This window comes from Cervus canadensis, chromosome 32, assembly GCF_019320065.1.
Source record: "Cervus canadensis isolate Bull #8, Minnesota chromosome 32, ASM1932006v1, whole genome shotgun sequence".
In the NCBI taxonomy this organism is placed as follows: Eukaryota; Metazoa; Chordata; class Mammalia; order Artiodactyla; family Cervidae; genus Cervus; species Cervus canadensis.
This window is the reverse complement of record NC_057417.1, coordinates 32082691-32225601: the sequence shown is the minus strand read 5'-3', so window position 1 is coordinate 32225601 and position 142911 is coordinate 32082691. Positions and strand designations below refer to the sequence as shown.

General features: G+C 49.2%; 2 protein-coding genes and 2 non-coding genes across 6 annotated transcripts; 1 reads left to right on the top strand and 3 right to left on the bottom strand.

The window, feature by feature from the left end:
* Positions 1-4294: 4294 nt before the first annotated feature.
* Positions 4295-4367, bottom strand: TRNAE-UUC. The gene has a single exon. It is a non-coding gene; the product is annotated as a tRNA-Glu (tRNA).
* Positions 4368-8356: 3989 nt separating this feature from the next.
* FSCN1 (fascin actin-bundling protein 1) lies at positions 8357-17812 on the top strand. The gene is made up of 5 exons (XM_043455758.1): positions 8357-9314; positions 15307-15463; positions 15552-15673; positions 15924-16091; positions 16504-17812. The coding sequence occupies exons 1-5, from the start codon at positions 8483-8485 to the stop codon at positions 16704-16706; spliced, it is 1482 nt and encodes a 493-aa protein (XP_043311693.1). The 5' UTR covers positions 8357-8482; the 3' UTR covers positions 16707-17812.
* An 11045-nt stretch (positions 17813-28857) lies between these two features.
* On the bottom strand, positions 28858-142444 carry RNF216 (ring finger protein 216). Of its 3 annotated transcripts, none has more exons than XM_043454861.1 (17): positions 142280-142444; positions 133941-134062; positions 129239-129372; positions 125112-125966; positions 124082-124158; positions 118540-118642; positions 116776-116940; positions 111476-111590; positions 107647-107786; positions 103863-103913; positions 102826-102963; positions 101449-101597; positions 100894-100972; positions 50395-50492; positions 44236-44458; positions 32342-32411; positions 28858-31655 (listed from the first exon to the last, which is right to left on the bottom strand). In XM_043454861.1, exons 2-17 carry the CDS (start codon positions 134005-134007, stop codon positions 31336-31338), a joined length of 2784 nt encoding a protein of 927 aa, XP_043310796.1. In that variant the 5' UTR covers positions 134008-134062; positions 142280-142444; the 3' UTR covers positions 28858-31335. The 3 variants fall into 3 exon arrangements, with proteins under 3 accessions (XP_043310796.1, XP_043310797.1, XP_043310798.1); XM_043454862.1 differs by having other exon boundaries at positions 125112-125795; positions 142280-142443; XM_043454863.1 differs by lacking the exons at positions 124082-124158; positions 125112-125966; positions 133941-134062; positions 142280-142444 and having other exon boundaries at positions 129239-129367.
* On the bottom strand, positions 80684-80755 carry TRNAC-GCA. The gene has a single exon. It is a non-coding gene; the product is annotated as a tRNA-Cys (tRNA).
* Positions 142445-142911: the final 467 nt, after the last annotated feature.

The following is a 142911-nucleotide window of genomic DNA, read 5'->3' as shown; positions in this document are numbered from 1 at the left end:
CCAGGGGTCACTGGGCCGAGAAAGGCCCGGGCTGCAGCGGGAGTGAGCGAGGGTGCAGTCTGAGGTCTAGGCCTCCAGCCCCCTGCCTCTGTGTCCCTCTGTGTTGCCTGGGGCTGCCTGGCAGCTGGGCGGGCCTCAGGGGTGCGTTTGTCAGGGGTGTGGGGAGGGCGCGGGGGGCAGATACGGCCCTGCCCGCCGACGGGGGATGAGGGCGGAAGAGCCAAGGCACCCCGACAGCTGGCCGAGGCGCTGGACGCCGCTGCCTCGTCTGCTGACCCCCAGGACATCACTCCAAGCCCCAGACTCTGTTCTGGCCTCCCAGGAGGGCTGCCCCGGAAGTGCCGACCTGCCTTTTTGACATGTAGCCGAACGAAGCACAGTGAAGCAACATGCAAGGTTCCTCGGTGACCGCAGCCTCAGGCTCCCTTATCAGACAAGAGCAGATTCCAGAACACTTCCCTTGCTGCCAAAGATGCCTGCCCTGACCCCTGGGATGCCTGGACCTGTGTGAACAGTGTCAGAGTTCCTCTCCACCCCTGGGCGCTCAGGGAAGGAGCCAGGAGCCTCCCCAGAGGAGGTGGGGGACGTTTGAGGTGGGTCTTCCGCATAAGCAGGGGGCTTGGCAGGGAAGCGGCCCTGCTCCTGGCAAGGATGTCTTGGCAGGAGACAGCTTCTGCCCAGGATGCTAATGTCCTCTTAATTAGCCGGGCCCTTGCCAAGCGCACTCCGCCGCAGCTTCAGTTTGCAAAGCACACTCGGGCCTCAGAGCCAGTCCAGCACCTGCCGTACCGCCGGACGGATGGGCCAGGTGCGGCCTCTGAGCCGCCCGCTGAGGCCAGTCCAGCCCTTCCCCTCGGGGCGTCATCGTCCAGAAACAGAAATGCTTTGCAGGGACACGTGTTCAGAAAGACACGGGGAGGTCAGCCTGTGTACCTTTGCTCCAGCTGACCTGGCTCCACTCTGCTGAATTCCTATTCACCCAGCCTGGCCACTGCTTCCTCCTGGGGCCTCCTGGATTTCACGGTGAACTCTGAGATTCCCCTCTGCCCAGGACAATGCACCGCCTGGGTCAGGCCCTGGGCACCCCACCCCGGGTATGGTTCCTGACTTACACGGGTTACAGTTTAGGACCAGGAAGCGGGTATTACAAACCTCTTGTCACATCCGACAAGATTATGATGTAGGGCAGAAACCAACACTCTATTGTAAAGCAAGTATCCTTCATTTAATAATAAATTTTAAAAAAAATCTGACAAGAGCCATAGCCTGGGCCCCTGAGAACTGCATGTTCCTCCTAAAAGCTGACACTGAGCCTCTCTGTCCTTCCCAGGCCAGGCCTCTGTTTGCCGACTGGTAACGTGAGGGCCCTGAGCCCAGATCGGCAGAGTCTTTCCTGCAGACAGGGTGATGGGGGGACACTCGGTCCTGCCCTCCTTGGCTCTGACCCGGCGGTGCTGGGGGTGTGGCCCGTGGCCCTGGAAGGCACAGCTGTCCGAGTCCTGCCCTGGAATTGCTTCCTCCCACTGAGGGCGCCCAAGAGGGAGGCAGGCCGTACCAGGCTGCCTCGAGGGGCCACAGGGACGGAACAACAAAGACGCCATTCACGGGCTTGGGTCCCGAGGCCGGGTGTCCACGCAGGCTGGGCGGTGGACATCTGTGCATCTGCAACGCGGACAGCACTGCTGGGCCCTGCACATTCCCGGGGCCTGCACACTCACCTTGTTCAGAGAGAAGGGAGGGTGAGGCTTGGAGAGGATGGGGACCCCCCTCCAATGATGCTGGCAGGAAACTCCCAGGACGTCACACCCTGGGCTTTTGCTGACACGGAACTGAAGCTTCAGGGGGCTGGGATCTGCCCAGTGCCGCCCCCAAGACCTCCATCCCTGGTCCTTGGACCACAGTCAGGACCTCGGGTATGGTCCAGGCCTCGAAAGCCAGCAACACCCTGGAGAGGTGTGACGGGAGGTTTCTAGCATTTCGTGGGGATCCCGGGGTGGGGGGGGCAAAGAGAGGGTGTGAGACTGCAGAGCTGGTGCAAAAGGGGGAGACTTGGGAAGGAAGGAGGGGCAGGGCGGGAGACAGCCTGAGGCCTGATTTGACCCCTCCGAGCTTCACGATGCGCTTGTGTTCTTTCTTCCCCGGTAAGACCGACTGGTTTTTTAAAATGGAGGTAAAGACCACATAACATAAAATTAACTGTTCTAAAGCACGTGATTCTGGGACTTCCCTGGTGCTCCAACGGCTAAGACTCAGTGCTTCTACTCCAGGGGCCGTGGATTTGATCCCTTGTCAGGGAACTAAGATCCCACATGCTGTGAGGCGCAGCCAATAAATAAGTAAAAACTCAAAAATTATAATTAAAAAAAGCATACAGTCTCTGTGGCCTTTTGTTGTTGTTGTTGTTGAGCCGTGTCCGACTCTTTCGCAAACCCTGTGGACTGTAGCCCGCCAGGTTCCTCTGTCCATGGGATTCTCCAGGCAAGAATACTGGAGTGGGTTGCTCACCACTCAGGGATCTTCACCACTCAGGGATCAAACCCACGTCTCCTGCATTGGCGGGTGGATTCTTTACCACTGAGCCATCAGGAAATCCCCTCTGTGGCCTTTGGCGCAAAATCAAAATCTCATCCACCCGCCACCTAGACTTAGTTCCAGAACATGTGGTCCCCCTGAAAGGAACCCCATCCCCATGAAGCAGTCACTCCCCCTCCTACACTGGCAGAGGTGTAGTGCCCGCCCCCTCACCAGATATCACACCTGATCTTAGCCAAAAGGCCAAGAAGCCAGTCAGTCTTAAAGGAAATTAGTCCTGAATATTCATCGGAAGGACTGATGCTGAAGCTGAAGCTCCAATACTTTGGCCACCTGATGCGAAGAGCCTACTCACTGAAAAGACCCTGATGCTGGGAAAGATTGAGGGCAGGAGAAGAAGAGGGCGACAGAGGATGAGACGGTTGGATGGCATCACCGACTCGATGGACATGAGTTTGAGCAAGCTCTGGGAGATAGTGATGGACAGGGGGCCTGGAGTGCTGCAGTCCATGGGGTCACACAGCGCCAGGGCCTGGGTCTCCGGCCAGGTCTCAGGAGAAGTGGGGCTTGGCAAGATTTCCTGGAGAGAAGCCATGGGGAGCCCAAGGTGCTGCAGGCCCCAGGCAGCATGGCGCAACCTGGGCCCAGGGGAGAGGGCCCAGCCGGTCCAGGGAGGCATTCGCCCCGGGCATCAAGCCTGAAGCCTCAGGCCTACACAACAACCTGGTAGCAATCTGAGGCCCTTCCACACGCCAGAGAGGACGGGTGGGAAAGGCCCTGAGGGTGGCGGGGGTGGTGCGCAGACAGAAGAGACGCCTCCTACCTAAGCATCTACCTGCCGGCTCTCCATCGCTCCTACAGAGCACGTTTCTGAACAAACGTAGAGAGAGGGCCGGCAGCGTGAGTTTCAAACACGATGGAACAGCACACGCAGGACAAGGACTAAGGCAGAGGCGAAGATCCAGGATCAGAATGTCCGGGTCCAGCATTGCTGCGGAAACGGTCAGGTGGACGTAAGATTCGTAGTGTGGCATCCCTTCTGCTGCCTCCCTGCCGGCACAATCAATGTATCCTCTCTGTCTCCTGCCCCACCACCACGATTTTTTGGGAGAGAGGGGACTGAGAGATGGGTATTTTATTTTTATTCTTAGTGTGCCTGTCTAAAACTTTAACTTTTCAGTTTCTTTGGCTGCGTGGGGTTTTCATGGCCCTACGTGGGCTTTCTCTAGCTGGCGGCGAGAGGGGCCCACTGCTCGTTGTGGTGTGCGGGCTTCTCCTGGCAGTGGTTTCTCTTGCTGCAGAGCACGGCCTGCAGACACGAGGACTTCAGTAGCTGCGGTTCCCGGGCTCTAGAGCACAGGCTCAGTAGCTGTGGGGCACGGGCTCAGCTGCTTCACGGCATCCGGGATCCTCCCAGACCAGGGATTGAACCCACGGTGCCTACATCAGCAGGCGGATTCTTATCCACTGCACCACCAGGGAAGCCCTGTCTAAAACTTTTTATTATGGGTCCAAACATTTATTCAAGCAGAGACTCGGGAATTCCCTGAAAGTCCAACGTTTGGAACTCTCCACTTGCCCTGCCGAGGACCTGGGTTTGATCCCTGGTCAGAGTCAGGCTGAGTGGGCCAAAAATAAAAAAAGAGAGACTCACATAGGTCATCCCCACGTACCCATCACCCTGTCTGGAAGAGTTTAAGGCAAAACCCAGGCAGCGTGTCATTTCATAGGGAATGTTTTGTCGCGGATTGTGGGATCTTACTTCCCTGACCAGGGATCGAACCCGGGCCCTCGGCAGTGAAATCACCGAGTCCTGACCACTGGACCACCAGGGAAGTCCCTCCTCCTGTGACTTCTGTGGGGGCATGCACCGGGGATGGGACGCCCCCGCCCGTCTGTGGTGGGTAGGACCAGAAATTCTCCGAGGCTGTCGGGTGGGGAGGAGTCTGAGTCTCTGTGACTCGGGGACCTGGGCTCAGGCCGGGCCGAGCAGGCCCTCCCGGTGGCCTGGTTTCCCTCCCCAGACCAGGCAGCAGGGTGCCCGGTGGCCAGCCTGGGAGTGGCTCAGGCCCAGGCCCAGCCCCAGCCAAGCACGTCCGTTCTCCCCAGGCCATGCCCTGGTTCTGGGCAGCTCAGGTGGCACCTGGGTTCCCGGGGGGCCCAGGGACACAGCGTCCGTGTTCCTGTCCTTCCCCAGAGGGACCTGAGGTGGAGCCTGCGGACAGGACCGTGTGGCCGCGCTGGACACAGAGGTTCCCATTGTAACCGACACGTGGGGAAGGCGAGAGGCGGGGACGTGGGTGCAGAGCAGACGGGCAGTTTTGAAAATGCTCTTCGGCTCAACTGACTCGATGGAGGTTTTGCTGCTACATTGACATTTCAGTAATAACTAATGAGAATAATTTTTTAAAAACCTGACTAATTCATGTTCTTGTACAGCAGAAAGTAACACCACATTGTAAGCAATTATCCTTTGATTAAAAAAAACCCTGTGATAAACCATAATGGAAAAGAATATTTGAAAAAAAGAATGTATATATACGTATGGCCGAATCACTTTGCTGTACAATAGGAACTAACAACGTTGTAAATCAACTATACTTCAATTAAAAAAACAAAAACCCTGAGATGCTTTCCTTTCTCCTCATCTAAGGGGCTTCCCTGGTGGCTCAGTGGTAAAGAATCTGCCTGCAATGTAGGAGACACAGGTTTGATCCCTAGGTCAGGAAGATCCCCTGGAGGAGGCAGTGGCAACCGGCTCCAGTATTCTTTTCTGGAGAATCCCATGGACAGAGAAGCCTGGTGGGCTACAGTCCGTGGGGTCTCAAAGAGTCGGACACGACTTAGTGACTAAACAACAACAAATAGGCTTGAAACCCACTGGAGGGTGGGTTTACACAATTTTGTAAAGCTATTATCCTCCAATTAAAAAAAATTCTGTGTTTGCTTGTCTTTGAAGTTCAAGGAGAGGAAAACAGTCTAATAGCAGTTATGCAGGTAGTGGGGTGGAGTGGAGGGAGGTGGAGGACAAAGGCCTTTTTAGGTTTTGGGATATTTGAACTATGTGAATGTCTTGTCTATTCAGAAGAAATTAAATAATAATCACTTAGCTCCACACCTGTTGAAGTTAACCTCAATTCTTCATATATTGACTCCTCCCTGGCCCTCCCACCCCCAGTCTCAGGACTAACCTGATTCCCCAATGCCTCAGTCTCTATTCTGTTCACTTGACCTGCCTGCCCTTGTCCATGGGGAAATCCAAGGTCCCCTTTCTATGTCCCATCCTCCACATTGCTCTATCTGATGTTAATTTATTCAGCAAATTGGCACAAGGCTTACGCTCCTGGCCAAATGATCCTAAAGCTGTGCTCCACCATTGCTCTGACTATATGACTAGGGTCCTGGGAATTCCTGGGGACCTTAGGGGGCTGGAGGGAGTCTGGCCCATCTGGGTCCCCAAGACCAGCTGGCGTTTATGAGCACTGACCACGTGCCAGGCTCTGTCATCTAGGTGCCTGGTGTGTGGAGTCACCAACCTGTCCCCATCTGCCCAAGACCTTCCTGGTTCGAAAACCGAGTGCCACGTCCCAGGAACCCCTTGGTCCCATTCATGTGTGTGGGCTCCTGTCCTCTCGGCTTCTCTCCCGGGACAGATGCTATCATGATGCCCGTCTTAGAGATGGAAAAACTGAGGACCAGGGTGTACATTTGACCGCAGGAAGCCCAGTGCAAGAAGCCAGGGCTACCACCCAGCCAGGCTCTCCAATCTTTGCACCCATCAAAAGCATAACCTGGGAAAGCCTGGACCTGCTCCCACCGCTGGCCTGACTGAGAGGCAGGAGCCCCCAACTCCAGCTCCACAGCAGGCGTGTCTCAGCAGATCCCAGTCCTCGCTGTCAGCACAGGACTGCTGCCCCCAGCCTTCAGTTATTCAGCATCCTCTCTTAAGAGCCGTGGTAGCTGACCAGAGAGTTGGCCCTAACCAGAGATTCTTAGGGATAGCAATGGGTTCTGAGGGTGGCCAGGGACAGGGTCTGAGCTCGAAGTCCTCAGGGACCTTCAGACCACCCTGAGATGAGGGATTTGCATCTCTTTTACAAAAGGTGAAACAGGCTCAGAGAGGTTAAGTAACTTGCCTACAGTCACACCGCCAGGGAGACCCTGGGTTTCAAGCCTGTTTGTCGGTGTTTAGTCACTAAAAGTCATGTCCAACTCTTGCGACCTCATGGACTGTAGCCTGCCAGGCTCCCCTGTCCATGGGATTTTCCAGGCAAGAATACTGGAGTGGGTCGCCATTTCCTCCTCCAGGGGATCTTCCCGACCCAGGGATTGAACCCACAGACTCGGGTTCGCCTGCATTGGCAGGTGGATCCTTTATCACGGAACCACCAGGGAAACACCTATCAGATGACCTCAAAATGAGAAACTTGGTTTCTCAGCTCTCCAGAGCTTTGTGGGAGGGTGTGCTATGGGCAGTGGCTGTCTGGGGCTCAAGGCCCTGCCAGTTAACCTACCTGACCTACAATAACGGGAAGGTAACACAGAATTACCCTGGAAGATAAAAGCCCCTGGAGGAGGCTGCCGGGGGGGGGGGGGGGCAGAGGCGCAGACCAACCAGCCCGGGAGCTAGTTCAGTGCCCTCTGCCTTCAGCCTCAAGACCTTGTGGGCAGCCTGTGGTCACGCTGGCATTCCAGGGGCTTGCCTGGCATGTGGGGAATGTCCCAGCAAAAGTCTTGGCCTTTGGAGATGCTCAGAAAAGGGAAGTGCTCCTCTCCAGGGTGGTGGTGGGGATGGGCATCTGTAGAAAATATCCCCTCCTGGGTACCAGGCTCAGAGTCCAGTGCAGTGGGACCTGGGGGGAGGTACAGAGTGGGAGGTGTGCTGGCCCCTGGGGCTGGAGACCCGGGTTGTCCCCCCTTAGGGCTGTGCTTCCTGAGTCCTAGCACATCTCTTACCTGCTTCATACAAGGGCTCACTACTCACTCTATAGCAAAGAACAGGGATGTCTGGCATGCTGCAGCCTATGGGGTCGCAAAGAGTTGGACACGACCCAGTGATGGAACAGCAACTCGCTCTATGCCTGTGAACCTCACCAGAACCCTGTGACCTCTGCAGCCTCGGGATGGGAACGCCGTCACTACCCCGGAGACCGATTTGGGCCAGGGGGGCTGGGTGCCTGGATCCCCGGGAGGGAGGGTGCGTTTCCGAGCAGCGTTCTGGAAGGGACACTTCGGGGAACCACAGACCCCGCTTTGGAGGCTGCAGAGCCTGGGTTGGGTGAGTTGGGGCCGGCAGACCCCTTCCCAGCTCCTGACCTGCGCCCACCCTTCCGCCCACAGGCACTTGGAGGGTCCCCTCTCTGCTCCTTCAAGGCTCTGAGCTAAGTCCGCCTCCTCCAGGAGCCTCCGGAGCGCTCCGCTAGCACTGATGAGCTCCGTGGTTTCCGAGGTCTCTAATCCACAACCTCTAATCTGACTCGGGCCTTCCTCCCGACTGGGCTTGGGGTTGGGGGGGCCTCTGAGGGGTCCCCTGCTCTGGGCGAGCCTTCAGGCTGCGGCGCCGCGAGGGTGGGGCTTTGGTCTTGGGGGGAAGGGAGCGGTGGCCCCAAGTCGGGGGGACTGCAGAGGCCGGCAGTGCAGAAGGAGGGGCGGCTGAGAGCGCAGCCGCCGCCCGCGCCCCTCCGGGCCCCCAGCGCCACTCGGCTCGCTGGCTCAGCCCGCGCGCCCCCCGCTCGGCGAGCCCCGGGGCGGGGCGGGGCGGGGGCGGGGCCTGGCGGCGCTGACGTCACCCCGCCTATAAAGGGGCGCGGGCGCCGCGAGCCGGCTTTGTAAAGCCGCTGCTGAGGGTGCGCGCACTGCCGCGGCAGCCGCCGAACAAAGGAGCAAGGCACCGCCGCCGGGACCCGCCACCGACCGCCCGGGCCGCGCCGGCCCGCCGCCAGCCGCCACCATGACCGCCAACGGCACGGCCGAGGCCCTGCAGATCCAGTTCGGGCTCATCAACTGCAACAACAAGTACCTGACGGCCGAGACGTTCGGGTTCAAGGTGAACGCCTCGGCCAGCAGCCTGAAAAAGAAGCAGATCTGGACGCTGGAGCAGCCGCCCGATGAGGCGGGCAGCGCCGCCGTGTGCCTCCGCAGCCACCTGGGTCGCTACCTGGCGGCCGACAAGGACGGCAACGTGACCTGCGAGCACGAGGCGCCCGGCGCCGACTGTCGCTTTCTCATCGTGGCGCACGACGACGGCCGCTGGTCGCTGCAGTCCGAGGCGCACCGGCGCTACTTCGGCGGCACCGAGGACCGCCTGTCGTGCTTCGCTCAGACCGTGTCGCCGGCCGAGAAGTGGAGCGTGCACATCGCTATGCACCCGCAGGTCAACATCTACAGCCTGGCCCGCAAGCGCTACGCACACCTGGGCGCGCGGCCGGCCGACGAGATCTCGGTGGACCGCGACGTGCCCTGGGGCGTCGACTCGCTCATCACGCTGGCCTTCCAAGACCAGCGCTACAGCTTGCAGACGGCCGACCACCGCTTCCTGCGCCACGACGGGCGCCTAGTGGCGCACCCCGAGCCCGCTACCGGCTACACGCTGGAGTTCCGCTCCGGCAAGGTGGCCTTCCGCGACTGCGAGGGCCGCTACCTGGCGCCGTCGGGGCCCAGCGGCACCCTCAAGGCGGGCAAGGCCACCAAGGTGGGCAAGGACGAGCTCTTCGCCCTGGAGCAGAGCTGCGCCCAGGTCGTGCTGCAGGCGGCCAACGAGAGGAACGTGTCCACGCGCCAGGGTGAGTGGGGACGCCGTCCCTCGCCTCTTCACGGCCTTGCACAAAGCGCACCCCACCCCACCCCCGTCCCCACGCCTCCCGCCTTTCCTCGCCCGCGGCAATCCCGAGTGACGCCGGGTGCGCCCCCGCTGGGCGCTCAGACCACCCCACCCGGCCGCGGAGCGTGCGCTCCGACCTCGAGGAAGGGGCGAGGGGTGGGGCTTTGCCCATCCTTGGGGGCCGTGGCGCGGCCCCCACTCCGCCTTGGGCTTGGGGCTCCCTAGGCCGCGCTCAGGCCCCGCCCCGGGTGCCACCCTCGCACCCCCTGCCCAATCTGGGTCTTCCTGACTCGTGCGGATCCCTGGGCTCCGTGGGCCCAGCCCTGGGGGAGGGGACGCCCCTCGCCCGGTGCCTCGTGCGCTTCCCCCCGTTAGTGGGTCTTCAGTTCCAGGGCGGAGCGAGGGGTCGCCCTCGGCGCTGGGCGCGTTCGCGCTCCCTAAGGGCCGCCTTTCGCGGGCGGAATGGGGAGTCCTTTGGTCTCCGCGGGGTGCGCGTCCACCTCCCCTGGGTCTGGGCTTCTCTGCACCCTCTCTGGCTGCTGGGAGGGGTTGGCCTCTGCTGGAGGGGGGCGCCCGGAGTGTCTGCCCTTCCCCCCAGCCCCTCCTCCCGCGTCCGCCCCGCGCTCGAGGCCGCGGCCTTTGTGAGCAGGGGGCGGGCTCCTCGACAGGGCCCTCCCTCGCCCCCTTTGTCCTGCTCGGTCTCTGCGGATGGGAAAACCAGATGAGGCTGGGCGGGGAGGGAGTCGGCTTTCTGCGGTACCCCCTGCTGGGAACCCCCCCGCGCCGCCCCCCAACCCCGGGCCGGGTGTTCCATCCGAAGCCGCCCCACGGCCTCCCTGCTCGCGCCCAGGTCCAGGGCGGCGTGGCGGGGATGGCGGCCCGCCAGGCACCCCGCCCTGCGGCTCGCGGCCGTGCGCTCTGCTCCGTGGGTGCCCGAGAGCGGTCCCAGCGTGAGCCGGGAGACTCGAGCCCGGCACCCTCGGAAAGTGCCTGCCCCCTTCCCGCCTCGAGTAAACCCACCCCCTAAGACTCCCGCCTGGAACAGCTGGCTGCAACTCGACGCATCCTTTCCTGGGGCCTCCCGCTGGCCTGGCCATTTCCTACCGGCCTGCCCGCCAGAATGAGCCCCCGCTTTCCGGGCTCAGATTCCCTCCTAGGCGGCTTCTCTTCCTTCTGGCGCCCTGGCCCCTCCTTTGACCCAGAAGGCAGTCTGTTCCTTCTGCCCCCCGGGGAACCTCTGGATGTCTTGCTCCCCCCAGACAGGAAGGTGGACCCCGGCCTCTGGAGATAGATAGCTGGGTGGGAACCCCAGGCAATGGCCCGCCTTCCTCCTGATGACCACCCTCCAGACTGTACTCTGCCCAGAAGGTTGCAGCCCGGTGGCAGCTCCCGCCCGAGGTTGCAGGCTGAGGACTGAAGTGGGCCAAGCTTCTTCCATCCTGCAGATGAGCGGGTTTGGGCCCAGAGAGAAGCCCTGTTCCCAAGGTCACACAGCAAGCATGCAGCAGGCAGAACTGGGTTTGAGTCCAGAAAGGGTCCTCATCTGGACCCCTGACGCCTCCCAGCCTCTGGGGACCACAGGACCTCCCCTCTCCAGTCTCACACAGCACTAGGTGGGGCAGGACTCCTCACCTACTCCGCAAACACTGAACCCCTAGCGAGTGAGGCATGCTGAGGCCTGAGTGGTGAGCAAATAGGCACGTCCCGGAGCCTTCCCTGCTGGGCGCTGTGTCCTCACTGGGACGTGAGCCACATCTTGGGCAACAGAGGTGTCTGGGACTCCAGGACCATGAGGGCCCCAGGTTAGATGGGAGAGGTCCCTTTCCAGGGAGGACATTTGACCTGACCTGAGGATGAACAGAAGGTGGGGTGTATCAGGTGTGTGGGACAGTGTTGCGGACACAGAGCGCAGCTTGTGCAAAGGCCCTGAGGCAGAGAGGAGCAGAAAGCCCAATGCTGGCGGAGAAGCAGCTTGTGAGGTTGGTCCACGGGACTGGATCAGCCAGCAGGGCTGCAGGACCCGGAGTGGGTGCTTATCAATGAAGGATGCTCGGTGCTTGCCGGCTGTGTCCCACCCCTTCCCTGGGAAAGACATGGCAGGAGCCCCCTGGGGCCAGGAAGGGGCAGAGAGAGCCTGGGGTATTTTCAGCAGGTTCCAGGCGGCGAGCCTGGGCAGACACCCTGTCCTTTGAGTAAGGCTCGCTGGGGGTGTCATGGTGTGTGATTCAGGCTGATGGGGCAGGAGGAGCCTCCGGAAATTGCAGCAGGAGAGCTGCAGGCTCATCTGTGTGTTTAAAGGGGAGGGAGCTTTGGGGGCCAAGATTGGGGCTCCCTTGGCCTCAGGTTTTGGGGTCCACTCTGACGTCTGGTCTCCCTGGCGGGATGGAGGGTGATGGGGGCCGGGCTGTGTGGGGTTGGGGGGCGTGCCTGCAGAGGCCATTTTGGACAGGCCTGCGTGGCAGGGAGGCGGGGGCGGCTCCTCCAGACACACGTTGGGAAACGCAGGCCAGGAAGGAGGAGCCTCCTGGGTTTTGCGGGCGGGGGATATGAGTCATCCCAGCAGCCAGGGCCTGTGCGGGTGGGGTGCTTCCTGCTGAAGCTGCAAGCTGCTCTCTGGCCTCAGTATCCCCATCTGTAAAGGGCTCCACCAGGGCACGTTCTTTGTGGCCAGACCGTATTTTTGGGAGGACGTCATCGCAGCCACCGTTAGGGGCAGTGTTGGCCACCAGGCCGTAGGGTCCCGAGAGCTGCTGTGACAAGGCAGATGGCCCTCGTCCACCCGAGGTCCTGGGAAGTGGGGTCACCATGACCACACAGGCGGGGCTGCCGAGTGAGCCGTATTCAAGCTCCTTTGGCCCCTGACTGTCCTGGGCTCCACTGCCCTGGTGGCTCAGATGGTGAGATATCTGCCTGCAGTGTGGGAGACCCGGGTTTGATCCCCGGGTCAGGACGATCCCCTGGAGGAGGGCATGGCAACCCACTCCAGTATTCTTGCCTGGAGAATCCCATGGACAGAGGAGCCTGGCGGGCTTCAGTCCATGGGGGGTTGCAGAGTTGGACATGACTGAGCGACTCACACCTACACACACTGCCCTGGGCTCCAGCCGGACCCTGGGCGGAGCGTCAGCACAGTTCCCCCTGACCTCACAGCCCCTTTGCCTCGGGCCAGCCGCAGCCCGGGGTCTCTGTGCTCAGGAAGTGCCCAGCCCCAGCGGCTGGAAGGCGAGGCTGGCTGAGGAAGGGCTGGACAGGCCGGGCTTTGTAGGATGTGTAAGAGTTCTCTTGATGAGGCAGGTCATGTTGGCCTCAGGGAAGGATGAGGCCACTCCTCAAGAATGAGGAAGCTCGTGTGAAGATGGAGTAGGAATTTAAGGGGGTCAGGTAGTGGCAAGAGTTGACAGCAAGGAGAAGTGAGGTGAGGCCACAGAAGTTTCTGGGCTCCCTCCCTTAAACTGAATGGGGGTGGTGGAGAGCGCCCGATTTTTGACCAGCCAGGGGATTTGGGGACTAAGGCTGGGGGGGATGAGACCATGGGTGTGCTGCAGGCAGGGCTGTGCTGGACGGCCCTGGGGCTGGAGACAGGGAAAGCCGTGATGGACGGGGGCAGGGCCCGGCATCTCGGGGGCCCAGGGGGCGTGCCCGTGGGCTCTGCTGAGCCCCCGCACCTCTCTCCTTACTTCCCGGGGCTCCAGTGGGCCTGTGACTCACGCTTTCTGTGCTGCTGTTGATGAAAAGAAAAATCCCAAAGAAAACCCTGTTCCCATGGTAACCCAGCTCTAATTAGAGACTCCCAAGGCCGAGTGGGGCCTTTCCCATTGGGGCAGGGCCTTGGAGCCAGGAGGGGCCCCCCTGGATGGAGTGGACACTCCCCCCAGCCCCTCCTGTGGGGGACAGAAGACCCGGTGTCTACTTGGTGTTGGGCTCCTCCATGCTTTTGATCTCCTGGCAGAATCGAGAGACACCGAGCCCGGTTGACAGGGAAACTGAGGCTGGGGGTGTGGTGCTCACACAAGGTGCCTGGCCCCCAGTTTGAGTACCTTGCTCGCCGGCCTAGGCCTGTTGATCACACCAGTTCCAGGACTGGACGCAGCCAGGCTGGGTGGGGTCTGAGTGAGCAGAGGGCGGTGGTCATCGTGTGGCCCCGGGAAGAGCCTGGTGTGCGCCTTGTGAACCTGCAGGGCCGTGTACTAGCGGGCAGGCTGGCAAGCGCAGGCTGCTGACTGCCATTCACAGCCCTCCCCTGCCCTCCTGTCCTTCCCTTGCCATCAGCCGGCCTCCCATGCATGGGGCACGTGGTGCCCCGTGGCCCGGCGGGTGGGGTGGGGCAGGCTGGCTGGACGGGTCTGAGCCAGGAGGGACCCCCGCCCCGCATGCTCGGCGTGGCCCCAGGACGACCCGGCTCTTGCGGACTGGGCGCCCCAGCAGGCCCAGCCCTTGCTGCTCCTCACCTGGTGCTCTGCGGAGGGTGTCGTGGTGGATGGCACTCACCCCCACCCCGGGGCCTGAGTAGACAGCTGATCCCTGGCACTGGGGCTCAGGGGACCCTGGGGGGCTGGGGGTCGAGCCCAGCGGTAGTGAGGGTCTGCTCAGGGTGACCTGAGGAGGCCGCGGCCACCAGTCCAGAGAGGGGAGGGAGGGTTCGAGGACAGGGCTTGGCACGAGGCCTGCGTTTGTCCCCTTCTCCTCCCAAGAGCCCGGGGACCCCTAGCTTTCTCCCTGGATGACCTTGGGCACGGGCACTATTTTTCTATCTCCCTCTCTCTTGTGAGGCAGGGTGCCGCTGACGTGGGACACAAGACCTGGTGGCGTGGGGCTGACACCTGTCAGGCCCTCTGGGTGGTGCCTAGAGAGCCAAGAAGGGGTCCTGGGCAGGGGGCGGGGCACTCAGCCCCCAGGCCTTGCCACCCGCCAGCCTCATCTCATCTGAAGGGGCGCCTGCCACCGGCCCGGCTTCTTAAAGGCCTGGAGGCCCACCTCACCCGACACTTAGGCTCTTAGACCCACGGTGCTTGGGGGCGCGAACTTGTGGTTGTGACCAAAGGTTGCATTTCAGGTTTTAGCTGGAGTCCACACGGGTGTGCAAAAGCGATGGGGCTGCAGCTTGTGGGAACAAAACCCCTGAAGCCACCCCTTTTGCAGACGATTTCAGGATGTGGACACATGTGAAGGTGTTAGGCAGGTGGTGTGCAAATCGCAATCTGCCGCCCGCATGCACTTTAAGGTCAAGAAAACATGTGTGTGAATGCAGGGGAAACGGTTAGGAGGCTGTGGTCGCCCAGCGTTCACAGAGGCTCTCCGGGGGTGCAGTGGGCATGGGGGTGGTGTGTGACTTCGCTTTTAGGAGTTTTCTAGATTTCCTGAGAGGAACGTGTGCAGTTGCTCTTTGAACTTTTACACATCACAGACGCAGGAGGGAACAATGAACCACCACATAGCAATCCCGCGGCTGCCACACCAGCTCCCTGGGCCTCCATTCATTGTTTCTGGTTGTACTTCCTGCAGAACCCAGACATCCGGGCGTTTCATCTCGAAATCTTTGCCTGTGTCTCTGTAAACAGCAAGGCGTCCTCTTACGCACTGACAGCATGATTAGCAGTGATTAACCCTTCCCCTCTAACCCCGGGCCACATTCAGATTCTCCCTGTTGGTTCTACAGTATCTTCTTGCATCTGTTTTTTTTTTTTTTTTGCATCTGGTTTGTTGCAGAGTCTGACGTCTGTAAAATCAGAGAGAGTGATGTGTAAGTGGACCTGGCAGGCTTTGGTCCTTGACTGGTCCTGCCCGGGGTCCTGGGTTCTCCCTCTGATGCGGAGGCCAAGGGGTCTGAGCCGTGCGGTGGGTTCTCAGTAGCACCCCCCCCGCCCCCGCTGTACTCGTGTGAGGGCAGGGCTGAGGGTCAGCCAGAACTGGGGGTTGCGGGGGTCCCTGGTCCTAGCTGGAGGCTCTCCCCGCAGGTATGGACCTGTCGGCCAATCAGGACGAAGAGACCGACCAAGAGACCTTCCAACTGGAGATCGACCGCGACACCAAAAAATGTGCTTTCCGCACCCACTCGGGCAAGTACTGGACGCTGACGACCACCGGGGGTGTGCAGTCCACCGCCTCCACCAAGTGAGTGCCTGCTGCCCGCACTCGCCCAGGCCGGCCCTTCCTGGGGGGACGACCTCTCCTGACCCTGTCCCCCCACCCCTTGCCCCAGGGATGCCAGATGCTACTTTGACATTGAGTGGCGTGATCGGAGGATTATTCTGCGTGCGTCCAATGGCAAGTTCGTGACAGCCAAGAAGAATGGCCAGCTGGCGGCCTCCGTGGAGACGGCAGGTAGCCGCCTCGGGCACACCTCAAGCCCCAGTTCCCTGCGGGGGGGGTCCTCACTATGCCATGGTCACTTACGAAGCCCGCCCTGTACCGGGCATCCTCCCAGACCGCCCCCACCTCGCCTCCCCCAGGGCTGGCGTGCTGTGACCCCAGGCTCCTGCTGTCCCTCTCTGAGCCACACCCTGGGCATTGCACCCCCCACCCTCGCCCCAGTCCCCCTGAGGCTCACTGCTTTTCCCACTTCCTGGGACAGGGGACTCGGAGCTCTTCCTCATGAAGCTGATCAACCGGCCCATCATTGTGTTCCGCGGGGAGCACGGCTTCATCGGCTGCCGCAAGGTCACGGGCACCCTGGACGCCAACCGCTCCAACTATGACGTCTTCCAGCTGGAGTTCCGAGACGGCGCCTACAACATCAAAGGCAGGTTGCCCTGTGGGCAGGGCTGAGCGGGGCCCCCGGGGGCAGGGAGGGCCAGTGTTGGGCACAGAGGGTACCCTCCTCCCCTCTGTGCCCTGCTTGGCGCTCCAACATGGCTTGGGCCATTCCAGGCCCCACGTGGCCGCCAGGGGCTCAAGCTGGGGGAGCCCCTTCTGCTCTAGTGGGTACAGGAGGGAGACTGCGGCAGACAGAGCTAGGGAGGAAGACGGGGTCCTCGGAAGGGTCGGCAGGGGCACCGGCACACACGAGCTGTGGGTGGCAGGTGGCCAGGAGGGGCTCCATCCATCCACTTGGGTGGACAGCAGACCCCAGCTCCGCTCTGGGAGCCGTGATTGCAGGGTGGAGGGCAGAGCCCGAGGCAGGCCCTGACGGGGTCCCCCCTGCGCCCCTGCAGACTCCACGGGCAAGTACTGGACGGTGGGCAATGACGCGTCCGTGACCAGCAGCAGCGACACCCCGGTGGACTTCTTCCTGGAGTTCTGTGACTACAACAAGGTGGCCATCAAGGTGGGCGGGCACTACCTGAAGGGGGACCACGCGGGGGTCCTGAAGGCCTGCGCCGACACCATCGACCCCACCACGCTGTGGGAGTACTAGACCCCCGCCCCCGCGGCCCCTCCCTGCCCTGCCCCCGCCCCCGGCTAACTCTCTTCTCCTGGGGGGCTCCGCTGCGGGTGGCGAGCCCCTAGCCTTTCAAACTGGAAACCCAGAGCAAGCGGTGCCCTCACCGGTCGTCCTCCGGGGCAGGCCGGCGCTCTGACCTGGCCCTCGGTGGGCTGTCCCGGCCCTCTGCCCTCTCTTCTGCACCCTGGGCGAGGCTGGAACTTCTCTCTCCTGACCTCAGACGACTCTGAGCCTTATTTCCCCCAAAGAGGCCGAGGAGGAGTGGGGGAGCTGGGAGGCCTTCCCGAGCCCCCGCCGCCCCCCCCCCCGGAATGGCGGGGTGCGTAACTGGAATCTCCTGTCCCTCCTGAGCCTCCCCCCACCCCCGCCCCCAGGAGCCACGCTCCCGCCCCAGGCCTGTCGGTGGCCCCCCTTTTGTCTGGACAGGTCGGGGCTGGCTCCTGCCCCTGCACACCCTGCTGGGATCTGGGGACCCTGCCCCTGTCTCTCTTGGCTTTCCCTCTGGCCTGACTGGAAGCAGAAGATGACCAAATCAGTATTTTTTTTTTTTTAATGAAATGTTATTGCTAGAGGAGCCCCAGGCAAGCCTGGTTGTAGGCATGAGTGGGCTTGAGGGGATCTTGAGACAGAGGCCTCTCCTGGCCTCTGCGCCCTCTCCTCCCACTAGTGGTGGGGCAGGCGGGGCGCCTCTCCGAATCCAAACTCCCCCACCTCCCCAGGGGCTTCCTCTGCCCCGCCCTCCCGAGTGCCCACCCCAGGCCTGGGTCTCACCTGGTGGTGCTGGGCCCCTCACCGCCTCAGCCAGGGCCCCGTGTGGTTGGTGCTCCTCGTCTGACCAGACTCCCGGTCGCAGCGCGGGATGAAGCTGGGCGTGGCCCTCAACCCCTCAGCCGGGAGCACCCTGGAAGCCCTGCCCCTGCCGGCTCCCCTCCCATCCGGTTAGTGTCCACCATGCATCTCACTCTGGGTGTCTTGGTCTTTTATTTTTTGTAAGTGTCATTTGTATAACTCTAAACGCCCATGATAGTAGCTTCAGACTGGAAAGAGCAAAATAAAATAATGCAAGTCTGCAGCCTTGAGACTGTGTGTGTGTGTGTGTGCCCCGCGCTGGGATGAAGGCAGACGGGAGTGGTGGGCCTGGGAACCGACTCCTGCACTTTAGAGGTTAGAGGTCAGGCGCACACAAACCAGCACACCTGGGCAGGTGTGCCTTGATTAGAGTGTGGAGGCCTGGGCTGCCCCCTTTCCATCCTGAAGAGGCCTCCTGTGCATCCATCCACACCCCCAGACCGCAGGCTCCCACCGAGGTGGGGACCGGCCCTGAGAGGAGTCCGCCGGGTGGACTAGGCTTGCGGTCCAGGGTGGGTGCCTGGATCAGAAAACGCCGGCGCCCAGCTTGAAGAGGGACAGAGCCACTTCTCTGTCTGGCAGATAAGGCCAGGAAGTTTCCGGCCTTGAGGGGTCACCTGGGTCCCAAGTCCACCCTGCCCTTCTTGGTCCCTGGCAGGCCTCCACGTGGCCAGCTCTGCAGGGACCTCCAGAGAGACAGGCGCTGGGCGAGCCCTCTTGTGCAGTCCCTCATGTTACCCAGAGCCTGCCTGTCCCCATCTTACGGAGGGGCAGACAGGCTGAGAGCAGCAAGGCGCAGCCTTGGGGGTGGAATGGGGTTGCCCCACGGGTGTCCAACAGGCAGGCGGCGACTGAAGACGGACTTGGGCCTACGGCCGTCTCTCAGGGGCAGAGGGGGCCTGAGCGGTCAGCGGAAGCGCTGATTGGCTGTCGATGACGAAACTGGGATGCCTGCGCTGTGATTGGTGGTCCCTGGGGGCGGGAGTCTCGAGATTGACAAGGACAGATGGCCACAAAGGGATGGTGAGCTCCCAGCGGGGTCCTGGCGACCAACCCCCACCACTGTTCAAGCCAGGCTGGAAGCCAGAGTAGTCTCAGTGACGAGGAAGGAGCAGATGAGGATTCCAGAGCCAAGCTCTTACAGACCGTTGGGGGCGGGGGTCCCCAGTTGGGCAGTGGAGCGAGGCGGAGGTGTTCCCCGAGGTGCCCGGGGAGGGGGCTGCCCAGGAGCGGAATGACCTGTCCTGGAGAGATTCCAGGGACCTCTGCCCGCATCCTCTGAGCCAGGCCTAGGGGCTGATTCTAAATTCCACGCGTTCTGCAGAAATGAGCACTGGCTGTGCGCGTTCCAGGGCCTGTTCCCCTTCCCCTCATCTTCTCTGCAAACGAGGTGCAAAGTCTGGTGGCGGAGGCGATCACACCTAGGGAGGAGGGGGACCTAACCCAGTACCTGGGACGGGAAGAGCGGCCAGGCCAGGGAACCACCGCGCATGCAAAGGTCAGGAGTTGTGGCTGGGCCCTGGCTGGGTCCCGAGGAGGAGTGGATCTGCCCGAGTGAGGCCGTTGTCTCCAGGTCCCGTGGAGGCAACAGGATGCTGTGGGAAGGAGGCGGACACTAGGGTGGTGCGCAGGAGCACCGTGGGGACCTCCAGATTCACTCCTGCGCGCCGGGGCTCCCCAAGTGCTGACAGCAAAGTGCACCCACCCCCCCCACCCCCCTGCCCCGCCTCCGCACCCCCGTCAGAACTGGTTCTGACGCCCCACATCAGATTCCTGGGCAAAGCATGCAGTTCTTCCTCCAACCGTAAGCGTGTTTGCCTCCTCAGCGATTTCCAGTTCACAGGCCCGCGACCCCAGGACCCTGCACACACAGGCACACAGGCACACGAGTGGGTGTGTGCACACAGGAACACGTGAAGGCACGCACAAGAGCCCAGTGCACACTACTCAGGTGCACATGGACACGACATGCACACACGGGCACACGGGCCAGCCCGCCAGGACAAGGAGCCGGCGGGTTGCTCACCAGCCTGCCCTGACTCACAGGCTGCCGCCCTCTGTCCTTGGGGACTCCTTGCCCCAGCGTTCTCCTAGACCCTGACTGGCGGCTCCTCGCACCTCCAGCTGGGTCCGGGGCCAGCAGGGCCCCACAGTTCTGAGGGGGGGTTCCCCCCAAGCCTGCCATGGAGGACGAGCAGGAGTCCAGCCTCCCATTGCTCAGATGGGAAAACGGGGGCCTAGAGGTGCCCAGCGAGTCTGGGCAGGTGCAGCCCAGGCTCCCAGCTACTCCACTGGGGTTGGTTGTGAGCCCAAACGAAGAACACGCAGTTGAACTTGTAAGGAAGGAAGAAGCAAGGACAGGCAAGCTTTCTTCCCTTCCGTGAGTCCACCCCCGGCAGGGGCAGGACTGCCTGAGGCCGGGTGGGGCAGCTGCGGGCAGCTGTGGTTCCCAAGATGCAGCCCGGCTAGGAAAAAACAGGACTTTTTTTCACAGACAGCCATTCACATCCTTTTGGGGTGGGACTTCCAGCCCTGCTGGGGGCTCCAGCCCCGGGAGGACCCAGGTGGGTCCCTCAGAGCTTCCCAGGGGCATCTCCACAGGACACTTCAAACACAGCCCCCTCCTGCACTCCAAAGCTCAGGCTCTTCCCCTGTTCATCTCCGGGGAGACCTCGTTGGAGGACACCCCAGACCTAACTGGGCCCCTCTTCCTCCAGGGACACAGCGGCTTCTGCCAGAATTGGGGAGGGGGCCAAAACACACTGAAGTGTAAGGTGGGTGATGCTACAAAGAGACCCCCACCCCTCTGGACTCCCTGGGGACCCTCTGGCCTCAGTTTCCCTCCTTCAAGGGACAGCAAGACTGATGGGGGAGGGGCTCTGAGACCCCTGGGGCAGCAAGAGGAGAAGGGGACAGATGGGGGCTCCTGGCAGGAGGCCCGGAGAAGGGGCCCCAAGCCGCCCAGCAGGGGCGGGGCGGGGCTGAGCAATTGGCCTGAAGCCCCAGCCGGTTAGTGTGGGCCCTTGAGCTTAGCCAAGAGGAGGCCCATCCTCCCCGAGGTGTGAATAATTAAGACCAAAGCTGCAGGAGATGGGGGAGGGGACCCTGCACTCCTCTCCCTGCCCCCACCCCCACCAAACAGGGACAACCCCCAGAAGGGGTGGGAGACACACCTCCAGGAACCTGGGACTGGGCAGGCTCCTCTGAAAGAGCTATGATCCCCATCACAATTGTTGCTTTAAGAAATAAGAGGAGCCAGCAAGCAAGGGAAATCTGGTTTGTTGTTCTCACTTCCCCTCGCCGCAGCAGCGGCCCCAGTCAAGAAAGTCTCGCCTGAAAAAAAAGAAATAAGAGAATAGGGGGCTTCCCTGGTGGTCCAGTGGCCAAGAGTCTGCGCTCCCAATACAGGGGGCCGGGTTTCAATCCTTGGTCAGAGAACTAGATTCCGCATGCCTCGAGTTAAGAGTTTTCGTGCTGCGCTAATAGATCCTGAAGGCCGAAATGAAGATTGAAGTTCCCACAAGCTGAACTAAGACCCTGTGCAGCCAAAAAAAATAAATACTAAAAAAAAAAAAAAAACCTTTAAAAAGGTGTGGTATCTATGTATATATACACACATACATGCAATGGAGTACTGCTCAGTCGTAACAAGGAACGAAATCTTGCTTTTTGTACAACATGCCTGGATCTGGAGGGTATGTTGCGAAGTGAAATAAGTCAAACAAAGACAGATATTGTTGTAACAAGACAAAAACAGGCTCACAGACACAGGAACAAAGAGGGGGTTACCAGAATGGAGGACTTGGGGGTGGGGGACGAGTGAGTGCAATCGGTGAAGGGGCTTAGAGGTGCAGACATTCAGTTATAAAATGAACAGTTCCCCAGGATGCAATGCAGACACAGGGGAACTAGTTAATACTGTAACCGCTCTGTGTGGTGGGTGACAGCCGTAACCAGACTTATCCTGGTAGTAACTGTAACATATAGGACATCTCTGTGTAACACACACTATGTGCGTCTGTAGCTTACACTGTCGTGCACCTGAAACCAACACAACAGTGTAAGGCAGTGATGCTTCAGTAAAGAACCAACAAACCGAACAGGTATGTCCAGGTACTGACCGTCATGTGATCGGGTCCCCCAGAAACAAATGGATACGAGCATCCAGGCCAAAGCGGCTTCTCTGGGAGGTGACCCCAGGACGGCGAGAGGAGGGGACGGGAAGGAAGGCAATGCAGCGCCGTGGGCGCCAGGCTCCGAGCCCCGCTGGGCGGTTCAGGAGACCAGGGCAGCACACTGCAGACAGAGCCAGCCCTGACGAGCAGGGGCGCGGGCCTGTCACCCCCGCTCCTCCCCATCATGGTGGGCTGCTTTCCCGAGCTGAGGTTCACCGTGTGATGGGGGAGCCGGGGGGATATGTTATGCCCTGATTATCATGACCCCCACTGTATTTATTTTATTACAATTAATTAAATAACTTTTAATTGTGGTAGAATACAGTAGCATAAAGCGGGCTTCGCTGGTGGCTCAGAGGTAAAGAATCTGCCTGCCAGTGCAGGAGATGCAGGTTCCATCCCTGGGTTGGGAAGATCCCCTGGAGGAGGAAACGGCAACTCACTCCAGTATCCTTGCCTGGAGAATCCCATGGACAGAGGAGCCCGGCAGGCTACAGTCCATGGGGCCGCCAAAGAGTCAGACACGAGTTAGCAACTAAACAACACCAGCATAAAGTATCTTAACTGTTCGTGATGGTTCAGTAGTGCTCTTTACCCACATTGCTGGACCATCATCAAATCACCACCATCATCTCCAGAACTCTCTCCACCTTGTAAAACGGACACTCTGTCCACATTGAACACTGACTCCGGGCCTCCCAGTCCCTGGCACCCACCCTTATACAGTCTGTCTCCATGAACGTGATACTCAGGACCTCATCCGAGTAGAGTCCTACAGTGCTTGTTCTTTTCTGGTGAGCCTATTTCACTTAGCATAATGGTCCCAAGGTTCGCCCGTGCGGAAGCAAGTGCTAGAATTTCTTTTTAAGGCTGAATACTGGGGCTTCCCTGCTGGCCCAGTGGTTAAGAATTTGCCTTGCAAAAAAAAAAAAAAAGAATTTGCCTTGCAATGCAAGGGACACGGGTTCAATCCCTGCTCCAGGAAGATCCCGCATGCTGCGGGGCAACTAAGCCCGCGTACCTTAACTAAAGAGCAGCCCCTGCTTGCTGCGACGAGAGAAAAGCCCAGCCTGAGCAGCAGTGAAGGCAGCACAGCCAAAAAAAAAAAAAGACTGAATCCTGTTCGGTTGTATTGATATGCCACATCTGTCCATGGGCGTTTTGGTGGCTTCCGTTTATTAGCTATTGTGAATGATTTTGCTGTGACACGTAAGCGTACAAGACCCTGCTTTCCATTCTTCTGGGTACAGACCCAGAAGCGGGCCTGCTGGTCATGTGGCCATTCCAATTTTAAGGTTTTGAGAAACAGCCATAATGTCTCCCACAGCAGCTGCACCGCTTTCATCCCCAGTAAGGGTGTACGAGGGTTGTGTTTTATTTTCCGACACAAAGAGCATGGGACGTGTCCACCGCGCCCTCCCCTCACTGTCCCTTCACAGATGCCGTTTCCCTTATCTGCGCAGACAGACCTCCCTCCGTCCTGTCGCGTAGCCTCGCCACATCCCGTCTTATCTACCTTGGCCTGTGCTCGCGGACCTTCACATCCTATCTTGTGTGTCATGACTGGCACAGACACCGCTGAATGGAACAACGGTGGCAGGAACCTGTTTACAAGTCCCTGGGCTAGATTCCTGGAAGGATAATTCCTGGGTCACTTGACATTCTGATCGATGCGGTCTGATGGCCTCCCCCTAAGACCCTTCCCCCAGCCCCTGCCCAGCAGAGGGTGAGTGTTTCTTTACACCCTCCCCAACCTGGATGGAATCGCTCTGGAAGCTCCTGGCCAAGCCGAGAGGTGGGGAGCAGGGTGCAGTGTGCCTGGAGAGCCTGCCTGTGCTCACCAGGAGTGCAGGGGTCTGTTCTGGGGGCTCCTGCCTGCTGGGTTTCCTTCTTCCCCAAAGCGCCCCTGGCCGATTTGAGGGGTGTAAATAAAAGCCTCCCACACCTCCCAGGGCTCCAGACGACGTCTCATCAAAGCGCTGGTAGCCAGGGAGGCCCTGGGTCCCTGCGGCTCCCGAGGTGCCCGTGGGGGCTCAGAAGCAGCTGGGGAGCGGGCAGTCCCCCTGACTCATCGGGCCCAAGGCCCTCCTCACAGAGGCCGTCGTCCCTGAGAGTGTAGCGTGGGCCCTGGCTGGGCCTCTTCCTCTTTTCTCTTGGGTTTCTCTGTTCGGGATAGTTTCTATTGCTGTCTTCAAGTTCAGTAACATTTTTTTTTTTGACCCCCCCCGCAGCATCTGTTATGAATTTCACCGGAGGTATTTTTAAAAAGATAAAACATTGCATAGTTTCATCTTTACTAATTTTTAAAATTAATCCATTTGGGGGGCCTGTGCTGGGTTTTCGTTGCTGTCCGGGCTTTCCTCTAGTTGCGGTGAGAGGGGGCCATTCTTTGCCATGGTGCCCAGGCTCCAGGGCGCGGGCTCAGCAGCTGCGGTTCACGGGCTTAACTGCCCCACAGCCTGTGGGACCTTCCCTGGCCAGGGATCAAACCCGTGTCTCTTGGATCTCCTGCACTGGCGGGCAGGTCTGCCACTTTCTTTACGAGCGCCACCTGGGAAGCCCTTCTTTCCTTTATGACCAAACACGATCCTGTCTGGATAGACCCCATTCTGTTTGTCCCTTCCTCAGACGGTGGACATTTGATTTGGATGGTTTCTACTTTTTGGCTATTTATGAATAATGCTAAATTACTGTTGTATGAAACACATTCTAGGAAAACATCTCCGTAGACTTAAAACTCCAGCTCTTGATACCTGGGCCATTAGGACACCTGTAAAACCCCAGCCCATTAGAGCGGGGAGGGCTTTTCAGGCTACCAGCCAACCTCCCACCCCACCGCCCCCCCCAGAGTTTACAGATGGGGAAACTGACACTCCGGATGGCAGGTGATTTGCCCACCGTTTGGTTCAAAGAACACTCACTCACAAACCAGTCCGTCCTAAAGGAAATCAGCCCTGAATATGCATTGGAGGGACTGACGCTGAAGCTGAAGCTCCAATACTTTCACCATCTGATGTGAAGAACTGATTCATTGGAAAAGATCCTGATGCTGGGAAAGATTGAGGGCAGCAGAAGGGAGTGACAGAGGATGAGACGGATGGATGGCATCACCGATTCAACAGACACGAGTCTGAGCGAACTCTGGGACATGGTGAAGGACCAGGAAGCCTGGCATGCTGCAGTCCATGGGGTCACAGAGTCTTGGCATGACTTGGCAACTGAACAACAGCCACAAAGAACAATGAAGGTAAGCTTTGTGTGGCTCCTGTGGGCCAGAGTGCGTCTTCACACGCAGTCTCACTGGATGCCCCACCTCCTCCTTCTGAGGTGGGTCTCTTTATCCTCATTTCACAGATTTCTCCTTCCAGCAGTTATTTCCTGAACACTCCAGGCTGTGAACCGGTGCTGGAGATGGTGAGCTGGGCAGAACGGTGCTCCTAGGATCTCAGGGAGGCAGGCGCGATGGACAATCTTCCGAAGGTAGGGAATGAATCCAAGACGGCCAGAGTCTCAGGAGAAGAGAGGTTTATGTCCCAGAGGCAGGTAACAGCGGAGCTGGGTAGGAACACCCAGCTTCGAGGTCGCCCTGGGCTTCCTTTCTGGCGTTCCTCCCCATTAGGAGGGAGAGAAAGGAGATGTCTCTGGGGGCGGTGTGGGCGCCCCCGAGGGCTAAGGCTGGGAGCGGGCTGGGCCCCCAGGGTGCCTGGGACAGGGCAGCCGGGCCTCCAGCAGGTCGCAGAGAAGTGCCTCTCCCCGCAGAGCGTCCTTCCCTTGCGCTGTGGGCACGCGCTGACCCTCCTAACTCTTGTGTGTCCACCCGTGAGGTCAAGCTGCCTTTGAAGATAAGGGCAGGGACACCTGCTGGAGGTGCGTTTCAGAGCCCTAACTCTGGGCTGTGCTTGTGGTCACTTCGCTTGCGTTCCAATTTGTATTTTCTATTTGTTTTTATATCATGTGTATTTTGGGTAATTTGAGATCACTCAGTTGTGTCTGACTCTCTGCAACCCTATGGACTGTCCATGGAATTCTCCAGGCCAGAATACTGGAGTGGGTTTGCCATTCTCTTCTCCAGGGGATCTTCCCAACCCAGGGATGGAACCCAGGTCTCCCGCATTGCAGGCGGATTCTTTACCAACTGAGCCAGAAGGAAGCCTGAATTTTGGGTAAGTGGCCTTAAACTTGGTAGGAAGGAGACAGAGAGAGACAGAGAGTAACAGAGGGGAACAGACTTGGGGCCGACACAGGGAGGAGAAAGCTGCAGCCACTGTACCCCGGGAGCCGCCTCTTCCAGCTGAGGGGGGCGCGGGGGGACAAGGCTTGTTTTGGGGTGCCTGGGGTGAGGTGGTTGATGAGCACCGGGCCCTGCAGAGCCCTTGGCAGCCCCCGCCCGCCGTGCTGGGGGGAGCGGGGGCCGCGGGGCCCTGGGGGCCACCTCGGGGCTGCCGGCTCAGCCAAACCGCAGGCGGGCTCGGAGCTCTCCCTGGGCCGGCAGCGCGGACGCGGTGAGGAGCCCTGGGCGGTTTCCAGCTGTGGTGCTCGTTGCTTCCTTCGCTGCTCTCGCTGCTCCGGGTGGTTTCCTGTGGCTGCCGTGGCGGGGGCAGCTGGTCCTGGGGTGGGAGGAGCTCGGCCGGCCCCGCTGGGGGGGCTTGGAGGGAAGGGGGAGGGGCAGCCCCCAGGAACCAGGGGCCAGAGAGGGGGCTCGGCCCGGAGTTTCTCCCCTGCCCCGCTCCGCTGGCTGCTCCCCCTGATTTCCTCCGGCTTCCAGGCTGCCCTCCGCTGCCTTGTGAGCGAGCCCTCCTGGTCCCCAGCCTCAGGCCTCATGGGCGCGTCCTCAGGAGAACCTCCTGGACAACGCTGAGTGCTGGGCGGCACACCTCCCCCAGGCCTTCACTTGCCTTGGACACCGCCAGTTACCCCCCACCCTGCACGCCCAACCCCCGCCGTGCGCCAGGTCCCTTAGGACCCTTTCCCCACACGTGCTACCGCCTCCACTAGTCCCCACACTCTGTAGGCCCCACACTGATGAGCCCCTCTGGACCGCCCCCGGCCGGTGATGCGGGGGAGGGGCCAGCCGGGGGCCCCTTGCCTCTTGGCCTCTTGCCTGGAGCCTCCTCCCCATCACCTCCCCAGCCCCTGGCGGCCCCTGCTGTGCCCCTGGTTCCGAGTCTGGTTCCCCTATGCTGGGGAGCCTGAGAGCCCAAGACCACCCAGTTTGGTGGCAGCTTCTTGAAGCCCGGCCCAGGCCTGTCCTGCTTTAGTGCTGGGCACGCAGGTGCCTGCTGGGTGCAGGGCTCAGGGCATGGTCTTCATACCATGACGGTTTTAACTGGCACCTTCTGAGGCCAAGCCCAGCCCAGCCCAGCCAGGGATCAGTCTTTGCCAAAAATGTGCTGATCCCGACCAACAGGGATGACACAGATGGGGGTTAGACATGACCACTTCCCACCAGAGGTCATGGGAACAGAGGGCCGGCCAGCCGGGCATGACCAGCCTCTGGGAGAGAGACTTCAGTAAGTCCAAAGAAAACGCGAACAGAGCCTGCGGCAGGAAGTTATAAAAGAGGAAGCTAATTAAAAGCCACCTTCAGGAAGTCTTTGCTCATACCTGTTCCTGCTCCTGGTAGACGGAAAATCCACACATCTGGTTTACTAGTTTTGTGAAATACACCACGTATATCGTAGGAAAAAACACACTGGGAGGAAACGCATCAAAACCAACACAATACTCAAGTCAACTAGACTTCAATACCTAACCCACTGCCCACCCTCTGCCCCAGCCCAACTAGAAATGCATCTACTGTGACATCAAAGGGAGTGTCCACTGGGCTGGTGTGTGTGGTGCAGGACTTGGGAAGCACCCAGATTTTCCTTAATGGGGGAATGGCTGGATCATTTGTGGCAAATCCATACACAGAAATACCAAGGAAGGCATAAAAGGCACAGGTTAGAGCTATTTGGATCCAAGACCTGGAGGTCACGCCATGATGGTGAAGAAAGTGAATTGCAGCCAAAGGTATGAAACCACTTTCGTGAAGACAAAGGCCCGGGGCGCTGAGAAGCAGGTGCCCGCGGAGACGTGCTGGAGGGTGAGAGGGGTGAAGAGGGAGAAATGTGACTCTGGTTACCTGAAGGGAGGATGGAAAAGAGATAACTGTGGACTGGGAGAGAAAACGTGATGTATCTACCCATGGGAACTGTGGAACAGTCTAGGACACGGAACGTGTACAGAAACGAGAACTAGATGGCATAAGCAAACTTAAAAAATACACCAATTTAAAAGCTGGGAATGCAGATTAAGTTTTGTCTAGGATTTACTTCAGTACGCCTTTTTCAGACGTGCAAAAGAAAAAAAGATAAGTTCATTCAGTAAAAAGTTGTGAACGGAGACGAGAACAGCATGGTCTATCAACGTTCTGAACCGGATTTGCACCCGAGCTTGCGGTGTCTGCCCGTGACTCAGTGGCCTCCAGGCCTGGCGGGCGTGGCAAGCGTACCCATGGCCCCTGTCTTCTCAAGCCTGGCCGCCTGAGTGAGGTTTCTCCTCCTCCTCCACCTCCCAGTCAGTGGCCTGCTTGCAGAGACCTGGCAGAGGGACTGACCAGGCTTTGTCAAAGGCGATCCTGTGCTGAAAAACACACAGCGACTCCCCTCGTGGTCCAGTGGCTAAGGCTCCTCGCTCGCTGCCAACGCGGGGGGCCTGGGTCCGATCCCTGGTCAGGGAACGCGATCCCACATGCCGCAACCAAGAGTTTGTATGCCACAACCGAGCCCCGGGGCAGCCAAACAAACAGTAAAACTGGACAAAAGTAGCCCCTGTGCCCCACCTGACCTGGGCAGCCACCCAGGCAGGGCGAGTGTGATGGATCGCCCGACCTCCCTCCTGGGCAGGCCTGGCCCCTCGGGGCAGCTCTGGAATCAGATCCTGCAGCTCTTGGGCGGCCCCCCGACCTCTGCTGTGGGAGAACAGTTAGGTGAGGCATTATCTGTCCTGGGATCGGGCTCTCTGTCCAAGCAGCCCTGGTAACTTCGCGGTGGGGTGGGGGGGTGGGAGGCGTGGGGCCTGCCTGATCGTTCTGTGCGCAGAGAAAAGAAACCAGAGAGCAGTCTGCACAAACGTCTATTTACAAAAAAACCAAGTTACATATGATACAGGCTTTTTACACACAGTAGTTTAAACAATTATGTATTTTTACTACCAGAAAGAAAAAAAAAAGTAATAAACTAATCATTTTTGCTGTTTTTATACAATGTGACTGGTCATGCACGCTTGTTTTAAAACCTTTCGCTAAGTGCAAATACTAGATTCCTCTCTCCAGTTTTAAGGCAAGAACAGGACTGCCGCTGGGCAGTCCTTCGCTCCGGGGAGCAAGCCCAGCGGCCCGGAGGGGAAGGTGCTGGCTGCCTCCAGGGCTGCTGTCCCCAGATGGGCTCATCTCCGCGGGTGTCCTGGCGTTAGTGTCTTGAGGCCACTGTCTGTCTCGTCAGATGAGGATGCCCCGTTTCTCCCCCTATCCCATCACCGGGACAGACCGCTTCTCCAGGAGACCGAGACCCAGGTGCTGCCTCCGGGACACGGGGACACCCACAAGCTCATTTTGCAGACACGTGGGGACTTACGTTTGGTGATGGCGCTATGTCCACTGATCTGCCAGCCACTCCACACCCTGGCTGGAGGAGAACACTGGAAATTGGGTGCCCTTGGCTCAGAGAGGAAGGAGTGGTTCCCTAGCTGTCCTGTGCGGCTAAGAACTGCCAGAACTCTTCTCAAAAGATGAGCCTTGGAATTGGCTCCGAGGGAACCATCATTCTGGTCTCACTGTGCCAGGTGACCTCTACACGCCAGGTCCTAGGGCAGTCGCCAGACCAGTGTCGGGCACACACCTGCCGAGGTCTGTCCTGGGGCTGAGAGCCCCAGGCCCTCTGTGGAGCCACATACCCTGGGTCGCAGAGCTGAGGTGGAACCTGGCTCCCTCGTTGGATGATGAATTGCGTCAGAAACCTAGAAGGTTCTGGTGGGCTGGGGTGAGACTGTCAGCAGTTGGGCAGGGAGACAGCACCTGGGGTCACCCTCCCCACCTGGTAGGACACCTGTGGGCAGTTCATGGCTCTCAGAGACTCTCCCATGGGGAAGCAGGGGGAACATGCCTTCCAGGTATGGGAAGAAACCCTGCGGCTGCACCCCAAGGGGCAGGGGCAGGGGGTCGGGCAGGGAGGGCCTCCTGGCAGCAGAGGGTTGGTGTGGCCTCTCCTCAGGCACCTGCCCCCCTCAAGCCCAGGGGATTCCCTATCTGCAAAGCCCAAACCCGGACAAAGAGCAAGGATGAGCAACTCAGCCTCATCTCCTCTCCAGTTTAATCTCTGAAAAACAGCTGAGGCTGGTGGCGGAGGGCGCCCAGGCGTGGAGCGTGTCCCCTGCACTGAGGTCTGTGTGTGAGCTGCGGGAGCCCACAGCCATCCGGGTGTCACCCAGAGAACGGAGGCCAACACCGGGGCCAGGCAGGTTCACCCCACGGGGGCCGCGGCTCTGCACGTGGGCTGGAGTGTGGTGACATGCCGCCAAGCATGTGCCCGCTGGGGCTGGACAGCAAAAGGCCACGGGTGCGTGGCGGGGGCCGCCCCTGGGCACAGCCAGTGCCCCCGCCACACCTTCGGGGAGAACTGGGGGTGGCAAATGCGGCTCCTAGGAGAGCCACCAGGCTGTCACAGCTACCTCAGAGAGGCCTTGTGTTTGGTGAAGATTTTGGGACCCCCCCCACCCCTGGTCAGCTGCCAGCCATGGGGTAGGTAATGGGGATTGAGGGAAACTCTAGTAGGCCACGGAAAACTGAAAACTGAGTGAACAGCAAACGTTTCTTCGGATAAACCACAAATATCCCATTGCATGAAGTGGCTCCCTGTGGTCTCATCTGAGAGGGCCAAGAGGGGAGACCCTGGAACCCCCATGGCAGTGGGGGCCTGGGGGACACAGTCCACAGCCTCCCCCTCACTGGGAGCGACTGGTCAGGGCGGCGGGGCGCATCCCACGCTGGGCAGGCCTCGGAGCAGGGGATGGGAGAACCAGGCCCGCCGGACCTGGGTCCAGTCTCAAGGCTCCAAACTGCGCTGTTACTTCACTTTATTACCGGTCACACTGCTGCGGTGAGGAAGGCTTACATGGTTTTTAACTGAGACTTTTGTTGTCTGCCAGGGGCTGGGGCTGGAGGCAAACATTTCCCTGCATCTACTCCTGCAGGGATATGAGTGACAGATGGGTGCCCTGTGGCCAGGGCCCCCACCTGGCAGCTAGAATGGCAGACTCTTCAGGAAGAGGGCTTCGCTGCCCCTGATCTCTGCCCAGCGAATGCCAGACCAATCCTCATGGGCACCCACAGGGTACCACCACCTGCTGGTCACTCTTGAAGGAGCGCTGGCCCTTCCCAGGAAGAAACTCTGCCCACCCTCCCGAGAGCCAAGTCCACCACCCCTACTTGGCAGGCCCGGCACAGCCATCGGCTTGGGCAGGGGTGGGAGGGAGCATCTGCATCGAGCCTCCGCTGCCAGGCGCTTGGCGGGGCTCCCTGGAGGGGCGGGGCCCAGGCGTCAGAAGCGATGCCGAGGCTGGGGGCCAAAGTGCATGGGCAGGTTGTGCTCCAGGGGCACGTGGACGGGGGCAAATTCGTAGTTGACACGCATGTTGGGCAGGGGCGGCACGTAGGGCGCCGGGATAGGGCCCATGTTGAGGGGGAAGTTGTTGAACACGGGCCGGACGGGCGGTAAGGGGAAGGGCGGATGCACGAAGGCGTAGTGGGGTATCTGCTGCTGGTGCAGGTTCTGGGGCACTGGCCTCGGCAGGGCCTCGGTCCTCTGCACTTTCTCAGGGGGCTTCTCCAAGGGGGGCCCGATGCGTTTGAAGGTGTTCTCTGAAAAGGAGGCAGGATTTAGTCAAGAGAAGGGTTAACCCCACTGTGTGCCGACCTGCTGGGGACCCAGCAGAACTGCTGGAGGTCAGGCCAGCCACCACCGACCTGCCTTCTTCCCGGTGGACACAGGAGGGGTGGCCAGGCCAGAACAAGGCCGACTGAAGTCCCCAAGGCAGCAAGCATGCACGGGTGCAGCCCCCCGCCCAGCAGTCACCAAGGACAAAAGCACACGTTCCCGCGAGCATCACAGCCCACAGGGGTCCCCTTAGCGGAAGGCGGCTCACATCAGCTCAGAACGGCTGGAGCTGCTGTGGGCATCTCTTAAGAGCCAGGGCCTGGGGGCCGCTGACAGGCGCTCCATCGCGTCCCTCCAGCCTCAGAGGGGCCTCCTGTCTTCTTCAGTTGGCTGTGGCTCCTGTTTGCTTCCCAAGTTCAATCTCACCAGCTGTGACCTACCTCCCTGCCCTCACGGAGCTGCTAACACTGCCTCCAAACTCTCGGGACCTTTCCCAGAGGGAGCTGGACCTGTGGGTGGGGTAGACTGGGGCCTGCCTGAGGGACGGCCCTCCCTGGGGGTCCCTGGCGGGCAGGGGGCCAGGATTCCCACAGAGGCAAGCAGTGGGCATCCTTTCCTCCCCGTGTTTACGGACTGCCTGGGCGAAGGGCCTGTCCTGGGGAGAACTTGCCTCCATTCTTTCTTTTCTGTTCCTCTTCAGCCTCCTTCTGGATTTCCTCAATTAGCTTCTCATCATCTTCCTAGAAGAAAAGCAAATGATGACAAGTTTGCTTTCAGCCAGCTCCATGCAGGGCTCAGGCCCTGCTGGGACACGCAGGAGGCCGTGGGTCTGCACACCCCTCATTCCCAGGTCTCCAACAACCTTCTTCCTTCAGCACCAGATGGTGTTCCTGTGAGGAAATCCATCTGAAAGGCTGGGACCAGGGAGCGGGCCTGTGCAGGGCAGGTGGCCGTCTAGGGGCTGGGTTGAGAGGCTGCTCTGTTCACTCAGCTCAGCCTTAAGAACTTCCTGGCAGAGGGCTACCCAAGGGCTTGGGATGGGCTGAGTCTGGAGTGGGCAGGGCCCGAGGCGCTTTAGATCTTGAGTCTAAGCACAGGAACCTTTCTGCGTAGAGCCTGCAAGTCTTGCCGCCTCCCTGAACTGGGCCGGACAAATGACCGTGCTGGCCTGCTGACCCTGAAGCTGGCTCTCAGCTCCCAGTCAGCAGCGGGGGATAGACGGAGCAACATCCTGCCCGCAGAGCACTGGCTGGCCCCTGAGAAAGGCACAGCAGTTTAGGAACAACTCCCTGACAAACGCCAGCTTGGGAGGCCTGCTTCGCTAAGGGGCGACTCAGCTGTGGATGGTCCCAGCCTGGGGACAGGAGCTGAAGAGGGCTCTGGGCACAGGCAGACATGCGGGCTTCACCACGGGCGCGCCGGGGTCCCTGCCATGTGCGTCCCCCCACCTCCGCCTGGCCCAGGCCTGGCCTGTACAGCGTGCTGGGCTTTGACCCGCACCTCAGCGGCCCTGCAGAAAGGCTGGGGGCTGAGAGGACACTCACTGGGCTGAAGACGCACCCACATGGTGCGCGTCTGCTGCCAGCCACAGGGCGGCTGCTGCACTGGCACGGCCACGGGACTCGGGCCCACCCTGGGAACTGGGGGGACGAGGAGCAGAGTGGGCGCTCCAGTCACAGCCTGACCAACCCGAGCGACAGGCAGGCGCGCGCTGTCTCCCGGGGTCCAGCAGCGGCCTCTCCAGGAGTCCAGGGCAGTCAGGCTGGGCAGCAGTGAGGAGAAAGGGCAGGGGCACCCGATGTGGGGGCGGGGAAGGGCGCTGGATCCAGTGCTGCCCCAGACGAGGCACAGGGCAAGGCCTGGTGTGGTCTCGGCTGGAAAACTGTCAGTGATAACTGGATTTTTCATGCCGACTGGATGCTGCCTGGCTGACATCATCCATGGAACTTCGGGGAACTGAGTGGAGAGGATGTGAAGAACACCTGGAACCCTTGGACCAGAGGAAAGCTTGGCAGTCTCAGCGTGGAGCCGGGCCGTGGGAAGTTACTAAGGTCACAGCCAAGATGGTCACCTGTGACTTCAGACACTGACGGCCCTGCCATGATCCTGGAGTCACGAGGGTCACTCCTTCGGCGTGCATCGGACGCCTTCTCTACAAAAATCCTAAGACGTGGTCACCCAGCCTCTCTGCGAACACCCCAGGTGAGGAAACTTACTGCCCTGGAGTAATCGCTCAGCCAATCAACACAAAGAGCACAGGTAACACAGCAGGTGTTGGCGGAGGCAGACCGAAGGTCTTCACATGAAGGTAAACTCTACTTATCTAGGCTAGGAGCTGGCCAGCACCTGCATTTGGTTGCCAGTGGCCAGCCTAGGAAGAAAGGTTAAGAAAAGAGTGATCTAGAAGAATGGAAGGTGGGAGAGCTGTTGCCCTGCCCCGAGAGACCTGGTCCCGCACACTCCTGAACACCCGAGTCTCTTCTGTGACATCGGGTGCTGTAAGGACTGCACGGGCTCGCGTGTGAAAGACCCAGCACAGAGCAAGCGCTCCTCACTGACGGGAGGAAAGCTGGCCAAAACGCCAGGGATGAAGATTTCAGAAAGATGGAAAGTTTCAGAAAACCCCCAGAGAGCTACTTTGATGGTTCCCTGTCCCTGTTGTCTGACTTGAGAACGTGGCGGGTGTAGGAATTCTTTCCGTCAGGAATGTGTACTGGATGCACGGCTCAGAATCGGGGAGCCCTGGCCCCTTCCCCAGGGAGCTTATATGGTTGTGCTGCGAACAGTTCCAGCTGGCTTTCCACTGTGGTATTCTCCGTGGGCTTAAAGAGGACTTTCACAGCACTGAGGACCCACCCCTGCCTCCTGTCCCTCTTCCTCCTCAGACTCTCATTTGTCAGGATGAAGAGTGAGCGGTGCTTTGTGAGTGGAGACTCCAGGTCTCTTACGGCACTGCAAATGGAATGGACGAGCAGGGCACCTGCCACATCTGTATCAACACCAAGTGTCCTGTGATAAATCCGAATGCTCCCGGTAAAAGTTCGCCTCTGAATAAATAAAGGTGGGCGGGAGGCACTTGCACAGCAAGTGTGAGCAGAGCTTCCCGAGTCAGGCCTGCTGGGCCGGCACTGAGCTCCTGGGGGGGCGGGGCCAGGAGGAGCGCGCGCGGCCTCGGCGCTGTCTGGGAGCACCTGGGCCTCCTCCCTTCCTACCTCTGCGCCGGTCACTCTCCTGATTGCTCAGTGGACTCAGGCCTGTCTGTCCTCAAGTTCTGGAATTCCCTGGTTAGGCAGTGCTCTCAGAGTCTAGATACAGTCTGTATTTCACCAGAAAATGTCAGCACTCAACTATTTTGAGCAGTGATTGTTACCATAAATAATGAGTAAATAGTCAGTTATACCTAGAATATGGGTTAGGCGTTTCAGATTTCAACTTTCTCCAACTGGTCGGAGTCAAAGGGCACTAAGTTTAGAAACTAAGAACTAAAACACTTTTCAGTATTTTTTTTAAAGAAAAAATTATGTTTTCAGCCAAATACGTTAGACTCTAAGGGGGGAAGATTTTTTACTTCATCTGGGGTGGAATTCCCTTCCACAAGCAGTTTCCCTTGAGCCCTTAAAATTCCTCAAGAGTGAAGGCAGGCTGAATCGTACACTTTAAGAACATACTTTAAAAAAAAAAAAAAAAAGAACATACTTTATACATATTTTACCACAACTTAAAAAATTAATAATGTTAAAGAAGAGAAAAGGTTTGGGGAGGTTTGCAGGTTTGGGGTTGATCGAGAGATAACACGTGAAGACCGGCCCTCATCAGAACACTCCTGGGTTTGGGTAAGCGGCATGTGGGGCTACTGAGGCTTTTCTAGAGGTGAGCTCCCTTGGGAAACACTCAAGGCACCCCAAGTGTCATCACTCACGGTGATCAAGGACATTGGTGAAGAAGACTTGACATTCTGCAAAGCTAGGACACACCCAGGCTGCTGGAAACTGGGAACAATGGGAGGAAAAAAGAAGCTGAGAGGGCCGAGGGGTGCGTGAACTGGATCAGAGAAGGAACTACCCTCCAGCCCCCAGCAGGGGCTGAGTCACTTACAGGAAATCTAGGTGGGATGGAGGGCTTGCTCACTCCCCCTCCCCCCAACTAGGGAATTTTATCTTACAACAGCATTGTCTTCCTAACAGAAAAGCAGCTGGCACGATGGAAGAACTCCAGCTTCGAAGTTCCACACACCTTGGCCTGGGGACCCCTCTGGTAGGTCCAGAACGACCCTAATAATTTCCATAGCAGGTTTACTGTGAGAAGTAAATTACCTCACCTTTATAAAGTGCCAAGCACAGTGATATAAGGGCATTAATACTTACTGAACGCTTACTATGTGTCAGCTCCTATTCTAAGCACTTCATGAAGATTTCTTAACAACGCCGGAAGTTTGGTACTACTGAGTAATCCCCATACTACAAATAAGGAAACTGAGGCACAGAGTGAGTTTTGAATCCAGGTCTTGCAATCTCAAAGCCTGAGCTCTCAAGCACTTAAACCACCTGTGTTTGAACAGAAGTTTCTGGAACACTGGGACTGGAGGCAGTGTGACTGCTTGCCCTAAGAACTCTCAGGGGTGACTATTTTTAGGCCCCGCTTTGTTCTACAAACAGTGTCTCTTGCCCTCTTTGAAGTATAAGAGAGTTCCTTCTCTTTGGGATGGACATAACTCTGAAATCTTTTTTCTCTACTAAATAAAAGAAGGGAACAGGGCAAAATAAAATACCTCTATTCAAGGAGGTGAACAGCCAATACAGCAGAGACGGATTCCCCTCCCTGAAAATTCTGATTTTTCTTGAGGTCCGCTCACCCAGGAGTGCATGTGACACCTCTTGAAAGATCAGGTCTCTGACTGGCCTCTGAGACCCTCTCCCCACAGCAGGAGGCGAACGCGCAGGCCAGGCTCCATGCCCAAGGCCACAGGACTCACTGCTCCTGACCGGGTACTGTTCAGGCCGTCTCCGCGTGTCCGTGCCTTGTGGACATGGCTCCTCATGAGGCTGCCAAGTTACTTGTATACCTTGGGGTCCCATGGGACTTTCTCCTTATGCCACAGAAGGCCAGGGTTTTGATTCTTACACACATTAAAGCAATCTTGGGAAAAAGAGTTTAAAAAAACACAAGTAAACCTCACCATGTTACCTCAGCAGACAGAACTCCTAGATTTTGGCCTGACCCCTGCTGGCCGCTTCTGTACCCACATCTCACCTGCAAACCCGAGGCCCCCTTCTGGAAGGCCTTGTGCTGCACGCTCTGGTCCCACGTGCCTGTGTGTGCTGCTCCCGCTCACACACGCCTGCACGCCATGTGTCTCTCCCGGCCGCGAGGAAACAGGCTCTGCAATGCAGTTACAGGCTGAGGGTCACTGCCTAAGTGGTGAGGAGTGAGACTGGGACCAGGGCAGGGCCCGGCTGCTCCTCCTGGGCTCCCCGTCCCCAGGGGGCCTGGGCAGATCTGGACTCTGCAGGCAGGCGGGGGCTGAAGCCTTGTGAGTGAGCGGTCAGTGCTGCTCTGACTGCTCTGCCCCCAGTGGGGGTGGAGGCTGTACCGTGCCCCCTTGAGACCTGAGTGCCGCTCTACACCCTGACTGCCTTGGTCACTGGGGAACTGCGGGAGGAACAGACCGCTCTGCCCACATCGCCACACTGGACACCTCGACAGGCCTTGGAGAGTGGCTACCCAGGGCAACATGCCCACCCCAGCACTCCTCTCCGTGGCCTTTGGCTCACGGCTTAAGATGGACCTTGAAGGCCTTCTCTGCCTTCTTTCTACCCCCTCCTAACCTTGGTGAAACCTTGCAAACAGATCCACAGAATGGGCACATAAGTGGATCAAGATCCACAGAATGGGCAAGTCTCAGACTGAGTGTAACAAAACAGCAGGCCTGAGTAGAAGTGACTCTATAGCACTTCCATCACTACTCGTGGCCACACTGGGAGGGGAACCCAGACGCCCCCTACCCCCTGGCCCACGTGCAATGAGAACAGGGAGAACAGGTCTGGTGCTCGCAGTGGGCCGCGCACCCCAAACACAGTGCCAAGGACAAAGGATCAAAGCAGAGAGGGACATGGCGTCTCACCGCCCAGCAGATCTGGAAGAACACTTTATATAAAGAAACGAGTGGCTGCATCTTAACAGGGGGAGGGTTTTGTTTCCTTCCGCTGAATTCCTCTGAGCTCAGCAAGATACAGAAACGCTGGCCTAACCCGGAAGACTCTGACACGCCTGCCTCACATGGTGGGTGGGGAGTGAGGCGAGCCAGAGCAGCTGGGGGCTGGCAGCGGGCGGCCTCTCCCAGTACCAACTCGGCGTGCTGGCAGCTCGCAGAAGTGAGGGGGAAAACCAGAGAGGCTTTCATGAAGGAAAACCACCCCAAACCCCAACTCCTTAAAACGTGTCCCCCAACAATGAAGCCCCACAGCTCTGCCCATGGAGCAGGGTCTGGATGGGAGAAAATGAAGAGAAATTGCAACCGGTTAAAAGGAAGAAGAGAAGGCTTCCACCCATCAGATATTGACAACAAGCGCCACCACGGGCTGAAGGTTCGTAAAACAGATGTCTGAGCACTCAGTGCGTAGCTGTGCTTGTGACGCTTCTGAACATCCTTTTGAGCCTGTTTCCTTCAACACGTCTGGGCACCAGGGATGGCCACCCACTTGCCTGCTGCCAGCCTCCTGTGACCACGAAGGGAGGGTGGTAACGTTTCTTCTTAACTTTTTTTCCCCTTAAAAGGGGACTGAGAATCGCAAGTCAACCGCTGCTCCCCTCCTGCCATTTTGGGAGTGGGGTTGGGGCTGGGATCCAGGTCATGTGTGGCCACAGCTGTTGTTAATAAACTTGCAATGATTTCATAAAAGGCTTCCAAAGAGCTGAGGATTTAGTTTCAAATTATTCCCAGATCGGCTGCAGATCACCAAGCAACACCAGACCCTAACCCCCCAGCGCCAGCTGTCCCCCTGCAACAGGAAATTGGGGGGAGGAGGGTGCACTGCAGCCAGGGTGCGTGTGCTGTGCATTTGGGGTCTGGAAGGCGGGGAGGGGGCGTGGAGGAGATCCGGACAGCGCGCTGGGGAGGAGCGCAGGCTGGACGGCGCTCGGCTGGTTCTGTGAAGACCTCCTTGGGTCATAGAGGCCTGGAACCCAAACCTTTCTGTCGAGTGCTCCCTGGCTGGAACCTGGAGGCGCAGGGAAGGTGGCCACGCTGTGACTCCCGTCAGGCTCAAGGACGCAGCCTGGGCTGGGGCGCGTGCTGAACGCGGCCCAGGCCGACAGGCCGTGTCGAGTGGACTGAGCCACGCTGCCTGCCTCCTTGGTGCCGTGCTCGAGTCACACCTGGACTGACTGGGGACACTGTCGAGGCCCCTTCCTACATCTGCAACTTGCTTGGTGAGGGCCCAGCCCTCCGTGGAGGCCTTTCCCTTCACAGGGCTCAGGGAGTGGTGGGCAGCTCCTGTCCTTGTGACCTCGCTCGCTCCAGAGGGCGGAGGCTTTGGGATGAGGGAGCTAACATCTGCCTGAAGACCTGGGCCTGCATCCTGGTTTTACCACGTGACCCGAACCCTGGTCCTCACCTGTAGGATAAGAAGGCGGCCCCGCCCCCACGCTCTAACAGCAACAATAGCATTTAGACATGAGGTTCACCTTAGCATCTTGTTTCTTCTACAGAAGGTACATTTTAAAAGTTAAGGGGAAAAACCACTGAAACTAACAATTAGTTACCAACCTAAAGTCTGGAGTATCTTTCTGAAGCTCTTCCCTAGAAGGGTCTCCACCTTTCACTCCCCAGTCCTCTCTGAAACACTTTTACTTCCTCTTCTTTTCCCAGGCCACTCAAACAAGAGTCTCAAAGAAGCCCCGTGTCCCCAGTGCCCGACCCGTCAGGAAGACAGATGCTGGTCCAGGCTGGGTGGTGCTGCAGCCAACTGAGGGCAGAGGGCCGGTGGGCAGCTTTGTTTAAGATGTGGAGAGAACAGAAGACCTGAGATCAACACAGGCCACTTTTTTTTTTTTTAAATCTGGCTGCACCACGCAGCTCACAAGATCTTTGTTCCCCAACCAGGGCATGAAGCCGGGCCCTTGGCAGTGGGAGTATGGAGCGCTAACCACCGGGGGTGCCCCATGTCACATTTTACTGACTATAATCTTCTGCAAGTTTCTACATTTATACAACTGGGATGATACAGCTGCCTTAGAGCATAGTCACAAATAAAATATATTAACACATACTAATGTCAGGTTCAATCCACTGTAGGTTTAGGAAAAATAAATAAGTCTCCTGACCAAATGGCTAGGCGATAATGGTGCCAAATTGTAAACTGGTTGTAAAAGCCCTAGGGTTTTATTTGAACTAAACATGCCTCAAATTCTTATATTTAAAAAACAAAGAAGTTGTAGAGAACAATTCTGTGCAGTTTCTGGTAGCCAAAACCCAAGATAAAACCAACTTTGTTTTGTATTTAAAGAGAAAATGCTCTTATGAATTTTGTCCCACTTCTAGAATCCAGCCTGCCAGGCGACTGCTCTGAACATGGCTGCTAACAGTAAGGTGTAACTCGTTAACCCCATTAGGTTACCACTTTTTTGGACAAGAAAAAAGCACATTCAGGTCCAGTAAAGTCCCAGGGCAACCCATCCCCCACTGCAAAATAATGTCTGTTCATTTACAGGTTGTGATTTGGCTGTGCATTCTGACCCCTAAACTAGAAAACTGTGGTTTGTTGTGACTGGCTTGCTTCTGTTACTTTTTTCCTTCCTAAAAAGACACCTTGTTTTACAAGACTCTTGGTTGAATGTTTTGAGCTTATTTTCAACAACTAACAGATAACTGACAGCTCTCTAATATGGAGTTAGTTCAGTTCCCAAGCAATCCGCAGTCATTAAGGACAGAAACTCAACTTCCCTCCAAACCACGAAGGGATAACTCCCTCACGGACAAATGAGAGATTCTTCCTGGCCTTGATGGTTAATTAAGCCAGAGAGAAGGGTGGATGACAGGGCATGCTTTGTTTCCCTGGACTTCTGAATGGCTTTGTGTTCCCAGAAGCCCCAACAGATGCTGGGTTGGAATTCAATCGGTCTCCTGGTGAGAATCAAGGAGACGGGGCTGATCCCAGTTTTGATGGGAACAGGACAAGTGGAACAGAATCTCTGGCTGTGGCTGCCCGAGGAAATCACAGGGATTTGTGCTGGCCTGACCTTTCTTTCGAACTTTATTTTGAGCAAATACAGAACCTTTCTCAGGGTAGAAGAGGACAGTTCAACAAGAAAACACAGGGCAGTTGCATGCTGTGGCGCCCAAACAAGGTAACAGAAGGAAACTTTATAATCAATTCCACGTGTGGGAAGAAAAGAGGTGGCGGGAGAAGGAAGAACGAGAAGTAGCAGAAAGGAAAGCGGGGCTGAGAGGAGGCCCGACCGCCTGCAGCTCACCCTCCTGCACACGGCCACTCCCACACTGCTCTTTGTTTCTGGAGAGGAGAGCAGCCTAGGAAATGCTTCCTAGGAGCTCCAGCTGAAGAAAAAGACCCCATTTCTTCACCAAGTCCCTAAAGATGCGCAGGCGCCCAGCTGCTGGCTGGCTGGGACCCAGGAAGCGAGAGTCAGCGAACGGCCAGGTCCAGGGCGGGGAGTGTGGCTACAAGGCAGTGTCGGGCACCCGGGAGAGCACATCCCACTGTGCCTGCACCTCCCCCCGGCTCAACCAGCAACAGGAGGGGACTGTCTAGCTCCAAAGTCACCCCTTAAGTCGATTACTTCCTCAGCAACGGGAGGGTAGGCTTGCTAAGGGTCTTGCTGGGTCACGGGGCTGTGGAGTAAGAGTGGTTCCTGGGTTCCTCAGCCTGGTTTTCCACCCAGGAAGGAGACTATTCCTGGCGTGGAGATACAGGATTTTCAAGAGTACTCAGCGCTTTTCTGAACCTGTGGGGAGCTCTGAGGATGAGGCCGCCTGCCTGGTCTGCTGTAGCTTTCAACAGGGGCTGGCCCAGCACCCCAGCACCTTTTCTTACTAGGGATGCTGGAGATGTTCTACACCAGGGTAAAGACTGATGGCTAACAAGTCTTTATCTTTGACTTATAAAATCCCAGCCTGAACTAGGACTCAGTGTTTCAGATTTGGATTAATGGTCAATCTTTAAAAACTGGAAGATTTCACACTAAAATACAGATCTCTAACCTCTCTGGGGAAACGGAAGCCATAGTAACACTGAGCACAGTCTCATCTGGCAACGAACTACGGGGGCCAAGCAGCAGTCCCGAAGATGGTGTCCACCTCTCCGTGTGCCCCAGTCCCCACATCCTACCGTCCCACAGTCCTGGCCTACTCAACACTCACCATCGTTTATGTACTTGCCCCTGGGCTAACTTGGGTCTGTGACCCCATCTACGTGCTATTTGTGTTCATGTAAATCTTTCCACGTTTTTCTTTTTTCCTCTCTTCATGTTGTTATATATAGATACACGGCATCACTTTTTACAGCTATATGCCGTCTTGGGCTATCCACCACTCTGTACTTAAGACAGGAGGGAGAGAGAAATGTCTGTCATATCTAAGCCACTCTTATTTCTGGGCTTTCTCTTACCCACATCCAAATTGATCCTTATTACTATATGGATATTTACAGATTTCTAACTCAGTCACATTACTCTTTACATATTAACAATATATGTATCTACATAATTTATGTGTGACAACTATTTCCTCCAGTTTTTCATTTATCTTTACCTTTGTTTATGGTGTCTTTTGCCAAAGAGGATTTATGTTTCTCAGCCTGGCCTTGAGGCAGTGCTAAGAAGGACCCTGCCTTCTCCAAGACTATAAAAGTCATCTCTCCTTTGTTTTCTTGAAGCATTTTCAGATGGCTTGTCCAGTGCCCTCCAAACAGCTACTGAATGTTTCCCTCTCCACACAGTAGTCAGCATGACCTCTAAAACTTAAACTAGGCCGAGTCACTTGTGTCCTTCCGGCTTGCGACAGCTCCCCCCAGCCACTCGGTGAGACCCGCCGGCTGCTTCAGCGCCCACCTCCCTCACCTCCCTCCCCTCGTTCACCACCTGCAAGCCACACCAGCCTTTTCTGTTCCACAAACAGGCTGAATTTGTTTGACTTCTTTGGCCTGCCTGCAGGTCTCACTGCAAACGACGCCTCCCAGAGAGGTCTGCTGAGATGACTTCCCGCTCCGGCTCCTGTCCCTCTCCACCACATCACTCTATTCTTCCTGCACTGCACCAACCACAGAAAGGGCTTTTGTCTTAAACTTAGTAAGACTGTAAACTCCATGAAGACTAGTCCTAGAACACCGAGGAGTTACAAATGAAAGAACGGATGAATCTATCATTTCTCTAGGGATCTGAATGAAAATTTTATCACTTCAAATTCTTAAGGGGCTGTTCCTGTCTCTGCTGTCTCCCTTTGCTCTATCTGCCTATTCCTGCATTAGTCTACATGACTTTGACTGGTGCAGCTTCATAGTAAAAATTAAGTCTCATTTTCAAAATTATAGGTAATTTTTTGATAAAAAAAAATCCTACTGAATTTACATAAGAATTGCAGTAAACTTCTAGGTGACTCTGGACACAAGTGTGAAGTGAAAGTTGCTCAGTTGTGTCCGACTCTTCGAGACCCCATGGACTATACAGTCCATGGAATTCTCCAGGTCAGAATACCGGAGTGAGTAGCCTTTCCCTTCTCCAGGGGACCTTCTCAACCCAGGGACTGAACCCAGGTCTCCCGCATTGCAGGCAGATTCTTGACCCAGCTGAGCCACAAGGGAAGCCCAAGTATACTGGAGTGGGTATCCTATCCCTTCTCCAGCAGATCTTTCCAACCCAGGAATCGAACCAGGGTCTCCTGCATTGCAGGTGGATTCTTTACCAACTGAGCTATCAGGGAAGCACTTTATACAAGGTAAATACTATATAAATAGTTGCTGGCATGTGGCAAATACAAATTTTGCTTTTTAGAACTTTCTGGAAATTTTTTTCCCTTGAATATTTTCGATACATGGTTGGTTGAATCCATAGATGCAGAACCTGTAGATATGAAGGGCTGACTGCATTTGTCTTTTTATCATCCAAAGGTATCATATAGTAAACTATTATGAATAGCTATTAATACTGAACCATTTCTGAACATCTGGAACATGGTCATGGTTTCTATTTGGTGATGTTTTATTTATATTCAAGTGAGATAAACCTGTTGCTTTCTTTTTCAGGGTTACCTCTGAGAGGTTTGGGTATCAGCATTTGGCTGGCTTTACACAGATACATGTAAGACATGCCTTACTTTTCTATGCTCAAAAATATTTTGAATGGCATACACAATTTCATACCCTAAAGGATTAAAAGACTTCTCTTATAAACCACAGGGCGACGCTGCTCTCCGCAGAGTGGCTTTAGCTACTTTCTCAGCTTTCGTGTGTGTTGCCATCAGTGTGCAGTGCCCTCTCTCTCATGGGTCACAATGTACCAGGCATGTTGATACTTGCCCCCTACAAAGTGAAAGGCAGCCATGCGTTCACTTACAGTGGGGTCGGTCCAGAGAGAGCATCGGGAACACTCCTGGCAGGGGGCTCCTGGGGAGCGAGGGTGCTGGCAGAAGTGGTCGTAGCCACTGATGGACACGCGACAGAGGTAGCACATCTGGGCCCCGCAGCGGCAGGACATGCGGTTGCAGCCTTCGGACTTGATGAGGCCGGTCCCACACTTGTGGCATTTCCTAATGCGGGCGGCAGTCATTTTTTCTTCACTTAAAGAAATAAAGAAAACATGATTGGAGATAGCAACGAAGATGAAAGAAAAATATTATGGCTGTTCAAGTGTTTCTTTTCACAGATAATGACTGCTTGGTTCTTCTAGTGACATTCAAAGGGTGAAAAGAATCTATGTTTTGGAGTCTCAAAACTGGCTTCGCTTTTTCAGTTCGATGACCCTGAGTAAATCATTTAACTGCCTGGAGACTCAGTTTCCTCGTTTTCATAGTGCTTTGAAAGAGGATTACAGATAAGATACAAGGCACCCTGGGTCACAGTGCCTGGCACCAGGGGTTTAGAAAATGATTACTCTGTTTGTTATAGGAGTCCCTAACAGGCCTAAAATAGAAAAAAAAACTCAGGGTCTTCCTAAAGAATGTTTTTTATATACACAAAGCTGGATAATGGAGAGCCAGTAAACCTTAGTTATACACACCTTATATTTTTAAATACCTGACATAGGGCCAGGGCAGACACACCTGGGGGCCAGCGGATAGCCACTTTAGGACTTCTTCCTGTTGGCAGAGCCTGCCTCCTCTGACAAACTGGCCTGTTGGAATCCTACATTCCCAGGTCCCTTGCAGCTAGGCGATGGGCATGCATATGACTCAATCCTGGCCAATGGGAAGCTTGCGGGGAGGCTACTTGCTTCCAGAGGCACTTTAATTGATACCTACAGTCAAAATGGCAGGTCTCGGCTCTTTTTCAATAGCGGCAATGCTGAATCAGTTACTTTTAACGGCGCTGTTCCTAACTCTGAAATAACATGTGCCAACTCTGCCTGTAACGCTCATGTGTCTGTCTTCCTCTGCTGCGCTCAATTCCTGAAGGTAGAGGGCTGAGGTTGTGCTGCCTCTACCCAGCCGGCATGAGATCTGTCCCAGCTGGACCCAGCTGTCCCTGCTGAGATCAAGACGAGCACGAAGGAGCCCAAGGGTGCACAGCCCTGAAGGACTCATCCTGCTGCTCGAGCACATCTCTCCTCTCCAACCAGGGAACGGCCTCAGTGCAAGGACTATAACTGTCTGGGGATGAGCTCTGATCCACACTCTCCCTCCTAGAGCTGAGACGATGCAGCCTTGTTCCTTCCACTACTCCCCGTTTTTCTGCTAATAAGGAGGAGTAGCCAGGTGAGTGTGGGGCAGGCAAGTGTTTGTTTTTTTTTTTTTCAGGCAAGTGTTTTTAAACACTGATGTTCAGAAGACTATTGTGATATGCTCCTCAAAAGCCAGATCATGTGTTTAAAAGATAGAAAAATGCATTAGGAAACTGGCTGCTATTCACTGAGGTCTAATTTCTGAATGGTCCAAAATGAAGGCAGAACTCTGGCTTGAAAAGAATTTAAATCCAGTTCAAGTTACGGAAGAACAAATGAGTTCTCAGTTTTGCTGAACAGGAAACAAGGTCAAGGGGACAAGGTTTTAAAAAAATAAGTTTATTACTGTCAACACTGTATACATGTTCACGATTTCAGTGAGCTCAGCAACTGTGAACACATTTCTCAATCCTCCACGGTAAGACTCACAAGGTTCTGATGAAAGGGTCTGCCGTCTGAAAAGCTGTGGCCACAACACAACTGTGACTCTCCCCACAGCAGGAGCCTGCTGTAAGCACACCCTGGAGACCGAGGGCTGGCCGGGGGCTGCGGCACTCTGGGGGCCGGGGCCGGGGGCTGGAGGTTGCGGCACTCTGGGGCCGGGGCCGGGGGCCGGCTCACTTCCTACCTGGGCAGCCCCTCAGCTGCAGGGTGGGGAGCAGGGGCTCCCGAGAACACTGTCCTTTCCAGGAAGAAAGCACAGGCCTGCTTGTTCACCACGCTGTGAGTCGCCAGTGTGAGGTAACACTGGGTGTGGTGGGGGCAGTCATGGCAGTTCCAAATGGATGGAGGAATATAAAGAACACATACAACTCAACACTGCTGTAATGTTCAAACAGCTGTTCACACTGCAGGAATATCTATTCAAGTCCGTTTCTGCAAAACAACAGTGCTGGATGCAGCCAGAATGACCCTGTCCCAAGAAAGGACTGCCCTTAAGGGGTGTGGTGACCACCTATCCAGTGATGTGAAAGTGCAAAATGGCACTGGGGAGAAATCACAGTTGGCTTTTTCGGGAGGAGGGCGATTTGGCGAGTCAATTCTAAACGAGGCAGGAAGCAAACAGGCCCACAGGATGTGATCGTTTGCAGGAAAGGAAGTGAGGCTTGAGCTGCAGCTGTGTGTGCTGACCTTGTGTCCAAACAGGAAGGCCCACTGCCCCCGCTTGGCACAACCAATCCAGAGTCCGTGATCCCTTGCTTATCTGTTCTCACCACTACTGAAGTACGCTGGGAGCACCTTCTGGGCACTGTCTATTTCTTGTGGCACATGCTATTTGAAATCTTAAATGGCTTTCCTTCATGAGCATGTGTATATATTTTTTTGGTGAAGACATGACACAAAAAATTAACCATTTTATCCAGTTTAAGGTATACAATTCAGGGATATCCAGTGTATTCCCAGTGTTGTACACCCATCACCCTTATCTGGTTCTAGAACACTTTCATCATCCCCCAAGCAAGCTCGGGACCTATGGAGCAGTCACTCTCCCCAACCCCCTTTCCATTGCAACCGTTAATGTGCTTTCTGTCTCTAGTGGGTTGGCCGATTTTGCACAGAGGCAAATATTCATGTTCCTATGAGTATTTTATATACATGGAATCACGTAAGATGCGGCCTTCTGAGACTGGCTTCTTCCACTTAGCCTGTTTCGAAAGCTCATCCATGGTGCAGCCAAGTATCTTCACTCCCTTTCTATGGCTGAATAATACTCTATGACTACAATACACTTGGTTGACTGTTCATCAGCTGGTGGACACTGGGGCTGTTTCCTTCTTCTGGCTAACACCAACAGTGCTGCTACCAACACTTTTGTACAAGTTTTGCTGGGACACCTGCCTCATCTCCCACCACTTATTATGCTGTATCTTATGATTCAGCAACAACCTGCTCGTTACGCCCTGCGTGTACCCTGCTGTTTCTTACTTCTGACAGTAGGCTACTGGGGGTTCCTTGGCTCTCTGGTCCATGGCGTAACAGCTATGTGGGGCAGGCAGCAGAGAAGCAGAAGCCCCTGGAGCCCCCTCTCCCCACCAACAGTGACACCAGGTTCCTGTGAGCATCTCTGAGACTGGCGCCACCATCAAAAGCTTCAAAGACGCAGGGCTGCTGATTCCCAACATATCTCCTTTACTCCTCTGACTGGTCTGTACTGAGGAATGGGTCCTGGAGAATGCACCCCCACAGGCCTGATCAGATGCTAGCTCTCACCGCAGCTGCTGTTCCAGATGTCACCAGAACAAACAAACAGAACCTCTGGCAACTGGGTATACAGCTATTGATCTGGAAAAGCCTTTTACTTTCTGTCCAATAAGCCGAGAACATAGAAGCAGTTGGCAAGGACCTTGATCATCTGTCACCCAACAGATAACACACTGGACCACCATTCTAATGACATGCAACTAGAACCCAGGGAACAGGAAGCAGCAGGCACTCTAGTATACATTAATATGGTGTATGCGTGCCATAATATGGGAGATAAATCCCTTAAAAATACAGATATCTCTAATTTCTATGAATCTCTGGTAGTTTGGAGGTCAGGTGTGTATATATCAAGCTATTATTCCCCCCAAAGCTAACTACACACTGCTGTATTTTGTATTCCCACCATGAAGAAAGAAGTCAGACATTTGGGAGACCTTTCTGCATTTTGGAATTAACATGTATCACATCTGGATATGTGATTCTGATCCATTTACTGCTGAGACAAAAGGCCAGGTTTAAGCAGGAACTAAACCAAGAGAAGCCTTCCAAGCTATGTTCCAAGTGTCTACCGCAGACTAACAGGCTGAATGGAGCTGGTCGCAGGAATTGACAGGAGAGTCAGAATGGGGGCTGTGCTTTCAAAAAGTAACCAACTCTGGGAATTCTCTGGTGGTCCAGCGGTTAGGACTTGGTACTTTTACTGCAGAAGCCAGGGTGATCACTGGTTGGGGAACTAAGATCCTGAAAGCCACATAGTGGGACCAAAAAAAAAAAAAAGTAACCAACTCTTTTAAGAAACATCTCTGGGTCTGTGACTGAGTCTTGGAGTAGTTCAAATGCCCGATCAGGGGGCCATCAAGAATCAGTTTATTGAGCTGGGCAAAACTCTATCACCAAGTGCAAGCAGAATACATACAACCAGGTGTGAGCAGGCCTTGAATGCATGAAGTTGTCTGTTTATGTACTTTGTCACATTTATAAATCAGGGCCTTCTAGTTAAAATACAACAACAAAGAGCTAATAGTTATAGAAAACATCATGTGGCAAGAACCATCATGGATGCTTTAATCTGCACAACTCTACAAGTAGATATGATTATGCTCTATACCCTACAGATAAGAAAATTTTTAAAATTAATTTAATTGGAGGATAATTACTTTATAATACTGTAGTGGTTTTATCCACACATCAACATGAATCGGGCACAGGTATACATGTGTTCCCCCATCCCGAACCCCCTCCCACCTTCGTCCCCACCCCGTCCTATCCCTCTGGGTTGTCCCAGAGCACTGGCTTTGGGTGTTTGCTTCATGCATCGAACTTGCACTGGTCAAGAGATAAGGAAATTTCTAGGCACAGAAAGATTAAAAAATTTGCTCCAGGCTCTTGACTACAGGTAACCCCAATCTGATCATATGACTCCTTAAGAGCAGAGTAAGCTTATCTCTGGTCAGACAAAGATGGAAAGATGGACAAAGGAATCAGAGAGACATGAGAAGAATTCCACCACCCTTGGCTGGCTTCAAAGACAGAGGAAGAAGGCCATGAGGCAAGGAGTGTGAGAGCTTCCAGAAGCAGAGAATAACCTTCGGTTCACTGCTGCTGAGAAAATGGGAACCTCAGTCCTATAACCTCAAAGAACTGTATCCAGTCCCCTGGATAATTCAGGATATTCTTCTCAATTTCAAGTTCAATAACCTTACATTTGGAAAGTCTCTTTTGCCATGTAAGGTAACATATCCACAGGTTTACAGATTCCACAAATTAGGGAGACATGGGACACTTCTGAGAAACATTATTCTACCTACTAACCTTGTGGCAGACAGCAAAGCCGGGGAGCTCCTTGCCCAGATTCCAGTTCCTGCTCTGCCAGTAACCGCTGTATAAGCACGTTTACTGGGGCTCTCTGTGCTTCAGGTGTTGTCATTCGTGAAATAAGGATAACAGTACCCATCTCTGGTGGAGACTTGGAGACTGTTAACCACCCTAGATGGCCATTTCCCACTCCATTTTCTTGGTTACAAAACCCACTCCTTACCCTTCAAATTTAAGTTGGACCAAAAAATCAGCCAGCTAGAGACTACAGATGGAGACTGCCTTGGGCCGCTCTGACCACGTGGCTCAGTCTAGACCAATAGGGTGTGAGCAGAAATAATGTCTCTGGTCTCTCTCCTTTCCTACAGGCTGGAGCGCAAATATGGTTGCGCTTAGTCACAACCACAGAGGTGAGAACACTCCTCTAGGGAGCTACGAAGTGATGAGATAAAGAGAGTGAGGTTTTCGAATGACCTCACAGGACAGATGTGCCCTATCTGCCTGGCAGGGCTGGACTATTATGAGAGAGAAATAGACGTCTGTATTATGTAAGCCAAGGCACTTGAAGAGTCAGTGTCTGTAAAGGCCCAGACACATAAGGAGCGCTACACAGTAATGGTTCTCACTGACGGCAGTATGTTGCATCCCAGAGGTCGTAATGGGGTTAGGTTGTTTCCTTGACCTTATTCTAGACTGAAGTAGCTCGAGAGCTTGTTTTTTCACACAGCATTTACTGCCCGCCATGCCCCGCCCAAAAGACAGGTTAATGGGGGAGTTGAAAATCAGTCAGTAGGCTCCCCAATTCATGTTACTCACATAGACGTTCGGTACTTGATGTCATCTTTTTCAGCCAGCTCCTCACAAGTGAGGCCATTGTGCTCTTTCCAGAGTCCTTGACACTTCCTACAGGTTTCCTGGGGATAAAGGAGAGACACAAAGACAGCTCTTGGTGAAGAGACACTATATAAGTTTCCGTTCAACAACAGGGAATGTGAAATAAGCTTTACTTGGCTTGAATTCTTTTGGAGGATCGCTCTCTCTTTCAGCAGGGATATTTCTTAAGACATCTCAACAGAAGAAGTAAGAATCGTTAGAAGGAACCATGGGGAAATTTTCTGCTCTTTAGATCAAAATAAAGCACTGTTCCCATCACCCAATTTGTATAAGGCTTTCTAAAAATTCCAAGAGTCACCTGAAAAAACCACAGAGGATAGATTCATGTGGTCTTGGGCTTTTAAAATTAAAATGCTGTGAGCTGTTTGAGGGCTGGTTCCACCCACTATTCCAGCACTGGTCTGGCAGAGACCACTTGTGTTAAACTGAACCGAAGGACACTCTAGATTAGGATCACTAGGGGTCGTTAAGTTAACGTCCCCTCAGCCACCCCTCACTCAAAAAACATGGCTATCATCCTCCACAGCTTAACTTCATTTATAAATATAAATTTTAAAAAGTGTTACTTTTTATTCCAGGACCCTTCACAGTTTACAAAATATTCTCATATATGCTGGAAACCATCTCACATCAACAACAAGAATTTAAAGAAACTTGAATCCGATGTAATTTCCATAAATGGAAATCACCACCCTAATAAGTACAATGAAGGAAAAGATTGTGTTATCAGCTTTGTTTGGCCTGGGGGCCAGTGAAGGCTTGAGGAAGTAGAGTCTGAGATTAGGAAGATGAGTCAAAGAAAGCAAAAGGAGAATAGCATTCCAGACAGAGGAACAGTAAGAAAAAGACGGTGGCAGAGGAAGTTGGGTAAGTTTGGTCCCTGTAGCTGGACTGCAGATACTGAAAATAGGCTTGGCGAGGCCCACTGAAGCCTGTCCGTGTGAGGCTTTGTAGGACATGATTATTGGTCTGACTTTTATCCTAAGAGTGCTAGGAGGCATCAAAAGGTGTCAAGCATGGAAGTAAGACAAGCAGGTTGCTGATTTTAAAAGATGATTCTGTGTAGTAGCATTTCTACATCAAAAAAGGTGGTGGTGGGAGAATACAGTGATATACAAAAATCAACCTGAAAGGATACCCAAGAATTGGTAGTACTGATTATCCGGAGTGGCTGGAAAGCGGGCTGTAGGCTCCTTGTATCATATATTACATAAATGCACTACCTAATTAAAATATAAAATTTTAAAAGATAAACAGAATGACTGCATGAGGAACCGCGAACCTGAATAAGTCTTGTTCATAAAAGGCTTCAATCAATGGGATGGGGTGGGGATAGGGTTGAGAGGAGCTGGTCAGAGATTGTCTGTTAAATGCCGTTGCTTCCAAAAGGTCCTGATGCTGTCTGGTCTACTGCCTACATCTGTCAGCAAACAGAAGCTAAGTCAGCAGTGACTTCACTATTATACACCCAAACATAAAGCAGCACAAAACTCATTTTTAAAAGACCTTGTGCCTGACTATTCTAGGAAACTGGAGGATAGACAACAGCTGGAGAACAGATGAGCTGGTATCTGGCCCTAACCTTCAAAACAATACCAACCTAGCCACCCACCAGGCGTAACAGCTCGAAAATAATACAGAGCATCGAGAGAGTGCTTTCCAGCACTCCTGGTGACCCAGTTATTAATCATGGGACCTTCTGCATAGGGAAGAACCCGTCTTCTAGGTGAGGCACAGGCCCACAACAGTAAGCTGAGCCGGTCAAGCCGAGTCAGCTGTGAGTGAGGGGTCACCGTGAAGCCACTGCTCACTTCCAACGTCACAGTGGCTCTCCCGTGGGTCCACGTGTGGATTTTCAGGCATGTACTTCTCGCTGAAGGGATCAGCGGTCCCAACGAATAAAATGAAATGTCTTTTGAAGAGACTAGAAACCCACAATTAAAACAGACAAGCAAAGAGCAGGCTGGGTGGATTTCACGTTTGGAGCTTTCTCTGTTGTTTCTTCACAACATACCCTCTCTTCTAAGCACAGTGGGCATTTTACTAAGAGGGAATCCTCTCCTCTCAAGTACAGCTAGGCTTTGTTCCTAAATGCAAGAGTGCTTAAACAGTATTAGAAGGAATGTTCTGGAACACTTCTAACATGAAGACAGTCAATTCTTCAAAGTAAGGTTAATGAAAGTCCCAAGGACCATTTGTAAGGCAGAGTACACAGCTGACAAGGAACTTCAAAACACATGGGACGTGCACATCCTGGCTCTCAAGTTTAATCAGGAGGCTCTCCATCACCCTTGTGCATTTTCAGAGCAGGAGGAAGCAGCTGAATTCATCACCATCCCAAATACACACAGAAGTCAGCTCCTTCCTTTTTGATGAGGAAGGCATGCACATACTGGTTACCTCATTAAGGAGCAGCAACCAGTCCGTATTCCTCATGGTATCAGAGAGATTTCTGGTTAAGTTTTTATGCTGCCCTTTAGCGCTCAAGATGCCTCAAGGTGGTCTGCCTATTCATTAAGGTCTCAACTTTGCACTATAAAGAAAGCACTTGATGGCTTCTCTTCATCCATTTTCTGCTGCTTAAATGTTTAATGGATAAGGCAGAAGATCACGTTTAGTTTCAGATGACCCTGTCAGGGAGCTGACATTTCTTCACAGGAACAGCTTCCTCAAAGGCTAGCGGATGATGTCCCAGGTCATCATCTACACGAAGCAGGGCCTCCTGCTGCTGGCAGAGAACCTGAGAGGAGACCAAGGGTGACAAGGGTCCAAGTCACCAGACTCAGCGCTCTGCTCGCCATGCCCCCAGGTCTGCTCTGAAGTCGCTGGGCTCCTTGTCACTCTGCATCTTACCTGCCTGACTCCAGCTTTGTCTCAGAAGCGGAACAGAGTATAAGCTGCTCCCTTACTTCTGAATCATTCCTCCAGGGAAGCTTCCAGACTTACTCTCCTGGGGAGAGACGTCGCAGGCCTAAGATATGGGGCATGGGGCTGTGGCCAATTCAAATAGAATCTCTGAATTCCAGGTCTCTGCTCTGCCATCTCAGGTACTCAAAAAATGACGGGGCTGTAAATCCTCAGAACTCTTAAATAAAAGATGAGGCCCAGGCATGTGACCATTCACAAATGCTTAGCATACTCTAGAAGCCACAGGGCTGTGGGCATTCAGGCCACATGTGTCTTCCAGTTGTCAGAGTCACTGGTTCTTTCCACCTCAAGACCCAAATGACTCATGGATACTAGCCGAATCACTAAGAGTTTCACAGTAAGACAGAAAAACCGACAATGAGATGGATGCTAGAACCCCTGGGAATCAATAAAGCTTGGCCAAGTCAAAGCTCAGGCACAATCAGTGGGCTTTCCTTCCTGTCACTAAGGGAATGTGAGAAGTTCTACTTTCTCTATGGTAAGGGTGCTGAGGAGGTTAGATACATGAGCAAACCAAGCACAGTGCAGTGGAGGGAAGTGTAACAGTGTACACGTGTGTGCGTGTGCACACACACAGGCACACGAGAGGCAGCAGAGTAGGGGCTAAGTCAGACAGGGATTCTCTGAGGAGCTGGCACCTTCATGGGACTGAATAAAACCAGTGTCATGAGTGATGAGAACACACAGGCAGCCAGCATCCTGTCTGGATTCACATCTTTTAGTGAAGCGCCTCTCCCAGCTACAACAGCCATTGAAGTATGTAGAATGTACAACCAGGGACTTCCCTGGTGGTCCAGTGGTTAGGACCCCAGGCTTTCACTTCTGAGGCCATGGGTTCAATCTCTGGTCAGGGAACTAAGATCCCCAGAAGCTGCACGGCACGGCCAAAAAAAAAAAAAAAAAAGAGCAGAATCAGACTCTCAAACATTTCAACTATCAAACATACTCAATGTGCTAACATTTTAATGAGCACAAAAGGTTTTAATATCATTAAATAAAAAATTTTTTAAACTAAAATTATTTAAAAGTATTTATTTCATCCTACTCTTTAAAACTTTCTGTATTTGTGTATATTTTGCAATGTACGTTACAACAGTAGTACAAACACATAACTTATAAGTAAATAAACACACACTCCGGGGGGAATTCTGCTGGATACATTTTTTTTTTTCCCCAATAGAGACAGCAATCACAAAGTCATACATCTACTGCTCTAGAGATCGGACAGTCATGGAAGAAGGGAACTCGACAGGGCGGCAATCTGACTGGGCTTGCGTTTCCAGAAGCTCTGACAGACTGAAGAGGTTGAGACAAGAAGCAGGAAGACAGTTAAGCAGGACCGGAAGAGTCTGCGGGACTGGGTGCTGGAAACATGGACTTGGATCAAGTGTTACCGAAGGAGAAGCAGATCTGAGCGAGGGTGGGAGGCAGAGGCGAGAACACAAGTTCAATTTTAGACTAGGTTATTTATTCACTCTCAACATTTGCTGAATTTTTATATTTGTCAAGGGCTCTATCAGATGCTGGGGATATAGCAATAAGCGAGTCAAGACTTCTTGGGGTTTATGTTCTGGTGAAGAAAACATTAAACGAACAGGATATATAGCTACAGCTGTGGTAGGAATATTTCAGAGGAAAAGCACTGGGTGCTGTAAAGCAGGAGACTTAAGAATCAGCCCAGGGACCAGGAAAGCCTCTGAGGATGCGGTGTTGAAGCTGAGCCCTCAGGGATGAGCAGAGTGAGCTGGATTTGGGGGAAGGGTGCTCTAGGCAGAGGGAGGAGGAGGGGTGAGGCCTCTGGCATGGGGGCGGGGGATGGCCTGTCTCATCTGCAGGGCAGAGGGAGCTGGTATTGGCTGGAGCCCAAGGGGGAGAGCTGAGAGTGGACAGTGCTCAATCCTGGTGCAGCCGCTCAAGCAGGAGGGAGGCATTTGGAAAGCCAGGCCGATGGGTGGGAAGTGCAATGATCTAATTTACGTTTTTAAAAGACCATTCTGGCTGCTCATGGCGGAGGGAGGGATGCCTTGCTAGGTGGCAGTACCTTGCAGGGACCACCCCCCCCCCCCCCACACACACACACACAGAACAAGGGCCCTATAAACAACTTGGAGAACAAGCCTAGAGTCTGGATTCAGTTCTGGGCCTAACTTCTTCCACAGCCCTCCACAACTTTGTTCCTGAACCCAGCGGGGCCAGCAATGAGCCGGCAGCAGTGAGGCTGACCTGCGACTGGCAAATGGCTACATGCCTATCACTTTTGGTCAGGAATAAGAGGGCCAGTTTCCCTACATGATTTCAGAAAGGGACTTGACTTTAAAAGGAGATTTTTTTTTTCAGCTTTGGCTCTTTAGATGCGTTTCTCATTGAAATGTCATCTATATGGTAGGGAGCATCTTTAAAAAGCGTCTCGTACTCATATCCCACTCAAGGTTTCAGACTTATACATCTTCTGGTACAGGCTGTTCACATACACATTTTATTCAGTCTTCATAGCCATACCACTTGGCCAATATCTGTTTTTTTTGTTGTTGTTGTTGTTGTTAAGTAAATGAGAAAAGGAAGGCTCCGAGAGGCAAATCACCTTGTTTATAAGGTTGTAAAGCTGTGGATTCAAGTCTGCTCAAATCCACTTATACTTCCCACTCTACTCACCGCTTCCTGGCATGGTGCTGCAAGCAAGAGCAGGTCATTGTTCACTGGAAACCCAAGGGCACGAGGGTATGAGACAAGCCCTGAGGTTACAATGGATGTCTTATGTGGGGAAACCACAGAGGAAGGGCCAGCGAGGCCACGTAGGACCCTGGGCATCAGGGCACTGAGCTGTGGACACCCAGCTGCAGCTGCACAGGATGCCTGCTGCCCCCGTTTCTGGGAGAGCTGGGAAGGACCCATGAAGGGGTAGGACAGACTAGGAGTAAACCTGAGGACGGTTTCTTAATAATAATGATAGGAATCCGTGAACCACAGAGCAATCCCGGACTAGACACATGTGAGGAAGTAGCTGCTCCTGCCACTTTCCTCCAGTTGCATGTCTGAAAGTGTGTCTTTAGATTCCTATTAGATGTACACACATGAGCCTTCCACACCAGAACCAACTACCAATGACCTGGTCCTTCCCTCAACTAGCCCCAGGGCCTTTCCTTGCAAATACCTGCCGCTCACTTTCCCAAAGGTGGCCAGGACCAGGATACACAAAGACCTGCTGGTGACATGGCTGAGATCACGACCATCACCAACACTGCTCTGGAGCAATCTGCACCGAGAGGGGTGAGGACACCTCCCTCTCCCCTCCTTCGCCTGAGATCTGCCACGTGGACCAGGAACTGTTCTCAGCAATCCACTGGTGAACAAATGAAGTCCCTGCCCTCCTAGAGTCTACATTCTGGGCGGTGGGGGGTAGACCACCAAACAGACAAAATGTCCACTCTGTCAGAAGACAAGGAACATCCAGGGGAACTAAAGCCAGGTGAGGGGCAGGAGTGCGGGGATGTGTGCAGAGGCAGCGCTGCAGCTCACAGCCAAGGGGCATCTGCCGGAGGAGGGGGGGCAGGCCGGTGCACGAGAGATGCTTAGACAAGCAGCTGTCCAGGGCGCACCTGTTCCGAGCCAGCGCTCAGGCTAGCACGCTGGCCTCCTGCCAGGGCTCCACGCCCGACACTTCAGCCTTGCAAAGCTCTGCCGAGGTATCCTTTCTCTGCTGGCAACACCTACTCATCAGCTCTCATTTCAAATACTAGGGGTTCTGGGAAACCCAACTGACTCGGTCAGAAGCTGGTACTTTTTCTCTGCACTCCCAGAGCCCTTGGCTCCAACGCTATTACAGCACCTTCAATAGTTCCTCGTGATTATCTGATTACATCACATCTCCAAGGGGCCAGGCACTCCTCGAAGGCATAGTCTATGCCCTGCTAATCGCTACAGACAGGCTTGGAGTGGAGGGTTCATCTATTCAAAAAATGTTATCCCCTGAGTGCCTGCTATGTGCCACATGGGGATACACTGGTGACTAAACCAGCAAAAATTCCTGACTGAAAGGAGCCTATAATCTTCCATACTATGTCTCAATTATCTTCGGATTTCTAGGGCCTTGCACTGGGTCTGACACACACAAGGGGCTGAATGGATGAAAAATTACAGAGATGATGGCGGGCAAGACAAAGCACATTCCTCTCCATAAAGAGTTACAAACGTAGCTTAGCCCTACCCTGTTCTAGGGGCTTCTGCATTTTATCTGGGAAAAGGCACAAGAAACCTCCAAGTAAACTGATCCCTTCCCAAAAGAACCCTATCACACCTTTTTCTTTAAAATTACACAAAATATCGCAATGGTTTTATGACAAAGTCAAGTTACATGTGGGACAACTTCAAGTTAGTCCATTAAAGTTTATGCCTTAAGGATATGAGTTATGCCTTTTCCACTGCATTCCTTTCTTTGCTCCTTAAAACCCTTCCCCAACCTAATGCACAAAATTTACAGACAGGTTATCACCAAGAATATAGGTTATTACCAAGAAGTTAATGGCCAAATGCCTGCAGAAGGTGCTTGAGAAAAGTACTGCATGTATTTAAAATAAGATATTCTTGGTGAATTTTCTCCTGTAGCTTCAATATCTGGAAATGGATCTCTCTTCATTCCCAATGAAAGGAGCTTCACCAAGTACACTGCCTGTGAGAGACTCTAGTTTAGAGGGGTTAGGACTCAAAATCACAGTCAGTCAGGCTCTTCCCAGGGAGTCTGGAAGGTCAGATCACAGGTTCCTCCTGCCCACCCCTCACCCCAACGAGACAAATCCAGCCTGCCTGGGCCTACTTTTCTTAAGGCTGAACAAAATTCAAACATTAATTCTTTTGGTTATGTCTTGTAATTATTGGATTACATCATGCCTCTACAAGAAGCCAAGCTCTTCTAGGAGATATCTCTCTATCCTTCAAATTAAATAATCTGAGACAGAAGAACCTTTCGATTTTTGAATGTAGAAATTAAAATTTGGGAGTGGCCAGGCAACAGCTCTGGGCAACATTACTGCAGAATGGGCCTCTCTGGGGAAGATTCCACAGTGTTCTTGTTTTTTGATGGACACACACACAAAACTATGGGAATTTAAAAAAATGTGTGCACTGGATGCACACCCTACCACTTCTATGCACAGGAGGAGATTCTAAAAAAAGAAATCTCCAAATCTCATTCCTGCAGCTTAGAAGGAAGCCAAACACCCCTCTTCTTCGGATTCACCAAGATCAGGTGACAAATCAGAACATGCCGGTTCATATCTGGCTTCTGGGCTGCTGCCGCCCCCTAGGGGCAGGAGGCAGTAAAGGCACGGAGACTTACAGAGCGCTGGGCTGCCTGGGGGAGCGCTGGGGGGTGCTCCGTTTGGTCCCACTCTGCAACCCCGTGGATGGTAATCCACCAAGCTCCTCTGTTCGTGGAATTTTCCAGACAAGAATACTGAAGTGGGGTTGCCAATTTCTTCTCCAGGGGATCTTCCCTAGGAGAGGGTGACATGGAAACACTGACTGGGAAAGGCCATGGCTGCCTGCTTTTTACCACATTAGGCAGCCAGGACTTCTAAGAACAGTGGGATGTAATGTAAATGTAAATTATTCCCAGGGGTCCAGGAATAATAGAAGTCTAATTTTACCTTTATTGAAATAGCCACCAAAATACCAATTTCCTCATAGTATTAATAGTTATTCAAATGACTTTCTCTAGAATGTCCACTTAACAGAACCATGGGGACAATATAAGCAACACCCATGGCAATGCCAGCAGGTGTGTGCTAATATACTCTGATGACTGCTCTCGGTAATGGAGAATAAAATGGACAAATGCCAAGTCGCCCATCTTTCCAGAAGTTACTGAGGGAAAGGTCACCATATGTCATATAAGTAAAACATACAGTGAGACAAGACTATAGATAAATACATATATTATATAGGAGGAAAACATACATATATATGTATATATATATATACACACATATATATAGGAGGAAAATACAGTGCTGGGTTGCAGAGAGGGATACTGTTCATAATTTGGAAGTGGGTGGTGGGGGAAGGCTTCTCTGAGAAGGTGTATTTAAGCAAAGACCTAAGAGAGAAGAGAAAGTAGGCTTTGTGATGTCTGGGGGAAGGAATTCCAGGCCATGGGAACAGCAAGGAGGGAGCTGGAAAGGCCAGTGAGCTGAAAGAAGGGCAGGGTGTCTGGGGCCTGTGAGATAGTGATAAGGACTCTGGCGCGCACCCAGAGTAAACAGGTTAAAGAGGGTTCTCTGAAGGACTTATGTGAGTGAAGTCCTCAAACCCCCTCCACTGTCCCCCTCCCCTGGCAAGCTCACAGGTCTTGGAGCCGCACCTCCGCCTGGGCCCCAGGCCTCTCGGGCCTCATCACAGCTTTTCGAGGGGCGAGAGGGCAGAGGCTGTGCCTGGGCCCTGCGCGAGGGCTGTGCTCACAGCAGATGTGAGACACACGGCCAGTCTGGGGACCGGCTCCTCACGGCCATGAGGCATACAGCCACGGGCTAGAATCCACTGGTGGGTCCCGAAATTATTTTAGTAAAACACAGTAAGTGGATTAAAAAAAAACAAAAAAAAACTAGAACAGAAAAGATACGAGAGTGCACTCCGTATGCCAGGTATTTATTTCGTAAAACTACTGCTTAGGTTATACATATACGTATTTATGTATGCATCGATTTTATGGTAAAATATAATCCTACTGTAAGTCACAGTCAAAAGAATCTGAAAGCCATCAACTTAGGATTCAGTCAGTCATTCATCCACTCAAACACCAAGAAGTTTCTTCGGAGAATGACTTACAGACGCACTGTAAGCCAGAAAAGCAGAGGAACCAGGCCCCACCACACAGGCCTGAGCAGGAATGAAGGCCACCTGGGCACCTCTCCCCCGTGTCTGGTCCAGCTAGCAGGCAGGGAGGTGTATGCAGCTGGGGTTCAAGACCAGGCAGAGGCGCCGCCGGAAGGTCTGAGCACAAGAGGAAGCAGGGGCCTCAGGAGCAGGCCGCCCAGTGGAAGGGCTGAGTCTAAGGTGGGTGCGGTTCCAGGGGGTACTCTGTACAGCCGGCAGTGGTCCCAGACCAGGGGCAGGACTCAGGGCTCACAACACCCTTGGTGGATACTGGACAGGAAGGCTTACAAAGGTCTCTGACCCCGGCCTTCCACCCGAGGAGCAAAAGCTTCCAAAGAGGGAGGCCCTGCAGGCCCCTGGCAGTGGCCCGTGTCTTCTGAAGGCGGCTTGGCTGCTCCCTGAGCCTGTCCCGCCCCCTCCTTCCCACCCCACAGAGGTTCACACCCTAGCAGAGGAGCCCATGAGCTGAATACAATTAGAATAAAACGAACAGTCACCCCCAAAGAGGCCTGGACTGACGGCTGTGCTGGACAGGTCAGTCAGGCTCTCTAAGACAGGGAAGACTGACTAGAAACCACACCTTCTCAGATGTTAAACCTAACAGAAGAGAATGCAGACAAATGCATGCTCTTTCGTGAGGAGAGGGTTTCTTAAACACATCCCCCGAAGTGCACACTACAAAGGCAAACCGAGTGAACTGAGCAGTTTTATCCTAAGGAAGACATGCAGACAGGGTAACAGATGCGTGACTGACTAGGAGAAGATATCTGGAACACTTAAAACTGAAAGCAGATGAATATCTAGAATGTACAGAGAACTGGCAAAAATTGGGAAGTAAAAAAAATAAGAAATCTGATATAAAAATGGGTTAAAGATATGTGAAGGGAGAAGTGCAACTCTAAAAGTTACCAAAGACAGATGACCAACAGGCACATGAAAAGATGCTCAACATCACCAACTATTAGAGAAATGCAGATCAAAATTACAATTGAGGTATCACCTCACACTGGTCAGAATGAGCATCATCAAAAAGTCTACAAATAAATGGTGGAGAGGGTGTGGACAAAAGGGAACCTTCCTACACTGTTGGAGGGAAGGTAAATTGATACAGTCTCTATGGAGAACAGGATGGGGGTTTCTCAAAAAACTTAAAAAAAAAAAAAAGTTATAGTATGATCCAGAAATCTCACTCTTGGGCATATATCCAGAAAAGACAAAAACTTTTAATTTGAAAAGATACACACCCCCCCGAGGTTCATAGCAGCATTATTCACAAAAGCCAAGACACGGAAGCAACCTAAATGTCCGCTGATAGATGGGCGGATAAAGAAGAAGTGCTACACACACATATACATACAATGGACTACTACTCAGCCATAGAAAGAATGAAATAATGCTATTTGCAGCAACATGAATGAAAAGTGCCATTTTCACTTTTTAACCATTTGGGATGAACTTCTTAAGAGTGAAGAGGACACAATTCACCCTTTTGTCGGTAACTCACATTATGGTCTCAGTGTATGCCAGTCGCTTTGAGCTGCTACCAGCAAAGCCACAGGCGTCTACCACAGCCGTCCCTACCCTACCCAAGCGGTGCTGGGCCCTTCGAGTCCTCACGTTTGTTTTGGCCAGGTGGTTTTTTCCCCTTACTGCTGTTTCTATGACTGCCCCCACATACTCCTCCTTTCTCCCCTTCTATGGTTAAGGAGTTGAAGACTAGATAACGAAGAATTTTAGAACTGGGTCTCACATAAAAATAGACTCATCTGAAGGTCAATCTCCAGGGTGAGCCCTGGAGGACAGAGCACCGCAGGCTGGGATGTTAACTATCTTGGAGGCTTTAAAGGTATTCTGATTAGCTCCTGCCACTATTTCAGTATGGAAGATAAAAAAAGGCAGCTGGGGGAAATTCTTCTCAAAAGTGGTCATGATTATGAAATCTGCCCTGGCATGACCTTACGGCCCTTTACCAGCCAGATAATCCTTGCCTACTGGGCCAACACTGTATGGCCAGTGTTACCCTCTGTCCCCAGAGACAGGTGCGAGGGGCTGCGGGGATACCAGGCCAACCCCCCGACTTTGTGTTCAGTCTCCCTGGGGGTGGAGCTTCCAGCCTATACAGACCAACACTGGTCTTTAGATACCAGAGGGAAGGAGAAAAGTTCACACGTCTTCTAGTTTTACCAGACGACAAGCTTCTCTGACCAGGACATCTTTAGTCAGTTCTCATTAACAGGGTTTCTCACAAAACTCAAAACCCATGAGATTAGTGCAGTCGGAGAACAGGTAGGTTATAATCTTTTTAGATCTGGTGAGCAGATCTCATCATACTCGTCTTAATATCTTAGGATCCATGGCTTATGAGAGGTAGTCAGTGTGCGCTTATGAAACCCTTGTCAAGAAAACAAGACCTAAAAAGGAAGACATTACAGAGACGTAGTATTTGCAACTGTAATAGCAAATGATGTTTCCTGATGGGATTAATCAAGTGGAGTCTGTCCCATATTTGATGAACTGGAAAATAGGGACATTATTGTAATCATGCTGTTTTTCCCCCAGGACTCAAGAAGAATGGAGTTATTCCTGAAGAAAACAGAACAGATTTAGATTTTATGTGGTGGATTGGGGAGTTTTTGGTAGTGTGGTTTGAACTCGTTAGGCTAGGAGCTTGGGGAGAGTTGGGGCTGGAGTCCAGATGTGGAAGGCTCTGGCATGCAGAAGGAATTTAAGACAGCCTGGATGAGGTCACCCCAGGCAAGTGGGGACAAACACGAAGGGGCACAGGTCAGAGTCCTGGGGTGCTCCCGGGGTGGTGGACAGGGCAGAAAGGGGGGAAATAGGAAGCTTCGGAGTGGTGGGGCCTTTCATGTAACTAGACTGGGTTTCTTAAATGGAAGGATGACGGATGAAGGAGAGTGGGTAAGACTGCTGTGCCTGAGGGGCTGGCAATCGCTCTTTTGGGCTAGTTGACAACATCACAGCCAGCTCTCTCTGCCGGAGTATCGACACACATCCTACTTGCATTTCTCTCTGGTGAAGTCTTGCACAATTCACGACAAAATTTCTGGCATCTGTAGTCCTACAGGGATAGGAATCCAAAGCGCTGCTAGTGTCAGGCTTTCTGGAACCAAGAACTGGCTCAACTCTGAGCCCCATTCACCACTAGATAACACTCAGATAATTCCTGGCTCACATTTTGTTCATTACTGATGGCTTAGCACTGCATCATTCACATAACCTAAGACCCCACGTTGGTAGCAGCCTCCTGGAACTACAAACTTTAGCTCCAATTTACAGCAAAGGAACTCCTCGTGGATACCCACTGTGGTGTACCAGCACTACCTCCCAGCACAGCGGGGCTGAAGGCCGGCAGTCAGGCCTCAGAGCGTATGAGGCAGGAGGCACAGCCTCCACACAGCTGTTACAACTGGCAGTCACAGCTCCTATGACCATTTCTGATAACGAGGCTGGTAACGATTTCTGGAAAACCTGGGAGGAGAACAGGTTCCTGGAGAGGTGGCAGGGGTTGGGGTGGGAACGGCCTGAGCGCATCTGAGCAGGACAGGGAGCGACAACTCCCGTGCCCTCTCCTTCCGGGGGCTGCCGCCTCCCCGCACGCCTGCACGGGCTCTGCATGTCGGCGTTGTTCCATTTTCTTGTTCACCTCTCTGCTGACCCGTAATCCCACTCTTTCTCCAGTGACGCTCACTTCCCCTTGCAGAAGTGGACTTTTATAAGGAAGCAGAGGTCCCGTGTGAGCCTTCCCCTGTGGAGGCTGCTGTCCTGTCCCCTTGAACGTGGCCCCCACTCACTCGTTTTTGGACCTCTCAGGACAATGAAATCTCTCTAGTTTCCTTTTTCTTCCTTTTCCCTGAGACAGACACAGACTTGCTCTACTGGAGAGATTTTATGGCTTACCATGCTGGGTGGACAGACTGGAGAAAAAAATGACATATAGGAAGTTATTTCAAAAACTCCAGTAAAAAAGAAAATGATGTGGTTTCAGGTACACTTCCAGGCTGTAACTGGAGAGTCCCACTGGATTTTCTTTCACTTTTAAAGCTCAAGGCCCGCCCCACCTGTTGCCCCAGGTGAAAGGAATAAAGACAACAGTGTAGCAAAGGTCTGGAGAATAAAAGGAAGCATTTGTTGCTATTTACTGCTATGGGCAGTCTCTACTCAAAGATGACCCTCAGATCTCCCTGGAGCAGCACAAGGATTCACAAGCAAATGCAGTACCTCCGGGGGTGCCTGGCCGGCCGAGGCTCTCCCGAGTGCTGACCCCAGTGGGGCTCCACTCCTCCCTCCCCTCTCCCCTCTGCCGTGTGCGTTTCTAGGTCCCTGGTGATTGGAGAGCACCAGCACAGCCTGATGGTCCCCGGGGCTTGGTTTCTACATCGGCACAGTCAGTTCAGTTCAGTCGCTCAGTTGTGTCTGGACCTTTGCGACCCCATTGACTGCAGCATGCCAGGCCCCCCTGTCCATCACCAACTCCCGGAGCTTATTCAAACTCACGTCCATTGAGTCGGTGATGCCATCCAACCATCTCATCCTCTGTCGTCCCCTTCTCCTCCTGCCCTCAATCTTTCCCAGCATCATGGTCTTTTCCAGTGAGTCAGCTCTTCGCATCAGGTGGCCAGAGTACTGGAGCTTCAGCTTCCGCCTCAGTCCTTCCAATGAACACCCAGGACTGATCTCCTTTAGGATGGACCGTTGATCTCCTTGCAGTCCAAGGGACTCTCAAGAGTCTTCTCCAACACCACAGTTCAAAAGCATCAATTCTTCAGTGCTCAGCTTTCTTTATAGTCCAACTCTCACATCCATACATGACTACTGGAAAAACCATAGCTTTGACTAGATGGACCTTTGTTGGCAAAGTATTGTCTCTGTTTTTTAAAATGCTGTCTAGGTTGGCCATAGCTTTTCTTCCAAGGAGCAAGCATCTTTTAATTTCATGGCTGCAGTCACCACCTACAGTGATTGTGGAGCCCAAAGTCACAGCACATAGTGCCCTGTGGGTATGTCTTTCTCTTTTTTCGCACCTAAGGTTTGCAGGGCAGATTTTATGCTGACATCATCCACTTAAAAAATTTACTAAGTACCCACTGGGGGCCAAGCAGAGGACCAAGTAACATGAACAGTGCTTGAAGTTATCAAACTGTGTGTCCTCTTCAGGCATCACACACTGGGCCTAAACCCTCCTCTGTGGACCCTACAGTCCTCCGCCTGCGCTACACCTGACCACAAAGTTCTTTTCTTTAGAGCTCGAGGCCTTCCTTCTTCACTGCCCAGGGAGAGGATGGCCATTTATAAACATCTCGTGTGCCCACAGCCATACGGTCAGCTCGTGGAGAAGGGCTGGGAATCAACGGCACCACATACTTGCAAAGGTTTTTGGAATGATTTTCCTCCAAAGAACCCAGAGTTTTCCCAAATTCTGTACATCCTAAAGAGACAGAAGGCTCACTGTTTTCCTGAAAAGGAAGGAGGAAACAGTGGTAAGCAAATGAAAGGGCGCCGTCACCTCTGTACTTCACGGGCACGTTCACATTCCTTCTTCCTGTTCTGCTATCAACCAGGAGGTGTGATCAGGGCTGCTTAATTGGGACGAAGCAGGTTAAGAAAACCAAGAGGGACGTTCCCTGCTGACGTGCTGCTGGTGCTGGAGGCAGTTACCCCGCTTTCCGCAACTGGTTCACACTGCAGGCTTGCACGGAGGGTCTGCTGCCAAGTGAGGCGTTTCTCACACTCACTGAAAACAACCAACCAAACTCCTCCTCAGGGTAAACAGCTCGGGTGGGCTTTCAACCTTTCCCTCCTTGCTCCTAAGTGTGACAGAAAGGAAGGCCTCTCTTGAGCTCAAGCAACATGACTGAACACAAGCGTCAGAAAAAGGAGGAAGAAACGTCACTCAACACAGGCGCATGATGACAAACGCCAGCAGACGAGCGCCAGCTCTCCAGGCACAGGCCAGGAAGGCGACACCTGTCCCCACGCTGGGGACAGCTGGCGCTGCCTCCCTCCGCACGCCCACCTCACAGGCTCTGGCCACTCCAGCTGCGGTGGAGTGCTTCCAAATGTCATTGTTACAGCAAACAGTAAAGCACGCTAACCATCGAATGTCTCCAAGCACTGTTATCCTTAGACCACCACTGACACGCCCTCATGGCTCTTTATCCAACTGAAAACTCGTCCTCTCCCTCAGGAACAAGAGCAGTTTAATCAATGATTTTTAGTTCTGTGGGACAGAATACTATAAAGGACATCAGAGAACACTTCAGTGCGGATGAGTGGCTACGGATGGCTTCCTCAGGGGATGGTTACCTCAGAGGAGGAGCAGCACTGTCTTTCCCAGGAGCGTGTAGAAAGGCAGAACGCCAGGCTCCACTCCAGACTTACTAAGCAGACCAGCGTTTTGACAGGATTACTAAGTGATGCGAACACACAGCAAAGTTTGAGAAGGCCGAGCCTCTCCTTACACAGGTCTTGTTTTGCTGGTTCTTTTGATACTTCTGCTCAGACAAGAAAGTATCAGGTAATCCGAGTTCTTTAGATCAGTTTTTAGCACTGGCAATTTTTAGGGACGCTGACTATATACATTATCCATTCTTTTCAATGTAGCTATGGAGAGTAGCAGAGTATACTCAATGTTCATGAAATGATCACTTCGCCTTGCTTCAAGTGAAAGGCCATCAAAATACTTAACAGCAGGGGACAAAGAAGCATGAGAGAGAGAGGTGACAGAAAGGCGCCAATAGTGAAATCTACAATTCTTTATGTCTGTAAATCAAGGTCTAAAATTATCAGACTTGCTAAATATTCTGTTGAAAACGAGATGGTGAGCAACGCATTTTGGGAAGCACCGTGGAAACGCTCAATGCTGGTGCAGGGTTCCGGGGCTGCATATAAACCATCCGCGCTGAGCACACACTCGCCTGACCACAGAGGCTGCCTGCCAGCACAGAGAAGGACCCAGCCAGCCGGCAGGCAGGGCTCACCTGCCGCCATGTCGAGGAAGCCGCCCAGAAGAGACATTCAGAACCCAGGGAGAGCACTGAGCTGACCACTGACAAAGACAAACGGCCTTTTCTTTTCTTGCTTACTTACTCTTGGACCAAAATGTTCAGCGCAGTTCGTCACTCAAGTATAAAACAAACCTTAGGATACCACTATCTGAAGCACTATGATCAGGGAGAAGTCAATCAAAGGCGTGTCCTCACCATTTGCTCCCAAAGCATGCTTAACCACCACCCCCACTTTTTCATTCATTTCCTTCGTGTTCAAAAACCCAAAGGTGACCTCTGCAAGCAAGAGTGCAACTAAGGTGTTGAAATGGGTCTCGTAACAAAGTATGTTGCAAATGTGACTTCCCTCTCAACTTTTTCAAGCTGTCTTTAGATTTTATCCATGGCCCCAACTCTCAGTTCCAGGCACGTGGCATACGGAAGGGGGACCTGTGCTGCTGACCACATGAGGAGCCTGCCCACAGCCTTCCCTGAAGGCAAGAAGAGCCCAGCCCAGGAAGGGAGAGCGGGGGGTCACCCAGTAGGAACCATGTCCCTCAGCCCCTTTATGCCCCTTCCCTAGAAAGGCTACAGCAGCTGTGTGGACACCTGGCCCTGCAGAGAGCTGCCAGAGTGGCAGCCTGCACTGGGGTTGCCAGCATCTTTGTTTTTCATTCTTAATTCTTCTGTACAGCAACGCCTCACAACAGCAGCAGATGGACCACAGGATGAAACTTCACCAGAAGCCATGTGCCTTTTGTCAGGCTTCCCAAGCTCTGCTCTGCATCAGCAGTAACTGCCCTGTGAGCCTGGGTAAAGGCTGGACAGCCTGGAAACACCGGGGGCGCGCCTGCTGAAGCTCTGACAGACCTGTCTGTGACTTACTGGGAGCCCAGTTATATATAGCTCGCTCAACTCAATCACACAGGCTAAAAAAGACACATTTTGGGGGGCAGCTATTATGGACTGAATTCTGTTTCCCCTACATTCAGGTTGAAGTCCTGACTCCCAGTAGTTCAGAATCTATCTAGAGAAGGCCTTCAGAGTCAGGATCGGGCTGAAACGAGGCCCTCAGGGCAGACCCTAAGCCAGCCTGATTGGAGTGCTCACAGGAGAAGGGTGTGTGGACACGGGGACACCAGCGATGTGTCCACAGTGGAAAGGCCCTGTGAGGACACAGGGAGGAGGCAGCATCCGCAAGCCAAGGAGAGAGGCCGAGAAGAAACCAAACGTGCCAACACCTCGATCTTGATCTTTTTGTTATGGCAACCCTTGCAAATTAACAGACTGGCTTTCAACGGTGATCAAACATCAGACTGGTGGATCCAGAGAGGTTCTGACCTTTGTGCACAAACTGTTGCCCTCCGACCTTCTTCATACATGCTGAGACTCTGAGTCATGCTTTTGGGGGGACAGAAGGGAATAGGCTGTGGGGACTGTCACTAAGTCCCAGAAAACTGAGAGTGCCACCAATTTATTTTCCATTTGGATGAACACGTGGCTTCCTAGAAGTGGGCCCTCTAAGTACATGTTGGCTTTGGGGGAGGAACAATCCTTTTTTTTTTTTGGCCATGCTGCGTGGCTTGAATGACCTCAGTTCCCCAACGAGGGACTGAACCTGAGTGGTAGCCTGCTCCAGTGCAGTGCTCAGTATCTTTGTTTTTTATCCTTAATTCCTTCCTTATAGTAACCACTCAAAACAGTAAAGGGCCCCCTCAGTGGAAGCCCCGAGTCCCAACCATGGCACCACCAGGGAAGCCCCAACAATCTTGTAGCTGTATCAGTTACTTCTGTTTTTACTAATGATCTCACTTCGCAAAATGGTCAAGTTGAAGAGTTATGTTCGCTACACTTAGTAAGAAGGAGCAAAGCAACCAGCCTCAGAATACACTACCTCCCAAGGCAACGTATGAGGCGAGAGCTTGTGCTACTGACCAATTTCAACAGAAAAAAGACGTGCAGGAAAGGAGCCGGGTGAGGCCACCCTGAGCCAGGGCCATTCACGGAAGGCCTCCTGAGGTGCATCCGAAGAGCCACGGGGAATGTGGAGGTTTTAAACAGGGAGACAACACGGCCAAGTTCGTCCTGCACGACAAGCACTCCAGCGCAGGGCGGGGGAGAGCAGTGCAGAGGACCTGGGGACAGGCTGCAAGGAGAGCTGGGAAGGTGGTACAGACGGGAGGCAGAGGGCCTTCGTGCGTCAGGTTCCCTCTCTGGATTCTATCTGACTTCTGGGGATCTCATGGTCAGAAAATCTACAGGACAGCTGAGACTTCCTGGGACTCAGCCCAAGAAGCTGCATTTATAGGTCTGTTCTGTCTTAAGAGAGACACGGTGTGTGGGGGTACCTATCAGCCTCTACCCACTTGCAGTGGGACGGGGACATGCACGTACAGTGTGGGTGTCCACTCTGCTCTGCATGGGCTCCCCAAGACCAGTCTCCTAAATAGTCTGCGCTGAGAGAGAGGCCGTCTCGCCAACACCAAACCCCACCTGTGGGCAGCACTGCATTTGGGGCCAGCTTTACCTGAGTGGGGGAAGCAGGCTGAAGTCAGAGAGATTACTGAGGTTCTCCGGTGGAGCCCCAGAGTACACAAGGGCCTCTGTCTGCCTACCTGCCTGACTGTATATGGTAATTCACGTGGAAAGGATCCACAGAGCAGGGTGGACTGGAGAGGGCTTAGTGGAGACGGCGGGACAAGAAGGGAAGAGAATGGTCCAGAGGGAGGTTCAGGTAAAGGCATGTGTGTGAACAGAGGCAGGGAGGTGGGGGACCTGGTCTGGCTTGTGAGAAATCAGGAGGAAGAGGCAGGACTTCTATCTTCTGAAAGAGCGTCAAAAGCCCAGGCTCTTGAAGTGCTGCATGTTCTAACTGGGTGACCCGAGGAACAGCAAGGCTGACAACATTATAAGGCAGACTGGGAGAAGGAAGAGAGTCAGGGGCTGAGTGCAGGAGGCCAAGGCTACAGACCAGACACACAGTCCGGACCAAGTGAAATGGGGTGGGAAAGATTCTGAAGAAATTCTTTCATATGGCTAGGTTTAGAGGGGGGAAAAAGAAAAAAAAAAACAAAAAAACCAAATAACCCTAAGTCATCACAGGCTACGAGAAAAGTCTCCCAGACAAGGAATCCTTGGGAAGACTGTTCAAAGAAAGGCTGACAACCCACTTGCAGGAGCGCAAAAAAGGATGCAATGTGGATGTAAGACAGCTCATGTCTGAACATGGTAGCTTCATATGTAACAGCAGAACTCCTGCAATTTAACTGAAAGGTGAGAATTTGAAAATAATAGCGCCTCTCGAACACTTGGCCACAGCACTGCTTATGAAGCAGCTGCTACGGGCTAGTCACTGCACTGGGTGCTTCCCGCCCATCAGCTGGTCAATCCCGGGCCCCTGCACAGACGTGGGGGAGTCAGAGACGAGAAGCTGAGGCTCCTGCAAGGGGAGTGGCTTTTCTGGGCTCTACCTCCATGGATGGAGAAGAGAAGCAGGCCCGCACGGATCATAAAGTGCACAGCACCACCTCTCTCTCAAAGAAATTCCTTTTCCCCCGGTTTCACACCTTAGGAATTTATGCAAACTTAAACACAAAACAAAGCTGACAGGAAAAGTGTTGACAGCAGGTGCAAAACAGCAGTACGACTCGGAGACAAGACGAGCCCTGTCGGACTCTCCCAGCAGCACCTGCAGCAGAGCCAGCGAGCCACTTCCCAGCAGCCTTCATCTGCGTGGGACAAAACTTGGTCTGCTCCAGGCCTTCTGCCTCAGTCCTGTCTGCCTGTCTGCACGACCACCACGGTGTCAACCGTGCTCTGGGAACCCAAAGAGCACCCCGGACACCCCGAGGGCACAGAAGGGGAACAGGTGCACAGTCGGCATGAACAGGCTTGTGCTGGAAAACGCTGGTCTAATCTAAGTCCTTATTCTTAAAATGGAAGAAGGGCACTTCAAGCCTAACAACTAGGGAAGAAATAAAAGACGCACAAGAGTGTACTGTGAGAGCCAGGCTGTGCAGAAAAGCCTCTAACCTTCCTTGTATTCTGCTTCAAAGTCCTTCCCCTCCCGCTATCATCCTGCCCTATTATTCCAAGGCTGACCTTGGGTCTACAGCAGGTGTGCACCCAGCTGGGACGCTCCAAAGTGGACCAGTGAATGCTGGATAGATTCTCATTTGAGGCCCATGTTTCCAGGGGGTAGGGGGTTATTGTTTCTTAAAGACAAAGCCAGACAAAAGCAAGCCAAAACAAACCAGATCCTGTGCAAAGATCTTCCTAAGAAAACCTAACTAGAAGCCTAGTCTAAATAAAGCTCTGACACCTCTCTCTCCATACACACACATGTGTGGAGCCCGCCTGCCCAAGTTTCAGGGCACTCTGATGTTACCCAGATGGTGTAAGAAGCTAAAAAAGATCTTATGTTGTATTGGTTATTATTTCCTAACTGTCAAGGTGTTCATTTCAGGGCAAACATACATTATTTAGAGACATACTATTAATCTGGCTCGGGGGTGAGGCAAGGAATGAAATATAAGATCCATGCCACACGATTCAAAGGTCCACATACAGGGAATTCCCTGGCGGTCCAGTGAACACCCAGCTCTCACTGCCAAGGGCTCAGGTTCGACCCCCAGTCAGGGAACTAAGATCCCTGCATGGCATGTCCGGAAAAAAAAAAAAGGTCCATATACAATTTTTGATAGATTATAACCACAACAAGCACTTATAAAGACACTGCTCTAAGCGCTTTTCACTACACCTACAATCAGGATCCAATAACTAGTCTGGAATCTGGCCACTCAATCGCTAACACTGAGGGTTAAGAGCCAAATAGCTTCCTCCTCCTCTGGGTGCGTCTGGTCACTTCACTGCACTCACTGTCCTGGAGAGCTGTTCAGGATTTCCCAGGAAAGGGCCAGCCCAGAGGGAGGGCCACATGTGCAGAGGCCATTCAGGTTACTGAAGCATAAACCAATACAAATCAGAGCAGGGGGAAGCTGTGCTGGGAAGGGGTTAGATAAACCGCTTCCCGTTCCCTTCCCGGTTCCTGCAGGAGCCAGTGGGTTCCTCTTTTGCAAATAATGGCACACCACACAATCCTCTGCCCCACCCTCAGAGCAAGACTGCACGTGTTCCCGACTATCAGGTCACCGGATTCTGCACCGGTCCTTCTGAAATTACTGGCTCTACTGTGATACCAAAGCTGCTGGAGTTTCCTCCCAAGTTCAGAGATGGGCCCGCCAGTCTGGGCTGGCCTCTGGGAGGCCCGAATCTAGGCTTTATCTGTGAGGCTCGGCGGCCCTCTGCTGGCTGCCTGCTGTAATTGTTAGTTCCTCACCAGACCAGTGAGAAAATGGCCCTCAAAAACCTTCTCATTTCACTGCCATCTACAAGGCTTTAGATTTACTGAGAACATCCACATGCACACAGAATGTGCAATACAACTTTCTGTCATCTGAGCTTGTGCGGCGTAAATACTGTTACCCACATTTCACAAGCAGGAGCTACAGAACAGTCAGGCCTGAGCTCAGGACGCGAACGCAGACGTGGCCGAGCACCTGCCCGAGAGGCCCCGTGAGCAGCACTGCAGTCCTCACCGCAGCGTACGGTCCATCGCCTTCTGCAGCGGAGCGACGGGAGCAGCACACAGGCTCCCCGCACAGCCTGCTGGTCAAGAGGCTGGCTCTGGGCAGACCTGGGTGGTCTGCCCAGGCCATTCACTCTGCGCTGACGGCAGGCTAGCGGCTCACCTCCCAGCCTTAGTCTCATCTATGAAGGGGCCAGAACAGAGTTACACGCCTGAATGAGATGCTGCCCTTGCAGTACCCCACAGTTGACTAATCGATGTTTCAGCTGCCACCTGGCCATCACTAATGTCACACTGTCACAGCCTGGCCTCCAGGCTTCCTGCCCTCCCAGCACAGCTTCAGGAAAACCCTGGCTCCTAACAGGAGCTGGAGAGGCCCCTAATAGAGAAGGTGCAGAGCCTACTGCTGGTCACCAGGTTACAGGTGAGAGCTGGCTTCTCTCACTTGAAAGGTAAAGGGACACTGGGACGACAGAGTAACAAGTCCGTGAAAGAACTGAAACCGAGGTGCACCCTCTGCTGAGGAGACCGACGATGACGCAGGGGAGCAGAGGATGAGCCCCCGGAAGTGACAGGGGTGGTGTGGCTGGTTTCCAGTCACTTTCCAGTAACCATGACCAGAACTGGAATGGCCCTTGGAAAAGCAACAGGGAAATTTACGGGAGCCACAAGTATAGCATATTAAAAAGATTAGGGAGCAACGTTGCCAAATCTAAGAGCAGGAGAAGTGAGAACCAGTGCGATAAATAAGAGTAACAGCTGACATTCATCGAGAGCCTATGGACTAAGTAAACACCTTACTCATATCAAGTCATTCAGTCCTGAGAGCCAATCTCGTAGGAGGGGGCTATTCTCCTCCCTAGTCTTCACAGTAGGGGAAACTGAGGCCAAGGGTGAGGCGGGCTGTGTAAGGCCAAAGACTAGTCAGTGGAGGGGCTGGGATGTGAACAGAGACACTGCTGTTCCAGTTGCCCCGATGAACAGCGCTAAACCAACAGCCTGGTTTGCCACTCTCTAGTGGCTGTGGGCAAATTCTTTAGGCCCAGAATGGGGCGGCACAGAGAATATACTACATAAACAGATGGTATGTTTATCAATACACTGAAGAGAGGTATTTGCTGGAACAGACTGTGGGGCAGCCAGAACCTGGGTGGGGCCTCCCAGTACCAGAGAGCCGACCTGAGAGCCCCTGGACAGACCAAAGTGCCTCCTGTTCCCAGGAGCCAATGTCTTCACCAGACGCACAGTTATCTGAAAAGGTTGAGCTCCAGGCGCTGGGGCAACAGACCACAGAATCAAACCACTGAAGTCAAGCAAGTGAAAGAACATTCCTGTCCTGGAATCTGCAGTGGAATGTGCTGTTGCAGGATACAATTTAAAAAAAAAAGAAAGGAGAAAACCCACTGAGAGAATCAGAGTATTTGTGTGAGTGAGTGCATTTTAAACAACCCGTCTCATGGGACTAGGAATAGGCCTGTGGTAAGACAAAATCTGAGCAGCTAGACCACCTCATGAAGAGCCAGCCCTCCCATGACACTAGGGTTCGTAAAGCCAGAACCCCCAACGCCCACACGGCGGGCCAGCCCACTCACAGCCCGCGCCTGGGGCAGGCAGCACGGCGGCTCCACCGTTACCCGAGGACGACAGCAGCTGCTCGGACTGAACCGCACCGTCTGTGGCCGAGCTGCCTCCCCACGCTGTTCAAACTGCTGCCGGAATAATCTTCTGAAAAACATGATTTGATCACATCAGCCCCATTCCCACCCGATGGACCTGCTACTGTCACCAGGAAGAGGCCCACGTTCTTCACAGGGACTGCCCCCTCCCCGGCTGGCTCCCCACCTGCCACCGCCCACCCCTCCCTCAGAAACACACCTCAAACACACCGCGTCCTCTGCTGTGAGGCCTCTGCCCAGCCCTCTGCCCTTGCTCCCCAGCAGCCTTCCAGGTGCAACCCTCAAGTCCCTTCTAGAACGTTTGTTCCACTCCCCCTGCAGCCCATAGGCTCCCCTGCGGCAGAGCTGGGCAGGACCCACAGGCAGGCTCCGCGGGGCCTAGCTCCACTGGGGCTCTGATGGATTCTCTAGGCAACAGGCCCACGTATTCACCATCTCCACCAGGAGGTCTAAAAGGCATTTGAGACATGCCTGAAACACGACTTTTGATCCCCTCGCCTCCACAGACCCATGCTCAGTCCCTTCTGTATCGTGAGGGACACCACTACCCGTGACCTGCTCAAGGGAAAACCCTGGGTCCTTTTCCTTCAGCCCCACACTCACGCCACCAGCCAGGCCTCTCTCTCGTGTCCAGAGACACTGCCGGCCTGGCCCACGGAAGGAGCTTGGATTCTGGTTCTTCTCACCCCCACGAGCCCTGAGGGCCCCAGCCTGGCTTCTGCACACAGCCTGCCTGCCCACCACACACACAGGCCTCACTGCTCTGCCTCTCCCTTGGACGGTCCTCCCCGACTCCTCTAACCTCTCCCCGCTCCTCAGTTTGGCCGGTTCTCCCTAGCCCTCTGCTCCCCAGGTTGGGCACTCTCCTGCTCGAACACGTGGACTGTGACCAAAGTGTGTGCAGCCACTCTGGGGCACGAAGAGCAAGCTCAGCCATGACCAGTGCTCTAGGTCGTTCCATTACCACGCCTAAAGCAGACCACATCTTTGCTGTTTAGGAGATCTACTATTATCTGAATTCTAATCCTGTTTTATCTCCCACTGTTTATCTAGAGTATTTTAGGGAAAAACAGAAACTATTGTTAGCTTAATTCTGAAACAGAAAGGCTTCAAACAAGCGTCACATTTCACAGCTGGATTACCATGTCCAATGGCTTCCCTGGTGGCTCAGACAGTGAAGAATCTGCCTGAAAGCGGGAGACCTGGGTTCAATCCCTGGGTCAGGGAGATCGTCCGGAGAAGGAAATGGTTACCCACTCCGGTATCCTTGACTGGAGAATCCCATGGACAGAGGCGCCTGGCGGGTTACAGTCATGGGGTTGCGAAGAGTGGGACACGACTGAACGACTAACACTTTCAATTTCACCATGGTTTTGGGCTTCTGACAGGAAAACTGCCAGCCCTGCTCCAGTCCATGTATCTCCTAACGGCCAGGAAGCAGCCTGAGCACCAAGGGCGGGTGTCCCCTTCCCTCCTCAAGCCCCCCAGCTGACCACGTCCAGGGCCCTTCTGTCCTTTCACTCAGAACTGTCAGGAACAAACCCTGCGTGCCGACCTGGGGCAGACCTCTGTCTGGTGCACGGGTTCAGGCCTCACAGTCACTCATCTGCCATGGACAGCACTGCCCAGCTCTGGCCCTCATTCCCCGGCCCTGGCACCCAACCTGATGCCACCACCTCATCCTGATTTTACAAACGGGCAACAGACCTAGGACAGGAAGGGAAAACACCAACCTCAAAAGCGAGCTCAGAGCTGAGACAGCACATGTGTGGCCTCGAAGGGTGGTGTCCCAGGATTCTTCTGAAGGATATGCTACTGAGGAGACCAAGGGAGACAAGCTGCCTGAGGCAACAGCACCGAGGGAGCGTGTCCGCCCACTCTCACGAGGACAGCTTCAGAGGCGCACCCCTTGCAGTGGCTCCTCTCCCGCTGCTTCCTTACCCCAGCAGCTGCTCTCCTCATGGCAGGACCATCAAGAACTGCCTGGACTAAAACGCTGGCACAACGGTCCACTCAGAGAAAGACCAGAGCGGGCGCCAGGCTGCCAGGAGTGTGCGTGCGTGTGGGCACCCCCTGCTTTCCCAGACTGTGAAGTGGGCAGATTCTGTACCTATGTGCTGGCCCACACTTGCTTCTGCTCAAATCTGGACTCCCAAAATTCCTGTTCTGTCTCAAAATCCTCTGGATTTCCAGTGAAACCCCCCACTCAAACCCAGGGCCTGTGCTCTGGCTGCAGAGCAAATGGGAGGGAGGGAGGGGCACGAGTGATGACTTAACAGCTATTCCAATGGGCTCCCAGCAGCCTGTGTGCCAAAGGTACCTCACAAACAGGAAGGAAAAACAGAGCTTTTACTTCTGTAGCGTCCCTTCTTTATCAAATCGAATGATGTGCCTCATTACTATTACTTTTTGAGGTGGCTAAAGAAGGAAAAGTGGGCGCTGCTTTACACAGACTCCGGCTGCCTGGGGCGGGCCCTCACCCCACAGCCTGCGCACCAGGCAGCCGGACTGCCGAGGTGAGCCCGCCCCGTGTGAAGCCAGCCTCTGCCGGCCAGGCCTCTGCCAGCCCTCCACCAGGCCACCAGTTGCTCACACCACACTCTGCTGCTTCCAGGAGGAGCCAGGCAGGGCAGAAAGAGAGGCGTGGCTCTGGGGGCTGGGCTCCGGGTTCAGGCACCAGGGACGCTGCCCCACTGTCCCCCAGTGCAGATGGGCAGACCGGGGTGGGGTGGGGCGGGAAGGGGGCCCACTGGCAGAGGGGGCCCTCAGGCCACTTGAGCAGCTGCTCCCTCTCTCTGCTCCGCTGTGTCCCGCACCGCCTCCGCCTCCAGAACTAGATGGATAAACGCGACTGAAGTCAGGAGAGGGTGACTCCCTCCCACTGGTCCCTGTCTCTTCTGTGGGCCTGGGCCTACTCTTCTCCTTCAGGCAGGCCACCAAGGTTGAAGGAGCCAGGCTGCAAGAGAGGATTTTTAAGTCTGGGAGAGCAGGGCTGCAGAAACTCTTCTGTTACTGCATTTTCCTGGACACAAGGGAGGCACATTAAACATTATTACTTTGAAAATGCAGCCAGATACAAGATGGATCTCATACAGGCAAATTCTATCACTTATCCTCTTTCCACCCAAAATGAAAAGGACAAAAGCGATGAGCTGAAAATTAGAGGGGAGGGTGTATAGTGGGAGGGAAATAAAAAGCCAAATGCTGAATCTGACAGAAATCATGGTTGAGAAATCTCCCCTCACAGTCATATCCAAATGGCAAGTCACCAAGGCTGCAAACATCTATCTCAGGAGTAATTAAATCAAATTAATCTTAGGAAAAGAGCTTTAAATGTTCAAAGCCCCATTAATTCTCATGCCTTGTAATTAAATATGTACGTTAAGAAGGCTTGGACAAAAGCAAAACATTTTCGAATGTGAATTCTTTATGTTCACAGACAGCATTATAATGCATTCTCATTACTGATCTTGCAGAAAACCATGTGAAAATGTAGCGAGGCAGACACCGTGAAGCCACGGCACAGAGAACGCAGATGTGACCTCAGTCCACACCGCGCTGCAGGAAGATGTCTTGATAAACATCTTCACTTTTAAGGCTCCACACAAGTTATTCAACGATAATCTCCACTTGGCTTTTTAACTCTCCCTGATCCCTGCCCCCTCTGCTCCTGAGGCACGGCCCTCAAATGCATCTTGGAAAAGCCCTTGGCTTCTGCCTCACTGGGATCTACTTTATTTCCGTGTTCATGTCAATCTCTCAGGGTTAACCTTCTCTCAGATCATCAACCATGAAAGAGCCGGGTGACCCCGACATGCTGCGTGTCTTGAAGGGGAGGTGTCAAGTCCCGCACTCCCCAGACAGGGTGCACTCGTCCAGAATCTCAAGGACACTGCCGCCGCCACGTGATCTCAACAGGTCCCGACACACCTCTGTCAGAGAGCTCTTGCCTCACGGAACTTCGCTTGCTTCTCACAACCTCCGTACTTCAGAGGAGGTGGAAAAGGAATTACTCGTCCATTTTTCTGATGAGAAGAGTCAGAGTAAATGATCTGCTGACAGACAGTAAGCACTTTAGAGTCTGAATGTTATCAGTTTTCTGATTATGTGCTACTGGTCAGGATCGCCAGTGCCTCCAGTTAAGGCTGTCACATAACTCTGTTATGGCAGACCATAACATCCACAAAAAACTCTGCTCCCACGATTTGTCTACACTGCTTGGTTCTGTTAGTACTGGAGTTATCAATTATTTTTCTTAAAGCAATGTGAGTTGGTGCTATGGACTGAACGTTTGTGTGTCCCCATATAATTCACACACTGCAATCCTAATTCCAATGTGATGGCATTAGGAGGCAGGGCCTTCGAAGGCCTTGAGGGTAGAGCGCTCATGGATGGGATTCATTAAAAGGAGAGGCAGAACTTGCCCCTTCTGCTCTTCCTCATGTCACGATATTTAAAGAGGGCCCTCATTTGAACTGAATCTGCCATGGCCTTGGTCTTAAGACTTCCCAGCCTCCAGGACTACGTGAAGTAAACGTCTATTGTTTAAGCCACCAGTCTGTGCTAATGTGTCAGAGCAGCCTGAGCCAAGACGGCTGAGTTTGGAAAATTTATCGACCAAGTTTTCAAAGACAGGGATGTTTGTGCTAAAGGAGTTTTACCTACAGAAGATTTTAAAAGACAAAAGCAGAAGCCCTGATTATTCCAACTGGATCCATGACCATAGTCAACTGAATGTATTTGTCAGGACTATCAGGTTCCAAATCAACACCTAGAAATTAAAGGAAAAGGCAGAGCTTTCAGACACGAAAGAAAGGGTATACGCGTATCTAACTTCTGGACACAGATAACGTGGAGACGACTGTCACACTGACACCAGCGGATCTAATCGACATTTTAAAGCTGCTTCTCGGTCCAAAAGTCTGTGTGAAGCTCCTCTGTTGTTTGAAAGATTCTGTGGTAAGTAGATCTCTTTCCAGGAGAAATCCAACTGATTCAGCAATATCATTTCAGAGAAAAATGAAGTAAATAAATCAAATGCCCCAACGAGGAAGAATTCGTAACAGTAAAAACCTCGTCTTTGGTTTATTTCCTAAGTCTGAGGGGAGGCAGAAGATAAATGAACCTACCTACATTGTCAAGATTAAGTGTTCTGTCTCAGAATTTTACTAACATCCCTTCGTTTGATCCTCAGATAGACCAGAGTGTCATCATATCCACTCACATGTGAGGAAATCAAGTTACTATGAAGGACCTGTCTTGATCACATAGGTTATGCCCAGGACTCGCACTATATTTAGTATTACATTTAACTTATCATACTCTTTCCCCTGTTTTCTAGCAAGAAAAAAAAAACAAAACAGCTGTTCTGACCATTTTATTTATGTCTGATGAAAGGTACTGGCTTTTGGAAATGAAACTAGAGAGATGACTGGAGCAGTAAATAAACATCAGAAGAACAGGTCTGTTCAATAACAAAGTCTTTGTATTCTGTGTATTGATTCTGTTCCATAAGAAAACTTAAAACATTTAATGTCAGAAGTTTTTGCCTAATGATTTTCACTTACTTCTACCAGCGAAGACCAGATACAACTCTAGGTCTAGCAGATGGAGGGAGCACTTCAGTTCAGATGAAGAAGATGGCATTTTACTATCTAGAGGGCACAAAGCCCCGCCAGGTTTTCCTGGAAGAGCCACGAGAGTAAACAGAAGACACTCCCGCTCTGAGCCCTGGGTTCCTCCCGCTGACCTGCGAGGACGTCAGGCTTTCTATTCTGCTGTTGAAGCACAGAGCTGTGTAAAACTGAAATAGTTCAACAAAGATTGTCTTCTTTCAATTATTTTTATCCTCTATTGCGGGAACAGGTAGAATAAGAAGGGATGAAAAGTCTAAGTAGACAGTAAACAAAATAGGGTAAAAACTTCATGTAATACGACACATTCATATATTCAGAAACGATGAAGAAAGAGAAGCAGGAGCTAGCGGATTGGCTCATTCCAGACAGACTAAAAGTGAAAGTGAAGTCGTTCAGTCGTGTCCGACTCTTTGCAACCCCATCCGCGGACTGTAGCCCACCAGGCTCCTCCGTCCATGGGATTCTCCAGCCAAGAATACTGGAGTGGGTTGCCACTCCCTTCTCCATGGGATCTTCCCCACCCAGGGATCGAACCAAGGTCTCCTGCATTGCAGGCAGACACTTTAACCACTGAGCCACCAGGGAGACAGACTGACGATCAGGGGGAAAAGTGTTCAGCTAAGACTCAGAATTCCATCCTGGAGTAGTCTTTGTTTTTTAAATCTCTGTGGACAATGGTTAAAGAAAAAAAAAAAAATACACGTACATGTTGAGAAACACAAAAAGGCAAAATAAGTGAAAGCCTGAGTTTTAGCCCAGAAAAAAAAGCTTAAACTGCATCCGTTTACCTTGCTTTTTGTACTCAACACTGTACTTCTTGGAAAGATTTCCTGATCCGTACTAATAGGTCTTTCCTTACTTAATTTTTTGGAATGGGTTGCAAAATTTTGTTGCTCTTTCTAGAGGTGGGCCAATTCTCAATTTATCTATCTTACTTTATCATCAACAAGGGTTGCTTTTGATAAAGTATGACTCAGGCTCCTAAATGAAGATAACAGTCAACATTACTATGCAGATCACTGCCTTTTAATCTCCCTGCCCCCCCCTGCTCTGCAAGGCTGGCAGGATCTTAGTTCCCTGACCAGGGATTGAACTCAGGCCCTGGCAGTAGCTGAGTCCTAATTACTGGACGGCCAAGGGATCTCCCAGATCACTGCTAAAGTAAAAATTGAAGAAACTCCAAAATCAAGAGCTGACTGAGAGAAGAGAAAAACAAGTGAAAACATCTTAAGAACTGGATTAAAGAAACAACCCTTCTTCCTCAAGTGGGTCTGCCATGGCTCCATCCCTCATGAAAGAACAAAAGTCAAGACCTTAAAACAAAACGAGCTCCTAGGAGGCAGCACCACCATCAGGAGCCCAAGGGCCCACCGGGGAAGCCAGGGCCGGGGAGGGGAAGGCGTGCCCGCCCTCCCATTAGGCCTGCTTCAGCATCTTGCTGCTGAGTGAGCCACGGGACTCACTTTCAGTTTTGAGAATCATGACTCACTCTCCCTACATCCTCTCAATTCTGACCATATTTATAGTAATATGAAAGAAAAGAGAGGCGGCCCATGAGGCAGGGAACATAGAAGCTCACATCCTTTCAGTTCTACAGTCAAATGATTAACAATTCCTCCCCTTCATGAAGCAGTTTTCTTTTCAGGAAAAGTATAAGCTTTGTGCCCTCTCAAAATGGTTTTTCCTGCTTTTCAACAATTAAAAAATATTATTTCAAAGCAGTTTTTTTTCCCCTGGACTCAACTCAGGGCTGTAATTCCGTGATAGCACTCTTCAGTAAAGTAATTTAGATGTAAAGAGTTCAAGAAAATGAGGGGGCAGGTAACCCATGCTTGCAGAGTTCAACCGTATCACAGTTTACTCGTATCTTTAAAGTCCCTTTCTACTTCCTGTTCTGAGAGGACATGGTCAGTGTTCTTCAGAAGATGGACAGGCTTTTGATTACAGATCAGTTTGCTAAGGTTCCCAGGTAACATTAAAGGCGGCTCCAGCAGCATGAAGTTCTCTCCGTGAAGCAACCACGGGAGGACGTGCTGCCCTTGCCTCTCAGAAGCCACTACACCAGCTCACGTGGGCCCGGCCACCCAACAGGTCCTCCACGTGGGCAGGGCCGCTGTCACTGTCCCCTGCTCCACGGGGAGGAAGGGCGTGCACTCCAACAGGGTGGGGTGTGTTGGGAGTGGGGAGAAGCGCCCTGCCGCCCCCTTCTCTGGCTGGTGATGCTCTGTTGCCAACAGTTTGTACGTTAGGTAGGGGCATATGCTCACTACCAAGCTCATGTCTTCCAACAACACAGATGTGTCTCACTTGCCGCGGAGTGCGGATCTGGGGGCTGGTGGAGACTTGACTCAGGTAAGCAAACTCGGGCCCGGAGGGGAAGGGCTGATACCAGCACATGTCTGGGCACCCCCTGCAATGCCTCTTCTGCCACCTGAATGCAGTCCCATCTGGCTCACACCACAGCGCGCAAAGAACCTGCCTTCAAAGGGGTTGTTCTGCCATAATGAGTTCTGGATGTTCCTAAGTTCTGAGAGAAATGAAGCCTCTTCTCCAACCCTGTGCACAGACAATGAGTGGGGTGACCCATCGATGAGATGTGAAGAGCACCTCCCCACCCACCGACAGGGTCTCTGCTGGGTCGGCTTCTGGTGAAGACCCATCTCCACCCTGAACAAACAAGCACAGACAACAAGCATTTCTGCCTGACAGCAGTATTTTATTGTTACGACACCGTCTTGTGACCCACTTTACTCCCTGCTCCTTACTTCTCGGTTATAGGCAGTAATTAGTAATGTCAGCGCTCTGGCTGGATTGCTCCAGGCCCATTAATAATGCATGAGCAGGAACAGGATGAATGCTAAGTGTACAACAGAGGTTTCAAGGTTAAAAGCAGTAATGGAGAGAGCTGGTGGGAGGCAGGTGGTGTTGGTAGAAGAGGAAGAGGAAGGCGCGCACGTGTGTGTGTGTGTGTGTATGTGTGTGTGAGAGAGAGAGAGAGAGAGAGAGAGAGGGAAGGGGAGAGGGAGGGAGGAAGAGAAAGGAAGAGGGAGGAGAGAGGTGATGGGGAGTCAGTTTTCAATCTGCTTTTTAAAGCGCCCATCGTCCCTCTAGGGGCAGTGTGTATGGTGAAGCATAACTTCCCAGGGCCCTTCATCAAGCCGAGCACCGCCTCGCCTCTCCTCGAGTGGACACAGGCCTCTGACCGCCTGGTGGGGAGGGTGTCAGCGTTCGGTCTCAGGCACTGAAGAGCTACTAGTGTGGGAAACTGAGGTCAGAGGAAACTGACCAGCATCTTTCAAATATATTTCTGGCGTTTTAAACGACTTCTCTTACAAGAGGCAGTGCTTGCTGGTTCAGCCGAACTAGCACCTTCCCACTGAAGCCTATACAGGAAAGTCAAGACCAGGGATGCTGGGCCCTCCTTCGGTGCACAAGACAGGTGATGGTGTTAGAGCTGCTTCCCCATCTCTTACTACAACATCCAGCATTCCTACACGGAGCTTTGTATCAGAACTGAATGACAGCAAATAAGCCTGCAAAACAGGCCTGGGCAAGGATGAGTCTGGCTATTTGAAAAATATCTGCCTGGGAGATGGGGGCAGGGCCCTGAAGCCAGGTAGACAGTCATCTCTGACTCCTGCGCTGTTCGTATCTGCTTGACCTTCTAAGTAGAGACAGCCCTTCACCTGTCCCTCACCAACCAAAACTGAACTGTTTCACTTACTAGGAAAGTAACAACTTTATCTGCTGGTTTCACAACCAAAACCAGACATTTTAAAAGCTGGCCACAGTGATGCTTGGGTGAATCAGATCCCATCCTTACTTGTTAGTCAGAAACAGTCTCTGTGGGAAAAGGAAGCAGTTGGAAGCAGTCTTGAATCATAATTACTGAAAGCTGTATTTATACCCATGGGGCTCTGACTTCTGAGCCAAGGTTTTCTCACTGTGCTGGAGATGGGGCTCCTGCAGAAAGGCCAGTGAGAAGAAAGGCAGAGCTGTCAGAGTTCTAGCTCTTTCCACTGGCTACAACATTGCATCACGTCACCTACAACCTGAGGCAAAAAGCTCTCCGCTCTCCTTCTGAGGGTGGGGAAGTCAGCCCTCCCAGGGATCCAGGAGGAAGGTCGACAGGTTTGAAAGTGGGTAAGCATATATTCAAAATCATGTTTATCATTTTTTTCCCTCAAGTTCCCTAAAAGCAAAGAAAAAAAAAATCCTTTTGTTTTAGAAGTTCAGAGATGACTAGGCTGATGAAAACAAGTGCAGTTATTTTTTAATCGGAAAAGTAACACACGCACAGTACTCCCCCTCTTCCCTTCAGAGAAACCCTTTCCCAAAGCAATTCCCTGCAACCAATTTCTTATCTATCCTTCCACAGAGCTTCTGCACATGACCACATACAACTCCTCCTCCTCCTCCCATTTGAGATCCAAATATAAGCATATAATATCCACTGTTCTACACTTTGCTTTTTCTTTTTAAACTTAATACATCTTGGTGATAGCTTCAGACTGGCATGACTAGACCCATGTCCTTCTCCTTAGTGCTGTGGCGTCCTGGCTCACAAGTCAGATCTGGCCTGTTGACTCTAGCTGTAAATATGATTTTAACTGTACCACAGTCCTGTTCATTTGTTCATGTACACATGGCTATGTGCAAGCTACAAAGGCAAAGCTGAGCATCTGTGACTGGTCCAAAATTCCTAAAATATTTAATATTTACTATCTTGCTATTTAAAAAAAAAAAGCCTGCCCACCTCTGGTGTATGTCCTTGTATGAATATCTACATGTGGTCTGTTCTGTTTCCTGTTGATGAACACGCAAGTGGAAGATGGGTGTCCTTAGGAATAAAACTGAACTGTAAGTGTTGGGAGGCACTGAGGAGGAGGAGGAGGAAAGAGCAGGAACTAGTTGGAAGAAACTGGCATGAAGAAGCAGGCTTAAAGAGGGAACTTCAGGGTAAGCCATAACCTCCCAAAGTGTTACTTCTTCTTTTTAGAGGAAGTAAGAGGCAAACTGCAGGTCTCTTGATGAAAGGAAATTCCCCTTTGCTGTATCAAAGCTACTCCCCGTGTTTGTGTTTTTCTTAGTTAGGCAAGGCTGCCTGAAGCATACTCTGACCAAATTAGGAAGCAAGCAGGCTGATGTCTCTAAGCCGGTCACCACACGGCCAGGACGCCCAGGCATGCGTAGACAGTGATGGATGGGGAAGGGGAGACTCAGTCCAAGAGAGAAGTGCTACTTGCTTGAGAAGTCAGCCTTATCAAAACTACACTAAATAAGAATTAGTAACTGTTCTTGAAGATGAAATCCACTTCCTGCTTCTTACAAAAAAACAAGGGCTTCCAAGGTTTCTACGAGGAAGGACAGGGTAGATGCACAGTGGAGAGGAATTCTGTGTGGAATTGTTCTGTTTACTCCAAGGGCAGTGAAGGTTTTGAGAGGCATCAAGGAAAAACACACCAATTAGCTCTCTGATAGATTGCTAGGATATTCAATTTTACACTGTTGAGAAAAAAAGAACTTAGGAAGGTCATACTAAGAAAGAATTGTGTATATTTCCACTTGAAGACCTGACTACTCCGCTGTGTTACCTTCTGGAAGGACAAGGTTTTAAACTAGTCCGACGCTTCCCAACGAGGTCGAAGGATGAGATACTGAATCGTTCACACTGAGCTTGTTTCTGCCACCTCCACTCAGTGATATTCTCCTTCAGGAATGACTTCTGAGTTAACCTCTGGTTCTGAGCCAATGAGCTCAGAATCTACTCTGACCACCAGCACTATCTGGGCAATAAAATTTAACCTTGAAAATCCTCGCTTTCCTCCCAAATTTTCAGATCAGCAAGATTTTTGGACACGATTTTTATTCCCTTAGGAATGTGCTCAGCTCAGTTCCAGCATTCGCTATGAAATCAGATGTGCAGTTAGAGTTAAGGTAAGTTTAAATGATAAAACAAACCTCAGTTCTCCTTTATAGGAAAATGTTTAAAGGAGCCAGGCTGAAAGGTGCGGGCACCGCTCCTGGCTCAGCCTGAGCATGCTCTCTCCAGGGCGGCAGCCGCCCCCTTGGGGGGCAGAGGCCCAGAGGAGCCTCTGCGCGGGGGTCCGTGCACCGGCGCAGGGCTCCTGTTGAAACACTGCTTTCTGTGCGGCCGCTCAGCCTGTGCTGAGCTGGCCTCCAGCTTCCTCCGCCAGGCTGTACGGGGCAGGGAACTCACAGCCACTGTCTCTGCAGCGCTCCGTCCACTGTCAACACTGCTAAGCGTCTGTGTCCTATCTACCCTTGACCAGCTCCGCACATTTAATTACAATCACCTAGAGGACCCATGCATTTTACTGATGAATTTAAAGGGTACATGAGTTAACACTATACAGAACAGGCATTTTTCTGAAACCCTGGCTGACTGACATACAAACCCATCAATCAGGAGCTGTGTTTTTGTTAGTCAAGATTTCTGTGACTCACCTGAGTCACACTGTGCACTAGTGGACCGCTGAGGACACAGAGATTAGAGTGGTCCCTGACAGGGAGCTCACATGTCACTCAAAGACGACAGTCTGACCGCTCCCTCAGGCTGTGTGAACCCCCTGCTTCATCTGCAGTGAGGATGCCTGGGCTGTATGACTCGCCTATACCCCGTCACAAGTCCAGCGTCTGCAGTTACAGATGGAGAGAAGCAAATGCCAGTAAGAGAACCGCCTGGGCAGGCTCAGTGCTGTTCCCCTCGTCAGGGCTGCAACTACACCCTTGTTCCCCACCAGACGAGTGTGAGTGTGATGGCACCCAGGTGGCTGGCCGGCCCTCCACGCCCTGCTCCCTGCGACGGAAGCTGCTGCTCGGCAGCCTGGCCTATGCAGGGACGTGGGCTGGGCCACTGGGCCACCGCGCCTCCCGCGGCGTGGTCCTCTCCCAGCGCGTCTTCTGCTTTCTCACTGCAGTGCAGAAGGCACACGGCTCTATGCGAGCTTCATTGCCCTTTTATGGTAGAAAAATGAATTGCCTGCCCAGCAGTGGAGCTGAGAGATGACAGAACGGAAAGTTGTCATTTGTTGTGGTTTTGGCAGCAAGCAAGTGTTCTCCTCTCAGCCACCCTTGGATGGACAGTGCATGCCCGGCATTCGGCGAGGGAAAAGTAAAGCCCCAGCCACACGGCTCTTCGATGAGGGCCTAGCCTGCACAGCGGCAGATTGACTGAGGAATGGCATCAAGCCTCATTTTCATGAAAACGCACCTTTTACAAAACAAGGCATCAAAAGGTTTGTGTTTGTAAGTGGAGGAGTCCCAGAAAACACGGTTCCAATCAGATCATATCTGAGGAACAGACCTCACTTCCCTGTACAACGAGGATGTGGGCCTGGAGCTGGGCAGCGAGGTGACCTCACCCTGGAGGAGGGGCTGTGGCGCTCCCTGCAGCCCAGCCCAGCCTGGTCCCTGTCTCCGGATGGCTCGGGGGACAGGGGAGGCACCGCCAGCCCCAGATAAAGGCAGCTCCTGGGAAAATACACCGAGGGCCAAGGCCCGTGGAAATAAACAGCAGCTGGCACCACGGGCCGTAAATAGTGTGCATTTCTGTCAGGAGGCCCACAGGAGAAAAGCAGGCCTCCCAGCAGCTGGGAAAACATGCTGTAAGAGGAAAATCTGGCAAATCTCTGTATGCACATCAGAGTTAGGGAAATTAGGCCCATCTGAGTGAGAAATTAAGCGTAATCCAACATGCTTTCGGCTGAAAAACAAGTCTTTTTAAATGTGTGGGGAAAAAACTCTGATGGTTACGTGGTTTCTTCCATGTTTAAAAAGCACCCAGGACTAAAAAAAGCAAACACGCTGGTGTGGAGCCACCGCAGAGCCGCAGCAGCTGCTGAAGGATGCGCCTGGCCTCTCGTCGGGCCCCCTCCCTAACACTCCTTTGACCCACAGGGGGCTGCGCGCCGGGGAAGCCCCACCACAGGGAGGCGCCTCCGGGACAAGCAGGCTGATCCCGGCCACTGCTGGCCCGGGCAGGCACCGCCACCGTCCCTCCTGACCGCTGCTGCCCCTCCCGGCAGCCCCCAGCAGCCCTCAGAAGACCAACCCAACCCCACGGAGACCTTCTGGAGAAGGAAGTCACACAAGTGCTCGAGGCACGGCATAAACAAACCGGCCTCAGGACCGAAGGGCTTGCTGACTGAGGGCCATGGGAGTGCGGTGTGACCCGGGTCTGGGTCAGCAGGTCACCAGAAACGCCCCTTTCCGATAACACCACTGACAAGACTGCCCAGCTCCCCTGACACTCTGTACCTCAGACACTCTGTACCTCAGCCCGCCCCACCTCCCTCTCCCTCCTTCACGGCGCTCAAGGCCCACCCTTCTGGCATTGTGATCGCTGTCCTAACATCCAGGCTGTCAACAGCTCCCTGGAGTGCCCAGAATCAGACCCACTGTCCTCACTCTGCTCTGCGAAGCCCTCGCCATCTGGGGTCTGCCTCCCTTCCTAGTCCACGTCCTCCTGCTCCGTCACACTGCCTGCTGGCTGACCACTCACGCCGCTTCGCTCACGTCAGAGGCCCGGTCCCCTGCTCCTGCACAAGTGTTTCCTGATGATGTGCTCTCCCGACTCTGAGAGCAGCCACCATCACAGCTCCCGTCCTCGCGGGGCTGGCTGCCCCTGCTCAGAGCTCAGGAGGGCTGTGGCTGCCCCCAGTGTGTTTCTTCAGCCCCGGCAGCACTCAATCAGTATCTGAATGACCAGATCTGACCAGAGCCCCACAGGGCAGAGTCCCACCCACCCTGCCACAAGTCTAGGCTGAGGGGGTGGCTAATGAACGTGTTCAGAGAAGAGGGAAAAAATGTCAGGGATGATAAGGGGCAAGACCCTGTGGGGGGCTTCTGCATGGTGACCAGACAAAAGTTTTTAGGAAGGACTGAGTCCAGAGAAAGAGAGGGAAGGACCCACATGCAGGCAGGGCCCTGGAATGAAGGCTTTAGGGGCAAGGGTGCCACCTGGAAAAAAAAGACCCAAGTCGGCAAAGATAAGGTCAGGTCAGAGCGGGTGCTGGCCTCGGAGAGAATAGGAATAGGGGGCCAGAGGGCTGTGGTAACAAGACAGGGAGCAACAGATGTTTTTAGCAGCAAAATGTGACAGAAGAGGGGAGAGGAAGGCAAAAGGACAAGCTGTTGTCAAAGACAAGAGAAAAAAACTGTGATCTGTTTCACTCTCTTTGGGCTAAAATGTGGATCAGCTTATCAGACGTAGGGAGCTTTTGAAACTTAAAATGCTTTTCATATTAGTGCTTCTGATGGGAAATAAAACTGAAAAGTGCTTTTATGGGGCTATAGGGATCTGATCTAAGAAATTCTCTTAGCCTACTTCTCTTTGAAAACCAAATGTCAATGCCAGTTTCAAAGTCCTCAGTATTCTAGAAATCAGAGCCTCTGGCCTGGAAGGACACTCAAAAGGTCATCTGGTCTGCCTCCTGGCCTCAAGGCTGGACTGCAGGCTGCATGGCGCCGCGGAGGAAGAGAACCTGGTGAGGGCTGTGCTGGAGCCTCTGGCAGGGCTTTGCGCCAGGCCCAGGCCCTGGAGCCCATTTCACCGGTTACGGGATGGTCCAGCAATCCATTCTGGATTTCTGATGGGCAGCTCAAGTCTCTTTTCCCAGGGAGGCTGGAAAACATCAGGTCTCCATCACGTGTACAGAAGAATCTCATACCCACAGAGAAACCCCACACACAGCCCTCACTCCATGAGCCCGTTAATCGTCCCACAAGTAGCTGCTGACATTGTCCTGTTACGTCACAAATTTTCCTCATCTCTTAAGGCAGTGACTACGCCATGAAATAGAACACTTCAGTGAAGGGTCTCACCCGTTTTCAAGAGTGAGGTGCCCTCAAAGCAGCAAAGCAAAGTAGGTCAGAGCACAGACAGAATTCAAACCCATCTAGATTTCTATTTGTTTTTCAAATTACCTTGTTATGAAAAAACGGAAATACACACAAACATAAATAATATAATGAATCCCCTGTATCCATCACTCGTGTTTATAAACTACTAGCTCATGGCCAACCTTGGCTTCCCTAAACTCTGTCTGCTCTGCCATTCTCCCTCTTCCAGTACATTTTCAAAGCAAATCGGAGACTACACATCACTTCATTTGTAAATATTTCAGTTTGTATCTCTAAAAGACAAGGACTCTTAAAAAACCAACCTATCATACCAAAACCACACCTAAAAACACACAAATAATGCTAAGAAAACCCCGGATTTGATTCCTGATGTCGACACCTGCTGGCTACATGACTTTGAGGGGACAAGGGGCAGAAGGCCCCTCAAACCCAGCAGGAGCTCTACTGGTAGGTACCAGGACTTCTACGGTCTCAATTCTGATGCTTCTGGGGCTTCCCTGCGGGCTCAGGTGGTAAAGAATTCGCCTGCAATTGGGAGACTTGGGTTCGATACCTGGGTTGGGAAGATCCCCTAGAGAAGGGAAAGGCTACCCACTCCAGTATCCTGGCCTGGAGAAGTCCATGGACGTACAGTCCACTTTCGCCTCAAGAAGCCCTGACAGGACGGGCTCTGACTCTCTGCAGGGCGGCGCACCAGCTTTTCCCTGGGCTCCTCCCACTGACCTCGGCGGCCTGCCCTTGGTTTCTCAGCACCGCTCTGAGTTACCAAGGTGATTCCCAGTCCATCTTCTGAAGGGACATTAGCATGTAATACAGACGCAGAGCACAGCTTCCATGAGGCTTCCAAAGAGACGGCAGAGCTGGCTCCTTAGCCTGTTACACTGGAGACGAAGGGCAGTGGGTGACGTGGGTCTGGGTGGTCGATCCCGCCTGGCCTCTGGGGACGGGAGAGGCACTTCTCATTCTGGGTATGTTTGTCTCAAAGTCAGGGAGGACACTGAGGAGTAAAAGACCATTTACATTCTCAGCGACCACATAGCAATCAGAAAATGACCTTGAATTCAACAGTAAACATGAAATTCCACCCAGAGGCAGCTTCAGCCCAAGCTCCATTCCGACTCTGCCTGAACGTTGCTCTCTGCTGCCTCTCCCCTCGCCCACATTCCTTCTCCCTGGCACAGGCACCCAGGAGGATACAGCGTGTTTTCGTGCTTGTGTTATTACTATAGCAACAATTTTTCTTCTACCTGGAAGGCTGGAAGCCCTGCAGTGCTCTGTGCTGAGAATGCAAAGAGGGGACACTATCGCTTTGCACTCCAACACACATGCAACCCTCCTCCCTCCTCAAGGACATCACGATGAGGATCACTAAAATTAAGATCCTAACAGCTAGTGACACACAATTAGTGTAAAGACAAAAAGGAGGCAAATGACTCTATAAAAAGATATTTTGTAGATTATCAATTCTTGGAAGGATTTTTAACAGGAGGCCTTTTTTTTTTTAAACATGAGATTTCTAAAGACTCTGACTCGAAAAGCATCTTTCCTTTGATGAGGGCACAGGCATAGAAAAATGCATTAAATGATATTAGCAAAATGTCTGAAAGCACTAAACAACTAATGTGGTTTCCAGCTAAAGAGGCACTTGAGAGCTTCTGATGCCTGGACGGTGTGTGAACAGTGGTAGGCTGTTAGGAGCCTGATAAGCAATGGCCAATGGTGGCCAGAAAACTCTTGACGAAAAAGGGTCAGAGTTTCTATTTAATGAAGAGCGCAAACAGACCTGTCAATCCACAGAATCTTTTTAAATACCACAGTGTATTTTAGTAGAGACCAAAACAACACTAGACAGACAAGGAGCTGTGTCCTCCTGCTAAAGGACAGTAAAAGGCAAGGCGAGCAGCGCCCACCTCCAGGCCTGCCCGCTGAACTGCACATTGGGGTGACGGCCGAGACACAAAGGGCAGTGCCCTCCTGCGAGGACAATGGCCAACGAACGGGTCATGGAGACGAGCCACAGATTGTTAAACATCTTCCCTTTATGACCGACTCTGAGTTCTCCAGCAAAACGTATTATCTATTTTGTCTCCAGGCCTTTCCCACACTCATCTCTTTGAATAGCGTTCCCTGGGATGCCAATCCTTCTGAACAGGGATAAACAAAAAATCAACAAGAAACCCGAAGGGAGGGGACCTGGCAGTGGAGTGGCTGAGACACGGAGGGTGAACCCACGAGCAGCCTGCTTTAAGGCACAGCTCTCCCCAGGGCAGAACGGGGCTCTCCTCTCAACCTGAACGCTGGGGGCTCAAGTGACAGCAGTCATTTCTGACAGAGCAGACTGGTCAGCAAAAAATCTAGCTTCAAAAACCTATCTCCTCTCCTCTGTGGCATGCTAGTAAGAAAAGAATTTTTCTTTTTAAGAAATGAAATTTTTTGACTACATGATTTGAAAAATTAAGTGGTGGTGTCCAGTTGCTATGTCGTGTCTGACTCTTCACGACCCCATGGCCTGCAGCCCACCAGGCTTCTCCGTCCTGCACTATCTCCCGGAGTTTGCTCAAATTCATGTTCATGGAGTCAGCGATGCTATCGGAGATAAGTGCGGAGTCCTCTTTTGGCCCTCTGACAGGACTTTACAACTGTCCCCATTAGGGGAACCCTGTGATTCTGTGGTAGCAAATTCTACAAAACTCAGGGAGGAGGCGCCTCCTTCCTGTCTGGGAGGTCCTCTGCTCACCCGGGCCTGCAGAGCACCTGCACACACTTGGCGTCAGCCTCCGCCGTCCCTGAAGGGCAGCGGCTGCTTTACTGACTGAGACAAGTGACCGCCAGTGCCATCACTTTATCCCGTTTAAGGCAACTCCCCACCCCAGCCCCCGGCATAGATTTATATAGAGATATAACTGACAAGCCACTCACAAAAGCTCCATCAAACAGGTGCAACTGTCCTCATTTGACAGATAAAGGAAATGTGGCTCAGGAGATGACGTATCTACCCAGGTCATGATGCCGAAAAGAGGAACAGCTCGGATTAAGCAAGAGAGGTTTAAGAGCAAAAGCCTCGTGTTAACCACTCCTCCAGACTGTCTGCTTAGCTGCCTCGGGACCAAAAGCTAGGGCACCCAGCAAAGGGCTGGCCCTGGATCAGGGGCGTTGAAGAACACTTCTCATGCAACTGTGTTCAAAAAGAACTCTCAAAACAGATAATTTACCAATACAGCCCAGCAAAAAAAGTACTTGTCCCCTGCAATGCTGACCCAGGAGAGAGTAAAGGCTCTTCATCCTGAACTGAACAGGAAGTTCTGTGATCTGCCCCTAGAAGGTGGCAACATCTTAACCATTTAAAGCTGCTTCATTAAGAAGCGCTTCACTTCTCTGAGGGCATGACAGAGGGATGCCCATTTCCTGGGGGCGAGGAAAGTCGGCAAAAACCCAAGGCCCAGGCTGCTGCTCTGCCCTCAGGCCCCGAAGTCTACCATGACAGCTCATGTCTGGCCCACCGTGGCTCTGAAATGCCCTTCACCACCTGCTGGAAAGGTAGCAGCTGACTTCTGAGTGTCGAGGGGAGAGATCTGAGGGGCTGCGCTAGCCCCCGCTCACCAGTCCCCTAACTTTGGATACCTCGCAGGTGCTGTCCCAGACGCCCACAAAAGCAGATACGCAGCAGAGTGAGTCATCTGACTGCTTTGATTGCTCAGTGAATGTAAAAGTTATGCTGACACTATACAATGTACTATGTATACAACGGCATTGTATCTAACGGTTATATACAGACTTAATTAAAAAATACTTTATTGCCAACGAATGTAACCATCACCTGAGCCTTCAGCGAGTCCATAATCCTTGTGTGAGAGCAATATCAAAGATCACTGATTACAGATCACCATAACAAATATAATAATCAAAGTCTGAAATAAGGCAAGAATTACCAAGATATGCCAGAGACACAAAGTGAGCAAATGCTGTTGGAAAAATAGCAACAGACTTGCTCAATGCAGGGCTGACAGAAGACTTCCATTTGTAAAAAAAATAAAAAACTGCAGTATCTGTGAAGTGTAATAAAATGAGGTATGACTATATAAGAATAAAAACTATTTCTGTACAGTTGAGGGGAAGCAAAAATAAATGTTTTATTCATATTGGCATTTCAGTTTAATGCAAGCATATTTTTACCTTTCCCTATTTTGGGTACATATCTGTCTCCTTTTAAAATAACTATTGCAAACAACAGCAGAGATGGTATTTATTTAAGTTTTATTAGGGAAGGCAGAGAAGGAAGAGGAAAGCAATATTTGCTTTTCGTTGTCTTTATTCTTCCTGGAAACACACAAATACACATCCCTAACTGGAAGATCTAGCTTCTCAAACACAGTGCTTAATGTGCTAAGATGTCAAGGAAAGAAGTGTGTGGATTTGAGATGCCTATGATGAACAGACTCACTATGCTATTCACTGCGCGTAATTTTAAAAACTGGAAGCTGACAAAAATATTAAGACAAAGAGAGTTAAATCCTGAAACCTCGCTGCTGTAACGCCAGCCCCGCTTAGCGCTCAGCAGGGGATGGCTCACAGGGATGGCCTTTGGGATCCACTCTGGGCTGTGTGTGGTGGCAGGGTGGCCCCACTTTGGGTTCTCAGCACTACCACTTTCCCTCAATGGACACTTCCTTGGATGACTCTGGGACCCATGGGAGCCTAGGGCCTCGCAAAGCCTTCCCGTCACACCTGCACACCGCTGCAGCCTGAGCTCTTAAGTGCTTCAGCCAGAGCCCCCGGGGCTCTGAAGGAAGTGATGCCTCGGGAGAAGCAGGGGCAGCTGAAGGCTGAGGAGGAGTTCCCACCCCACCTCACTCCTGTGGACTTGCATCATGCAGCGTGGACTTCCACACCAGTAGATGAGCCCTCATCTGGTGATTTAAAAATCCTTTTGTTATCCAGACATTTGGTTCTTCTCAACATTACTCCCTGAATAAAGGTCCTCCCTCAGAGTGGGAACAAGAGGATCAGGCTTCATTCACGTCTAGACAAATGTAAAGGGCTGTGCTCAGCACAGGAGTCAGCTGACTGGCTGGGCCCCAAATGACAGTGTGGCTGATGAGTGCCAGGGCCCACTGCCGCAGCGGACCGCCCTGGCACCGCCAGCTGGCCCAGGCTCTTAATGAGTGCCAGCGGCCCACTGCCGCAGCGGACCGCCCCGGCACCGCCAGCTGGCCCAGCTCGTTTACACCCCCCTCCGCAGCCCCTGAGCTCCTGCCGGCAACTGCAGATGCCCGTTTTTCAGCAGCACACTGGTCACCGCAGACGTGAGCTTTGGTGACATTTTACTGCTGTCGAGTCAGTTAACACTGAAAGCTACCAAGGACAGGAAGGGGCCTGGAAAGCATGAAAAAAGATGAGCAGAGAAGAAGCTGGCAGGTGAGAAAGATACATAAAAACAAGGGGAAGTGATCCTGGGAAAAGATGAGAGGTTACACAACCCCGTTCACATTCTCGGGTTCCACTAAAAGACATCAAGCAAAGGGGTCTTCACAGTTATTCTGATTAAAGTTTCACCACCCAGCCATCTCCCTAACAGCACCAGCTTCATGAGTGCTCCTAAACCTCTACCTGTGGCCCCGGCTACCTTTCTGCAAAGCTCTTCTTACACCTCTGAGCTTATGGAGCAAAGTCACAATTCTAGACAGGTAGAAAGAGGCCCAACAGGGAAATTTCTGACCCTAAAAAACATTCCAGAAGCACCACATTCAAATCTCTTCTTAATTTAATACCCTGCAGTCCCAGCTCAAACACATCCAATCCACTCCTAAAAGCGGCATGTTAAAAACAAACTGATGAATTCTTTATCTGAGAATATACAGGATGCTGAGGGCCTTGACAAAAGCATTCCACCACATCAATGAAACAAAGACTCTCCACATTTCATCAAAGACACACTGTCTTACTCTTCCGGGATCTCATGGGAGTAATTCCAGGCATTCACGCCCTCCTCCAGATAATGCATTCATATAAATGCCTCATCTCGGAGTGACAAGCTACTGGAAATTTAACTGGAGTTCAGGTTGCTGACAGTGACACTGCAATAGGGGAGCAGATGCCCTTAGTCTCAAAAGGGCCAAACTAGCCTGTGGCTTATTTCTTGAAGAGGAGGAATCCTGAAGGATGAATGGCTGGTTCAGCCATCTAGCTGAAGAGAAAGTACATCATCAGGAGAACAGGTACAACTGAAAAAGGTAACAGCATCTGCCCTAACAGCAATGACACCTCTGATGTTAAATTCTGAATGAGCAGAGTGGTCTGCTTTGGTACTAAACCTGAAAGAATTCTGTCAGTTCTCCTGACTAGACTGTTTCGCTGACACACACACTTTTGAAATGCCCAAGAGAAAACCTTTCCTCATGGAGTGTTAGTGCCACCTTGTGGCGAATCTCTCCATGGCTCCTAGAAGAGGAAATGACAACCCATTCCAGTACTCTTGCCTGGGAAATCCCATGGAGAGAGGAGCCTGGCGGGCTACACTCCATGGGGTCACAAAGAGTTGGACACAACTGAGCATGCACACATACACAGCAACATTTTACTTTTAAGTTCTCCCTTCTTTTCAAAGGATAGGTGGCAAGTTCTTGGTAAGCATTAACTGTTAACCGGCTGTCGCTGCCTCAGGTCCCTCGAGAGAGCTTTCCCTTCATTTCTCACACTGGGCCAAACACAAGTCTAGACCGCGAACGCTCCTGTGCGCAAGTGAGGATCAAGTCCTGCAGCACACTGCAATGGACAGACTGTGCGATGCAGTCTCTTCACTGCAAAGCACTACTGAGGGATATCAAAAGTTGTGAACCACTGGAAAGGTTATTTTCAACTTAGACAGTAAGACTCCTAAGGTCATACTTTCCCTAAACTCACCCATAAATTGCCTCCGGTGACCTCACTCCTACAGGGCCTCACTCCAGCCCCCTTGAGTTCCCACATTCCATCCCGTTTTCCCCCAGGACTCCCTCCTTTCAATGTTTCTTACTCCTAACTCCAAAACCTTCCTACAGCCTAGATCTCCCCTGTGCTCCTGACCACAGTCACATTCCAAATAAATACTGAGCACCTGATGTGTGCCAGGCCCTGGGAAAAGGACACTTACTGAATACTTCCAGTCTCAAAACTCAACATGTCCAAAACAGAGCTGATCGCCTCTCCTGGAACCTTTTTCTAATCTACTTCCAATTCTGTGTGAACAGTATCATCATCCACTCAGAGGTTCAAACCAGAAAAATGAGTCATCCAGGTTTCTGCCCACCCCCATATCAAACTACCTCTTTCTAATCCTCTCTCTCTACTGTCTGTCCTTTTCTCCACTCCCACTGTTAGTTCTGGTTCTCATGATCTGTACCAGTCAGAATGTGCTAGGTTTGCTGCTGGAACAAACTCAAAATTCAATAGCTCAAAACAAACTTATTTGTACACGTCTATCTTGGCAGAAGGAAAAGACAGTGAAAGATATGCTCTCTCTCCTTTTGAAATTGGGGTAAAAACAACAAACGTGGATTCTACCTTATTCAAGGTAGACTGAAAGACTGAAGGCAAGTGGAGGGGACGACAGAGGATGAGATGGTTGGATGGTATCACCAACTCAATGGACATGAGTTTGAGCAAACTCCAGGAGACCGTGAAGGACAAGGAAGCCTGGCGTGCTGCAGTCCCTGGGGTTGCAAAGAGTCAGCCACAACTTAGTGACTGGACAACTACCTTATTAACACATTTTAAGTGTACAGTTCAGTACATTAACTACATGGGCACTGCTGTGTGGCATATCTCTAGAACTTCTTCTCCATTTTGTGTGACTGAAATTCAGGGAACCCGTGTCCCCTGCACTGGCAAGCAGATTCCGAATCACTGGACTGCCAGGGTTGTTCTAGACTGGCCTTTTACAGGGAAAAGCCTTCACCAATCAATCAGGCAATAGGTTATGGAGGACTCTCAAACTTCTCTGGATGCACCTTCTCTAGACTTATGCCTGTAAATTTCCAATTTAGAGAGGTTTTCTTTTTCGGGAGTTTGCAGTCTCTTGCTCCCTCTGGTGTCTGTCTGCAGTACTGCAGGTTCTCGGGAGCCGCTGTAAGACGCCCGGCTCTTTCTTGTTCTCAGTAACCTTTAAGTGACCTTCCCAGGTGGCGTGGTGGGTAAACGACCTGCATGCGATGCAGGAGATGCAGGTTCCATCCCTGGGTCGGGAACATCACCTGGAAGAGGGCATGGCAACCCTCCCCAGTATTCTTGCCTGGAGAGTCCCATGGACAGAGGAGACTGGTGGGCTTGAGGTCCATGGGGTCACAAAGACTCAGACATGACTGAAGTGACTGAGCAAGCAACCCTTGGGCATCGAGAGTACGGTGGGTCTCATCAGTGCTCAGAGTTGGGCAAGAGAGAAACCAGCCCCTTAAAGAGCACTCCACTCCCCAAAAGCTGGAACACTGGGTATGTGTGTCCCACTTTTCGTTTCCCCTCAAGGCAAAAGCTCAGAGATGTAACGGCCTCTCTCTGCTACACTACGAGTCCTTGGGAACAGCAGCAAGCCTCTCAGCTCTTTGTTCCCAGAGGCCTCCAGGCATCTGGAGTATGCAGGGCCCTGTCAGGGCTGAATCAAGTGAGACAGAAACCAGTCCCCTGGGCAGTAACCCAAAAAACAAACACTGGATGCACGTTCCAACTCTTCCCTTTTCCAAGCAGAAGCTGGGAATTGGGGTTTTCTCCTGCTCTCTCTACACTAAGCCAAGGAAAGTGGCAAAGGTGAGTGAACGTTTGCTAGTCCAAACCACTGCCTTTGTCCTCGGTGATCTGAAAACTGGTGCTCCCTCCTGGCCGTGCTTAGACTCAGGAAAGATACAAGCCAGCCCCTTGGGGAAGTTCTCTGAGAAGTCTGAGTGTCAGATGTGTGTCCCAAGTCTGCTCGTCACCTCTCCAAGGGGATGTGAGGAGTTGGGCGTTTCCTCCATGTGTGCCCCATGTGCTGGGGAAGGACTCTGGGGTGAGTTCCACTAATATCCTACCAGCTGACTGCGCTGTCTGGAGTACAGGAGCCGTGTAACTGGTTTTCAGATTTCTCACAAGGGTCCGGTCCATGTATTGTTAAATCAGTGTTTCTGGGGGTGGGGGGAGGAGAGTTTAGGGCTACCTATTCCATCACCTTGCTGACATCACTTCTAAGCATACGTTTTACCACGCTTCCTGCAAGTGACCTCTCATCCACACTCACACTGCATTGGCCCACAGAAGCTACACGGCCCTCTCCAAGTTTGGCAGGGGGTGTATGTTCCTCCCACAGAGAGGAAGCAGAATACTCCGTTTTTCTGCCTAGGGTCTTAACAGCCTGAAGGAAGCTTCTGCTGACATCCAGGCTGGATATCTCAGATACTCACGGGGCACTGTTTCAGACTCCCACATACCTTGACACCTTCCTGTAACTGTCTTTGGCCTTCCAAATCATACATAAGCACTTTAACTGGCAGAGTCTAATTTGGCATCATATCAGGAAATATAATTTCTAGCTCAAGCTTAGCAATTCATGGAGACTCCCGAGGAGGGCAGGTGACAATGATGTGCAGCTTTCACCTAGATCACTCAACAGCCAGACCAACCTCTGCTGTTTCAGCCCCAGCCCCCGCCTCAGGATGGTGCTGAAGGCCTGCATGCACGGCCCCGGCCCCTCCCAGCTCGTGGGCCTGAGCCTTTCTCGTCACACTCCCCGTACCAGTCGCGTCCAGGAGGGGACTGCTCTCTGGACCCTGAACATTCCACATCTTCACTTTCACGTCACTCCCACCCTTTCCTTCCTGTGGCTGCTGCCTCCTTGCTCTCTGTGTCCTAGTTCAGGTCCCACCTTCCCAGGCATTCTAGTGGTGGACACACTGGAACCACACAGGACAGTCAGCTACTCTGCTTTCTTAGTTTCAAGATGCCAGAGACTACAGCCTGGGATGGGGACAAATTACTCAATGGATACATCAACTGTAAGAAAATACCCAGATTTCACCCAGAAATAATGTTGAAAACAAAATGAGTAAGGTTTTAGTCTGTCAGTCTAGCTTCTCCTTCCTTTTCCAATATCCACTTTCATTTCTTCACTTTCCAAAAGGGCAGGGGGTGGGGGAGATTTTAACATTCAACTCTGCTCATTCTATTTTAGGAAAATGGCTGAAAATATACTTGTCTAGCTAGATGCCAATACTATATTCCTTAAAAACTTTAAAATGGCTTATATAAACGGTTGACAAATTTCAAGACACTCTCAGCTCACGAAGTAGGAGTCAAAGAAGAAAGACTTTCAGCAGCAAGGTGTTTGGACAGCTTTGGTCTCACCCTACACGAGCAGTCCATATGAGAACAGCTGAGGAAGTTGTCTACCAGATGTGACAGAGATGCCACCATGGTGCCCAGTTCTGTTAATCAAAGAAGTACCATGTGGACTTTGAAGGTGGCAAGATGTGTGTGAACGCACATGTGAAAAGAAGTATTTAAGCACAACAGGATGGGGAGAGAGCAAGCAAGAAAAATACTGGCACAGTGGAAAAACACAAAAGCCTTCACATTCTACACTACAGTATCTGCCCTTGAGGAAGACGGTATAAACCAGGCATCCAGAGCTTTGTGATTAAATTCTGTAGGTGGCCCCCATCTCTGAAACAAAGTCAACCACCTCACAAGGGAGCAAATTCATCTGCTTTCATGCAAAGGAGAGCACTCCAATCCTTCTCAGGGGTCAGCATGCAGATGACCAGCAGGGACTGTGCCACTAAGGCAGTCCATAATACCAAATTCAAATGTGAGTCTAGAAAAGGCATTTGCCTCCCTACCTTTCGACAGCGAGGATTGGGACAACTGAACCTCTTCACGTCGCTGTCCAACAGAGCAGGAAAGCTGCAGGAGGGGCACCTACAATCAGAACAGCAGAAGGAAGGAGACTCAGAACACTGAAGTCTGACTGCTCATTCTAAGACGGAGTTTTCAGCTGGACAGCCACACCTCTCTTTTACTCCTCACTTTTCTTTAAAACACAGACTCAGGCTCTCTCTGCTGGCTCTCACCAGGAAATGCAGGTGCCATTCTGAGTCCTGCCTCAGTGCAAACCACTCAGTAAACATACCTTTCTGGGAACCCTACACACGTCACCTCTCTTCTAACTCAATGCACAAGGACTACACCTAGAAGCCAGATGATTAAGAGGTGCCATGGAATGGAAGTAAAAATCTGAACTGCAGATCTTTCCATTAATAAAATTATTATTTCAAAGCAAGAAATGCCAGAAAATTTGCAGCTAGGGCTCTGCCATAGAACTTCACTGTCAAAATGAAAGGGCCCAGGCAGTCTCAGTCTTCCTAACGAGGAACGAGCTGACTCTGAGAACTCACCTGACAAGCTCATCAGCGTAGGCTGCTGCAACTTCCTCCTCTGCTTTTCGCTCATAGTATTTACACAGGATGGTCTGGGGAAGCACCTTCTCCAGTTCACTGGCTGGGAATGAGCATGTGCAGCTGCCCTCCATGCAGCTGAGCTCTGACTAGAATGACACCGCCAGGAGAAAAAGGGGGAAAAATTTAACCCAACTTTTCAGAAGCACACACACAAAAATTTCAGTGGTTAAATGCATCTTTCAATGCAAAGAAAATAAACAGTGGTTCAGAACACAGACTCTGAGACGGTGAAGGTCCCCTCTTCTGTCCCTTCTTCTCTGAGAAAGCACTCTCAAAATAAGGAAACCAAGAAATAAAAACACGAAGTCCATCTCTGATTCCACCTGAGGACCTCTACCAGTCTAAACCAGAATATATGAAGATGGGAAGTAGATAAGGACAGGTAAATGGCTTAGCAGATTAGAGGAGGAACATTCTAGCTCAGGTCTGAAAAGAAGGTACTCAAGATAAGCAAGCTGACTCTCCCTCTAGTTCCTGGAAAAGCTGGAGGTCCGAACCTCTCGCTCGGCAGAGGTGAGTGGGAGGAGGGGCGGGGACTGATACAAAGCTAGTGCACACTCCAGAGAGGACAGTACAGTGTAAACAAGACTCTTCTGTGCACTGGGAAATTAAAAAATCACGTGGCTCGTTTATTGTGATACATATTTTACTGCAGTGGCCTGGAACTGAACTTGCAATATCTTTAAGTATGCCTATATCCTGCTAATCATTTACAACCACTCTCTCAGCCCTTGACTAAACTACAACTGATTTCAGAATAACTGATATCAAGTAGTTTGACTACTGGTGGAGCACTTATGAAAAGCAATTGTGGTTTTCGAGTGTTCGTTAAGACAGAACAAACTCTGAATTCTATATTGTGTTATGCTGGTGTAAAGAGAAACTGACTTTGCACAGAGAAATATAATCTTGCATAAAATATTATTCATTTTAATACAACTGTATAAAATCTTTTAAAATTTTTGTTAAAAAAAATACTACTTTGCAGCCTCATATATTTAATACAGGCTGCAGGATTCTCTCTTGGTGTTTATCCTTCATTTTATTTGTGAACAGGAAGAAGAGTGAAGAAGTTGGTGCTCCTATGAGCCAGGCATGAGAGCATCAAGAATTAAACCGTTCCCTGAAAAGAAATCTACTGTGCTTAGGACCAACATAATCACACAAATCAGAGGCTGTAGAGGAATCACACGTATCAGCATGTCTTAGCAGGGTTCCACCTCATCCCAGAAAAGGCACTTCCATGAGGCATTTACACTTGTCTATAAATGCGGTCTCCACAGACGCCGTGTGGACACACTGCATCAGTCTTACCTTCCCAGATCCAAAGACAGCCTCTTGGGCGTATCTGATGAGACACTCCTTGCAGAATAAGTGAGCGTCAGCACACTGCGTCAGCTCCTCGAAGGGAAACTCCCCGTAGCAGCAGCGGCACTCAATCAGCTGGCCATCCTGGAGCGGGCAGAGACACGTGAGAGCCCCACACGGAGGTGGGGGAGGCAGCCATGTTTCACACTCCCCACCCAAACACTCGGAGTGAAAAGCAATCCCGAGAAGCCACAGGACAATGATGAGCTGTTTCCTGCTGTAGAAATCTAGCTTAAGATGCCAGTACAAATATGAATACATATTAACAGCTAAAGACAGTGTGATTTTCACGTTTTTTGGGGGGTATTCTTTGGCACCGTCCTTTGTATAAAGTTACCATATTCATGAATTTCACTGTACTGGCAGGATTATAACATCTGTAATCAGATGCTAACAGTCAGGAACAAGGGGCATGTGGGATATTATCTTAAAACGTTTCAAAAGTTGCATTTTGCATCTTGTTATAAGACAAGAGTGGACGGGGTTGTGTCTCAGTCCGAGCTTTATCTTAAGGGACTACTGAAGCCATACAAAGCAGCATTTGAAGTTCTGTGAATACCAGGAAACTTACCCTTTTTAAGGGCAGTGATTGATCCAGTCATTAGTTCACTTCTACCACATCAGAAACAGCCACTATGTGAGGATGGCCGATGTCACACAAAATCCATCTGGTCCTGAGTTAAACGTATCTCTCCTTTCTAACTCTCAAGTGACATGTGAGTTCTAAATTTTGCTCTAAGAATCTAACGGATTCCAGGCAATGTTTAAGAGGAACAACTCTAACAATATTATCTTCCCTCCAAATCTAACCCAATTTGGAAGCAATGGTTTAATACTTGATTTTAACTTAGTTGAACCACAAACTCGTCAACAGCAAAGGATAAGGGAACCAATTTGTCATCAAAATGTGTAGAAAATGTGAGATGAGAAAAACAGCTAATGGAAATACCCAGAAGAAGTTAATTAGATGAAATTTCAATTACCTTTTGATACTGTTCTTCATTCATCTGCAGGGCAAGCAAAAAGTCTTCATGCTGAGGAACAAAAAACCAGACACACAGATGCAAATTTACTCAAGATGCCATAAACCATTTAGCATTTACTTTCATAAACGTAAAATAATTATTAATAGTCATCTCTTCAGTTACGTAGTTTACTAGTTTAAAAAGTTAACTGATAATAAATTTAAAATGCATCAGAGTGCTGTATGTAAAAAAGGAAACCTTACAAGTACTAGACTCTATGGAGAAAACATTCTTAAATTTCACTCAAAATATAGAAGGAATAAAAGACTGACATAAAACACTTATGAAGAGTGCAGAATAGCATGTAAGTAAACAAACAAAAAAAACGAATGGGTAAAAACCAAGTTTGACAACATACTTTGCTGGTAAGGCTAGCGAGAAACAGGCGCTCTTCAACATTACTGGTGAGAATGCAAAAGAGTACAACCACCATGCAGGGGAGTTTGGCATGATGTTAACAGTGATGTAAGTATTTATACTCTAATTCATCAATTGCACTTATAGGAAATCTATTCCAAAGTTACCCTGGGGCAGAAATATGAAATGATATATGCATACAGTTATCTATCATGGCACTATCTGTAACAGCAGAAATCTGGAAAGAAGCTTGAATGTCCAGCACAAAAGGGCAACAACTGAGTCAACTCTGACACTGCAGACAACGGCACACCAGCCGGTTTTTAAAGGAAGGAGAAAAGTCCCCATGGACGGCTGTGGGGTCACCATCAGGGTGCACTGTTAGGTGAGAAGGGTAAGGGCAGAACAGTGTGTATCTTTTAGGTAAGAAAGAAATGCCCCCCCCAAAATATATATATATACACACACGCTTTTACATAAAAGGAAAGATAAACAAAAAACTATAAAATGGTTATGATAAGAGATCTGACCTCACAGATATCCTAAAGAGTCTTGGGGAACTCAGGGGTCCATGGGCCAAATTTGAGATTCTGGTCTAGAAAATACACACAGGCACACTTCATTTTACTGCACTTCGCAGACAGTGCTCTTCAAAAAAAAGAAAAAGAAAAAACAAAAAAAAAACACCCAAAAAACTGGTTCTGTGACTTGCATCAAAGCAAGTCCACTGATGCTGCTTCTCCAACAGCCATTTGTTTACTTTATGTGTCAGTGTCACTCTTTAGCAATTCTCACAATATTTTAGGCTTTTTCATTATTATTACTGTATTTGTTATGGTGATCAGTGACCTTTGATGCTACCACTACAATTGTTTTGGGGTGCCACGAACTGCGCCATAAAAGACAGCGAACTTAATCGAGAAATGTTATGTGTGTTCTGACTGCTCCACTGATGGGCCATTCCCCATACCTCTCCCTAGTACCCGAAACACAACAATACTGAAAACAGGCTAATTAACAACCCTACAAGGTCTCTAAGCATTCAAATGAAGAGTAGTCCATCTCTTACTTTAAATCAAAACCTAGAGACAATTTAAGCTCAGTGAGGAAGGCATGTTGAAAGCCGAGACAGCCCAGAGGCTAAGCCTCTTGCACTGAACAGTTAGCCAAGTTGTAAATACAAAGGAAAACTTCTTGAAAGAAATGTCAAGTGCGGTGGCAGCAGCATGAATGGCAAGAAGGTGAAACAGCGACTGCTGACATGAAGATGCACTGGTCTGGCCGGAAGAGTGAACGAGCCACAGCATTCTCTTAAACCAAAGTCCAATCCAGAGCAAGGCCCAAACTCCATTCCAAGCTCTGAAGGATGAAAGATATGAGGAAGCTGTAGAAGAAAAGTCTGATGTCAGCAGAGGTTGGTCCATGAAGTTTAAGGAAAGACGCCATTTCCCTAACATGAAAGTGCAAGATGAAGCAGTGGGTGCTGATGCTGTAGAAGTTGCAACAAGTTATCCAGAAGATGTAGCTGAGATTATGAATGAAGGTGGCCACACTAAACAAAAGATTTCCAAATGTAGATAAAACAGCCTTCTATTGGAAGAAGATGCCATTGAGGACCTTCACGGAGAGAGAGAAGCCGATGCCTGGCTTCAAAGGACAGGCTGGCTCTCCTGTTAGGGGTTAAGGCACCTGGTAACCTGAAGCTGAAGCCAGCACTCCTTTCACCGCTCCAAAAATCCTAGGGCCCTTAAGAATCAGGCTATCTCTATTCTGCTTGTGTTCTATAAATGGAACAACAAAGCTTGGATGACAGAACATCTGTTCACAAGATGGTTTACTGAATAATTTAAGCTCGCTGAGAACTACTGCTGAGAGAAAGATTCCTTTCAAAATATTACTGCTCACTGAAATGCTCCCGGTCACCTAAGAGATCTAATGGAGAGGAACAAGATTCATGTTTTCATGCCTGCTAACACAACATCCATTCTGCATCTCATGGATCAAGGAGTAGTTTTTAACTTTCGAGACTTGTTAAGAAATGCATTTTGTAAGATTTGTAAGCCATAGTGATTCCTATGTTGAATCTGGGGCAAAGTCAACTGAGAACTTCTGGAAGGGGTTCACTATTCCACACGCAACAAAAAACACTTGTAATTTATGGGGAGACATGAAAACACCAACATTAACAGGAGTGTGGAAGAAGTGGATCCCAACACTCATGGCTGACTTTAAAGAAGGAATTAATCGCAGATGTTGTATAAACAGCAAGAGATCTAGAATTAGAATCAAACAGCTGCAATCTCATTAATAAAACCTTAAAATGTAAGGAGCTGCTTTTTACAGATGAGCCAAAAAAAAAAAAAGCAGTTTCTTGAGATGGAAATTACTGGTGAAGATACTATGAAGATTGCTGAAATAACAACAAAGGATTTAAAAAATCTCATAAACTTAGTTGGTAAAGCAGCAGCAGGATTTGAGTGGACTGACTCCAATTTTGAAAGAAGTTTTACTGTGGGTAAAATGTGGTCAAACAGTATAGCATGTTACAGAGAAATCATTCATGAAACGAAGAATATCGATCAGTTTGGCAAACTTCATTTGCCACATCTTAAGAAATTTGGACAGCTACCTCAACCTTCAGCAAGCACCACTCTTATCAGTGAGAAGCCCACCAAAATTGAGGCAAGACCACCCCCTCCCCACCAGCGAAAAGATTACGACTTGCTGAAAACACAGATGATGGTTAGCATTTTTTAGCAACAAAGTATTTCTTAATTAAGGCTTGGACGTTGTTTTTTTAGACATAACACTATCACACACTTACTAGACTAGACTGTAGTGTAAACATAACTTTTCTATGCAATGGGAAGCCAAAAAATTTTTATGATGAGCTTTACTACAATATTCACTTTATTGTACTGGTCTGCAACTGAACCCACAATATCTCTGAGGTCTGCCTGTATTAAATAACCAAATTTGTATCTTCCAGCTGACTTGCACATTTGATAGTACATTTCTGGCCTGGAGAATTCAATGGACTATATGGTCCATGGGGTGGCAGAGTCAGACATGACTGACTGACTTTGACTTTTACTTTTGGAAGAATTAAAGAGCTAAATGGAATCTGTTTTTTCCTCTCCCAGTAGAAGGCAAAGAAGGTGAAACAGATGTGTTTACTAAGTGCCAATTAAAATAACGTAAATCTGACTTGTGAAACTGTGAATTTTAGTCAGTATTACTACAAAACTTAGCTTGTTTTCCTTTTAAAAACTTTATGGCTTATTCAAATTAATCACTTAAAAGGCAAATCTTCAAAGACGGCTTCACACTAAGCCCTACCAGCAAATCAGAATCCTAGAAACATATTCCAAACACATCTTCCTACCTCTGCCATCTCTTTGATTTTCTGCTCATAGAACTCCTGCTCCTGCTGCACGGCTGGAAGGAGGGCACGCCGGTCATAGGACCTACAATGTCGCCGCTTATTTTCCAGAAAGAACATCCTCTTCTCTATTTTTTTGTCACCTAGAAGATAGGTTGCAATGCAGAATCATGCGGACAACTGTTCTGCCAGGAATTCAGGCAGCCACCCCAGTCTTCTGTGGCCTGGCCCCCCGTCTATTCCAACCAGGATGTTAAGTTACGTGACTTTCCCGTAACGTTCTTTCTGGGAAAACTGGGCTCCTAACCATCCCCCACGTTCCATGCACTTTTTGACACCCTTCCTCTCCACACCCATCCCTCATTGTGATCCAACTGGAAGAGCTCCCCATCCTGTCTGCACAGCACTGTGTGCACCGCAACCCATCACGTGCTCACTGCTGAGGACGGGGGTTCACGGCTTGGGGTTATCGCCCAAAGCTGCTATACGTGTGTCTGCAACTCAGCAGAGCACGCAAGGAGCAGAGCTGCTGGGTCAGCTCTGGAAAACAGCGCGAGCGCCTGCAGTGCTTGCTCCGACGTACACTCTCCCTCTGCCAGCAGTGTCGCCAGTTTTTAATCTAAGCCATCCTGGTAGGTGCACATGTGTTTTATGTATCTTTTAAAATATTTTTATTTTGAAAATGCAGTACCCAGATTTACAATAAATAATACTTAGAACACAAGCTAAGAAAATGACAAACGTCAGATTTTGCAACTGGTCTTATTTAGGTTTTGTATTTCTTTGATTTAGTAATGTACGTTTTTCTAGAAAACTATCCATTCCATCTAGATTTTCTATTTACTCATAAAAGCCTGTTTTTTGGTAATCTCTATACCCTGATACATTTTTTTATTTTTTTGCTTTTCTCTTGTTCACTCTTTTAAAAAACTAAAGCATTTTTTCATTGACTATTTAGAAAACCAGTTTTTGGTTCTCTAGTCTGTTCCATCTATCTGACATATTTCTGCCAAGACCACCTGGTCTTAATCACTGTAGTTATGGAGCAAGTCTTGAAATCCAGGAGTCTGATTTCTCCCACTTTACTCTTCTTTTAAAAGATTATTTTAGCTATTCTAGTACCCTGCCTCTCCATATAAACTTCAGGATAATTTAAAGATACCTTGCATGTATCTGCAAAAAAAATCTTGCTGGGATTTTGACAGAAATCACACTAGGCATGGGTTATCAATTTGGAGAGGATTTACATCTTCATTGAGTCTTCCAACCCATGAACATAGTACATGTCTTCATTTATTTATATCTTTTTTGATATTTTTTCTTCAGTGTTTTGTAGTTCTCATCGCAAGTCCCATACATGCTTTGTTAGATTAACACCTAAGTATTAAGTTTTTTCAAAATGACTTTAAATGGTATTGCACTTAAAACCCTGATGTCCATGTGCTCACTGCTAGCATACAGACACGTGAGTACACTGGTTTTTGTAGGCTGACCTTTCACCCTGCAACCTTACTAAACTTCCTTGGAGCTGTATATATCTACAATCATGTCATCTGCTTAGGAGCAGTTTTGGAAGAATTTTCCAGTGAAACCAAGTGGAGCTGGAGATCTTTTTGAAGATTTAAAATTATGAATTCAATTTCCTTAACAGCTATAGGGTTATCCAAATTATCTATTTTACATAGGTAAGTTCACTGGCAGTTTGTTTTTTGAGGAAATGGTCCATTTCATCTAGGCTGTCAAAATTACGTACATGAAGATGTCCACAGTATTCCTCCTTGGATGTCTGTGGGGTCTACAGTGAAAGCCCCTAAGAAGAGTAACTCCAATTTGCATCTTTTTTCTGTCAGCCTTGCTAGAGGGGACATGCTGTATTTTTACTGATGTTCGTTTACATCCAAGTTCTACCCGCACTCCTCGTGAGAGGCTATGTGGTGGTCGGCCCATAAAGCAGTGAAAAAGGGCCCCGGAGGGAGAATCTGGCCTCTCTCTGCCAGCTCATGTACAGCTCCAACAGTGCTGCTTGGATGGAAAACAGTTGAAAAGATAAAGAATGGGATTCTTGGAACAAATGAAGGAGTCTAAGCTTACATACCTATAAATCCCTTTCAAAAGAAGACTATCTGTAAGTCATAGATATAAATGTAAATCAAGTGTATTTTCTATTTCTAAACTTTCAGTGTCCTTAAAGATAATCTTGGTAAGACCAAGTTAAGAATCAGAATCTTGGGACTTCCTTGGTGGTCCAGTGCTTAAGACTCTGCACCTCCACTGCCAGAGGCACAGGTCTGATTCCTGCTCCAGGAACTAGGATCTCACATAATGTGTGGTGCAATCAAAAAAAAAAAAAAAAAAATTTCAGAGGTATACCTGAAAGAATGCACTGAAACTAATGAGGTGATGTTCACAGTGAAAAATATCAGATGCATCAAAACTGACAGGTCTGTGACTTAAAAAGCAAGGTGGGTAAGAAGATGAAGGTTTAATGTGAGTCAAAGGCGGGACATAGTTTGATTTTAAGAAGTTAAGGTGTTCTCAGGCTGTATGGTTGAAACTATAGACCCTAACTCCAGCTGTTGCCTCCAAAGAGCGGACCTCATTTGGAGTACTCTGTCCAGCCTCGTATACCCAACCTCTCAGAGAGATCAAGACAAGTTAGAGAAAGACAGAAAGGGCAACTGGGAAGGTGAAGAGGCAACAGAGTTTAAATCCTTTCAGAGGCAAGAACTACAACCATGGCAGGAAACCTCAGGAGGGACATTCCTGGCTTGATACAAAGAAAGAAATTTCTACAAGACACAGCTGACCAAGAAGGGAGTAGACCACCTGTGACGTGATGCTTCCTTTTCTCTATCACTGAATGTCAGAAACAAATACTGAACGACTACGTGTTAGGATGCCTAGTTAGGCATGCCTAGTCTAAACGTGGATAAACTCAGCAGAATGAAAAGCTGCCTACACACTGTCCTCACGTTCACTCTGCCACAGATCTGTGAGAACATCGTGTGGGGAGAGCACTGTTTCACGGAGCAGCGTGGTGACCTCAGAGTCAGAACTTAGGACATTTTCTTTCAGATCCTAAAGATCTAAAAAGAAATTCAAATACTTTCCAACTCTATAGCTATCTCATGGACTTTCCATTTAGGCACACTTGAAGTTATGAAATTAATTACATGTGTAACAGAAAGACAAACAGGAGGAAAGGGCAACATTTATGAAATAATCCACAGGAAAAGTTGAAGTGGACTCTTTTCTTGGATACAAGCAACTAAGATCAAGTCTGTTGCAAAATTCAGCAAGTTTACCTCTGGGAGGGTGGCAGTGAGGAGGGGAATTAGACCGGAAGTAACCTCTTCGAAAGTGCTTTCAGCAGTTATTTCATCAACATGAATAAGAGAACTTCAAACAGTTATGTGGCAACTTAAGAGCTGCGTGGCTTTTGCTGCACGGAACCCGCCCTCTCAGGTGCGCACATGGCTCCTCTGCAGGAAGCCGTCAAGCACCGGTCCACTTTCTACCAAGGAGTCATACGGTTAATTCCTGTCAAACCTTCAAGACCCATCTTCCCCTCAAGCTTAAAAATGTCCCTACACACAAATCTCTAACATTACACACAATTTTCCTTTCGTGGTGTATCCTAAGCAGAAAGAAGATGACAAATGCAGCCACTTTCTAAAAACACTGCCGTGCCATCAAAGCAGCCGCATCAGTGACAGTCCTCAGACTGCTGTGACAGGGCGCTTGAGGCAGCCGCACCACGAGGCCCCTTTGGGTTGTGCAGGACGGGACCGCTCGGGAAACCCCATCAGCAACAGTCACATTTGGCCATTACCTTGTTCAAATTTGAAATCTATGTAAGAATACTGATTCATTTCTTTTCTCTTTTTTCTTTTTCCACTGGTTTCTGGCGATAGCTCCTGCCATTTTTTAATGGCGTCAGAAAAGGCCTAAAAATTGAGAAAGGGAAAGGTTACTGCTGTAAATGGGACACAAGAATACGTGAAACACAGGCAACCCCAAATCTCGTTGTGACTCACTGTTTCAGCTACCTTCCCTATACGGCTTACCAGAAAAGGTAGTGGCAAAATAAGCAGGCAGCATTTCTTTACTTCGTTCTCTCTTTCAACTGCTGCTGTAATGGCAGAACCAAGATGCTGACTGATAAAGAGGTGCATGAGGAGGCAAACCATCGGAGGTGTCCATGAATAAGCACAGGTTAGACCATGAAACAAATGGCTACAAGTCACGCTTCACAGGCACCACATTACATGGTGTTTCTCTGGTCAACAATCCCGCCTCCATTTCCCCCATGTTCTCGCTGCTTTCACTCACTTCCCCACTTTGTACTGAACACTGGAGTGCAAAATGCTTATGCCAGAGATACTCCCTTCTCTTCCACAGCTTTTGCTTCTCCTTTTTGTATCTTTCCAATAGGCATTTAAAGGTGATCAAGTCTCTGCTATCCTAAAAGAAAACCTTTCCTCCCAGACCTCCTTCCTCTTCCAACTACCAGCTCTGCTTTATTCCCTGTTGTTTGTAGCCAAGCTTATCAAAAGAGCCATCTGCACATACCATCACCTCGCCTCCCAGGAGCAGCAGCCCCCTCTACCCTGGTCTCTACCCCACCTTTCCCCTTGCTCACCTCCCTAACACAGGGCCAAGGCCAGTGCCTCCGCTTCGGCCCTCGCCTCCCGGGATCTCAGCGGTGATGCCAGCGCGGCCTGCCCCGCTCTCCGCCCCTCCTGCCTCGTCTCCACGCTGCGGGTCCTCCAGGCAGCCCTGGCTCTCCTCTCACCTGACAGTCTCTTCAGGCGCACCTCATCCACGTGGGTGAGGTCACCTTCCACATGCTGACCAATCTCAAATAACCCCTTCTCCAGTCCGTTACTATCCCCAGTTTTGGTCCATTCAGCCACTCAATGAATTGTTTTTACTCAGGAATCTGAGGCCCACCCAGCATGCTGGCAGTTCAGCATTTCCCGGACAGAATTCACTATCTTTTCCTCCAAATTAGCTCTTCTATGGGAATCCTCATCCCAGGAAATGACACCCTGTCTTCCACGCCCTCCCTACTGACCTCCTGCTTATGTAGCAGCACTGAGGGGGTATGATTAAATGTCACTTGCTCAGAGAGGCCCTCCTGGAGCCTCTCAGACCACCCCCCAGTTATGTACTCTTTCAGAATAGTTATCACAGTTGTAATTACATACTTATTTGTGATCTGTTTCATGTTATTTCCTCCCCTAGACTCTGAGCCTCTATGACAGGGACTGTTACAATAGCTCACAGTGTACCTTCAGCAACATGCAGTCTGGATCTAACACTCATTTGGTAAGTAAAAGGTTACAGGGATGTGCATGTGTTATAGGAATGTTGCTAATAAATCACCTTCTGAAGCTGTTTATCTTAAACAGCTGTGCATCCCTGTGGTAAAATGGTAACAAAACAAGTATTTTAAGACAGGGGATCAGCCCTGCATCTTAACCTATCTCCTATCTCCCTTCCTTTTCAAAGCTCCTCAGTGTGGAAATCAGAAGGGAATTGACATTTGCTGTACGCACCTCCTATAAGCTAAGCACTGCATGCAGCCCTTTCAAGTCCTTAATTATCCCATTTAATTCTCACCGCAATCCTCTAAAGGAGGTTATTATTTATACATAGTAGAGGGAAGCAAGGCTACAGAGAAGGGCAAATCTTAATTAACGTGAGGACAGGACTCAGGCCAGTCTTGGAACTATAGCTCCTCTCTTTGGCGTCACTGTGTCCTCAGTTAGATTCCGTGAGACTCCACCAAGTTTCATCTTGCTGCCTCTCTATATCTCTGATCAGCGTCCTCCACAGCTACAGTGCCTCTTCCCTTGCTTTCTTTCTTTCTGGAATTCCCACTATACAAGGTATTCCCCACAAATTCTTAGGCACCAATGTTTGTACTCAGTTGCAAGACTACTAATTTATACCAAATTTTATCTACAGGTAAATACCCCACCCTTGAATCAGGGCTGTTCTCTAAAACCCAAGAAAGGGAGCAAGACAAATTATTATGACTTGCATTTTATAAATGAGGTAATTCACAAATCAAATACCCAAAGTATTAGTTTTGACAATAAAGGATTCAGACTGGTTCCAATTTTCAGGGCATCTGTGACAGCAGCCAAACTTCCTTTAAGGGATAACCTAAAAACATGACAACTGGCATCTGATGATGTAAAAGCTGAGAAGTAGACAGAGACTCCTCTGTGGAGCCTGGTGGAAAGGTCAAGTCCAGAGACAGCGATATGGAGATAAAGGTGACCATTCAAGTACACGGAGGGAGAAATCTAGAAGCCTGGGTAAGACCCTGAGAATGACCACCTCAGACAACAGAAGCTAAAGGATGGGTTAAAAAAGATGGCCCTGACCACCAGCATTAAGTTTCATGAGGGAAGAAACCTGTATGTCCACTGTGACATTCCCAATGTGTGACCTACGGCAGGCACTCAGCCACCTGCCTGAAAGAAAGAGGAAGTCACATCTGTGGCAGAACTACTGAGAAAAATTAGGAGGGGAAATTATCAATCTACTCGAACCATCAGTCAAGTCTGAGTGTGTAAAGCAAGACACAGAAAGTTGTCAGGATCTCCAGGCTGGCCAAAGAGTTGGTTCATGTTTTTCTGTAAGATGGTACACAAATACCTGAACGAACTTTTTGGTGAACTCAACAAAATAAAGAAAATTTATCTTTGTCAAAAGGCAAGGTGAAGGAAAATCCCAAGATGACAGTCACAAGGCAGGCATGGAGAAAGCAGCAGGCATGAAGTTCTGCAAGTTAAAGACCAACAAGTGGCATAACTAGAATTAAAATACAAGCGACAAATCAAATCTAAGTTTGATCAAGATTCTGGATGTAACCAATTTATAGGAAACAGACGAACTGTTTAATTACAATGCAGGGGTGCAGTCAGAAAAACTCAGACTGTGGAAGCCTATAAGATAAAACAACCCAGTTTTTTTTCCAACAAATAAGCAGTAAGGAAAAACAAAGGAGAAAGAGAGCTTGCAGATTAAGAGATTCAAGAACTCACCAGCCACATGCAATAAACATATTTTACTTGGAATTCTGTGACCAAACAAGCTGTTTAAAGATTTATGACATATTCAGAAAAATCTGAATACTGACTGGATATCTGATGATGTTAATCTTTAAGGTGTGATAATGGTATTTTGATTAGATTTTAAACTATTTCATCTTTGCCTTTATCTTTTAAAAATTAATACTGAAATGCTTATGGAATTTACTTCAGGTAGGGGTAGGCGGGTAAGGGTGGAAATACAAGACTGGGCAGGAGCTGGCAACTGCTGAAGGGGAGGGACAGTATGCAGGGGCTTGTTACAATACCATCTCTACTTCTGTATGTGTCTGATGTTTACAGTAAACAGGGTAAAAAACAGCAATCCACGGAGCACTGACTCTGCCTCGGTCAGCATGCTTTCCCTAAGCTGTCACCATGTTTGGGGAGTGGTGCAGAGAAGACATGCCACTGCTGTAACGAGGAAGCCCCTGCGGGTGTGTCTTCTACCTCCCTGCCCATGTGAGTATGACTTCCTACAAGGCAGAAGTCTTGTGCACCATGTGTGTACAACAGGGAGACGTTCTAAAAGGGAACATCAGATTTTAGCTTTTGTCAAACATTACTTCCCTTAAATACCCGATGTTCACTCAGGTAGCCCAACCCATCTCTTTTCAAAATCCTGTAAAATCTTAGATTAACCACCCAAACAAATAGACACCACAAAAAATATAAAGGGCCAGACAAATGAGGAAAAGGATATGGAAGCTATGAACAAGAACTGAGCCATAAAACTCTACAACTTCCACCCAAATAACGACAAGCTGGGGGATGATCATACCTTCAATGTGGAGAAGCATCTGCTAGAGAAATCACTTTTACTGACCTCAGGATGTAGGCAGGGACATTTCCAATGAGGACCAACCCACCTCCAGACCACAGGAGCTGTCTCCTGCTGCTACCCTTTTACTTTTCCTCTGGGCTTCCTGGGAGCTCAGAAAATGTGTAAGGCACCACAGGATCAATAAAGATGCCACACAGGGCCCTAAAGATGAAAAAGCCCCTTCTTTATCAAGGTCATTAATTTGGAGAGGGGAAGCTCATTCATTTTTGAATGACAGTGCAGATATTCCCTCTTTAGCAGGGGGAACAAGAAGGCAATATCTATCAGAAATAGAAGGCATTATCTCTGTGATCCCTTCAGAGTATTTTTAACTAAAATGAACCTGTAATTAGGAGTCTGCCAACAGATGCCTGGATCTTATCAAGGTAAAGGTGGAAGGGGCCTAGACTCAACACATTCACCAGTGTTCACCTTCTTTCAGGTTAAGACCCAGTGGGTGTTTTAACAAGTAAAGTAACTCCACATTTGCTTGTCTTCTGGAAAGAAAAGCACACTGTTTGCTAAGAGTCACCAGAACTTCAGCAAGAGAAACCAATTTAAAGGCAGGAGAGAAGAGGAACAGGTCAAGGGCCTGCTGGTGCTTGCTCTTCTGTCCTGGCTTCCATCGAAGGGCCACTGTATGGTGGGCTGCATTAAATGGAGCACATCTGCTGCTCACTAGTGACCAGCACCCTTCTCAGATCTGGCCCTTGAGTGGAATCTTATTTAGAGGCCAGAAAGAAAGAAAGAAAGAAAACCTTGAGAGCTTTCAGGAGTCGCCCACTCTCTTCTGAAGCAAACCACCACTCCCTGGGCAGTGCTGGGCTCCTGGCCCTTTGGAATCTACCTCATGTTAACTGGTAACTGAGCCATCTCGGGGAGGATCGCGGGACCAGCCCCAAGACAGAAAGCACAGCAGGGAGGAACAGCACTGGAACACACCCTTCCACTCCACATTCCATAGGGAAATGCATGTCCTTACTGTCACACCAAAACTTTCCTGCTTCTAACCTGTGTTTCTTTTCATTCAGTTCTTTCTGATCAGCAAATATCTTTGTCTACATATCTTCACCCTGACAAACTCCTTAGCTCTTTGCCATCATAAACCATCCCAACTTCTGCAAGCTGAACTCTTCATCCTGTTATCACGGGAAGAAGGAGTCAAGAGGTGTGACCCCCCCCCCAGAAGACCAAGTAGAGCACCTTTCGGGTGATTGCATAGTGTCCTTTGAGCTCGTGCAGGGCCCACTTGATGTCCTGACTGCTAAGCATTTTGAAGTCGGCCATCAGGAGGTCGGCAGCTTGGATGAAGCAGCGCTGGTCAAGAGGAGCCAACTTAGAATAGTCAAAAAAGTCTATCGTAGGCAACTGAAACAAGAGAGAAGCACAACATTAGAGGCCAGACAGTGCATTTCCAGGGGGAAATCATTTGAAGAATTACTGACTAAAGAAAAGAATAATCTGACTTGTACTAATTACTCAAAAGGAGGATACCAGCCCTGAACAAAGATGAAGAAATGATGTTCAGAGCGGTTAAACAAGCTGTCTGGAGTCTGAAGACTAGTTTTGCTAGTTGGAACTATGAAAAAATATAGTTGGGGGTTTGAACACAACTTTTTAGCCATTTTCTTTTCACAAAATGTTTAGAAAAAACTGAGTTTTTTTTCCCCCAGCTACAAAATACAGGCATACTTCAGGAATACTGTAGGTTTGGTTTCAGACCACTGCAATGAAGTTAATATCACAATAAAGTGAGTCACACAAATTGTTTGGTTTCCCAACTTTTAGAAAAGTTAAAATTACACCATACTGTAGTCTAGTAAATGTGCAACAGTGTATGTCTAAAAAAAAATGCACATACCTCAATTAATTCTATAATTTACTGCTAAAAAATGCTAACCATTATCAGAGCTTTCAGCAAATCAATCTTTTCGCAATAGTAACATCAAAGGTCACTGATCACAGATCATAACAAATATAATAATAATAAAAAAGTCAGAAATATCTTAAGAATTACCAAAATGTATCAGAGACACGAAGTGAACAAAAGTTGTTGGAAAAATGGCACTGACAGATTTGCTCAAGGCAGGGTTGCCACAAACCTTCAATTTGTAAAATCAGAAACTGTAAAATCTATAAAGTGCAATAAAATGAAGAGCAATAAAATGAGTAATAACCATACATGAAAGAAACAGTCAAAAAGAATTTGTGGGAAGTGGGAGGATGGTGCAACAGAGACCAGCGAAGCAGTTCTGCAAACACTGAACATACTAAATGCTAGTCTGGACCACACATGAAGACAATGATTAAGATTTTTAAAAACCAAACTGTTTATATCTTAACACAGGATTTGGTTACACAGGTGTATGCACTGTATATAAATCTTACTCAAAAAGAAAAACAGATATTAAACTCTAGGCAACAATATGCATGCTAAAGTATTTATGTGGCAGAGTACTGATATTTTAGCAATTCGCTCTGAAGTGGGTTATAATATAAGAGGGATGTGCTGATGGACAGAGGGATGGATATGGGACAAACTGGACACAGTAAAATGTTAACTTTTAATAGTACTGGCTGGTGTGTATATAGGAAATCAACAGACAGTTCTTTTGGCTTTACTGCGTGTTTGAAAATTTCTTAATAAAATGTTAAACCCTAAGATGATACAAAGAGTTCTGGCCAATTCTTGATTCATCTTAGGAACTTGCTTTGTAGGATTAAAGATATGGAGGATTTGTTTAATTCTTTGTGGGAAGGGAAGATGGAATTACAACGAAAGAAGTCAAATACGGAACTCAAGGTGACTCAGAGGGGGAAGTCCCACTAAAATATGTATTCTGAAAAACCTATTTTCCTGGATAGTCTTTAAAAAATCTATCTTGACAAAGGACTTTATTCCCTTAAAAATGATGCAAAGAGGAGAGAATTTCCAGGTAGACACTGCAAACCCAGAGTACCACTTGCCTTCATCTCATCTTGGCTGGCAAGCAGGCTGCTATTGGGATTCATAAGGACTCTGTCTTCTCTCTTTGGATAATCTGGATTTTCCAGAAGAAAATTACAAAGTCTGTAAAAATAAATGACGTTACTGTCACACTGCTTCCAAATGCCACACTTGCTCACTGATTCAAACATAATGTATGAAAATAAAATCTCTAGTCACATTGTAACTGACCTATCAGGAAATGACAATGTCTGCAGATCAGAAAAACAAATGAACAAATAAGACGTTACCCTGAATTTCTATTTTTACTTGCTAATGTGAAAAGCAATACACATACTAATAAAGGTAAACTCCTCTGAAATTTCTCTATTAGTTCTTACTGGTTGAACTGTATGGAACTGGAGAATTTAGATGAAAGTATCTATCATTTGTCAGGAAGACTATTAACAAGGGATGGGGAAAAAGTCTGTATTCACATTCACAATTAAAAATAGTTTTCTAAGAGTTAATAAACAGAACATAAAAGACCTGTGATAATTCATTAGTACTTTTTTTAACCCTATGGTAAATCAATCCCCATGACGATGTGAGGGATGCTCAGTTTACTGGAAGGCTGAAGGAACAGACCATGTTTGCTTAAGAAAAATCTCTCTCCATTCCAAAATCACAGCCTTGTCTTTTTAATCACTACCATGAAATCTTTCAAAAGTAAGGATGAGGAGAATAAAATAACCCATAAGATGTTAACACTGCCCAGATTTACAAATTTAACTAGCAAGGCCCTTCAGCCTATAAAAACCAAAGGTGGCAACACTCTGCTCTTGGGATATTCCACAGTGACAAGGACAGCTGGGGGTGTGGAGCATGAGCCACTTCAGCAGCAAGAAAGCTGCCCAGTCACAGGGCAAGCGGGGCTTCCCCTCTACTCCAGCCTTCTTCCTTTCTCCTGCAAACTGCCTCGAAGGTGCCCCACCATGACCCTCCCCAGGTCTTCTCCTGTCCAGTGTCAGGAATACAGCCTCTAACTAATACAGGTCTAGCAGAAAGAAGTCAGAGAAAAAGTGCTCACTTCCTGTTCCTCTTCTCACCAGGTGCCAGTGTTCAGGGAGGGACTGAAAACTGGGGAGGCATGCCTTTTGTGCAAACCCCCTCAGGACCCTCAGCACTGGCCCAACTGCAACGCGCCCTCCTTCTCCTGCTCCAGGACCGGTCAAGCACCCCTCAACACCCTTCTCTTCATCATCACTTGCAGGAATCCCACGTGCACTTTCTCGTTAAGCTCTCTTCCTGTCACCACGCCTAGTTCTCTGGAACACATGCCAGAAGGCATGAGAGGGAAAACCCCTTTCTCATATTACAGCAGTAGCAAGGGGAGACATCCTCCTCAAGAATTCTGAGCACATTTCCCTTTAAAACCATGGTCACTGGTGGTGACTCTTTGTTCCAGTACAAACTGATGAGCACCACAGGTTACACAATCTTTGAAGGGTACCTGAGAATCAGTCACCATGAAGAACAGTATTTGTAGAGAAAGGCACGGAGTTCCAAACAACCCCTTTCTCATGCACACCTGGACATACTATAAAACAGGTGTGGAACAGCTCCTCCATTTCAAACTTATTTGTTTGTAATGTTCAGATAAGTGTGGCTATCACAGGCCAACAAAGGGGCAAAAACTAGGAATTTGGGTAAGGATAAAAAGGTCAAATAAACAAGAATTTTCTTAGAATAGAACAGCCATGCATGAATGAAGCCAGGTGGCTCAAATGGGGTGTAGGCAAGATGATCTTGGAAGAAAGCATTAAAACTCCTGTTTTGAGTTTTTTAAATCTCATCCTTTAAAAATTTCTATTTTTATACATTTTCTAAATCTATTTTCTAAACCCATTTTAAAAGTTCTTTTCTTATTCTTAGCAACTCATTTTGTATTTTCAACACTATGAAAAACTTCTCGTATCAACATGATGCAAGATGTGGAATTCCACCTGTCAGGTATCAGAGGCTCTCACTTTGAACTGTCAAAATTCATTTCCATTTTAAAATCTCCTCTACCCTCACCAACACAACTTTCCTGGAGTTAAATGACATTCAGTGCACAGATAATTAAGAACAGAGTTTCCTTTCTACAGATATATGCTACAACCAAATACATTAATATTTACAGCCTGGGGCAAAGGCAGCGGGAGGCTTGTCAGAACTCAGATCTGCCCACCTATTGATATTATTTCATGTCTGATCTGACCTGACAAGCTAAAGGGTTTCGAGAAAGCACTCCCACTAAGTAAGCCAGGCTAATATTTCTAGCTTTTGTTCTTTAATAGTTGTTGCTGTCTCGATCCAATTTAAGTTGCATCATATGTGGGTAAACTCTTAAGGAGAGCAGGTTATTACCATCACAGGAGGTTCTCTGGGTAACAGGCTTCTCCGACTAAAATGACCAGCTGGTTACAATTAAAGGTGACAAAGACTGTACACAAAATGTTGGAGAGTCAGCCCCACAAAGTATCAGCCTGCTCAACTCTGCTCTGGGCCTCCTTTCAGCCCTACATTAACAACATTTAAGTTTTTTTTCATTTATTTTTATTAGTTGGAGGCTAATTACTTTACAGTATTGTAGTGGTTCTTGCCATACATTGACATGAATCAGTCATGGATTTACATGTGCTCCCCATCCCGATCCCCCCTCCCGCCTCCCTCCCCATCCCATCCCTCTGGGTCTTCCCAGTGCACCAGCCCTGAGCACTTGTCTCATGCATCCAACCTGGACTGGTGATCAACATTTAAGTTAGTTGTGAGAATTAACAATTCAGTCTCAAAAGTCCAGGGACAAAAGGAAAACAGTGTCAGGAAAATCAAACAGTAGGACTTCCCGCGCAGTACGGTGGATAAGAATCTGCCTGCCAATGCAGGGTATACGGGTTTGATCCCTGGTCCGGGAAGACTGAATGTGCCATAGGGCAGCTAAGTCCATGCGCCACAACTACTGAAGCCTGAGCACCAGAGAGCCTCTGCTCCGCAACGAGAAGTAACTGCAATGAGAAGCCCAAGCATTGCAACAAAGGGTAGCCTCCGGAGGCTTGTCACAACTATAGGAAGTCCCTATGCAGCAACAAAGACCCAGTACAATAAAAAATAAACTAATAAATAAATTATATATACATAAAAACAATCAGACTGTAGGTTTGAAAGTATTCAATACAATTAGTGAACACTCCCTTTCCTCTGTAATTCATAAGACTTTAAGGATGAATATCTGCTTCTCAGTGATGCATAAGGGACGAAGTCATTAAGCCTCAAGAGAACAGGATGTGTGCGCGACTCAGGAGGAAGGACAGAATTGTCACAGGATCTGTCAATCTGATCACGTTTTAATGATACCGCAGACAACTAACCTTGTAGGTATTTAGAAAACAACATATCCATCTATAGAATGAGAGGGAAATTAAAGTATACTAAATTTCTAAAGGATTACTTTAAAATTTACTAAAAGAGTCAGACACAACTGAGCAAGTGAGCACAGACCACTGGAAAGCTATCTGGAAATATGTTTCAAGCATCATGAATCTATCTATGACCCCTGATTCTAAACTTTAACTTTAGGGTTTCAGGATCTAGAATGTAATTTTAAAAAAGGAAATTACAATATGGAATAATGTAGAATAACGTTTATCAGAACATTAGTGAAACTATGAACAAGGAGAATAACGAGGAGAAAAGTTAACAAAAAGGAAAATTCAATAGAAAATTTTTAATTAAAGGTGATCATTAACACCATGAAGAAAACAATGAAAAGTATTTTTCACTTAACATTACTTCATTAAAAATCCAAATTCATATTTGCTCTGAAAAAAAGTTTTCATTCCAAGAACTAAGGTGGTACATTAAAAAAAATTAGTTATTTTTTAGTTTAGTGGAAGTCTAGGAGATATTTTTCACTGTAAAACTGTACTGATTTCTGTTCAATTTTGCCATGACTTTAAAACTGCTCTAAAATTAAAGTTTATTAATTTAAGAGCTCCTACTGGTCAAATTTAGGATAATCCACTATCAAAATGAAAAATAATTATAAATTATTTAATGTATATAATTATAAAAGACTAATTATAAAAACACCACTTATACAAAACACCTTTATGTCTACACTAATTTAAAAAACAAGCAAGAAGGGGGAAAACAGCAAAATCCTCCGTATAGCAGACTATCAGATAATAATCTAGATGGTGGATATGGGTATTCATCTTATAGTTTTTCAACTTTTTATGTTCAAAGATTATAGGGGGGAAAATCTGTTAAAAAAAAAAGGGGGGGGAACTATACTAGATTAAGAAGCTAAAAAGGTCAACAAACACATTATGAAACCTTGATTCCAACCTGGTTTAAAAAACTGAAAGCAGTGGCTGCCCCTCAATGGAGGGGAGAGACAGGGCTACCAATGGCACCAACAGTGCCTTGGTATGAATCAGAAAAAAGCATCTCCTCTGGGCTGCTAATCTCAGAAAGAGGGCCCTTCACTCTTAGTCATGGCAGCCAGCTCCCACTCACACCCCTGCTGAATTCTACGGTACATAATACAATCTTTGAATACTCTTTTAATTAAAATAATCTGTATTAAACAGTTGAAAATATAATTAAATTCAATATCTATTGTTCTTTATAAATTTACAACTGTTCCACGTTTGCAGACTAAAAGGAGGTGAAAGAGTATAAGCAGAAAGAGACTTGCCCGGCTCTTTGCGACCCCACAGACTGTAGCCCACCACGCTCCTCTGTCCATAGGATTTCCCAGGCAGGGATACTGGAGTGGGTTGCCATTTCCTCCTCCAGGGGATGGAGTGCAGGTGGATTCTTTACCCACTGAGCCACTGCGGAAGCCCCGAGCAAGACAGATGTAGTATCAATGCTCAGAATTAACTAAACATCTTAATTCTGTAACCATACATGATTGTAAGACCTAGAAAACAGCCTGCATACAATTAAAATTAGAACTCTAACAGGATGATTAAAAAAGACATAATGCTAACTGAAATATGCCAGCCATAAAAGGATAAATATTGTGTGATTCCACCTACATGAGGTCTCTAGAGAAGCCAAATTCACAGAGACAGAAAGCAAAACAGTGGTTGCCAGGGGCTCAGGAGAGGGACTGGGGACAGAGCTCCAGTGTGAGAAGAGGAAAACACTCTGGAGACGGAGCGCGGTGGCAGCTGTGCGAGCTGCAGACACACTCAGCGCCCCTCACGCGCGCCTAAAGACAGCCCTGCGTGCGCACGCCAAGTCGCTTCCGTCGTGTCCAACTCTTTGGGGCTTCATGGATTGCAGCCGACCAGGCCCTCTGTCCATGGGACTCTCCAGGCAAGAATACTGGAGTGGGTTGCCATTTCCTCCTCCAGGGGATCTTCCCAACCAAGGGATCAAATCTGAGTTTCTTGAGTCTCCTGCATTGGCAGGCAGATTCCTTACCACTGAGCCATCTAGAAAACCCTAAAAATGATTAAAATGGTAAATTTTTATGTTAAGTACATTTTACGACAATAAAAAAAAAAGGCACAGTAGCATACTTACACATTCAAATCATAGTAATTCTTCAAATGAATTATTTCCTCAACATACCCATTTGCTACATCAGGAAATCTTACTTCCTAGGAAGGAATAAATACATTATTTATATGTCATCCCCTAGAAAGATTTCAAATTGTGATAAAAATCAGATAGCAAAAAGTATACGAAATGACTAAATGTTAGAAAAGGACTATAAAGCAGGTTTGTGTCTGGCTTAAAATTCCACACTAGGTGCCCAGATTTATCTGTCTACACAGAATATGGAAAAAGGTCCCTAGAGACCGCCTGGTCCTCTGCTTCCATTCTATGTATTCATTTTTCTCTCTCTCAGTAAATACTGAGCATCTCAGCCCAAGCAAAGGGCACCTAAATATGAATATGGCACTTTCTAGTGTATATATACCCTTAAGAAGCACACGATTCAGCAGTCCAGGTGAGAAAACCCCAGGGAAGAATGGTTAAAAGGCTGTTCAAAGGCAAACGGCCGCCTGCAGAGCCCTGCATTCACGTTCTTGGTCAGCGCTACCTAACACAACTTGGTGTAAAGACAGAAATGCTCTATCCTGTGCTTTCCAGGATGGTAGCCGTTCAGACTCATGTGGCTACTGAGTCACAGAAAGTCTGACTGGTGCCACTGGAAATGAAATTTTAAGTTTCATTTAAGACATTTAAATTTAAATAGCCAAATGAGGCTACCATATTGGACAGTGCAGCTCTAGGTCATCTCACAAACTGCTTGAAGGGTTTGAATTTGGAGTTAACTCAATTCCTTTTTAAAAACTGTGGGGACCACTCATATGACAGCACCAGGGCACCCACAACCTGCAGCTAGAATCCCAGGGGGCATTCTGAGAGGGTTAAGGCTAGATTAAGGAATCCTGATTCAATTTTTGGACCTTCAGTTTTTCTTCTTCTAGTCTATAAATCTAGGAAATTAGGAAAATGATTCCACACACACAAATAACGCTTTAGTAATAAAAGGAAACAATATATTTAGTGTGTATAATTACTTACTTATCAAAATAAAACTTACTGTCTCTTTTACCAACAGTGCAATGAGTTCCTGGTCTACGTCAGAAGCTTCTTGCCTCCAAAGGTTTTCCAAATTGGGCTCCTGAGTTTCTTGTAGTGGAAATGCTGGGCCTGGCTCTTCATCATCTATTGCTAGTTGTTGGTCTTCAAGCTCTCCCAAAGGATGGGCAGGCTGAGGAGAACCAGGGTCTGGAATCCAATCCTGCTGGGGCTCTGGTCTTGCAAACGCCGGTCTTGGGAAAGCTGTCCCCCGGGGCTCATGCTGATACAGCAGTGGGCCCAGTTCTGCTTCAGGACGCCGCTCCTGAGGTACAACCTGGCTTGGTACCTCACGGGGCTGCTGGTTCAGAGACTGGAAGTAAGGGTGGTCTAACCAGCATTCTTCTTCGATGGCCTGGTCATCGAGGATATCAGTTGCTTCTCCGAGGTTTGATAAAATCTCTGTCTCTGACTCTTCAGATGACTGGTTCTGAATGTCCAAAGGATCAGCTTCTGAAAAAAGATTACCTTCTTTTAAGATAATGACTTTCTGCTCTGATCTGGGGTTGATGAGGTCATTGGTTGCTTGGTTGTGACTTGGTCCAGGCTTAGGTTCTCTTTCTGTTTGGCCACTTGGCTTCATGAATCCAGAAACTCCAGGAGGCCCAAGATCTAGAAATTCACCGTAGTCATCCTCAGAATCATCCTGCGTCCCAGAACCAAACAATGAGCTGTTATACACAGGAAAATAGCCATTCGTATCTGATTCAAAGGCTGCTCTAGATTTTTTAGGCCTTTCTTCTCCCAATCTTTTGAGATCTTGCCATTGGGCAGCTGGTTTGATGAGATTGGGTCGTGATGTCTGAGGTTTGTATGTCTAAGAAAAAATGAAATTTTAATAATAACAATTCAATTTTTTTCCTGTGTCTATACCTCCTTATGTATTATATTGAGATTCTGAGGTAGGACAGGTAAGAAACAAAAACACCCTCCCCCATAGACCTATTCTTCAAATTTATCTTCATATTCAAATCTGATCACACTATAGTAACTATAAGAATCAAAGCAGCCATTCAGAGATTGAAGATTGACTTATAGTTTGAATTATAATTTCACTTGCGACCAGTAAAACAAAAATAACTGCATAGTAGAGAAAATAATGAAAGAATGACAACACAGCAGAGGAGTGAGAAATGGTCAATAAGCACATGAAGAGAATCTAAATCTCATTAGTAATTCAGCAAAATGCAAATTAAAACAAGATTCTACCCCCTCGCTAAGACTGGCAAACAACTTTTTAGTCAGACAACATTAAACACAGATGTGGGACAGATGTGGGAAAACTTACTATCACTCATTCCTGGTGAATTTAGGAGAGGAATCTGGTATTGCTTATTTTAAAAAAAAAAAAACGTATATCCTTATAATCTATCAATATCACTTTTCAAATCAATCCTATACACCCTTATGTATCCAAAGGGGGCATATACAAGGGTATTCACTGCCACACTGATTGCATCATAAAAAGAGAACACTAGAGACATTCTTAAGTTTGTCCCTAAGCATACAGTTAAGTAAACTATTTATCTGCTTTACAAAATACTCTCCAACTCTCCCCCACCCCAAGAGATAGCTCTATATGTAATGAAATGGAAACTTCACCAAGAAATGTTAAGTGAAGAAAAGTTACAAAACAACACACACAGACTGATTTTTATTCTTTGAAAAAAAAAAAATGGAACACAGACATAAACATACCATTTCTAAAAGCATATATGTGTATATATACATTGAATATATACATACATGCATGAACCCACACACGTGTTAATTCAAAGAAAAAGATTTGGAAGGGTACGTGCCAAACTTGTGACAACAGTCCCTCTGGGAAATCTCTGGGGCAGAAGGGGCTGGTGAAGAGAGAATAGTTTTCTCTGTATTGTATCAATTTCTATAGAGAACACAACCATGTGTTACTTGTAAATTTAAAAAGCAAAATGCCAATTTTAAGATAGCAGAATAAAGATGTCTCTGATCCTGATCTTCTCTGAAGTCACCCCAATCCAGAGAGGAGAATGAGACAAAGAACTGAAAATCTCTGAATAAACCAGCACAGATTTGTGATCCTGAATCACAATATACGTGAGGAGGAGCTGATAAATGCAGTGGGAGAAGTACATCCAGATTTCAGGCAGGCAGAGAAAGCTTCAGAAAGGCAGAGTTTGCCAAAGCAGGTGGTATGGCCTGCAGAGGGAAAACCAATAGTCCCTTGTTTGAAACACTGGGAATCTGCACTTTGTTGGCAGCAAGGATTTTCTGAGAAGGTTAGACTGAATGAAGACAGACGTCCCTGCTGAAGGTAGGCTGTCAGTGAGGCAGGACAGAGAGAACTTTGATCTGGGCTGCTCTGGAGGTGGCAATCATGGCTAGGCAGTAAGAAAGAAATAAGCATACGTGCATATAAGCACACTTCCCCGCCCCATGCAGCCCCAACATCCTCTGTCATAGGAAGAATTCCTGCTAGCCATGAACAGTGCCTGAGTCCTTCCCCAACATAAATACCTACAAAGAGCCAGTCCAGGAAAATCTCGAATGCATTCAAAGTTGAGTAGTAATAAAAAACAACCAGCACAGAAACTACATGAAGATATCTAACTACTTAAAAGAGATGTGGTAGAGGAGTGACACATATGATGAAATCGGTACCACACAGTGAATGAAATAAGAAAAGAGAAATGCAAGAATACAATGGAGTGATGAAATAGTTAGCTACTTAATATACATGTTTTAAATCATGGTTTTGTAGAAATACAGTAACTATCAAAAGTTGGGAGGGGAAATAAGAGGTGAGGATCAAAAGATACACTTAAAGCTGATAAATCAACATGTAAAGACATATGTAAGAACAGCATCTGAAAGTATAAAAGTATGTACTAGAATAACTGAAAAAAAAAAAACCAACAACAAAACCCAAAGACTAAGGATAAAAATCTTCCAAATCACCAGCAAGAACAGATGACCCCAATATAAATAAAACAAAACCTCAAAGATGCAGGGAACATAGTGAAAGATCATTTTTAAAAGCAATAAAAATGTAAAGCATATTAAACACTATGAGAGAACTAAAAACTAAGTATAATAGTCATGTTAATAAACAAAAATTAGATGAATTCACTCACTAAATTTAAGTAGAACCTTTTGCACTAGGCAAAACCCAATTATATAATCAACTACAGGCATATGTTACAGGAAAACTTTCACATGAATTTGCACAGCAGCATCATTCATAATAGTGAAAAAGGAGAAGTAACTCAAATGTCCATCAATGAAACATGTGATATAGTCCCACAACAGAATAGTATCAAGCAATAAAAAAGGAACTGAAAGTACCGATTCATGCTACATCATAGATGACCTTGAAAACTTATGCTAAATGAAGGAAGGACCAAACAGTATATGATTCCATTCATATAAAATGTCTAGAATAGGCAAATATATAGAAACAGTCCATGGAATTCTTTAGGCAAGAATACTGGAGTGGGTAGCCATTTCCTTTTCCAGGGGATCTTCCCGACCCAGGGATCAAACCCGTGTCTCTTGCATTGCAGGCAGATTCTTTATCATCTGAGTCACCAGGGAAGCCCTATACAGACAGAAGTGGTTAGTTGTTCTTAGGACTGGGTCAAAGAGAAGAGAGCAGGGAAAATAATGGTTAACTCATCAAATCAAGAAAAAAGGCAAAAAATCCCACAAATACACTAAAACAGAAAAGGAAAATTGGAGGAGCCACAGATTCAAAGTAGAGTAAATACAAAGAACAGGCTATTTTGTTTAGTTCTATTAAATACATTTAAAAAAACACTGAAAAGTATCAGTGAACAAAACCAATAAAAAGCAACAGAAAATCTAGACGTGTCAGTCACCACAGAGGAAGCTGAAACAGTTTCCAAGAACTGTCCTTCATGAAAAGCAACAGCCCAAATGCCTTTAGGGCAAATCCTACCAAATCTTCAAAGAATAGGTAAACTCCAACATTATTTAAATACTGCTGTAAGAGCACTCTCAGCTATTCTATTAATACTGAGTGTCCGAAGAATCAGATTCTTAACTTGAAATATATTTCATCATGGTAAATTTCAGAAAACTCACTTCCGCCAGGATGACATCATCATCCAGGTCCTCTTCGTCATGTTGCTGAGGAGCTGGGGTGACCAGCATTGGAACCCCTTCCTCATCAGAGGAGTCAGATATGGTGATGGGTCCATCTCTGAGATTGATCCAGTCTAAAAGTGGGCGGAGATCATTGTTATCAGGAGGTGCATATAATCACATTCAGTCCTTTAATTCAACTTTGGCATGAAAAGGGTCAAACCTAAAGCCAAGTTCATGGCTACTGGAGTGTTAATTTACCTCCTCAGGCAGCACATGCACCTAAGCATTAAAATGAGCTATTTTTCTGTGCTGATCTTTGCCAATAGTTCATTTTGGGAATCATCAGAGAAAATCTCACAATTACTATGCTCAAGATTATCAACTTTTTCTTATACGAGACTGGAAGAATCTGTTGATAAAATCTTCTTGACTGGCAACTAAACAGTGAAATCATGGCCTCCCATCTCACCTCTACCCCTCCAAGGGAATATAAAACAGTTTTATTCAAACTGATAGGTCTGAAAAAACTCACTCAGAAACAGTAAGATTTTCACTTAATATATGATATTAAAGTTTGCTCATCTTAGATATAAATCTTAAGTATTATTTATGCAAATATATTTCAGTGGTGTAGTCAAGTACCTATTTAGCATCTACGACACTAAGCAATTTAAGCTTTCTAGTTTCCTTTTTAAATACAGCCAGAGTTCAACTAGCCATCTAGATGTAATAATTCTGTTCAAGGTCTCTAACTCCTTTTATTCGTTTGAAGATAGATCACATCTGATATGAATTACTGGATAACACAAACTGATAATTCCTTCATAAAGCGCTATTATTTTTCTCAAGGTTAATGCTTCATGTACTTTTATGGTATCCAATAATTTGAAAAGCAATATAAAACCAATTATCTCATTTCATCCCTGTAACAGGGCTGTGGTGATGCCAAAAACGGCAGTTTAAAACAGGTAAGTCTGTGGGATCTAAGGTCAGACTGCCTGGATTCCAACCTCAACTCTACCATATACTAGCTACATGATGCCATTATTTACTTCTTTAGGCATCCATTTCCTCATCATTGAAGAAACGTTAACAATAGTGCCTACTGTAAACAGCTGTATTAGCTTAGAAAAACCACAAAAAATGCCTATTTGTTATAGTACTTGACACACAGTAAAGTTGTCTGATTTCAAGTCCAATGCTACCTACACAGCAGACTGATACATCCGACAACTGACTGAACTGAGGGCCTGCAGAGGCGCACTGCAGAGGACTGGCAGAGTGAATCCAAGTGACCCGCACCATTGCTGTTTGAAACCCCACTTAAATGACAGTAAAGGAACTCGTAAAAAGTAAAAAAGTGTAAAAAGTGAAAAAGTAAAAAGTGTCCTTCTTTTTAGGACACAAAGAAGAAAAAAGGAAATGACAGCAAGAGATTTAAACAAAATTCTGGAAACAGCAGATTTTCAGAAGCAAGAAATCTAGAGGTGTGGAGAAGGCTCAAACCCACAGCCTGCAGAGGGGGCAGCTGACCAGAGGTGGCTTAATCCATGTTGCAGAATCATAGATTTCCTTGAAAAATATTCTCAATTATTGTATGCCTTTGTTCATTTCCAGTCTTTAAATGGTTATTTTAGACAATTCTAATTTTACTGTTAATTCTGGGGAGAGGACTTGACAAGTTTCTCCTTCAGCCATTCCAGAAGACCCACCCTGTGGAGGACCATTCTGAAGAGTCACCAGCACAGAGTCACTAGACACCAGGCCAAGAGAGAAAAGGCGTGTCCCTGAAACAGTCATAATGATAAGACTCTGGCTGCCTTCTGTTAACTGGCCCCTTGAACGCTGGCAGCCAGCCTTCGATTCTAAATGCAGGAAACTGTAGGTTCCTCTGAGGAAGAACTGGCCCAGGAAAAAAAGACAAACAACAAGCCTGGAGCACCCAGCAAAAAAGTTGGTTTTAAACCTATCACCTCACAGTGAATCCCAATGGTTGACAAGATACTCCCCAAAACACCACATATAAACATACTAGCTTTACAATACATACTTTAAAAACCTAAAGTATAACAGAACAAAGTTTATGATTCGTACAAAAGGCTCCTTACCTGTGTGACCATCACCAACACTGGTAAATACATTTCTAGCACATTAGGAGCCTAACTCCACAGATCAGTTTCTGAGTACATATACTTTCGTTTCTGGCTTCCATGCAAATAACATGTCTGAGATATATCCATGATGTTGATGTTGCATTCTGTAATTTCCTCTGTATGTAATCTACTACATGACTATGTATGAATAAGTTACTTATTTTTCTGTTGACATTCGACATTTGGGCTGGTTCCAGTCTTGGCTATTTTGGATAATACTGTTATGAATATTCTTGTATATCTATCTTGGTATATTCATTTCAGCTTGGTACATTCTAGAAGTGCTGAGGCACAGGGAAAGCATATGTTCAGTTTCAGTGGACAACGTCAAACAGCTTCCTAAATTGTTTGTGCCAGCTTATACTACCACCAGTAGTGTAGGAACTTGAAACTGGTTTTGTACCTCAAAATATGGTCAATTTTGGCAAACATATTAGGTGCGACATTCCTATGTCTATTATATCAAATTTGTTGATCATGTTCTTCCAATGTTCTATATTCATACAAATGTTTGTGTGTTTGCTCTCAGTTATTGAAAGAAACATGCTAAAATCTCCCAATTGGATTGTGGATTTGTCCAGTAATCCTTTCAGTTCTGTCAACTTTCTCTTTGTATATTTTGATATCATATTACTACACATACAGAGATTAGAATTGTTTTATCTTCCCAGACGCTTTTAACTTTTTTTTTTTTTTCGCTTTTAACTTTTTAAAAACTTATCTTTATTGACACTTCTGGCTGAATTGTGTATGTTATCTGATAATTTATAGACTTACTTAAAGGCTCGGTTTTGAGGGTTACTATTTGCATAATATATCTTCTATTCACTCTTGTACCTTTAATCTTTATTTCACCTTCATTTTTAAGCCTACCTTCACTAGGTATAGAATTTCCAGGTGAGTGATATTCAGCAATTAAAAAGAATTGAATTACTGATACATGCAATAATGTGAATGAATCAAAAAACTGCTGTGCTGAAGAATTCAGGTATGAAGAGTACATACTGTATGGTTCCGTTTATATGAAATTGTATAGTGACAGAAAGCAGGTCAGGAGTTGGGCGAGAACTGCCTGCAAAGGGGCATAAAGGAATCCTTCTGGATATGCTCTACATCATGACTGAGGTGGTGGTTATATGGGTATATTCATTTTTCAAAAGTTACTGAATTATATGTACAGTTAAAATGTGTGCACTTATTATATGTAAATTATGCCTCAATAAAGATGATTTAAAAACTTAAAAAACACTTCAATAGAAATTATTAATACAGCTAATAAAAACAACTCTATGTCTACACAAATCCTCACTATGTGTGCAAAATAAAGTTTGTTGAACAGAAAAATGTATCTCCGAAGTTAGTAGTTTTCCAGAATTAGTTTTTCTTAAAGAAACTTTGTTCAAGTATATTTACGATCCAATTTAGAAAAAAAACACACCCCACAACATTAATTTGATATGCATGTTTGGAAAATATGGAAATGATCATATATACAAACATAGCTAGGATTTAAAACTTCCTAAATAACAAATTATGGCTATAATCACTACCAACTTAGAATACACTATTAAAAATAGCTTTAAAAAATTGGTATTTCTTCTGTTTTTATAATTTGCATAGCTTAAGCAAATTTATTTTTTTCTATTTATCTGCTTAATAAAATCTGCTAAATTTTATTTATTTATTCTTTGGCCATGTCTCGTGACATATGGGGCCTTGGTTCCCCAAACCTGCACCCTCTGCAGCAGAAACACAGTCCTAGACCACTAGACCACCGGGGAGCTCCCTGCGCATGTTTAAGTGCTCTGAAGGCCATATGTATATAAAATTTATTTTTTGCTGGGAAAAACATCTTCATAAATACAAAGTACTATCAATAGCAAAACATAAAAAAGGTACAACCTCTTCTAAGGACTTCATACTTAAAATCTTCTCCTACTCATCAGCGTAACTTTTTTCCTTTTAGCCTAGGTGCAACTGTGAATTAGGATCTGATAGGAAATTTCACATGCATTTAGAAATCTTGAAGAAATGCAGGGTCCCTTCCCTTTATGACTCAATGAATTTCCCCATATTTTAAACACTGTAAAGTAAAGGAATACATGTCCAAAAATTCCCTGTAAGGCTAAACCAGAGTCTTCTAGCAAAAAAGAAGCTAGGCCTTGTATGAGGGGCCACAGAAACGCATTAGCAGCACCTTAAGTACGTTCAGAACATACAGGCCTAGAGGAACTGCACTCCTCTGCGATCACCATTCCTTCAAAAACTGAGAACTACCACTGTTCCCACCCTCCTATCTCTCTTTTTTTTTCCTCCTATCTCTTAAGATTCAATCTTCTTGTAATGGAAGACTCTTAAACTTCACTCATGCCAGCAGGTATCACCATTTAACACAAAATTCTAGTCTGATGAGTCCATTTACATCTGATGTTCTGAGGTCTGAAAATGAAACATTTCTGGATTCTACATGGTGCAAAACAGATTAATTTAAAATATGATATAACAAGACTAAGACAAAAGCAATGAGAGAAAACAGGCACCCTCACCTTGTCCCCGGTGGCAGTGGAAATTGTTCAAGTGAATCACCTCTTCATTGCTGTTTCCCTCTGCCATTTTCCAACGCAGACATACACCTATGTGCTTGCTAATATCTAAACATGGTGACCACCTATTCCAAAGGGTGTGAAAAAGAAAAAGAAAATTTTTAAGAATGAAGGAGTATCAAAACTCTTCCCACATATCTAGTCAAGGTAGTATTCTCAGCTTATAAAATGAAAACACCACTAAAAAGAAAAATTTTTTCAGTCTTTTGAATGAATAACTAAAGTTAACAAGAGGAAAAACTAAACTTTTAAAAAAATACCTGCAAAAGAACATACAAAAGATGAACAAAGGATCAAAGAATAAATGGGATATACATTTTTAAAAAGTGAAATTAAACCAAAAAAAATAAAAGGAAATAAAAGATTTTCTAAAAAGTAAAATTAAAAACTCAATTACTACAAGCTATTGAATGGGAGAAAAATATTTGCAAGTCATAACCCCTAATAAGATGCTAAAATCCAGAATATATAAAGAACTCGTACATCTCAATGGCAAAAATCACAAATAATCCAATATCCCAAATTGAGATACTCAAACAGCTAACAGGTATATTAAAAAGTGCTCAACATTACTATATACCAGTGAAAGGTAAATCAAAAACACCTCTGCCTGTTAGCATGATTATCATTCATTCAAAAAGACGAGAGGTAACAATGCTAGCAGGATATGGAAAAAAGGAAAACTCTCTACACTGTTGGTGGGATTATAATTGGAATAGACACTATGGAAAATAGTATGGAAGTTCCTCAAAATTTTAAAAATAGAACTAACACATGATCCAGCAATTCCATTTCTGGGTATATAACTGAAGGAAATGAAATCACTGTTTTGAAGATATCTGCACTTCCATGATCACTGCAGCACTATTTACAATAGTTAAGACATGAAAACGACCTAAGTGTCCAACGACAGATGAACGGGTAAAGAAAATGGAATAATACTCAGCTACAAAAAAGAAGGAAATCCTGCTATCTGTGACATGGATGAACTATTCTGTCTCTCCACAGAGACTGTAAAACATCACTGAGAAAACTTGAAGAGTAAATAAAGGAAGAGACATACCATATTCATGGGTTGGAAAGCTTGATTATGTAAAGATGTCAGTTCTCCCCAAATTGGTGTACAAGTTTAGTACAGCCTTACTTAGATTTTTTAAATGGATATACACTAGATGATTATAACATTTACAAGAAAAAGCAAAGATCCCAGAATAAGCAAAGCATTCATAAACAAAAAGACGGAGAATTTATACTATCAGATATTAAGTCTTGTTACAGTAATTAAGACAATGTGGTATTGGCAAAAGAAGACCAATGGAACAGAGTCCAGAAACAGATTTGTTCACATGTGGACATTTATGACAAAAGTAGCCCTGCAGAGCAATGTAAAAATATGATATTTAAACTGTATGACACTGTAGTGGAAAGCTATATTTTGAGAGGATAGGGAAAATCAAAGAACTAGACCTCATCTTTATGCCTTAGACAAAATAATTTTTATGTGAACTGTTGATTTAAATGGTAAGGTAAAATAACAAACTTTCTGGAAGATAACATAAAATACCTTCAAAAATCAGAGCTGGGAAAGATATCTTTTTTAAATAATAATTTATTTATTTTAACTGGAGGCTAATCACTTTACAATACTGTGGCAGTTTTCGCCATACGTTGACATGAACCAGCCATGGGTGTACATGTGGCCCCCCTCCTGAACCCCCCTCTTGCCTCCCTCCCCACGGAAAGACATCTTAAACAGGACAGAAAAGGTGCTGTCCACAAAAGCAAAGACTGAAATATTGTACATTAAAATTTTTAAAAAATTCTATTCACCAAAAAATAATTAAGAGTGGGGGTCCAGCGGCTAAGACTTTGAGATCCTTACGCAGGGGGTCCAGATTCAATCCTGCTCAGGGAACTCCAGCTTACATGCCACAACTAAAAGAGCCCACACACCACAGACCTGGTGCAGCCAAACAGATAAGCTCTTTTTCTTTTTTTTAAATGGCAAGGTTAGAGAGGGAAAAAGTCACTATCAGGGAAAAAAAAGAGTGTTCGCCTCTATGAAACAGTATTTGGGGGTCAAGAGGAGAGGATTATTTAAGTCTTTCTGTAGTTTGATTTCTGAACCATTTTCTTGCTTTACTCTGATGGACATCAGAAGAATGAAAATCAGATAAGAACCAAAGGGGGACAATTTTAACTGCTAAGGCACCTTTTTAGTTCCAAGATTCTATCTGTAACCTACCGACTCAAGGTTTTTCTTCCTAAGAAAATCTGTTTTGTCCTGCTGACAGAAACCACATGCTTCAAAAAAGGTAGGCCCTAGACCAGGTCTTCTCATTATATGATGTCTACAAAGAGACAATCAAATAATGTCAGCATTTTTCAACTTAAGATACTACTGTTTTATAGCAAGACTGTGTTTAAGTATTACAACAGAACTTCATGGTATCTATAACTGGACAAAGGTACCTCAATGTTTAAAAATTATAAATCCAAGCGTAAGCTTTGGTATCTCATCTGAAATAATAATGATGTTATTTCCAAATGGCACACTATAAAGGAAAGAGCTCTAGTGTCCACTTTCAACTGCTTCTATTCAAGTGCTTTTCTTTCCAATACAACTTTCAAAAAGTACTTTGAACACTTAACTCCAATAGCCAGATTTCCTATTTCTTCTTTTACCACAACTAGATTCCTTCAATTTTACACTGGAAATCAAAGGAAAACGTGATTTATATCTAATTTAGTTAGACTGTCAAGTTTGTAGTTAAGCAGATTACCAGTGCTGCTTTAAAAGCAAGATTCCTCATGAATGGCATGTACAGTGGCCCCAAGCAGCAGCAAGAAAAGAAGTCTGATAATGAAATTTCTACTCCTGAGTAGCTTCTCTGTAAAGGTCATTTAACTCCCTGACATTCAGTCCTCTCATCTGGGCTCAGATCAGATTGTCTAAGTATGAACCCAGGTTTCACCAACTAGTCAATCAGTGACTATGCATAAACTGCTTAATCTTTCAGGCCTAATATTTCTTTCTTCATGAAATGAGAATACAGCTGTTCTGAAATTGAGTTAAATATATATAAAGTGTTTAGTAGAGCACCTGGCACACAGTAAGGGCCACATTATGACTATTATTATTACTTGTGCAATGGAAACAGCAGATGTACAGCTTTTGTTAATAATAAGGGCTGATAATATAGCCCAACCAGGGTGGGGTTTGGAGGGGGTTATTCTCCTCTTCCAAGCTACTTTTCACTAGTACTATTAACTATTCACATAAAACTTTGACTTCCAAAAAAAAAAAAAAAAAAAACTTTTACTTCCTTCTTAAGGAAATTTCATTTTCCCTCTGGAAGTAACAAGAACCTATATATGTCTTTTCACTTATTGATCAGAGCCTTCCAAGAAAGACCAGTTCAATTATTTCTTGCCTTTAATTATAAAAATCATCATATACATTTATGATTATACTTTATAGTCAAATATACCAGTTAAAGCTTCCAAATTAGAACCAAAAATTAGCATGGATTCATCAGTTCATTACTTAGTGGAGAATTCTTTTTTTTTTTTTTTTTAAGAATCTTATGTGGTAATATTGAAAGAGTTTTAGAAAATTGGATGGTACTTCTATGTTCTCTTCCACCTCCCACAACTGTCCTAATGGATCTTTTTTTAAACCCTTCTCTTCCTTGTATGAATGAATCAACACATGATGAGAAAGAGTTCACATTTTGTTTTCTCCATATGCCCTTGACTCTGTCTTATTCATAAGTGTACTTTCAGTGTCTCACAGTTGTTGAATGAACGAGTAACTCTGAAAATATCTTCCTCTGCCAGAGACTGGAGCTGTTCATCACAGCCATATTTAAATAGTCAAGTAACGTGGCTTACGTGACAACAACCAGTTTCTCATTCTCTTCTTCAGTTACAAAATATTACACAATGCAGTGTAATAAAAAATTACATTATTAGAGAAAATCTGGAAAACAAAGCAAGTCAGGAAAAGATGGGATCATCCATGGTTCTCTCATACAATTTTATTATTGTCAAAACTGCATCTTTGCTTCCTTGTGACCAGAGTCCTTAGGTCTGTCTTAAACAAACTATTTCCTTCTTATTCCTCTGTTGACATCACTTCTCCACTTTTCCTTTCATATGCTCCTAATATAACACTGCATGGTCCTGGGGTTTTGTGGTGCTGCTGCTTTCCAGAATAATCTCCAAAATTATGCCCATCACTTTTGCAACATTGATTTTGGAATAATAAAGGAAAGGAGGGCAAAGGAGAGCCAGGCCAGGCTAGGAGAAGCTGACATGCCCAGGTTATACCAGCCCCCACAAAACCGCTTCCAAGCATATTTGTTAAAAATGTCTATAAATGATTACTGCTCTTCATTCAAATACTGGTTTCCCATCTTAATATTTAGATAGCCATTCTTTGTGATCCTGTACTAATATGTAATCAATATCAAATTAACACAAAAAAGTTGATAATGGTTATTTCTAAGCAGTAGGTTTATATTTTTGCTTCCTTAAATTTTGATTTTTCTACACTAAACTGGTATTATTTCCTTAACACTTAAAGAATCTGTGTTATGCATCATGGGGAATAACAAGGAAAATCCAACATGGATCTTGCCTCACAGAACTTCCACCAGTGAGAGAAAATATGCACACAATTGAGTATACTACAAAGTACAGTCTTTACTGCAACACAAAGCCTATCACAGTTAAGAGAGGGTAAGCAGGCAGGGAAGGCTTGGGGAGAAGCAGTATTCAAGCTAAACTCCATGCTCTGCCAGTTCCACGCTTAGTTTTAAGACAGCACTTCCATCAAGGGCTCTGGAAGCCCAGAGTGACCATGTAAGAAGTCTGACTACCTGGTTGGAGAGACCACATGGAAAGCTCTGACACTGCCAGGAGAGGGAAAGGCAGCGGGGCCATCTCCCAGCAGTCTCAGACAAGGCATCTGAATAAAGAAGTCATTCTGGAAGAATATCCTCCAGTCCCAGCCACTGTGGTTGACAGCATGTGAATAAAAAAAAAAAAAAAAAAAAAAAAGTCCCAGGTGAAATCTTCCCAACTTCCTGACCCACAAAACTGCCAACAAATAAAACTGTTGTATTAGGTCACTAAGCTCAGAAGTGGTTTGCTAACAGAAAAGTGAAGCAGAGCTCTAATTTTTATTTTCTAACCCAATGGGAAGCAGTGCGGAGAGTTGTGCTTTAGGAACGACTAAGCTGCAATGCGTAAGACAGACTGCAGAAGATACTTAGAGGTAGGAAAACCTAGTAAACAAGAGCCAGTGAAGTCGGAACTAAAGGTAAAAGGTAACAGTAAATAGAGGAAGGAAAAGATGTAAGATACTAATTATAAAGGTTAGATCCAATGGGATTTTTTTTTTTTTTTAAGGACACAGCACATGGCATGTGGGATTTTAGCTCCCCAACCAGGGACTGAACCTGCACCCCGTGCAATGGAAACTCAGAGTCTTAACCAGCAGACCACCAGTGGAGTGCAAGGATGGGACTTCCTATGTAACTGGTCATCAAGGCAAGAGGAAGCAAGGAGTCTAAGATGACCTCGATGTTGAGATCAGATGACTGAACTGGATGATGGTGATACTATAAACAAAGAACAATGAAGTTGATGAATTCAGAATAAGAAAATGCATGTTAATTTCAACATACATACAAAATGAAAGAACTAAGGTAAAATAGCATCCATAATTAGAGATGATATGCAAACAATTAGTCTGGAGTTCAAGTGGTTTCAAAGAGCTCTAAAAATTCTGTTATCAGTATCTTTTTACCACACGAAAGGTTTTAAACCAGAAATCATTCAAAATTTTCAGTGGGTAGGCTAACGAGCTTAACATACAACATTAAGATTTTTTTCTCCAATTGTCAACTGAAAATTGGCTGGGAAACTGGGATGGATAAGCAAGCATATCCTCAATCCACAAGTAAGAAGTCAATGTTTTCAATGATACCAGCTGAATCCTCTGTGAACTCATGACATCCTGCCCCTTCTATCCCAATACTGTCTACAAGTGATACCCTCCAATGAATTTTCATATAGGACAGAGTTTTGTTTTTGTAACCACAAATCTCTTCATGGCAGAACCAAAATCCTTACCATGGCCTATGAAACCCTGCCTCACATGACCTTGCTGACACAGCCAGCCCCACCTCATATTTCTTCCCCTATTCACCATTCTGCAGAAACCAGGCTCAGGTCCTAGAAAGTGCCATGAAACTTCAGGCTCTTCTCTCTGCCTCTCTTTGACCAAATTAACTCTATTTATTCTTCAGTTCCTCATCTTAAAATTTCACTTTTCAGAGAAAAGCCTTTCCAGACTATCCCCAATGTTTGTTGATATGTCTCTCACTCCTTCCAAGTACTACCACAATAAAATATTTAGTAAGCTACGCTTAACGTCTACCTCCTTTGCTAAAAAGAGTTCCAAGAAGGTAGGAAACTGAAATTTAAAGTGTCAGTTGCTCAGTCATATCTGACTCTTTGCGAACCCATGGACTGTAGCCCACCAGGCTCCTCTGTTAATGGGATTCTCCAGGCAAGAACGCTTGAGTGGGTTGCCCTTTTCTTCTCTGGGGGAAATCTTCCCGACCCAGGGATCGAAACCCAGTCTCTTGCATCGCAGGCAAATTGTTTACTGTCTGAGCCATCAGGGAAGCCCCAAGAAGGTAGGACTCTTGTGCAATTCATTTCCAAAGCCTCAGGACACAGCACACAGCCTGGCAAAAGTAAATACACCAGAACTTTTTGCATATTCACAGGTATAGCAGGATAATTAGGAGTATGACCTGGGTTCGAATCCCAGCTTAGACCCTTACAAGCTAAGTTATTTTTTCAGCACCTCATTTTCTCCCTCTTGAAAGTAAGGGACGACAAAAGCCATGTTATCAGGATTCAGAGTTAATATATGGAAAATCCTTAAAACAGTATCTAGCTAAAAAAACCATGACGTCTCTAAAGCTCTTACCACAGCCTAGAACACTGTAAATACTCATTAACATGAGCACAGGCTCTCTCATCCACCCTATTTCATAAACTTTCAGTCTTCCAGACTCATAGCTCAACTTCCTTTATCACACTTCTCCAAAGGGGCTGCAAGGCTTCTCTTTCTGTAGTTGCTGCCTGCCTTCAGGAGGAAACTATAAAGCCTCCATTTACGTTTACAGGGAGCGCCGAAAGTCTGGCCCCAGGCTCTCGAGCTATTTCCTTAAATCCAAACACTTCCTACTCCCAGCTACGATAAATGACTTTTACAAAAAAAAAAAAAAAACCTAACGGAGCAAGGCCGTTTCTCCGCGGTCTTCCTGTAGGCCAGCGTTCTGAACGCGGCCGTGCCCTCTGCCAGCAGCGCCAAGTCATCTCGTGGTATCAAAAACCCTAGGACGAGCCCCCTCCAGGCGCTCCTCACGACGCACCCCGACTAACCACAGCGCCCCACTCGCTGAGGTCGGCAACCTGCCCTGCGGACGTCGCGGAGACCCCGCAAGGCTCTCAGCGAGCTGGGTCACGAGACCGGAGTGGCCCAAAGTTTTCGACAATCGTCCCACGCGGCATTCGAGCCACAACCCACGCGGGAACAGCGGCTTCGTTCGCCGCCCAGCACTCCGGGCACATTTTGCGGGGGGGGGGGGGGGGGGGGGGGGGGGGGGGGCGGTGTGGAGGTTCGAGTTCCCTGCGCTGCCCGGGGTTCGGGAAGTCCTCACGAGGGTGGGCAGCAGCGAGCGGCCGCCTTCTCTAAGTAGCCCCTCCAGAGTTGAGCCGCGAGGGTCTGGGACCGCGGCCCGCAGCTCCACCGCCACCCCCACCTCGGGGCGTCGGGAGTTCAGTCACAGCGCTGCGCCCCCCGCGCGCTCCGGGCCGCGCTCGGCTTCACCGCCACCGCTTCCCAGGAGGTGCTGCCGAGGAAACTCGAGTCTTTCGGCGCTTTCGAGTCCTCGCGCGGCGTACCCACCGACCGGCCCGCGAAACTTCCCGAAGTAACGGGACCCGCGGCGGGTCCGCCAGCCGCCCGTGCCTTCGTCGCTCTTTCCTGGCCGCCGGCCCCGCCGCTCCGGCCGCTCGGCGCTGCCCGGAGCCGGCCCTGGGCTCGCTCGCGTCGGGGTAGCCGCCCGGCCCGGCCCGCGCCCCCCCGGGGCCCTTCACGGTCGAGCCCCCGCCCCCACCCCCGGCTTAATGGAGGCGCCCGGAGAAGACGCCACTAGCCCCACAGAGCCGGCCGAGGAGCCGCGGCCGATACTTACTCGCCACTCGACTCGCCGGCTCGCGAGGCAAGCTCGGGGGCTTCTGTCGCCGCGATTTCCAGTCAGCAGGAGCGGCCGCGACAACCTGGTCGCCGCCGCCGCCGAGGCCGCCGCTGCGCTCCTTCCGGCCTTGCCGAGGCGTCACCGCGCGCCTGCGCACAGCGCCCCCTCCCGACTAATGACAGGAAGAACCATAGAGGCACGCAGGGGGCTAGGGAGGAGGGGTCTGGGGAGTAAGACCATAGAGAGGGACTCCTGTCCTCCGTCCCGGCTCGCCATGGGCCGAGTCTTGACTTCGCCACTAGGCGGGAGGACGGAAGGAGCCCCGCGAGGTGTCACTGTCACTCTGGGGTTTTCAGTTCCAGGGCGTGAAGCGGGTAACCGTGGAAATCTCCTGGATCTGCATTTATTTGCACCCATTGCCTTTGGCAAATCATTCACGGAACGTATTTTCAGAGGGCTTCCTGTGTGCCAGGCACTGTTCTAGGAATTGGAGCAAAAGCAGTACAGAAGGTCCTTGTTCTCATGAAACGTGTATTTTAGTGGGCAAGTCAATAACTGGTGAACTAATGAACCAATTAAACTACTGGCTCAGTCAGGAAGTGTTCGGAAACACGCACACACACACCGAT

Excerpts from the sequence above, each read along its gene's own strand:
- FSCN1 (XM_043455758.1), top strand. The coding sequence starts at position 8,483 with ATGACCGCCAACGGCACGGCCGAGGCCCTGCAGATCCAGTTCGGGCTC. Across the intron at positions 15,464-15,551 it reads CAGTCCACCGCCTCCACCAA|GGATGCCAGATGCTACTTTG; the intron begins GTGAGTGCCTGC and ends CCCTTGCCCCAG. Across the intron at positions 15,674-15,923 it reads GGCCTCCGTGGAGACGGCAG|GGGACTCGGAGCTCTTCCTC; the intron begins GTAGCCGCCTCG and ends TTCCTGGGACAG.
- RNF216 (XM_043454861.1), bottom strand. The coding sequence starts at position 134,007 with ATGGCAGAGGGAAACAGCAATGAAGAGGTGATTCACTTGAACAATTTC. Across the intron at positions 111,591-116,775 it reads ACTATGCAATCACCCGAAAG|GCCTTTTCTGACGCCATTAA; the intron begins GTGCTCTACTTG and ends CTCAATTTTTAG. Across the intron at positions 103,914-107,646 it reads AAATCAAAGAGATGGCAGAG|CATGAAGACTTTTTGCTTGC; the intron begins GTAGGAAGATGT and ends TTTGTTCCTCAG.